This window comes from Thermobia domestica, chromosome 4 (assembly GCF_964235325.1).
Source record: "Thermobia domestica chromosome 4, izTheDome1.hap1.1, whole genome shotgun sequence".
Classification (NCBI taxonomy): domain Eukaryota; kingdom Metazoa; phylum Arthropoda; class Insecta; order Zygentoma; family Lepismatidae; genus Thermobia; species Thermobia domestica.
The window spans coordinates 6,564,471-6,708,649 of NC_137457.1; the positions used below are offsets into that span (position 1 = coordinate 6,564,471).

At 34.7% G+C, this 144,179-nt stretch overlaps 3 protein-coding genes across 4 annotated transcripts in view; 2 read left to right on the plus strand and 1 right to left on the minus strand.

The window, feature by feature from the left end:
- The first annotated feature begins 496 nt into the window (after window positions 1–496).
- Window positions 497–110,982, plus strand: LOC145683694 (uncharacterized). The gene is made up of 22 exons (XM_081755065.1): window positions 497–662; window positions 2,389–2,449; window positions 5,324–5,368; window positions 8,698–9,084; window positions 12,963–13,130; window positions 17,494–17,664; window positions 26,946–27,104; window positions 29,006–29,176; window positions 36,822–36,989; window positions 40,214–40,384; window positions 43,592–43,669; window positions 46,157–46,225; window positions 53,756–53,905; window positions 57,991–58,119; window positions 70,409–70,696; window positions 82,169–82,288; window positions 85,271–85,321; window positions 90,766–90,804; window positions 93,620–93,655; window positions 96,055–96,096; window positions 101,683–101,751; window positions 103,970–110,982. The coding sequence occupies exons 1-22, from the start codon at window positions 621–623 to the stop codon at window positions 104,047–104,049; spliced, it is 2,694 nt and encodes an 897-aa protein (XP_081611191.1). The 5' UTR covers window positions 497–620; the 3' UTR covers window positions 104,050–110,982.
- Window positions 110,983–113,603: 2,621 nt separating this feature from the next.
- LOC145683243 (uncharacterized) lies at window positions 113,604–123,586 on the minus strand. 2 transcript variants are annotated; one of them, XM_081754609.1, is made up of 3 exons: window positions 123,356–123,586; window positions 120,882–120,986; window positions 113,604–114,124 (listed from the first exon to the last, which is right to left on the minus strand). In XM_081754609.1, the coding sequence occupies exons 1-3, from the start codon at window positions 123,509–123,511 to the stop codon at window positions 114,029–114,031; spliced, it is 357 nt and encodes a 118-aa protein (XP_081610735.1). In that variant the 5' UTR covers window positions 123,512–123,586; the 3' UTR covers window positions 113,604–114,028. The 2 variants fall into 2 exon arrangements, 1 of the variants encoding a protein (XP_081610735.1); XR_014130980.1 differs by lacking the exon at window positions 120,882–120,986.
- A 229-nt stretch (window positions 123,587–123,815) lies between these two features.
- LOC145683695 (uncharacterized) overlaps window positions 123,816–144,179 on the plus strand; it is a 125,973-nt gene continuing 105,609 nt past the window's right edge. Inside the window, exons 1-4 of the mRNA XM_081755066.1 lie at window positions 123,816–124,016; window positions 126,946–127,003; window positions 134,487–134,792; window positions 140,422–140,589. Of these exons, the coding sequence (XP_081611192.1) occupies window positions 123,975–124,016; window positions 126,946–127,003; window positions 134,487–134,792; window positions 140,422–140,589 (574 nt within the window). The 5' untranslated portion in view covers window positions 123,816–123,974. The remainder of the gene's footprint in view (window positions 124,017–126,945; window positions 127,004–134,486; window positions 134,793–140,421; window positions 140,590–144,179) is intronic.

Sequence of the window (144,179 nt, forward strand, 5' to 3'; positions counted from 1 at the left end):
TTACTTAGATAATTTTTACTTTTTCGCTTTCAAGTGATATGATAAAAACCATAGAAGATTGCAGTAAATGTTAACATTATATCGCCTGTCATTTATGTTAACCCGCCCCGCTTCGCTGCGGTCATGCGGGTTGCATATAAATACGTTTATTTTTACCTATGATGAATAACTAACAAAGGATTTGTACGTTATGGACACTTGAATGGTCAATTATCTCAAGACACTGGTAATTAAAAATTAAAGTGATATGATAAAAACCATCTAGGGTCCAAATCCTAATAACCCCCCAAAAATAAAAGAAATTGGTTCAGCCGTATTAGCGTGATGAGGGAACAAAGGATTTTGTACGTTCTCTTTTATATATAAGATTATTATTGTGATAAAGAACAAGACAATGGTGTTTGTTTCTGGATATTAACAACAATATTTCTCAAAATACTATATTAAAAAGATCATATTTAAGAAAAACATAATGTGATAAATCGCGTAACAAATCATACAATTTCTTATTACAATGACAGTATTCACTCATGTGATACGTTTACAAACTGAACTCTGAAGAATGAAGGAATTCTCTTTATACCAATGAAGATGATAAGACATTATACTTGGCTAACAAAATGAAATGTCAAATCTTATGTATTTCAATTTTTATCTTAAAGGTAGGTATGTGTTTAATCTTAATTGAAATAGAGAGTATATATTATAACTTACAGTTTTAATTATAGTAAATATTTACAAATATTTACACATTGTTAAATTGCATTTATATATATATCCTAAGGAAGACTGACATATGGAAGAATATGCAAATATGTTTGTACTTCTGAACAGATCCCTTTTAAAATTCTTAAAAGAGGAAAAATTTCATTGGTTAAGTATTGCTTCATTGTTGTATCTACTGAAAATTAAATAGTTAGTACCAAAAGATATGATATTACACAGCGAGTGTAATCCTCGAGAATTCAATTTGCGCATCCTATATGGTATATGAACCTCCAAGTTTTAAAATACCAAAACTAAAGTGATTCGTACTTCGTACAGAAAAAAAACTTGCGAAAACGTCCAAAAAATCTTTTTGAAGTACTGTTCTACTATCTACACTCTTTCAGAAAAAGCACGAAATACTTAATTCAGTAAAGAAGTTGTTAAAAATACACACAGAGACATAAACTTTGTACAAGAAATTCAAAAGTAGATAGTAGGATAAAATACTAAGGAACGTTAAAAAGGTTAAACATGCTTTCAAATATTTCTAATTAGGGAAAATGTAAAAACTTCAAATAAAATATAAACATAAATAAAGTATAACTAATATACTGAAGTACCAATATTTTATCCTGAAACAAAGGTACAAATATTCCCATCCTTAAATAGGATAAAAAGCGCAACTTGCTACTTGAATCTTCTGTACAGATTCAGTGCAAAGATGTCGTTGCATAATACTTGTATACAATTTGCTGTGTAGAAATTACTTTTGATCATAATCTCATTGATATCAGCCTGACATTTAAGTGAAGCTAAATAATAGTTTCTCTAACCCGGAGTTCAAATAAACAGAGGAGATAAAATGGTATCTTAGCTTGTGGAGCCCAAAATTACGTTTCTGATTTAGTTATTTAAGATAAATAAAATAGTATCAGAATGAGAAAATGAAAGTGTATTTAGAAACTCTTTATAGGTAAACACAATTTAAAACACTTTGTAAGTTTGCTGGTGCTATCAAATAAAATAATTATTATAATTAACATTTTAAAATTGAAACCTAAGAAAATAACACACAAAGAGTGAAAAAAGTGCCTAACTGGACCGACCGGGTCCTCCGACATTTCATGCCTATGTGTTAGCCACTACGCCACCCAGCGCAATTCCCAGAACAATCACTCACTCTCTCACTCTTGAGGTCGGTGCTCTCCACTCGGATCAAGTGGGTTGCATCACAGACCACTGCTGTGCTTGGACAATCCCTATGTCCATATATGGAGCATCTATGACGGTTGTGATTTTATATATATATCAATGAAACGAACAGGGTAGCGTAGTGGTTAAAGCATCGGCACGGTATGCCGTAAATCCCGGGTTAATGTTCCCGTCCAGTCAGTCACCTTTTCCCTCTTTGTGTGTTATATGATTCACATCTACAGAGAATCTGGTGTGTGTAAGAAATACATTGTCCTCTCTTACACTGACTTATACCAGAGAAAATACTTAATAGTTATCTTTGACGAAGGTAATAGATAAGTCACCGATACACACAATAAGTAAAATTTGAGGCATATGTTTTATTGTGATCTTGTAAACAGCTATTGATTAGAAGATCGGTGGATTTCCTTTACATTAAACCTCTAATCTACATTAAAATTATAGTATGCTGTTTTCCTTTTAAAGATTTCTACAAGTAGAGGACAAATATATGACGATTATGGAGAAAACATTAATGATAACATAGGTAAGCAATTTAGGCAATTTGAACTGAATTTTAAAATACTAAAATAAAATCTAGCTATAGGAAACGCAAATTATAGATAACATGTATTACAGTTTCGGCAATATCCTATAGTTCTTATTTAACATATTGCTTGTGTGCATGGCATGTGTGATGAAGGCAGTAAATATTGCTAACTCTAACACAGATTATTAATAATAACTCTCTGTTTTGTTCACATTTTGCTTTCATGGGAAATATACGTAGTTTCAAAGCTAGAATAAGCAATATTCAGTTAAAATCTTCTAGTGATTGTTATACTTCTAATAACGCAGAAAATGTATTATGGAAACAAGTTTTACCTACCTAATAAAGACAATACATTCAGTTGATCATTGCAGCTACCTTAGAACTTAAAATGTCAAGCAAAAAGAAGCAAGGATGGTAAGAAATACATAGATAAATGTTAATAGGTTTACCTCATGCGCATGAATTACACGTTAGGTAATGGAAAGAACTATGAAATGTTTTAGCCCTAAACAAGTTTAGTACCTTCCTCATCTTTGTATTTTAATCCGTTGGTTACGTAAATGCTTCCTGGTTTCATACATGCTTTTGTCTCCGACTATACAAGGGTTCTTAAGTAAAAATTCATTTTAATGTATTTTATTTTCTATATACTCGACAAAAAAGAGTTAATATATTTTTTGTGAATAACACTAAAACTCTTTCTTTGTGTTGGTAAATATTGATGAGAAACAAAATTTCTTTAATTAATTATGTCTTTGCACATTAACAGAAACCCTCACTCCCCTCCGTTGTAAATTTATCTTAGGCTTGTGACGCTTATTAAGTTCACGTCTCGATTTATCTATTTACAGAATCCATCAAATATTATTCTTGTAACTTATTGTAATGTTAAATATTGGTCTCCATATAATACATTTAGCCGAGTTAAGAATTAACATTATTCAATAATGTGCTTTCCATCTATATGAACTCATGCATCGTCTTGCAGTGTTGCAAGTGAATTAGACGACGGTATTAGAGTTATAACCAGAGGTATTTAAATATTTTTGTAACGTATAAAGTTAATTATCTTCAGTAACTGAAATTCTTCGTATGTAAGTTACAAATTTTGTAATTATTTGGAACTGAAACACTTCACAAAGATATTTAATACTTTATCGGACTATATTACTAGCCAAATTTTAAAAAAATCATTCACATTATTTCAATTCCATTAACGCCATTTATTGTTCGTTAAGGCATTTATTCCGAAGTTGGTCGTCCGTCTAGTTTTGGACAAGAAACGTAATAACAGCTACGAAAATTTAAAACTCATCAATTTTTAGGAACACTTTAAAAGGGTATAATAGGTATGGTAGGGTAGGACAGAGTAGAGTAGGTAGGGATAAGTAGGGTAGGGTTAGTTTAGGGTTGTGGAAGTTTTGACCTATTTTGTTAAAATTAATGAAATGTAGTTTCTCGTCTCTGAATAAAAATACCCAATGGAGCGTCTCTGTACACTTGCAGTCGTGTTTACAATACAAGTACGCGTTACTTTCCCGGAATCCAACCATGCGGTAACCTTGCACGAAGTATTTCCTTCCGTTTGAAAAATAGTTCCATGTTTATAACAGCTTATAAAAGAAATAAATACAACTTCCGCTCCCCTTACATATTATAAAGCACACAAACAAGCAAATTATCCACGTCATCCGGGTAGATTTTTTAAATTTTGCTAGAAATGGACGATTAACTTTGAAACTTAACCTGTTTGTTTATTGCATACAGTCAATATGATTAAATGGAAGAAAGGAAAAGATGACTTAAGTCTTACAATGTTCTTGCACTTTAATATTATTGTCTTTTTACTTACTTGATAGTCAACAGAAATAAAATGTAACCCCTTTAAGAAATATTTCTATCATATAACGAATATGAATTCATCTTATGATAAATAACATATTTAAGTCGTTGTCAGCAAAATTTTTGTGAGCATATTATTGGGTATACACAACTAGAAAAAACTTTGTATCTAATAGAAGGAGTGTTCTTCTTTCCCTCCAACTATTATTTGATATTGGAGTATTTTCCTTTTTTTATTACTGTGTATTTTTATAGTAAGTAGGCCTAATTTGTTTCAAGAGAAAAGCTATTTGTTTGTTTATTCTATACCATCAATTTTCACACCTTTAGATTTTTTCTTGTTGACAGTTCACACACTTCCTAGTTGGGGTTATGTTTAGTTGAAGGGGTCCAGAAGTATGTACAAAATAGAAGATTTACAGGAAAAATAAGTTAAAATAACGGAATTGTAATTGATTTCAATGTCATTTAAGAATTGAATCGTATTAGATATTGCAGAAATGACAAATGGAAATTCCTGTAGATACTATATGTGTTTACCGGAAGCGCACATAAATGAATATGAATATAAATATGAAAGTATTTAGCCCTAACCAAACCTGAACTAACCTAATCTTAAGAGAAATAAGCGAAATTTTGTCATTTTTTCGAAAATAAGGCTATACCCCTTTAACTAAACATAGGCCCGTAGTTGAACCACTTATTTTCGAAGAATGGTGTACGTCGGCCACAACACTAAAATTAATATAAAGTTGTAGTTATTCTTAAACGATAATTCCTCATTAGGAACTTGGAGTAACTTAAATATATGCTACGTTATTTTACAATATATTTTCTTAATGTAAGCTCAGAAAGTTAATGAGTATACATTGCTAATAAATTTTATAACTTTCGAGAGCGATAACATTTTAGGAAAATTCAAACTTTATAAAAATCATGTTAGATGTTTAATAAATTTTCACATTGCTAAAATAATTTTGAGTAAGAATTTGATTTTCTTCCACTTTGTGTCATTCTTTTATGCAGATAATTTATTTCAAGTCGATATTCTACCTGCACAAACTCAGTACAGTAAGTATTATAGCTGAAAACAAGTAATATTATCTATAATTCACAGAGCACAATACGCATTATCATAATTTCAGAGTACGATATGTACTAATAAAATTCACAGCACTATTAGAGGTAAGAGTGCACTTGTGCAGAACAATCATAGGAACCAATACAAGAAATAGCAATATGAGCAATTACACTCTATTATTTTTAACAAAATGGATCCAAACTTCCCTAACCCTAAGCCAACCCGACCCTACCCTACTTATTAATACCTTGCGTCATGTCAACAATGTGACGAATTCACTTGCTCTGCACCAAGTGCACTCTTGCCCTATTAGATTTTACAGAACACATTAAGCAATACCAGAATTCATGGAATACTAAAGCAACATTAGAATTCAGAGTGCACAATATCTACAATCAGAATTCATGGCAAAGTATGCACTAATAAATTTCTCAGCACTCAGTAAGCAATATTAGGGCCCTGGTGTTGTTTTGGAAGACTAGCAGATAAAATTGAATACTTTGCATGAAAAGACATACGAGCTGCTACCCAGAATTTTTGGGACTGGTGCTGAAATCTGGAAAGTAGCAGTAGTAGAGTTTTCCACCGATAGGTGGCAAGACTAGCATATCTGATGAGTGAGAGTGCACAGTTTCATGCAGCTGGGTCGCTGTGTTGAGTTTTCACAGTGCTTTTCATGATACTCTGTGAGTGGTGTGTGGCGATTTTACGATGGCTCCGAGAATAGAACAGCGTGTGTGTATAAAATTCTGTGCGAATCTCCGGAAAAGTGTTACGGAGACCTTTGCCATGATTCAACAAGTGTTTGGGGAACAATGCTTGGTTCAGTGCCGGCCGTACAGACATCGGGGACGATGCCCACACTGGAAGGTCCGTTAACCGGCACAACACCAGACATTGTTGCCAACCTTCAACAATTGGTTCGTGAGGATCGACGTCGAACCATTCACAACGTTGCTGATGAAGTGGGAATTGGTTACGGGACATGACAACGAATTTTGACTGTTGGCAGAAATTTTGCGGCAACACGATCCATGCCCAATTCAACAATCCAAATTCGTTGTCATGTCCCGTAACCAATTCCCACTTCATCAGCAAGGTCGTGAATGGTTCGATGTCGATCCTTACGAACCAATTGTTGAAGTTCGGCAACAATGTCTGGCGTTATTCGGCTAATGGGCCTTCCAGTGTGGGCATCGTCTCAGATGTTTGTACGGCCGGCACTGAACCAAGCATTGTTTCCCAAACACTTGTTGAATCATGGCAAAGGTCTCCGTAACACTTTTCCGGAGATTCGCACAGAATTTGATACACACGCGCTGTTCTATTTTCGGATCCATCGTAAAATCGCCACACACCACACACAGAGTATCATAAAAAGCACTGGAAACTCAACACAGCAACCCTGCTACATGAAACTGTCCACTCTCACTCATCAGATATGCTAGTCGTGCCATCTATCGGTGTAAAGCTCCACTACTACTACTTTCCATATGGCAGCATCAGTCCCGACAATTCTGGATAGCACCTCGTATTTATAACGAACAAATTTCTGCAGGCGACAGAGTTAAACACAAAGTAATACAGCTATATTTTACGTTTAGAAGTATAGGGTCACTAGTGTAAAATCATTAAAAGTTCTTTACAACGAAGAAAATAACCGAGTGCATAGAAAGATGACTCTATTAGATGATATTTTCCATCTGTATTTTCAGAGTATTTCTGTACGGTGTAGAGAGGCTGTATTTTATGTTTACAAGTCTAGCATTACTACTGAATGAAACCATGAAGGTGCTATTGAAACTCATATCATTATCAAACCCACTTCTTTTCAATGCTCTTATTGAAGCGTCTGCTCCCTTTGGACGCACCCCCTCGTTAATGCGTGGGCCCGCCAGCTTTGCCCTATTCTACTCAGTTAAATAGCATTCATGCATTTTAGTGGTTACCTAGGATAAATTACTTTGTTTTTGGCACTGTTTTTATACCATACATTTGGAAGCCGTATTTATACGCGAATTGTAAAATAATTGTAACTTTTTAACAATTACTTTTGGTGGCTCCATTAAATTTTATCTATGCCAAGTGATATTCTTTCATATGGGAAAACTTTTTAGAGAAAATAAGAAAGAAATGAAAATAAGTGAAAGAATGGTTTCGAGTAGTTCACACAAAGTAAACCTGCACGAATATTAGAATTCGCATGATACAGTAGACCCTATCACTATTTGAATTCAAGAGCATAATATGCACTAATAAAATTCCTCATTGCACAATTAGCAATATTAATGTTGAGAGAAGCCATAAATACTACTAGAATTATGAATAAGCTCTATTAGAATTCACAGACACATTCAGTATTATTAGAATTGAGAAGGTACAGTAATCACCATTAACATTCTTAAACGATATTAATGAAGAAGCACAGTGGTTTAGTTGTTGAATTTTCACTTCTGGAAGCAAAGTTTTCTTGTTTAATTCTCAATCACACAACGAACAACCTCGTGTGTATGATGTTTTAAGAGAAATTACGTCATTTCTTCCTATTACCTTCATTCTACCAGCTCTTTCGTATCATCATTATCACCTGTCCGTTTAAATCAAAGGATATTAACCGGTGGTCAAATTCAAAATTTTAATTTCTTTTCAAAAGATTCATGATAAATTGAATTTCGAATATTATGATCGGAACACATAATGCAACTTTTAAAACATTAGCTGAAAATCCTGTCTTTCTCACGGTTTATGGAAAATATTTGAAAAGCTTGCTTTAAATATTTTTCCTCTCCTTAGAATATAAATTTGAGTGAAAAATAAAATGATAAAAAATAAAATGATACGAAGTTACAAACATAGTTACTATCATCTCTCTCTCTCTCTCTCTCTCTCTCTCTCTATATATATATATATATATATATATATATATATATATATATATATATATATATATATATATATATATATATATATATATATATATATATATATATATATTCTTTGTCGTGCATAATCGTATGAAATTAAAAAAAAAATTTTTGACGTGTCACGGTATATTGTGGAAAATGATTTCTCTACTCATTTTTAATTGCTTTTGCGTAGTGGCCAATTTCGGTTTTGTACAGTACAATGACCCCAACGAAATATCTGACGAATTCTTGTCTTAATTTTATTTAAGATCTTTATATGTGTAAGCTTCTTTTCTCCCTAAAAGTTATTTTTGCCATTCCTCTCTATCATTTCATTTTTAGTTTCAATTTTCTGATCATAATGGTTAATAAATTATATTAAATTCATTCGTACTGTTTCTGTTTTATTCCAGTGGATGATTCGGTTGACATAAACGATGTGCCAGTTGAATACATTCGAGCACATACCGATACACGTATTCAGGAAGATTTACTAAGAACTCCAATTGGGACACGAAGCATGGTCACCTACTTTCCTAAACGAGAGAGTGAAGATGTATTTGATTTTGGAGGCCAAGACTCAACGTCCAACAAATCGCCTGAAAATGCTTCTCAACAATCTCCACAAGTGGAAATTATTCTTCCAAGAACACCGTTTCACAAATATCTTCGACAAGTTAATGATTCTACGGACGGAAGTGCAGTGGACAACAGTACCAGTAACACAAATAATAATATATTTTTTAATGAAGCTTATATCCAAGAAGAAGGCGGGGCTTACCCATTACCATTTGATCAAGGTATTGCCAAATGTTTAGAATTAGTCTTTCAGATACTATTTTCATGAGGCATAGTTGAGTGGTTCAATTTTCAGTTAATGGTTAGCTAAAGAAAGAACACTAGATTTATCTATAACATAATTTAGAAGTAACTTTTTTTTTTATTTTGATGTTATAGCATATGATACATTGAAAATGTTCGTTCTAATTTGGTTAAGTTTAAGTCTTAGAAAGAACCGCAGCGGTCTTCCTAAACGCTTCCAGTGACACGGGTAGAGAAAACTAAATACATGGATATTGGTTGGGATCATCATATTGCAAATTATGGATGGATTAAAATATCAAATAATACTTTTGTAAAGTGGATATTTTCAAATATTTAGGATAAATATTAACAAATCAAAATCATATTCACCAAGAAATTAAATGTCAACTAAAAGCGGGAAATTCGTGTTATTATTAAGTTCAGAATCTTTTGTCGTCGCGAATTCTGTCGAGGAATTTGAAGCTTAAAATATAAAACGATAATCATGCCTGTTCTTCTGTATGTTTGCGAAACATGGTCGCTTACTCTGTGGGAAGAACGTAGACTCAAAGTATTTGAGAACAGGATCTTGAGGCGAATATTCGGACCCAAGAGAAACGGGAATGGGGAATGGCGGAAACTTCATAACGAGGAATTACATAATATAGTATATTGTTTACGAAACATTGTTAGGGTCAAGTTTAGGAGACTCAACTGGACAGATCACGTAGCCTGATTGGACAAAAGCAGCAATGCTTTCAAGGTTTTAACTGGAAATCTAATAGGCAAACGCCACTAAGGGAAACCTAGGCAAATATGAAATGACAATATTAAGATGTATCTGGCAGAAATAGGAATACAAAGCAGAAACGTTAGCCAGTCGGCAAAGCACAAAAATTAGTGCAGAGTTTTTGTGAACGCAACATTGAAACTCCGCGTTCCATAGGCCATAGAATTACTTAGTTACTTAGCGTTCTTTTTCCAGATCAATGCTGTATGAGACGTGGGTTAAGAGTTCAAGTTGGAATCTGTTGCATTTTAATACAACTAATATTCTACCAGAAATCAAGGATGGAATCACATACAATAAATATATACATGATAGCCTCTACACAACCAGGGACAGCTTACTGAAGATACATTGGAACTTTAAATATAATATTTAATTACTTTTTTGGTGGGAGCTTAAGTGGTTCAGGTCCTACGTTAGCTGCATGTCTACGTCTCATAGAACGTCGCTGATGAACGGGATGCTAGGATCAAATAAAATCCAACCCAATAATAATCATTTATAATCAATGCATTTGAGCCTATTGAACAACACAAAAGTTATCTAAGAGAAGTGTATGAATTCGAGCTACGTAAGAAAAGGGTGGAATTACAAAATTGTTAAAACTAACTACGGAAATAGTTTGCAACCGTATTGATGTGCATCAGTTTAAGGTTAGTTTAAAGGGACAAGTTTTGCCGATAGATATCACTACAGTCTTCATATCTCTCTCATGTATGTTTTACCTTTCACGAAAATTCACGATTTCTCTTACAAATTTCAACCTAAAGATTCCAATTTTTTAGAGAAGGAACTTCATAACCTATCGAAGGCAACAATCCATGCCGATTTTTTATTTAGAATTTTCTTCATTGATGAAATGGTTTGTTTGTTGAAAGGGATATCCAAACCTTTAACAATATAACTGTTTGAACAATGAAGGAAATTCTAAATAAGAAATCGGCACGGATTGTTGCTTTCGACAGGTTATGAAGTTCCTTCTCCAAAAATTTGAAGTCTGTACGTTAAAATTTGTAAGAGAAAGTGTAAATTTTCGTGAAAGGTAAAAAATACACGAGAGAGATACGAAGACTGTACTGACATCTATTGGCAAAACTTGTCCCTTTACACCAACCTTAAGGTGAAAAGCATGGGCAAAATTAGGAATTGTCTGCTGGGGGTAGACTTTTTGGTCGGTCTCGGACCTGTGGAATACTTCCTAGACGAGTCTGGAGTTAATATGAATAACTCAACTTTTGTCAAAAAGTTGTGACGGGACAATGTTCCCCCATGTTTATTATGATGTTGTATAGTCCCATCCTGTAAGTGTGAATCAATCCGAGTTATGGGTAAGATTCTATGTTTAAGAGCCTAACATACTAAAAATGAAACCAAGTTTACCATTTTTTTTTGCTTGGTTTTCATAAGTAAAAGCAGATAATGAAATGCAACTTACCACAATCATAGATAATGTTATTCTACAACAGAAAGCATGAACCGGAAGAATTTTCAGTGTTGCCAACCATAGAAATAATACGTGTTGCCAGAATGACATTTCCCCTAAAATTTAAGTTAAGGCAGCATCTAGAGGAACGAACTCAATTGCATTTGAGTACGTATCATGTTGTGTTGGAATGCTGTGAACTACATTTTAAATAACAGTTGTATTTAGTTTGTAATAGATAAAATCGTTTCAACATACAGTTATTAAAATTAAATAATGATGGTCAGGCCAATAACCTAACATCTGTATATTTTATGCTTGTGGCCAAACCGAGCTGGAAATTTACGAAGTGTGCAGAAAGTAGGTACCGTTTTGAAAAAAAGCATACTAAAACATGTTTGTTTAAGCCAAATTTATTTTTACATGAAAGAACACACGTTAAACTATATTTGGGCAGTTTCCACGAATGTTTAAACATTTGTCACAGCTCGTGACCAATTTGTCCAAACTTTCCTCAACGGAACATCCCGTCAGTGTCCGGCAAGTGCGCGCCGTTTCGTTTGTACGTCACCTAAGCTCTAGTGTCGACGCTTTGCGCATACGCGCTACTTTCACTGGTTCATTGCCTCTCCACCGACATCAGTGCGGTTGAGTTGTCGCGAATGTACTGTGCCAGGTGATCGTTTACAATGCTTAAAACAATTGCTGAACCCGCCCACTAGGGGGATTCGCTCTGTTATCCGGTTTTTGAATGCAGAGAACCTTAAGCCGGCCGAAATTCATCGTCAAATTGTAGAGACTTACGGTGAAAGTGCAATGACTGAAGGATTGGTGGGAAAGTGAGTGTAGCCGTCATATCAAATTTTAAAATTTGGATATATCTAGAGAGTTTCATTAATGTATCCCATATAATGGACCACTATATATATACTCCCAACGTAATAAACCATTATTAAAAACGAATTTTGAGCTGAAAAATCATCAAAAATATATTTTTGACACTTTTCTTACCGAGAAAACTGAACATGATGAATCACAAGGCACATACTGTGGTCCTATATTACAATGCGAAATTTTAAAATTTGGTAATTTCCAAAATTTAAGGTTAGGACTGATACATACCTCCCGAAATTTTAAAGGACGGAATTTAATGTACCTTTATCCTAGACCTTTCTAGTGGTCCATAATGTAATAAACTAACATTGAAAAGGTGGATCCTTGAGGTCGAAAACATTCCAAATTTACAGCTTGTTTATAGTAATTTATGCCCATGAAAGAAACAAGATGGATCACGAGGTACATAATATAGTCTTATACTACCATATCATGGCAGTTTCCGAAATTTAACGGCCAATTACATGTAGAGACAATGTTGTTAGTTTTAAGCCTATCGTTTCCTACTCCTAAGCCTAGTTCTGTGTTATTCAGAAAGTTATGTTTCTTCTCATCAGAAGGTCTCATAAATTTCCAGTCAGGTTGACTTTGGAAGATCTTATCTCACTATGGGACATTCTGTTAAATTGGATACACGCTAGACAACTCGGGACTTTTGGGAAATCCAAAGGACGCCATGTGAAAATATTCTACCTTTTGGGTTTGGAACCAATGATGTATGAAATAAAGATATAGTATTTTAAAGATTACTCTCTCTTTTGTTTCAGCTCCAATTGCCACCGAAAGACAACCAATAAATAACATAACGCCCGTTGTCTATGGAGATATTATTATTATGAATAAGGTACGATATATTCCAATTGAGTATCTGGCAGAACTTCCAACCGGAGGAATACAACATGTCTTCGTGCTTGGACCTGCGGATCAGTACTTGGGTAATACCATTTGTATACAAGATTAGACACTTTTTTTCTTAACGCAGTATACTCTCAATAGTCCAGCTACTTTGCCTATCAAAGATGTATATATTTGTCACCTATAACAGGATTACTGTCTCAATTACAATAGGTTTACAAAAATTAAAGTACATAGAACATATCTTAGTACATACATTATATGCATGTACTATAATAAAAATAAAATAAAACTAAAAGATAGAAGGAAAATAAAAAAGAAAGACTAGTAAATAAAAATAAAGTGAAATAAAATAAAGGAGGATATGCATTAGATTGGCATTAGTGTAAAGAAAAAGAAAATCATACATCTATAACATAATAGAAGAAAAGAGCAATATTCCAATAATCATCTGACACACCTCTTATCTAATGTTTGTTTTAACAATTTCAAACATAAAGTGTATGACAGAGAAAGATCAATCAATCCCTGGACTTTTTTTACATACATTATTATAATTCCACCAAATTCGAATTAGCGGAGAATTCATATGCGTAGAAGTTCTAGATTTCACTTAAAATAGCGTTCTAGTCCTTAAGTTGATTTTGATGGTATTAAAATTTAGCATACTTATGCATTCATGATTATCTATAATACCATTCACCAATTTAAATTAAGAAAATCAATTGAGATATTTCCCTTCATGTAGTTAATGGTGAATATTTAAAATGTCTAATAATTTATTGTAAGAAACTCTCACAGGAATTCACCCTGTACATTTTAAAATACAAATATCGTAAAAACTTGTTTTGTATTCTTTCAATATTTCTTTCATGTTGTTTATAGTAAGGAGTTCATACTATTGACTTATACTCTAACTTTCTACGTACTAAGCTATTAAACAAAACCGCACAAGCTCTTATGTTAGTAAATTCTTTTGTATTTCTAATTAAAAATCCTAAAGATTTCTATGCCTCACTAATCAGTTTATGTATATGCTGATTAAAGAATCTATAAGGACACCTAAATCATTTACGTGTCTTACTCTTTGTATTATTATATTATTTATCAAGTAATTGGAATATAGTTGGGTTACCTTTCTCAAGAACGTTATTACCGAACATTTATTTATATTAAAAGGCAATTTATTGTCAATACACCATCTGTAGCAGCTATCTAAATCCATTTGTAACTTGAGCACATCATTGTTGTTCTTTATTTCTTTATACAGTTTCATGTCGTCTACATACAACAAACTTTTGGAGTATTTTATAACTCGAGGATAAATAACAGAAAAAAGTAATGGTCCAAGATTTGAACCTTGTACTACACCAGAGAATAATGTGACGAACTTAATTGATTCTATGATACATACTGTACTCTATGTTTAAGGTACCATACAACTAATGCCAATAATTTGTATGATAATTCAAAGGAAGGTAATTTCTCTAGTAACAAATTATGATTGGGTCTATCAAAGCCTTTGCAAAGTCCGTATATATAGTATCAACCGTGAAATTATTATTTGTTGAATCTGAGATGTTTTGAATAAATATAATTAAGTTGGTCACAGTTTAACATCCTGGATAAAATTCGTGTTGAAATACGATTTAACATTATTAAAAGTTTCTTTAAAAAATTATGTGCTCAAATATTTTAGCCGGAGTTGATGTAAGTGATATTAGCTTACAATTTTCAATTAAGTTTGTATTATCTATTTTCAGAATAGGACAAACTTTACTGACTTTCCATAATTTAGGAAATGTTGACGTTTTCAATAATAAATTAAAAATATAATATAAAGCTACAATTAAAATATCACCACAACCATTGAATACATATCTAGGAATTGAGCCTGGACTACTTGCCTTGGATGGCTTTAGCTTTTTAATGGATTCTTTAATTTCATGTTAAGTTACAAAATCAATTGTTAAATTCTGAGAGACTTTCATAGTACTTATATTAGGAATAACGTAAAAAGAAGATTATGAAGTATATACACTTCGAAAATACCGCGCAAAACCGTCTGCTATATCCCTGTAAGAATTCAACTTTTGGTTATTGTAAAACATACATTTACAAAATTATTATTTTTCTTGGATTTAATAGAGTTCCAGAAACATTTAGAATTCTAATTTAGAGTATCTTCAGTTTGTAGTATATAACTTGTACGTATGTTCAGTATACTTTTAGCTGCTTACGAAGTTTAATAAATTTATTGTATTTATACTCCGATTAAGTTTTATGTTTCCTATAATAACCTTCTTCCTTGAGAATGATAATAATTTCATGGGTAAGTGCATTTTTAATTAATCTTTTCTTAGGTACGTATCTATCAATAACACAATTAATAACTTCATAGAAGAGATTCACAACCTTATCAACGTTATTGGAGTTAGTTACTTCATTCTAATTTTTTTCTGTAATGATTTATGTAAATTGAAAAAGTTTTACTGTATTCATATACAATAATATGACTTGGTTTAATAGTGAACTCAGAGCTCTTAATATAAATTAGACAAATTAATGTGTGATGATGATTATCTTCAGGTAATAAAGGAAAAATACACTTAGAGACATTTAAACCTCCTTCGAAATAAAAAAGAACTAAATCCAAAGTTTTCCATTCCTATTTCTCACTGTATTGAATAATTGCAAAGTAATTAATAAGAAGAAATTGGCTAACGAAACACAAATCAAAGTACCGAGCAACAAATCATAATCAAAATCGGTAATTTCTGGACTATTGAAATCATCGAAAATTAGTAAGATATTGTGCTGAATATCCTTAACCTGCTCGATTTTTGAAGAAGTTCTTGATATTTATAAACTTTTGTTTTAGGTGGAAAATAAACTACAATTCTATAAAATGATTTATGCGCTATTGCCAATTTTATGAACAGTATTTCAATTGTAGCAATAGTCATTGAAATATTTTCAACAACAAAATCCTTGAAGACAGCAATCAATACGACACCCCCAGTTCTGTTTTGTCTGTCCTGTCGATACACATTATACCTATGATCTATAAATTTACTATTATATATTCCGTCACATAGCCAGGATTCAGTTAATAATATAACATCAAAATCATTAGCAGCGATACTCGAATATATGTCACTCAGCTTGGATCTTAAACGTCTTACATTTTGATAAATAAATGAAAGGTCACGCTTATCATTAACAATCATTACAACAAACTTTTACCTCCTCTACCGTACTGAGTGTGTATACGTATCACTTGACTTTTTCTTTAATTTAGTATTACCCGCATAATCAACCCAAATAAAATCGAAATTTTTCTCCTTTGTAACCTTCCTAACTTTCTTAAATACTAGCCTTCGATGCAGTGTTAAACTATGGTTTACATAGATAATTCCATCTGTTGTGTAATCAATATCTTTACAGTTTAGGTTTCTTTTAACTTTCCCTTTATTAACAATGCTATACTTGTCAGATCTTCTAACAAATTTTACTATATGCGGATCGGGTTGTTTTGGGGACTTTTTAGTCTGTGACAAGTATCTATCATCTATTATCTGTGATATTTAAATCCAAAGGAACATGAACTTTCTTTACGATTTCAACGACATCCTCATTGGGAAGGGCGGGAATACCATAAATTTTCAAAGTATTTCTTCTACCATATAGATAAAGATCATCTATCCCTGTTTTCAGTTTCTCTACCTGTCTTTTTACCTGTCTTTTTAATGATACATTTTTGCTTTTGAGTTCATCAATGAAATTCATACACTTCACTAGTTCTTCATTTTGACTTCTTAATAATTTAGAATTTTCATCTAATTTTTCATGGGCTAGATTTAATGACTTGCAAAGATCTTCCTCTAATTTCCTATTCATCATTTCAAAATCGTCAACCTCTTGTTTTATAAAAAGCAATAATTCGTATACTTCGTTTAACGACTGTTATTAATCAATAGTTACTGTAGGGTTATCACCTGTCATTGACTTGCGTCTTGATTTTTCACAATTTTTACACCGCCACGAGGAATCAGATGACCGTAAATATTTCATCTTTTCTTCTTTAAGATCAACATGAACACTATGCAATATATTATTGCATTAACCACATTTCACTTTTAAGTTAATGTTTTGTTGAGGAACGGGTTTCAAGCATTTGCTACAAATTCCCATACTGAAGTTTTTATTGTCCACTAAACTTGTTATGAAATGCTGGCTATGGTGATGGCAAAGAATATTAAATCAATATCTAACTGTTTTAGCTCATGAGTAGAAATAATGAATATGTATGACTAATACAATGTTACTCTAGATTACTCTAGATTTATTATGATATACTAATTGAATATTACATAAAAGTATAATTGCAACACATTCTATTGTATATTTCTGAAGAACTGATGTACATTTCTTCTATTTTAGATGAATTGGCTCATCAGAAAGCAGTGCCACGTATTTTTAAACAAGAGGTGTATGGAACACCCTTCTTACTTAATGGAGTACGAGTCATACCTCATGTACTATCTGAATACAATTTTCTACGTCACCTGAGGAAATTTATGTTACACATGATGCCGGAAGTTGTATACCTTGGTAAGAGAATGTTCGTTTACGGACACCTTATTTACAGTCCAAAATTAGCTATGTATTCTTAAAGGCAAAAAGCTTGAGTTTAAGTGTAAGAACATTTCATTAAACTGACCACGTATGATAACCAAGTTATTTTTTAAGATGAAACAAATATAAAATTAAACATTAATCATTGCTTTCATTGTAACACTAGCAAGGGGCAAAACGCAGTAGGGTTAATGATATATTGCTCAAATCTATAACTTTAAACATTCCTTACATATAGACTTTTTAAAAGTATAATATTGTCAAGAAATTTTTGTATATGATTTAGTTCTAAACTAAAAGGATATGCTTAAGGTTAAATTATGATATGCAGTTTTCGAACAAAATATGAAATATGTAATGGCACTAAAAACTATCCAATTCGTAGCCAATCTGATACAGTTTTATTCTTCGACAACATAATATTTATTGATTTCTGTATTAAATATGCAAAATATACACGCTTAATAAGCAAACTATACATGTTTATATCTTTAAGTGAAGGTATAAACAATCAAAATTGTCAATTGAGAATTATTTTTTTTCAAGTCATATTTAACATTTTTGAAGCTTCTTCAATGTCAATTAGTGTTGTAAAAAAGTTTTTTTTTTCTGTGAAGTTTTTTTCAATAAAAAACCGTTCTTTTTCATGTTTTTTTTCAAATGTCTGTTTTTTTTTCTGGCAAATATTATTTAATGATTTACGTTGCAGATTATTGAAACAACCAACAGAACTTGAGTCGAAGCTCTCGTAACTTACAAATCTTTTGTTATTTTGCACCTAAATACTAGCAAAATTGTGTGATTATTCCTTTCGGCCCCAGGTCATTTTTGGCGTTTTCCTACATTTCCAGTTAGTGACTTATTGCTCAAAAACCATTCATTCGATTGATATGGTTAAGGCCTTGTTTTTTAGAAAATGGATGTGACTAGTTTTTGGTGTAAGTTGCATTTCAGTGTTGCCAATGGGTGGAAAACTATTGAGAGAAATGTAGGGGTGAAAATTTACAAAAAATTCCCTAACCGAATTTCAAAATTGTTTGTATCTAGTACCACTCCTGCTATATGGGTTCAAATCACCTAAAAGAATCTTTGGTGTGTTGGCAAGGTACAGTGAAATCCTGAAGTTGCTTGCTTCCATCCAAAGAGGGAAAGAAAAAAATTCTGTCATACACATGAAATTTTGACACTTTTTACGCCTCACAAGCAAAAGTCAAATATGCCGGAGCTACAGCTTCTATAATTATCCTATTGAAACTTTTCCTATTATCCTATGATGCGTTCTGTAGGGCAAAAAGGAAGCTTTCAGGTAGTGGTACGTTTGTTTCAATGTAGCCAGTAAGAGGGTAATAATAGAGGGGAAAAAGGAAATTTTCCGAATTTTTCACATAAAAGCGGGAATTAATAGTTTTGCCTGGAAACACTGCCATCAGACAGATTAAAACTATCTAAATATAAACCTTAGTACTCCAAGAATATATCCTACAAGTATCATGGCGATATATAACAAAGTAAGAATAAAATTTAAAAAAAAATCTCATTCTACCTCAGAAATTCACCATTTTCTTACCATTTACAGAACATGGTTTATTATAAACCTCAACCGTACTTTCCCTAATTATTCTAGTGAAACTTTTTATAGTGTGCTGTGTAGGCTGAGGATGAGGCTGTTAGACACTGTTACGTTTGTTCGAATGTAGCCAACAAGAAGGAAATATTAGAAATAAAAAAGGGATTTTTTTTTCCGTGCCTAAAATCTGGAATTAAAATTTTCTGTAGCTGGCAACACTACTACCAGACACATAGAAACTATCTTAAAATAAGATTTGGTATCCCTCTAATATATCCTACAAGTATTGTGACGATATCTAATAAAGTAAGCATGTCAATAAAAAATATCTCATTCTACCTTTAAAAAAATCATAGTTATCTTCCCAATTAGCGAACAAGGTCTACTGTAAACCCCAACTGTACTTCCCCTAATTATCCTATTGAAACTTTCTATAGTGCGTTGTGTAGAGCAAAGACGAGACTTCCAGATACTGGTACGTTTGATTCGATATAGCCAACAAGAGGGAAATAATAGAGACAAAACAGATATTTTTTCCATAATTTCCCCCCTAAAATCTGGAATTAAAATTTTCTGTAGCTGGTAACACTGCTACCAGACAGACGTAAACTATCTTAAATTAAACATTGGTACACCACTAATATGTCCTACAAGTATTATGACGATATTTAAGGAACAAAACTTCTAATTCCCAAAAATATATTACGGTAAACAGAAAAGTAGGGAAAAACTATAAAAATCTAGGGTTGGAACCTAAAGACTAATTTTTCGTGCGTTCCCTAATTACGCCATTGTAACGATTTGTACTTGCGTTTGTTAAGTAAGTACAAATGTTCGATTGGCGTAAGTTGACTTGCACTCGGAAGTATAGGTACGGATTTATAAACAAAAATTTCTAAGTTTTGCCCAAATTTAGGAAAATTTTAATTTCCCTGATTTTCAACACTGCGCGCAGGCCCGTCCAATTGATGTCAACAGTTAGGTATTCATCCGATGTATCTACCTGGCAAGTCTTAAGGAGGTCTTTCTACAACGAAGGAAGCTACAGGGAAAAAAGAAGTAAAGGAAATTCGAAATCAGAAAATTCTCGAATTTTTGACTGGGGTGAAATTTGAGAAGGAAATTCGACACCAGAAGAAAAAAGTTAATATGATAAACTATAGTCCAACCATATTTTGCAAGAATAATATCCCGATATCTTAATTAGTGTCCACACAGGAGTGGGAGTGTATCCACACATTAGCTCTTAGGATTAAACAAATGACACACCCGTGTGTGCCACTTTGGCCACCTGGGCCACCGAGTATACATTTGATTATATTTTTTGACTACTAACTCGTGTTGTTGTTGTAGTCATGGGCGGCGATTAGGGGGGGCAAAGGGGGGCAGTTGCCCCCCACTTTTTTGGTGTACCCATTTGTGTATATAGTTTAATTTGGAAATGTAAAGTTTTTGTATGTATGTATGTTTATAGAAAAAAATGGTGCCATATAATATTCACTGTTGAGTGAGTACGTGATGGTTATCCCCCCGTGGAGTTAAGAAAGCTGCAGAAATTGCGTTTTAATTGCCACGGAAAATAACCCAAAAATTAACCTATTGCAACAGAACAATTTCAGCACTTTCACTTCTTATAAGGATTCAATATATTAATCAGCCGCTTTGAATTTTAAGACGTTCAAGAGCAAGGAATCAAATTTCTGTTTAAGAGTACAAATGGCTAGTATATACTTGCGTTGGTCTTGTCAATTTACTTAATAAAATATGAAATACGATATACGGTATTTTAACAAAAAAAGATAGTATCCTATTAGTTATACAACCTCCCGTCAAGTCGTTCCCCCCCACTTTTAACGTCCATTCGCCGCCACTGGTTGTAGTTATAGTTTCGACTAATAATAATATCGTTGTTGTAAACAATAACTTTATAAGGAAAATTTTCTCTCCTTTTTACTTCTTAGTTCCAACACTGTTGGTGAGAAATGCAGGGTGTTTCAAAATGAATTTTGGAGTTTTTAGTCTTCGTAGTACTTACTACATTTTACGTACAATAATAAGCAATGCATCAAGTAAAAGAGCACCTCAAACAGTCTTTGCTACAAGTGTTCAATGTGAGATTCATTCGTCACACAGCACACATCTAGTCGATAGGCGAGAAAGGCCCATAAAGTTTCTGCCATATGGCACAAAACACATTCAATTTAGGGGAGTCTCGTTTCAAGTGTATCATCTCCTGAGGATTTGCTGACGGCCAGATACAAACATTATGAGTGTTCACATTAGCTCTTAGGTGAAATGTCGATTTATCACTGAAGACCACACGATCCAGAAAATCTTGATTGTTATGCAGCAATATTTCACTTGCGAAATTGGCACGTAAACCGTAGTCTGTAGGCTTTAGACCTGTAGCAACTGCAAACGATAAGGACGTAGTTGCAAGCGTCTCCTTAATATTCTTCACACAGACCGTTGCACTGTACAGATTCAGTCTTTATTAAAACACAAAAAACTTTTTGCTCTCTAGTCTACATCTTTGCTGCTTGCTCTTTCTAACGGCAGACAGAAGAAACAATGCATGTACATGCGTGCGTACAAAACTGTTTGAGCTGCTCTTTCATTTGATATAATATTTATAATTGTCACTTAATTGTAATAGATACTACAAAGTTTCAAAACCCTAATATTAATTTTGAAACATCCTGCATTACTTCAAATTGTGTCATCCTATATTCATGTCTTGTATATGCATATCATCAGGGCCGGCCCTAGGCAATTTGTCGCCTCGTGCAATGACATAATTTGCCGGCTCCCACTTTCTCCAGAAAGAACAAATCTTACAAGTCATAATTTTAAGTATGCTACTCCAGCATGAACAACAAAGGTGAGGGTAAGTGCAGTTGCACTCAGAAAGGCTTAAATAGTTACTAAAAGTACAATCTCCTTGTGTCTGTTTTTCTCTTTAAATATTAATCTGTAATGTTAGTGGGAGATAAAGCAAACACAACTGCAGAGGAAAAATGGTAATCATTTTTACAGAATTCAATATCGAGCTTCAATCTCAATGTATCAGTTTGCAATTCCAATGCAACTTGCTCTTTTATCTTTATTTCTTGATTTTTCTTCTACATCTGTTAACATTAAAAAAAAAAAAAAAAAAAAAACTTGTTTCTATCTTCAATGATAAGGAACCTGTTTCTGACAAAAACAAGACTAGTTGTCATATCAAAACTGTGATAACTTACTAAATGGAACAGATATTCACTACTATTCGAGAATTGAATTTTTGCATTTGGCAACAATCAAGCAATTTGTGCTTGTGTTTATTCGACCATTTCCTTTAGCATTGTCCGTGTGGCCTTAAACTAATGCAACCTAAACATAATTTATGAATGTAGTATTCAAATAGAAGGTCAGCTTAGTAAATGTAACTACCATCATCATGAAGTCTGTTTCCAACAAGAAATATTTAATTTAAATAATATACTTATGACAGATTTTGCCGGACCATCCAAACTTGCCGCTCCACGCAAATGCACGTGTTGCATATATGGTAGAGCCGGCTCTGCATATCATACTGTATATCTTGTCGCCAAATTATTTACATATGACATTTAGAAAAATACTATTAGGCAAATTAGTATTAGTTTTTACCTTTAGACAAGTTATTTGAATTTTATACTGTTCGTGACATTATTTTCGTAATTAAAGGCCCGCTTTCACACACACACACAAAAATCATTTCTACTTTTATTTCTCAGTTGATATTGATGAATACTGCTGAAACCCGAATTGTTAATAGGTTATGTATTCATGTAAATTGTAAAATATTTGTAGCGTATCAGTATCTAGCGTTTAATTTATGTTGCATTTTACGGTGATTATACCTACATAAAAATATTTAATACTTAAATAGACGTAAGATGCATTACAAATGACTATTTGAAAAAAACGAAATTTAGAAAAAAAAGAGACAATGTTTTTTTCTAAAAAAACGTACATTTTTGAAAAAATACGAACGTTTTTTTTCTATTTACAACACTAATGTCAATAAATGTCATTTTGAAATTTTGAGGCAAGGAAGTGAACGATCAAAGTGGAAGTGGTATAAAGTATTTTTAGAAACTTAAAGCATATGTAAAATTTCCATGTCATATCTATGAGCACGTGTAGAATAAATGTCTGAAATTTCTAAAACTGAAGAAAGAGAAAAGAAAACTTACCTTAGAAATTTGCCGCCTAAAGCTATGTAACAGAGACATCGAAGTTCTAGGATATTCTCTCCGATGCTTTCACCAATTTTATATTTTAGAAGTTTGTCATATTTCTTTGTGACAAGATTTTGTTTAACCTCCTGCCATGCTTGATGAAAAAAAAAAAAAAAAACACGCGCATTTTATATTGTTCTTGATGAGTTAACACACATTCTCTTTTTCAGCTATACAAAGATGTTAAGGACGCAGAAATATGTTTTCTTTCTGTTATATACTGCCAAGTTCTACCGCCTGACAGAATGTAATATCAAATACATTCTGCTAGTTAACAATGAATTAATTAACATACTATTACAGAGCCATTAAACATATGTAATTGAAATCATATTTCTTTTTTCATATTTGCTGGTTTGTATTGTGTGTGCTCTAAAGTGTGTTGATGTATGAGGGTCATACAAAACTATCCAATCCTTTATATTCTTGCAAAAAAAAAAAAAAAAAAAAATGCCAAATAAAGAGTAAAATATGATCTATCGCACACCTCAAGTTTTAGAAAATAATGCAACAAAAGTGGCGCAGAGAAAAATGTAATCGCAGAAGTGTTTAATGATAACTTTTTTTTTTTTTTTTTTTTTTTTTTTACTGAGTGTTTTCATCGTGGATCACGAATTGTTTGGTGATGATATTTACCAACTGTACGGTATACGTTCAATTATTTTATTTATTATAAAACACCCTCTAGAAGATATGTGTTCCACTGAAACGCGTTTTTTTTTTTTATCAGAAGATAACCAGAAACATCTGCTTACAGTACATAATACTCTTTTGCAGTTTGACTGTGACAAACGCTAATAGAAAATTTAAGTTGTTTATTTTTTTATTCTTTTTCAATAATAGTTTGAGGAGGTGGAGGTGGAGTAGGCTCTTAAATATAGTTGCTCTTCCTGTTATTAACCAAGGGAGACTAGGATGTTGCCATATCAGATTTTAATTCATTTATTTACCTCTTAGTCATAAGTGTTGAAACTGACCAGGAATGCTTTTCAACTACAAATAATCTGAAAACTGATTTAGATAGCATATCAGAGGGTATAACATATTTCAAAATTATAACTGCTGATGGGAATGAATAATGAGTTTATGGCACAATAAAATTTGACAAAAGTGTTACCAAATCGATATGCACTTATTTAATTTCAAATGATACTATGTAAACTTATTACACAAGTGGAATGATTCGATAATTGCAAATAAAAATATATGTCTAACAGGCACCAGTGTTGGAAACTTTAAGAGCAATTTGGGTACATTGTTTGGTATTGCTTTAACCCATTGATAGCAAAGTACAGAGAAAAAATATAGTTTTCCATGAAAGTAAATTCAAATGGGACTATCCTAACTTCAAGCACAAAACTATGTAGAGTGACTCAATGGTGTTGTCAGAGGAAAGTATTTTTCAGTAAATTTGTAAAAAGTATTCCGAACGGAACAGTTTGCGAACCAATACAACACTTTCTTACTTTAAAATATTTCAGGCAAATAAGCCAGACAATAGCATATTAAATTAAACAAAATAATCATCAAATAATTGTTCCAGAAAGTAAGAGTAACATGAAAATTCACTAGTAAGAATTTCACTTCCATGACCTCCTGGTAGTGAAGTGATTAGCATACCGGGTTTCTTCGGGGCCGTGTTTAGGTTTCAAGTCCTCCAAACCAACTAATTTTTGGTTTTTAAGTTTGGTTTTACAATTAAAAAAGAATTAAAAACACATACAACGTAATATGTGTGCAAGTTTCACAAAACATGCAGATGAAGGTGTTTCTCTTTTCTGGGCACATGAACTGGATTATATGATGGGAACAAAACCTAATGTATCAATATACAAATTACTGGAACTCCCTGATGGTTTCCCTATTATCCTACAACAACATTTTTTTAATTAGTAATGTATTTAAGGTGATATCAAATAGTATGTAGAAGGTCATTATCGCCTATGTTCTCATTAAATAAACTCAATATAAAGTTTATCTATTTAAAAACAACAAATAGAAAATTTGATTTAGTTTACACTCAATCTCTTCCTGTTTCCCAGTCACTTACCTGTACGAATCTAGTCTTTACACTGGAAAATTACTTCTCTTTGTGATGTCTGAGAATATAGTATGTAACGTTTCTGTATGTTATGTACTGTGTCATTTGAAAATGTTATGTTTTATAAAACGCACACATGCATTATATTATCTTGCATGTGTATACATGTATTATATCATATACTTTTGAGGGCTCTAGACCACACACACACTAAAGATTCATAAGATAGCTAATTACAATCCTGGCTTTATTTAACTATAAGACATGTAGCTCCGATTTTAAGTATGAGAAATAATACATTGAATATGTGATTGGGTGACACTAGAGAACTACTGCTGCAGTTATGTGTAGTTCAGTATCAATGTCAAAAATATCAATTTGGTAGAATAAAAAACAGAACAGCGGTAAGAGCCAACTTTACCAGTTCTAATGTGTTATAACAAAATCGTAATTTTATAGTCGCCACGGCACTGATAAATGTTACTTTATGTACTGATGATAATTTACCAGTAATCTCAAATCAAGTATCATTGCTCACTCATGAGTGCATCGACAAAGCTATTCTCGTATCGATGGCCTGTTTGTTCTCTTCTGAGTTGAGTTGAGTTGATTTTGAGTTTAACGTCGCTTTCAGCAGCGAGGCTATGTGAGAAGGGACCTACTGATTACCGTGGAATCCGAACCACATGAGATCCTGTCGGAAATCGAACCCGTGTCCCTTACACCAAAGGCGCGTATGCTAACCGCTCATCCACGAAGGTGCTGTTGTTCTCTTCTGAATAAATAGCAATTTTGTTTCTTATTTTCCAGTCATACGAACACAGTTTTGTGTGACTGACTCGGCAATGCCTGCATATTTTCGATTGTTTCCTTGTTAATGGAATATGTTGTATATGAAGAAATTATGTATGTTTTTGTTTCTTTGTTGAGGAGAGATCATGTGATTGACCCACAACACGATTGAACGACAACAATTCAATAGCCAACTGATTTATACTAGCTTTGGTATCTTCAATAACTTACATTAAAAATACAAATCGCTGAGCAAAGCAACCTTTATTTATATATAAAAAAACAAATTTGTGAAAGTTTCGCCAACTAACTGAACATATTGGCTTCATCATTGTCAATACGAGAGTGTGTGATGAAGATAATATGTTCAGTTAGTTGGCGAAACTTTCACAAATTTATTTTTTTATATATAAATAAAGGTTGCTTTGCTCAGCGATTTGTATTATTAGTGTAAGACAATAATTCGTTTTAAATTTCAAAATGATAACATTTTACAATCTATCTTAATTGCAAAAGTGAATAAATACTAAAGTATGTCTGAGTTTAAGCTTGTCACACTATAATTTTATTTGACAAAAATAATTTCATTCAGGCAGATCTTTTTATCATCCAAAGAATTTCATCGAGGTAACGTTTGAGCTGCCAGAAATATACAATGGATCTCTTCTTGTCCAAATGACCAAATACATTGTTGGAGAGAATGGACCTTACTTGATGTATAGTACACTAATCCCGGAGGAAGAATATAACGGTAATTATGTATATTATACATGCTTCATTTCTCGAAACAAGAATTATTAACTTATTTGAATTTATAGTTCTAAATCAGGTGACAGCTTCATACTTGTTTGTTATTATTTGCTACTTTATAATGTATATGCGTGTGTTTTCTTTTCGCTTTATGCACTGAGAAAAAATGTATGTGGTGTACGTAAAAACGTAGGTTATATGTGTAAATTCTTGGACTTAACGTACCGCAAACGTATAACTGAAAAAAGTATGTTTTATAATACTTCCCGTATAAGTGTTCCGAATAAACGTACTTTCCATATTAAAGATATAACTGTATATGAGCGGTCAGGATCTCATATACAGATGGAGGTATATAATATATAGCTGACGTATATAACATACATATACATATGTAAAATAAGGAACAGTTTTAGATGTCAGATATTCTGCATGGGCATGATGTAACAGCTAAGCGGAAAAAAGAGCAGTACGTATCTAGCATATGAATAACGTATGCTCCGTACTAATTTCCGCAGTAAAAATAAGGATTCCGTATATTTGTACAATACACCGCTGATCGGATAATAGATTTTTCTCGTTATATTTGGAGGAGATGAATAATAAGGTAGTTATCATTTACCACTAAGATATAGATAATAGATCTGTATTTAGAAGTTCAACTATTTGCGTAATGATGTATGGAGATGAAAAATAGAACGCTGCGTGTCATCTGCATAAAAATGGACAGAGGAGTATATTTAATAACATTTGTGAAGTCAGCAGTATAGGGAAAATAACAGTGGTGCTAAAATAGATCCTTGAGGCACTGATTTGTCAACACTAAGTGGTTCAGGTAGAGAATACTGTGATCTTCTTAAAGACATTTGTTGCTGTCTACATGATAAGTAAGATTAAAAGCACTTCATAACAGTATTAGACAGATTATAGCAACAGCTTATGATTTAGAACATCAAAAGCCTTTGTTAGGTCTAACAAGCCTTACATTGTTACGAGTAAACTATCAAAACTATGGAACATATTATCAGTAACTTATTATCATGGAACATATCAGTATGGAACATATTATCAGACATTGCAGTGATAATAAAATGACGTTCACGAAACCAATAATGAACATTATGAATTATTATTATTATTATTGTTAAAGATTCTAATAATAAGTGAAACACTATAGTTTGTAAGACCTTTTACATTACCGGTAAAATACTTATTGGACGAAGATCGTTTGCAGGTTTTATTTGAGACTTCTTAGGCAGTGGTAAGACTTTCGAGATTTTCCAAGCACTGGAAAGTAGCCTATTTATTAAGAAAAAAAATTACAATATGAGTCAAGGGAGGTAGTAAAAATTACAGGACTAGTTTGAGCATTTCTGTAGTTATTTCGTAATGTAGAGTTTCGAAATTTGGATTCTGTGTAACAAATAACATCGAATCCAGACCCTGGGATCCACTGCACAGATCTCTTTGTGTGCTTGTATGGCTGTATAATTAAACAAGAACACCAAATAGAAATATCACATTACTTTCACTTCAGTTTAATCCTGTTAGAGGATTCCGGAACATTAGTCAAAATAATAATGATAAATAAATAAATAAAAATCAATTGTTTTGTTTCCTGTCTTCCTTGACGTACTTTTCGGTTTCGGTTTCTTTAGAGGTCACACCATCATTGATCATGAAAAGTTATTATTCTAAATGACTTGTGGTATTAATTTTTATTTTTTGCTCTTGTCAACAAAGGATAACCAATTTTACTCTAATAAACAACTGGAGAATATATTCTTGGGTAATTTTTGTGAGGTGGTAGAAAGAAACAATATTTTTTTGCAATATTTTTATCTAGTAACATGTAAAGTGCTGTTTAATAAAAGCAGAACTTATTTCTTTTTTGTTCTCCAGCAATAGCTCTAAGTGAAAGGCACAGAGACAAACGTATGATGACAATAACGACATATGGAGAACCGGTGACATTAGCTGATGTCCTTTATGTTCCAATGGAAAGGGTCGAATATGGGATATCAGGACCCATAAAAATTAGAGATTCTTTTATGGCTTATAAAGTATACGAAGGTACGATTCTTTTACAAACATAACTATCATGATTTTTGTAAGTACTTTAATTATCTTTGTTTGTTGATTATATACACACATTGATAATTTATTCCCATTCGTTGAAGTAAAAAAAAAAAATGTTAACTCAAATTTTCATAAACTAATGAACTTAAACTTCATCCATTAACACATTTGTTTAATGAAGAAGTTTTAAAAGTCTTTATGTATGTATAGTACATTTTAACAGTGAAAGAAATACTTATTGGTTTTAAACAGTCTAATAGTATATAATACTATTTTTCTAATACAATTAACATATCTTATATTTCCTGTAAGTTCTACACCTTTCAGCAATGTTTTTATTTTCCCCTAAGATTATTTCTTCCTTTCTTAAATAAGTAAAAGCATGATAGTTCTGGAAATTTCGCAATATTTTATACGTTAGTTTAATTAAAGAAACTAATTTGTCATACATCAGAAATAATGCAACGCAACATGTAACTTGGTATTCAGAGGGAAAATGCAAAATACTATCTAATCTATGCTCCATCCTTATGAGTAAGAATTGTGACGAAGAGAATGTGTGAGTAGTAGAACTCAAATAATATGATAGGCCGCGGTGGCTCAGTGGTAGAGCGTTCATCTCTGATGCATGGGGTCGCGGGTTCAAACCCTGCTCCCGCCAAGTGAGCTTTGTGGTGGACAAACACCGTGTATGTGGGTTTCCTCGGGGTTCTCCGGTTTCCTCCCACTTTCTTCATTCCACCATTTCATTCATTTCTCATAATCACCGTTTCCTTTAGCCTAACCGGCATAAACGTGGGACGTAAAACTCGAAAATTTCATTTCAAATAATATGATATTCATATAAAAGTATTCATTTCGATACGAGAAACATAGGAGACACGCAACTGAGGAGGCTTAAATTTCCAATTTAACAGAATAATACAAAAATTTTGCGCGATTTTGAGAATTATGAGAGTACAAGGTAGAAAAGTAGCGCTTTGCCCGGAAAGTCAAAGTTCATACTCGTATATATTCATTATAGAGTGATTGTCAAAAAGTTTACCGCCAAGAAAATGGACTTAAAATTCAAATTCAGCATCATCTTGTAAAATAGCACGATTTGTTTCATCACTCCGTCGTGGCCATTTTGTTTTTGTAAAGCTGCAAGAAATTCATAGCAAGTGGCAATCGAATTCATGTTACAAAATGTAACAAAGAAAACAATCACACCTAGTATCCACTCCTTTGTGGTCAACATTCAGTAACGTGATAAATGTGTTTATGAATCTAGAACTAAAAACTAGTAAGGACGAGAGGTCATGAATATGTTAGGTCTTCGCTTAAGATTTACCGGGGATGTTGACTGAATTAGGAAGTGCTTTTGCACAGAGCGACGTTTACGTGTTTAACCATATTCATTTCTCTATGCAATTTTCAGCAACCATACACAAACAGATACGGAGCTATTGGGCAGCACCTGTAACAAAGAAAATATTCTTATTCTAACATGTTATTCATGTTTCAGTTTTCATAATATTACACAAAGAAATATTAAAACCCAAAAAGGCATTTATAATAACTTATACAGTGCTTAAGCATTCAAATAATTAACAAATAGATACCAGTATATATATGTATTCAAACATTTGTTGTAATAAAGTCATTCATTAGAACTATTGCAATATGCAAAAGTTTAGAACTTGTACTATGCAATGCGTAACTCACTGTAACTACACTCAAGTACTTTTGTTGACATAATGCTTTAACTTTACTATATTTGTTATTTGAAAGAAATTATCAATTGATTATGAACTTTGAGATATCATTTACTGATAATCGTAAAAAGTATTAGAGATTCAGTGAAAGATTTTCAACCAACTGGAAAAGTTCGTTACTAAATTTTCTATGTCTGTATGTCTGTCTGTTATTTGAGATTTTTTTTTTTTTTTTCAAATTTGAGCCCTCCATTCGATGAAGCATTAAAAACCATCTGTGAAAGTGATGGAATTTTTCGCGTCACTCTTACTATTCCTGAGATATTGGCCAAGAAAATAGCCCATTTCCGGAGATTTAAGGAATCATATCTCGGGATCCATAAGTTATAGAGAGATGATATTGGTGTTAATCAATACTTAAGAGAATGAACATTTTGGTAGCAAATATTAACCGGTGGTCACTATCCAACTGGCCACTGGCCAGTTTTTGGCCAGTGGCCGCCAGTTAATATCAGTACTAGAACGTTAACCATACTTTTAGATATTGATTAACAGCAAATATCATCTCTGTATGACTTACTGTTTCCGAGATATTGGCAAAAATAGTTCCAATTGCGAAAGATTTAAGGAATCTTATCTCAGGAGCCATATTTTTTTCTGGAAAGAGAAGAAGATGAGGATAAAAAGATTTACTTTTACATATAGGAACGCTCAGTTATTCTTTCCGCTCTCTCTCTCTCTCTCTCTCTCTCTCTCTCTCTTCATTCTTTTTAAGTTCGTACTGGCAATGCTCTTGGTTCCTACCCTAAAAATATCATTTTGCATCAGCAAATAAAGGCGTACCAATACTATAAATATTGTAAGAAGTCACATCTAAGTTAGAATAGTTAGTCGTCTTTCCTTCTTAGTAGTGGAGATAAACTGTGTTTAGCTTAGAATAAAATTTGCTTCAGATTAAATGTAAAGGACATTTCGCCTATAGTTATCCTACTATTCACATTCCAAGACAAAATTCAAACAGACAAGTAAAGACACGATCAGAAGTGCAAGAATATTCAAGAAAAGCAACAAAAACTTCTTGGTAAAGAACAAAACTTTCAAGTAAAGAGCATGGTTCATAGACTAGTGATAACACGGGACAAATGTTTCGTACAGAGCATTCAAAAATACACAGAATAATAATCATCATCATAGGTATTCTGCCTTAATTGGCAGGTCACTTGCCGCAGCTGAGAAGCTTCCATGGTCCACGGTCCTCCGCTAACCTTTTCGTCTTCGCGTACGATCTTTCTGTTTTAATATCATCAATTAATTGTATTCTCCTTCGCCTCCTCCCTCTCTTTCCCGCCACCATAACCTCTAGGACGTCCCTCATGATAAATCTCTTCTTAGGCAATCTCCCAACCAGTTTCTCTTCCTCTTCCTAATAATATCTAAAAGTGTTCTTTTCTCACCCACCATTTCTAACACTCTCTCATTCGTTTTCCGCTCGACCCAACTATTTCTTTCCATTCTTCTCCACACCAACATTTCGAAGGCTTCCAGTCGATTTTCGTCACCTTTACATAATGTCCACGTTTCCGCCCCATACAGTACAACACTCCACACGAAGCATTTTATGAATCTTTTTCTCAACTCTTTGTTCAAGGTCCCACAGAATAAAGTGCAAAATAAATTACAGTTTGTATCTAAAAGTGATGACAATTTCATTCAAGATACTAAACGGCGTGACAAACATCTTGGCATTTGAAGGAGGCGCTCAGAGTTCCCTTTAAATGCTGCTAGCAAATGAGAGGCCAGCGGCGTTGCCATGTTTATTTTGTACACATCCACGTCTATCCACTGCCACCTGATCGCGCTGTATTTTTTCTACTTAGTCATAGCCACACCCCTTTACCAGTTGGCATTGTCGCGTCAGAGCTTGCGTTTTACTCGTTTAGCTGAGATGCCAAGATGTTTATCACAGGCTTTAGATCTACAAGTGCTATGACAGATCATCAATATCGGTCCGTGTTCTCGAGAGATGCGATCTTCATGCACGATCAGATTAAAAGAGTTGAAGAACAAAGCCCAAAAAGCATAAAAACACCAGAGGAAAAGGTTGAACAGACCATTGAAGGAAAATTTCATAGTTTTGACTTTTGCATTTATATTAGTGTGGTTAGGAGAATTAGAACTCAGTGGCTAAAGCTTTTACGAAGATAATTCTAGCTTTGTGGTATGAAATGTTTTGTTCATCCGCTGCTAAGAATTGAAGTTACACTTGGACATTGATTCAAAGGAAGAATAAAGTGGAATTTAAGCCAATTGGATTAGGATACAAGATTCATCAAGTGATTAATTGCACACAAATTGATAAAATGTATAAAAAAAGGGAAATCAATTACTGCCATATTTATGACCTTAAATTACAACAAATTCAACACATAGATATGAGGAGGAGTCCGAAAAGAAGTTTCCCCTTTCGTTTCTCCCAGAAAAGTGAAAAAATGAAATGAAATCTTTGAGTTTTACGTCCCACGATTATGCCGGTTAGGCTAAAGGAGACGGTGATGATGAGTAATGAATGAAATGGTGGAATTAAGAAAGTGGGAGGAAACGGGAGAACCCAGAGAAAACCCACGCACACGGTGTTTGTCCACCACAAAGTTCACTTGGCGGGGGCTGGGATCGAACCCGGGACCCCAAGCACCAGAGGTGAACGCTCTACCACTGAGCCACCGTGGCCCCCTCCCAGAAAAGTAGATAGCAATGGGAAACAAGACAACGGTTCAGCGTTGCCAGACTCACAACTCGAAATTATTCCGAAACCTGACCGAAATTATGCTAGATTTGGTCAAATTATGCTAGATCCTCATAATTACTTATTCAGGAGTTTTAAAAGCAAAAAAATAATAAAATAAAATAAAATAAAAATAAAAATAAAAATAAACAAAGTTGAGATACGATAACGTAACTTAAAATACGCAGAACGCAAAAATGCGTGGATAGAACTCAATACTTCACGCACCAAAGCTTTAACTCAACTAAACTAATGCAGTCGTTGCCAGACTCAATGGCGTATATATCGTATAAGTGAATGCAAAGTGTTTGTTTACATATTTTGAAAGAAAATTACCTCGCAGCATAAGCGAAGTTGGGAATTGTCTGCTGGGGGCAGATCTTTGGTCGGTCTCGGTCATTTCAGGAATAAAGATGGTCATGAAATCAGAAATAAAGATGGTGAAGTTGTCAAAAATTTGGGGGCAGAATGGCCCCCATAGCTCCACCCATGCCTCGCAGTTAGAGGATTAGAAAACCCTGGGTGGAGCCACAACAACAACAACAACAAAAAAAAAAAAAAAAAAGGCCAAAGCCATTTCTAACTTACTTCGGAAAATAAGAGTGCCTGTATGGTTTACCGACTGTATGAATCAATGGAAGAGGATACATTTCTGCCGGTCTTTTTCTTCCCACGACCAACTTCTTTCTCATCTCAAGGTTTTGCGGCTTTTGATAAACTTGCTGAAATTATGCTAGATTTGGACAGGATGCTAAAAGCAAGATACTAGATGCTAAAGACATGCAAATTATGCGAGATCTAGCATCATTATTCTAGATCTGGCAACGCTGCAACGGTTGCGCACGCAACATATTCAGACACAAGTGGGCAATGTGACCACCCAGCAAACATATTTCGTACTAACCTATGCAGAGAAAAAGTACTAGATCTGGGGAAAAAGTACTAAAATTTTACCTGATCCCGCTTCACCTTATTTATGACAATTTATGATATACATATCTTATTAGAAGGTTTCTGTAACCCGTCCTCTCCTGCGGGTGGAGGAGTGATTCTTCAAATTCTTGAAAGAACCCCCAACTTTTAATTTTTTACAATTAAAATTCGATATAAACCGTGCCAAACACTTACACCCTCCCAATTTTGACTTTTCACCTCTAAACTAAAAATTCTGGTGGAATTCCTGCTTAATTGTCGTACTAAAGCTCACCGTAAAACCACTAAAGTACACAAGTATGACAAATATATTGGATGTCGGTAGAAAACAAGAAATATCATAATATCGAGTTTTAATTCCTTAATAGCCTACTGTTTAAACAGATCACCAAATATGTAATATTGTTTACTGTGGTCATTTATTAATTGGAGAGGGTGACCGACGGCGCCTATGTCCTTCATCCGCTGTTGTAAATACCACTGTTGAAAAAAAGGTCAGAAAAAGTTACGTACCAGGAACAGTGAAACTTTCGTATATTGCCAAATTTTCATGAGATTTCTTTTTCCCCTCCCAAATGTATTTGCGAAAAAAGAAGAAGATGAGAAAAGTACTAGATTTGTTGGTGAACGTACTAGAACACTAAAATATTATAAAAGGTACTAGATCAAGTATGAAAGTACTAGCGGTAGTCACACTGCAAGAGGGTATCTTTCGCCCGCAATCCTGCAGATGGCGTCATCGCAGCGCATGCGCAAAGAGGAGACGAGTCTCTCAAAATCTGACGTGAGCCTGTTGTAGCTATCAGAGAAGGCGACTTTGACCTCGTGGTCAAAAGCAGGAAGTGCGAGTGGTTGCCCGCTATGAACGAGCACTTGGCACATCGGGAGCAGAAATTCAAAACCGGCTCCTCCAAGTCTATGGGCCTGATGTGGTGTCGAAACAAACGATGTGGAAATGGTGTCTCCAGTTCAGTAGAGGCGGCAGCAAGTGCTAGACACACCGAGACCTAGAAGGACGTGCACGAACACTACAGAGTAAAATGTCAAGATAGTGGATGACATTTGGCGGCAGGCGCTTTGGAAGCAATGCTGAAGTCGCAGAAGCTGTTCGACTCTTATTCAATATGCCGAGCCCTGAATTTTTCCTGAAAGAATATTTGAAACTTAAAGACGGGTATGACAAATTGTGTACTTATATGGAAAAATAAAGGTACCTTTGATCTTTAATGTCAAATACTACTTTTGGTCTTGCATCCCTACCTCTGTCCACATTAGCTTGGAGAAACCTATTTTTGGACTCCTACTTGTATTTTAATTTCATCAAAAATTATGAAGAAAACATTTAATGCAAACATACACATAAATTCAATAGAATTGCTACTGTGCCGGTGCCGTGCCATCAGTTGTAGCTCAGAATAATCTCTAAAAATACTCATAGAACAATGTAACAATAGGGGATGGAACTGATGCACAACACGGTACTTAACAACGAAATTATGATTGAATTTAAATGAAATTCAAATGTTTCAATTTTGAAAACTAGTCGGGAAAAGGGGAGTGAGAGAAATAGGTTATAATTAAAAGATAAAGGATGAGCACTAGCCTTATAAATCCAATTAGACTGGTGTTGTCCTGGTCATTTGGATGATGAATGTTTTCCCTTGGAGCAGCCTGGATAGCTGGAGACAGTCAACACCTTGATTTCTATTATGTTGATCTGCAAAGGGCGTCAAGTTCTCTCGTCTTCTTGTGTTTCCAATGATGTTTTCCTACATCTTCATTCCACTACTCTGCTAACAATCTTAAAGGTGTCTGCGACGGTGAACTGACAGAATGGTACTCTTGACTTATGCAGTCGGTCGTCCTCCAATGGAGGGATCTGTTTGTCTCCGATGATCCTGCACCTATTTTAATCGTGTGTCGAATACCCCTTGTGGTTGTATTCCTCGTGGTTTCGTTCAGCTCAAGAATCGAGCTACCTAAAAGTCCAATGAATCGGGAAGTATCTGGCTATGCTTGAAGGTATGCGGAAAGGAAAGAAGGAAGCTAGTCGAGTTTATTGACAAAAAAGTGTTTACAGCAGGTGTTTGAAAATGTACAGTCCTGATCAAAATTTTCTTTCAATGAGTTTCAAAAGTTTATGATTCTTCATATCCAATACACAGTTGCTTCACACTACTGTAATTAATTATTGTATTATATAATAATAATTTATTTCATGTTTCAGGTAAAAGAAATAAATTTAAAAGACTAAATTTTACGTTAGAGACAATAGGGTTGCCCATATCCATCAACGCTACGGAAGACCCTCTATTCCCCATGAAAACTGTGGTTTATGGTGCTCGTGGTCCACTAATGGAAACAAGAACAAACCTAAGTCGAGACAATGTGGAAGGTAACGTACTTAATTTAAATATATTTTTACGTAGTCTTCACTATACTCTAACGCATTTTTCTAATTTTCATGAATAACGTACCTCATGCCGTAAACGTCACCAACACCTAGTGGATGACTTGCCGGTAAATGTCCATCGTTGATATAGCGACGCGTCGAAGGATTGCCTCTAGTGTGTCACTGGCGGCAGGGCTTCGTGGAATCGAAACAGATATCTAGAGTCGAGGTGTTGGAGTTACCACCGCGTAGCAGCGAGAACTTAATTTTGTCCGCGCTCTTTCGTTTCGTCGCGGAGAATAGCTAAGAGACCAACACTAACTATTGGCAGCCATATGCATGTGGTTATTATATATTATTTTTTCCTGACGAATTTTTCCTAAAGTAAGCTCCGGGAGTCAAGTGTAACCCATGCTTCTACATCATGAAGTGAAAAATCTTGAGACGAGTGCGTATAATTGTATGACTTTAGATGGTAACTGTCGCCAATTATTAAAATGTGAATATGGGTGAACTATGAAATAAAGTAAATAGACTCGTGTCATTTTGTTATGAAATTACATGGCGAATGCATTTTATCTGATTCCAAACGTTTATTACGATTTTTAATTTGACAATCTGATTGACCAAATTAGAAAGACCGCAACGATTTTTTTAATTACCTCAACGATTTATCCCTCTACAAGCGATGTATCTTCATCGCCTCCGTGGCGAAGTCGAAGAACACGTGCCTAGTAATCATAAGCTTGGTGGTTCGCAACTACCCGGTAGTACTTTCTTTTAGTGTTTTTTAGACACCTTAATGTAAACAAATTACGCATATAGGCGTTTAACATGTTTTGGGAGAGTAATTTTGAGGTTCAGTGTCGTTTCGTCGCGTCTCTGCCGCAGGTGATTTAATTTTCAAAACGGAAGTGGGGCCACCGCAGATAGTCGCTTGTGGCATGGGTGTAAGCATTACGAATAATCAGTGGCGTATTTAGGGGAGAGCTTCCGGGTTTAAGCCCCCCGAAATCTTACTTACTATAGTAAAGTATATGAAATATCATTCAGAATTTTCACATTTTCAGGCAAAGCCCCCCCCGAAAGTTAGCAAAGCCCTCCCCGAAACAAAATCGTAAATACGCCGCTGCGAATAATATATATCGTTAGCAAAACCTTTCGAGTAAAAAAAAAAAAAAATCAAGTAGTATATAGTGTATTACCCAATCCAGGTTCAATAATTATACGTAAATGTTAATCATGAAACCATTATGTGTCTAATTTAAACGCTTTTTAGAAGCAAAGAATCATGTGTAATTCTGTTGAATGAGTTCTTTGCGAGTAGCTTACTGTACAAAATTGAAGATCAAAATTGAAGACCTGAATTGCATAACATCCCAAGTCCACTCTTTTTCTTCGTATTTTGCGTTTTTTTTTTATGTTAGCATCTATGTTCTAAGGGCTATTCACTGCATAATACATAATTCAAAATCAAAACCTTTTTCTAAAAAGATACAAAATAATTTCATATATTCAGAATAGCATGCCAAGTATAACTTTCTTGTCTTTCATCTAAAATCACAAAAGTACTCCCGTGGACTTGGGATGTTTTGCAATTTAGGTCTTCAATTCTATTTGGATAGAATCTTGTTGGTTGAAGAACTGGTAGAAACCGGAGATGGAAGTTCGATTTCCAGTTTGAGCTAATGTACTACTTATAGGTATACGTTTGATATATCTTTGGTGTTGAAAGTGATATTAATTAACCTTATATGATTTGATCCAAACGTTAGCTTGTAGGTCCAAGTCTATTATACAGGGCGAGGCAAAAATATATTAACATTAGATAGGGATTTACTCACGTGAAATTACAAGGCAAGGGTTTGGTTACAGGGTTTCAGTTTTGCACCCATCCCGATTAATGAACTTATGGAATCTGCCCTTCGTTGATTCTTTGGTCCTCTGGGCCATTAAGGCAGGGATGCAGCGATGATCTGCGTGATGAGGTGCTTCACATGGTCCAAGTTGCTAGGTTTGTCAGTATCGCACGATCCTTGACCATGCCCCACAACCAAAAATCACATGGCTCAGGTTGGGGGAACGTGCTGGCCATGAGAGAGAACCACCTCTATCAATCAAACGTTTACAGAAAGTGTCTCTCAGGTAATCGTAAATCATATGACTTTAATGGCCAGGGTATTGATCTTGCTGAAAATACCCTCGCTGGAGAATTGCAAGTGGCTCGTTCTCCTCTATGAACGTGGTGAGCATGGCAAGGTAATTCCCTTCCCTGACGGCCTCTTCTTAAAGAAAGAATTGTTCAATCATTCCAAATTTGCTCAATGTACACTAAACCTTCACCTTGGCAGGATCCCGCATGCGCTCGCGAACTTATTGCGGGTACTCGGTCGAAGGAACAATTGTCTTTGTTCACACGAACGCTGGTGTGGAATGTTGCTTCGTCAGAAAACACGAACAGAATGTCCAGCTCCATGTGCATTATTTGCAAGATTATTTGTACAGCATTCACACATGCTTGCTGGTCCGCGTTTGTGAGATGGTGCACAATCTTCAAGTAGTACGGCTTCATTTCTAAATCTAATGTAATCATTTTTCAAAGGTCAGTGGTGCCAAATTTTAATTACTGTCCTTTGAGAAATGTTAGTCTCTAGAGAAAGTCTGCGCGATGAATTAGTTGGGCTGGCTACCATCGCTCCCTGGACGAGGATGATATTCTCTTCAGTTTGGACAGATCTTTTTCTACCACTGTTTCCCTTGCAATTGTCTTGAACGGACCCCGTCCTCACAAACTTCTCGTAGAACTCGTCCGGTTCAGTTGGTGAACTTTTCTGTTACGATGCTTGGGGACTGAAAAACCTCTATCCAGGCAGCTATTTTCCTTTGCTTCTCAACGGAATATCGGCACCCCATGGCTTAATCTACAAAACAAAAACAAAAAGAGCACCCATTTAATGATAGCATCTTTTTCCTCACCCTACTTTGTAGACTTCTACTGGACAGGATCGAAAAATAACCACCATAAATTGAAGGAAGTTAATAGTTATTTTGCCTGTGAATGAGCGAATTTATTTTACTCAATTTCAAACGCTATATAAGATTTTAGTTTATTAATATGTTATTAATTATATTTTAAATGGGGTTCAAAGCTATACATAAATATAGAACTAAAGTATAAAACTAATTCTAAAGAAACAGTAGTACTAATAATTTTACTATGATTATAGCACATTTCGGAGGATCTATTCCTCTTTCGAAGAATAAGGCTCAGAAAATATATTTCAAGCAACCGATTATGGAAGGAAACATCAAATACAGAACTTTACAGAAAATTGATTTTCGTATAACTGAGACGTGGAGCATCGCTACTGCTGTCATTCTTGAGGAAGAATTTACAGGTAAATATCTTTTTGATTGCTTATATGTATATTAAACGACTTTTTTAATATCTGAATATATTGTTTTGAACTGATATAAACGTGAACAAGATATATACAGTATTTATATAATGTTTCTATTCTATAGAAGAGACTTTATTTACTTATGAGAATACTAAACCAGTATTCAGTATAACGTTTCGATTCAATAGCAGTATCTTCATCAGTCATTAGAAAACTTCTGAAAGTACATGAGGCACAAAAACGTATATGCGAGGGCTGTCCAGAAGGTAACAGACGTTTTGAAGTAAAAAAGTAACAGAATGAGCAAACTAAATCGTATTATATACATTTGAAAAGTACACTCTGAAGCTATGGTTCCACATAATCGCCATTTAAATTAAGGCACTTATCAAACCGTGGCACAAGTTTTTTAATACTGTCGTGGTAGAAATTTGCCGGTCTGTGATTTCAACTACTGGCTTACACCGGCATGCAGTTCGGTGTCAGTATCAAAGCTTTGTGTAGCGAGCCATGTCATCATCGTTGGGAAGAGGTGGTTGTAGCTCGACGCCAAATTCGGGCTGCATGGTGGTTGATCGAACATTTCCCATCCAAAACCATTCAAGAGCTCTCGAGTACGCTTAGCCATGTATGCACATGAGTTGTCGTGAAGAAAAAAAAAACACTTTTGTGCTAAGGTTTTCGAGGCGCTAGTTTTGAATCGCTTGTCTTAATTTCTCAGTGATTCACAATACAAAGACAATCACAGAACGCACCTCACAAGAGGTAGGACTTTCTATTGCAGCGCACATTGTAGGACATCGTGGTTCTCACGCTACCACAGTTGAATTTGTTCTTTGTGTGGCAACGATCTGAAACCAAGATGACGACTTTAGCCCCACCCATTACCGTGATAGATCAAAAGGTCTGGTACTTTCTTGACAGTCCTCGTATATCCAATTTATGTATGAATATGCGATCCTAAATACAGGAAGTAGGTAGGTAGGTAGGTAGAGAGAGAAAGAAAGAAAGAAAGAAAGAAAGAGAGAGAGAGAGAGAGAGAGAGAGAGAGAGAGTAATAATTTTGCAGCAGAAAAGTAGAAGAAACTGATGTAGTAGACGAAGGCAAGAATGATCAGACAGACATGATCAATGACAATGAATTGGAATGAAGTATTAAATATTTAAAAAGAATGGGGTGTAAGACTTCTTAATAGAGACCAGAGAAAGAAAACGAGAACGGAATTGAAGAAAGAGGCGACGTGAGAAAAGACTAATTAGGTACAGACGGAATTAACCTATCATATCCAAGTTATATTTGCGCGTATTTCTGAGGGTAATTGACATTTGAAAGTGTTATCACAAAATAGAGTTTTTTAAAATATATAATTCTGGACAGAAAATCACCGTCTTAATCGCAAGTATTAGATAATGACTGGAATGAATTATGAATTTCATGTTTAAAATTTATTTATCCTCGTCTCTTACGCTGTACTCTTTATATAATTACTGAATTTTAGTTGTCTGTCATACCTAATTATTCATTGTTCTTTACATGTGATTACTCCATTGATTTTCTAATAGCTGATATAATATTGTGTTTCCTTAGTGAACGTTATATATTTAATTTTATTTTTACATTTGGTTTCTAATAAATTATTTTCATTTAATAATTTACTATATCTAAATACTTGTGTAACATAATTATCATACTCATTATTTACTATTTTGAGAAGTTTTATGTTATATGCTTATAATAGCATTATACATATTTTATACTTACGAGTAGATTAGTGATAAATACAGAAGAGGTAAGACGGAAGATCGGTAAGAGGGTATTCCGTTCCCTATTTAACCGTGACCAGACGATACAATGATAAAATTTTTATATTTATAATAAAAAGTTTCCTTTGATAAGCAACTTTTTGAAATAACTTGATAAATACTTTATACTTTATTGAGAATTTATCAAGAATTGAGTAAAAGGCTCTTGACATATCGAAGAATTTAATATGAGGGAAATCTCAAAATAAGTTTCTCCTCTCGTTTTCCCCATGAAAGCAAATACCAATAGGGGAAATAGGTCAACGGTTGCACGCGCAACACACACAGACCCAAGCAGAAACGAGTCTCTCAGTCCGAGCCTAGTAGCTACGGAGAGAAGGTGCGTTTTGACGTTGTGGTCAAACAAGGAGATCCGAACGGTTGTACGAGATGAATGGTCACGTGCCGCATCAGGAGCAGAAATCCATAACCGCTTTGTGAAAGTCTATGGGCCTGGTGTGATGTCGAAAGAAATGATGTGGAGATGATGTTGCCAAAACCATATAACAACTCTTGGGTGGGAGCGCCTTGCCCATTCGCCATACAGTCCTGATTTCGCACCCAGTGATTTCCAGCTTTGAAGAAGGCTCTCGGCGGCAGGCGCTTTGGGGGCAATGGTGAAGTTACAGAAGATGTTCGACGCTTCTTCTGTATGCTGAGCCCTGAATATTTCCTCTAAAGATTTTTGAAACTTACAGACCTGAATGACAAATGTCTGAATGGACGTGGTACTTACGTGCAAAAATAAGGGTACATCTGATCTTTAATATCACATACTAGTTTTGGTTTTGTATCCTTACCACATTCGCCTGGAGAAAATTAATTTCAGACTCCCTCTCGTATCTGTAACAATACCTAGGTAATTTATTTCGTGAAGTTGGTACTGTTAACATAAATTTACAAAACTAAAGCTCGAATGTTACATATATTTGAATAAATCAATTGCTGATGTACTAATACATAAATTATCCCTATCACAGAAAAGTATAAACAACAAATGTTGTATTGTACCTAGATATTATGAAGGCAGTTAAAGATTAAAATTAGTTAAATCTTTTACATCAAAGTAACAAAATACAGATTTATTACAGAGAAAGAGTACAGGGGCAATAAGTTAGGAAAGATGTGGTAAGTAAGACGACCTCAAATATTTACATCAATCCATTGCGTAAAAAGAACTTATAGACACACACACGACAAAAATAATTATGACTCACAAGTTAGTAGCATATTAACCCTCAACTGGTGTGAATTTTTAGTGCATAGTTAGTGACGTGAGGTCCCCAGGACCCCTTATTAATTATTGAATATAAAAAGGAGCACAGTTAGTTTTGAAAGACAAGCTTGTTTTAAAAGAGAATTAGGTGTTACTTTACTTTTAATATTTTTTTAAATTTCAAGATCCAATCAACAAATTGCTAGAGATTGGCGTCGAACCAAGCTATGATGAGGGTAGTTCTTCGATCAAAGGAATTCAAGGTAAGGAAGAATGTTAATTGATTAGCATCCTATTGAGTATTCTTATAATTCAGTTTTTTTTCAATTGCACATTTTAAATATTTAGTTTTTGACTGAAGTGAGTCGAAGTGAGACGGAATGCGGTGGTACGCCATACCGCCTCTGGTTTTTCAGTGATCAAAACAATATTTAAATAACCGGTATGTTGAGACAAAATCGTAATAAAACATACCACCAGTGCTTTTTTCCACTTCGAACACTGATTTAAAGAAAAATTATAACGCTGAACGTAATAGGATGCAAACTCTAATATCGAACACGGAAGTGTCGCAGCAAGGGTATATGAGATGTGGACCTACTGATTAATGTGGAACCCCAGCCACATGAGCTCTCAGAGGGAATCAAACGCTGGTCTCTAACGCCTAAAACGCGTACGCACGCTAACCGCTTAGTCACTAAAGAGCTTTGGAAAAATCAAGAAAGTATGACAACTAATATTGATTCTGAACGATATATCAATATTCTCCATGATTCCAATCTGTATTCCAACCACCCAGTGGCGGATCCAGGGGGGCGATCGTCCTCCCCTCAGAAGAGGAAACTTTTATTTTATATATATAAATAAAACCCTCCCAGAGTTTGAAACTATTAAAAGTAGTTGTAAGTAGCAGTATGACAACCCACCGCACCCCCATAAGTCGGTCCTGGATCCGCCCCTGCGAACCACCAAACTAAAAAATGGCATGTACATTTTTCACTTCAGTATTCTTAAATAAACTATACAATCTAAATGTATAAGGTATCGTTTTATGTGCAAGAAATTAGAGGCTAATACTAAATACCTTACTCTTGTTATGTTATTGTGGAATAAATTGTAATAACTAAAATATTTAATAAGTATTAAATTATTAAACAATATTCTTGAATTCTTGTCTTTTTGTGATTCTATTATGTCAAGCTTTTCGGTTGTATCTCTCTAGGTACTCAAAAGTTGTGTTCAAGTTTGACTATTACGAAAGAAGGGTAATGACGTGAAATAAGATATATTAGGTGGTGAGGGACTCGGTCGAAAAAGTGTAAAAAGTTTTCTTCAGGCTAGTCATCCTGAATAAGGTTTTCCTCATTCACACCAGGCAAATGTCTGGGTGGTACCTAACATATAGGTCCCAGGTCGCTTCCTTCCTTCCTCAATCCTTTCTTCCTTCCCTTTCGCCGATAGTATGATCGCCGATGGAGGTCATTCCTCGCAGGTAATGAGCTAACATGGCCATCGGTGCCGAAAACCCAGAAGTCTAAATCCTAAATCCTAATTCTAGTACCCATCTAGAATTCCTAATTCTAGTACCCATCTAGAATTCCTAATTCTAGTACTAGAAGAATAATTCTAGTACCCATCAATAACAGTAACTTGTATTCAACAATGAGGCAGATCATGAAATTCAAACTGGTAGAACGTAGTTAAACGTTAACTAAAGAAGTCAAGGAGTTCGTAGGTCTTCGCAGGTACGATTGGACTGATTTAATTATGACGTTAACTTAAGATTTAAAATTATATGAGATTATATGAACTGTTGAAAGAGGAATCGAAACTACTAGTCTAAGCATGTGCGTTAGCCACTCTACCACAATTAGGTAAACCTTATTGAAGGTTCGGAGTGAACGATAGATGGTTGTCTAACAAATGCAAGAAATGGCAGTAAAATGTCACGGGATTACATAGTTGCACGCTCACATCATATTTGCTGCGAATAAACAATTCTGCTGATCGTCTGGCCACATGGTGACAGTTTGCGATGAACAATACCACGGTAAGTTGACCATATAGATGTTCAGCGTTATTTTCTGTTGAATCAATGGTGGATTTGGTTGTTTGAGAGTTGGTTCAAGTAATGTCTACGATTGATAATGACTCATTGGAGTATCGAAATGAACTCGAACGTCAACAGTCTTTCTACAAAAGGATTCTTCGTATGAAGAGACCAAAAATAAAATAAAATAAATAAAAACACAGTCATTTACTCTTGTTTTTAAGTCGCAGTTAACTTTTTCGCTACTCTGTTCTACTTTAAGTCCTTCTAATGAACAGTGACGAAACTATGCTAATTGTCGCCCGGGGCGACAAGACTTGTTTGTGTTTTCCATGATTTTTAAAACGATGTAAAAAGTTACATATCCTCCTATATACAATTTTCAGGTGAATCCACTTAGCTCCATGTTGAAGAATCCTTTAGGCCAATCAAAATACTTCAATCGATTCATCATCTGACATTTTACATTTTCCAGTCTTACTTCTTGTTCAATCACTTTTTTGCAGCCATTTGTGATTTGTGCTTTGTTTAAGCACTACTTGCTGCACGAAATATAGCCACATCGCCATTATAACATCACACACGTATGAAAAATATGAAATCGCTTTGCAATGACTGTAATTTTTATGATTAACAGTATAGTTAAGATATAATATGCTCATTTAATATATCTTAATAAGTTTACTGTTTACACTTACAGTTCGGCAGCTTCTGCAGCCATTATTTACACGGTCCATTCCCTATGTTGGTAAACACTATCGCGACTCAGGTAAGTTGTCTGTTTTAGTGCTAAGTTAACACATTCACCCCCCCATATATATATATATATATATATATATGTGTGTGTAGGAAAGGGAAAAAGTCCCGGAAGAGTCCAATATCTCGCCAAATATTCAGATCAGGAAAACAAACAATAACACATGTCAAATAGTTTAGAGAAAGCCAGCCAATTATACCAAACACAACCCCTATCCCCATTCCCTTCAGGGGTACGTAACTTTAAAATTTTAAATGGGAGCCCTCATTTCTTATTGCATATTTGGATTCTCCAGAAAAAAGTGACAGTGATTTGACCCAGAATTATAAACAGTACCTTCACGGGTAGCGCTTGAATCGACACACAAAAAGAGGGTACCAAAACGCTAAATGTTTGTCCCGTACTCTGTGGCCATACGGATAACGTACTGAACTGAGAAGTCAGATGTCCTGAGTTCGATTCCCTTGTATTTTTTGTAACCAAGAAATGAATTCATACATTTTAACTTGCATAAAATTAATGTAATTTTTCATAATAATTTTTTAACTTGCAAGAAAATACAAATTGTGACAAAAATTGTTTATTTTGACGTAAAAGCCCTAGGAACTCCAAACCTAATAATCCTATTTCTAAGAACCGCTTCACAAAGCTAGTTTGCAAAAGAATTATCGAAATTTGTATTTATGTAACTTCAATAAAGTATTAATTGAAATTAAAATGTGTGGACTTATTACTTGGGGAAATAATAAAAGGAAAAATGTTGCATTAAGCGGGGATCGAACGCAGGACCACTGACTCCCGAAGTCTAACCATATGGTCACCGAGTACCGGACTAACAACTTATATTTTCACAATATTTTTGTAACCCTATTTTTGTTTGTCGATTCAAGCGCTATCCCTGAAAACTGTTTTCAAATCTGGCTCAAATCATTGTCTTCTTCTTCTTTTTGGGATAATCCAAATGTGCAATACGAAATGGGGGTTGACATTTAAAATTTTAAAGTTATCCCCGTACTCCGAAAAGGGGCGAGTATAAGGGGTTGAGCTTGGTATCATTAGGTAGCTTTTTCAAAACTATTTAACCCGTGTTTATGTTTGTTTTGCTGATCTGTATATTTCGCGAGATATTGGACCGTTCCGGGACTATTTTCCGCACCCTGTATATACATATGGGCGCAAGAACATACTTCTATACGTACATAATGGCAACCTCTTAACAAATCTAAATTTACACAATAAATTGACACGTACGGTGAACGAAAGAGAGAGAAAAATAGACTGATTATCTGGACTTTAAGGTCCCTTTTGAACGTCGAAGTTGTACCTGAAACCAAACTTTCTCCTTAAGTTGAATCGAAATCATATGTCTAGTTTTGCAACCAAAGTAAATACATTTATCAGGAATCGAATCTGGAATAACACGTACAACTATTATAAATATTAGTATTTTTTTAACATGAAGCGGTATATCAGAGGAAGAAATGTAATAGTAAATATGGGATATATTATGTAAGATTCTATAAATAATAGACGATGTAAGTTATGTGTATTTATAAAATACAATAGATATGTAACCAATTAACAAGTAGAATATGCATATCTTGTTTGACATTTTCTATTTCCCCGATTTTTTTTTTTTTTTTTTTTGGTAGAGCTTGAGGATGTTGTTTTCATAATAAAACTGTTTCAAATTGAAAGTTTTTGCTGTATGTATACAATCGAAAATCCAAAAAGGAAATTAAATATTTTGCGTAACAATATTACACTTTTTTAATTTAAAGGAGACGAATTCTTAATTATAGGGAATAATTATTTTAAAAGTTTGTGAAATGAAATTACGGGAGGAAAAGGAGAAAATTCATGGACAGACATGGCTGTGCATCATCAACTGTCTTGAAATAGGATCCATCAAACCAGAAAGTACTTGTATTAAAGATGAAATTTCCACTTCTGATCAATCACACTGCAAATAGCCAAACCTTCAACTTTACTGTCCGTTCCTCCGCACTCCGATCAGGGCCGGATTTCCCAATAGGCCCGGTAGACCCAGGCCTATGGGCGCAAGTTCCCAGGGGGCGCACGGCCGAGAGAAAAAAAATTAAAAAAACTAGAAATAAAAATAAATAACCATAACATAATATATTTTTTGAATTGATTTTAAAAAATCAGGCTAATAAAGCATTCTGATTTTGAAGTTCATTGGAACAAATAATTGTTGGTAAAGTTCACCAATCTTTTGTTAATACATTAACGGTATTTTGTTAAGCGCAGAACCAAGTAAACTCCTCAAAAAACTTGCAATGATAAAATTGCATCGTGTAGTGGTGTTTAAGCAATTAACATATAGGCCTGATATAATTTTTTAATAACGATTTTTAGGAAACTAACTTTAACCAGACTAGGGGGGGGGGGGAAATTACTGGGCCTAGGGGCGCCAAAATGCTAAATCCGGCCCTGACTCCGATACTTTCGGGCTCACAACATTCATGTCACAGGACTCACACATAAATAACTTACATGGATTAAAAGATCAGTGTTTTTCCCTTTGATGCTGGGAATCACTTTTAATTTCCCTGAGTGCTTCTGTGGTCTTAACTTTCGAAGCAACTTTCATATTTTCGATGTATGGTTGGTATTGCAGACTTTTGTTAAACATAAAACAACTAATGTAATATTTTCCACTGTGTAAGCTTTGTTTTTAATAGACTTAAATCCTATTTAAACTACTCGCTGAGCAAAACAATACGTTTATTGTAGAAATTACGAACGTGTAAGTTTCGCCAACTATCCACTTGGCTTCGTCAAACACTATGAAAACATCAGATTTAAGTTAAGTTGATTTTAGTTTAGCGTCCCTTTCAGCAGCGATGCTATATGAGACGTGGACCTACTGATTAACGTGGAATCCGAACCACATGAGCTCCCGCCGGGAATCGAACCCGGGTCTCTTACGCCAAAGGCGCGTACGCTAACCGCTTAGCCACGGAGGAGCTCCACATCAGATTTAAGGTGTCTGATGAAGCCAAGTGGATAGTTGGCGAAACTTACACACTAATATAGATTTTGTTTATAATAAACGTATCGTTTTGCTCAGCGAGTAGTTAAAACCAGATTTAAAACAACTAATGTATTTCATAAGTTACATGTTTTTACAATGGAAGAATAAGAACACTTTTATGAATGTAAATTTAGCTATTCCATCTTTTCCAGTATATTGCAACGTAGTGGTAAAATTTTCAAAAAATCTAAACTAATTTATATTTTCAAATATTCTATTAGCAAGACTGACCCCATACACAGATAAAATTATTGAAGATTATCAGTGCGGATTCAGACGAAATCGATCAACTATCGACCAAATATTTACCATTCGCCAAATACTCGAAAAAAAGTGGGAATACAATACCCGGTACATCAACTATTTATTGATTTCAGAAAGGCGTACGACTCGGTTAGGAGAGAAACATTATACAACGTTCTTACAGAACTTGGAATACCGAGAAAGCTAATTAGATTAATTAAGATATGTTTAAATGAATCCCAAAGTAAAGTCCGGGTAGGAACATTTTTGTCCACGAGCTCTCACGTCGAAAATGGCCTGAAACAAGGAGATGCATTGTCGCCATTATTATTTAACTTTGTTCTGGAATACGCTATAAGAAAAATCAATCTAGGCAATATTAACCAGGGCCTAGAGTTGAACGGTATTCACCAGCTTATGGCATATGCTGATGATGTAAATTTAATAGGGGATGATAGGTGAACAATAGTAAGAAATGCAGAGATCTTATTAAACGCTTGCAGGGACACGGGTTTAGAAGTAAATTACAGAGAAAACTAAACATATGGAAGTGCGTCGGGACCGTAATAAGGCAAATTGTGGATGCGTTAAAATATTAAATAATACTTTTGATAAAGTGGATAGTTTCAAATATCTAGGATCAATATTAACATAGGAAAATCATATTCACAGAGAAATTAAATGTCGACTAACAGCAGGGAATTCATGTTACTATTCGGTTCAAAATCTCTTGTCGTCGCGAATTCTGTCGAGGAATTTGAAGCTTAAAATATACAAAACGATAATCATGCCTGTTGTTTTGTATGGCTGCGAAACATGGTCACTTACTCTGAGGGAAGAACATAGACTGAAAGTATTTGAGAACAAGATCCTGAGACGAATATTCGGACCCAAGAGGAACGGGAATGGGGAATGGCGGAAACTTCATAACGAGGAACTACATAATTTATATGGTTTACCCAACATTGTTAGGTTCGTCAAGTGTAGGAGGCTTAGGTGGGCGTGTCATGTAGCTAGAATGGAAGAAAGTAGAAACTCTTTCAAAGTCTTGACTGGAAGACCAATCGGAAAACGACCATTAGGAAGACCTAGACCCAGATGGGAGGACAATATTAAGATGGATCTCGCAGAGATTGGAATACAAAGTAGAAACTGGATGCAGTTAGTTAAGGATAGAAGTCAGTGGAGAACTTTTGTGAATGCGGCATTGAACCTCCGGGTTCCATAGGCCATAGAGTTAGAATTAGTTATGTCATTTTATTGTCGATGCTTACTTTGGAAACAATACCACTGTTATACACGGTCTCCGAGAAGTCCCCTTCTCCTAGGATTTGAGTATCCCAGAGAACAATGTCCGTATAATATTAGTTATGGTATTCGTAACATTGTTTTCTTGGTCACAGACAGTACTACCTGATATCCTTGCGTTCAGGATCACATTATGAAGTCTTGGCAGATGTGAGTAATGTAAAAACGTTTCGTGACACTAACAACTAGAAAGAATGCAACGACACAAGTAGTGACTGTCTTTAGAGACCATATTGGCAAGGCTCCAACTAACAAAGCAAACCTCCTTCACTGGAAAAAAACTACATTTGATTCAAAATCTGTCAGAGACAGCTCGCCTAGTAGAGATAAGTATACACATTAGGAAATATGTAATGTCGTCGCTCTGTCAATTGCCATGCATCAAACTAAATCGCTCCGCAGAAGAGCAGCTGAACTGAACATAACTAGTGCAAAACAGCATGGCATTAAAAAATCTAGTTGTTTACCCCAAGCTTTCGGCTTGTATACATGTTCCCTTCACGTTAGTAACATTTCTTGGTGGTAGGTTCAAGACAGCGTAGCAGGGTTTGCTAATAAAGCAATGAGACTGGTCGCCACGCGGCGCTTGCCGGCGAGGGAATTTGTAGTGAGGGTCTAAACGCACCGGGGGTCAGTCACGTCTCAGCACTGACGCAGTGACGCAAAAGCAGGTTTTGTGTTTCTGCCACTACGGGACGAACCGTCAACGCTGTTTCCTACAAAGAAGTTCTTCAGCGCCTGTGTAGAGATGTCAAACAGAAACGACTGGATATTTCTGATCGCTGGAAGTTCCACCAAAACAACACTCCAGCCCACACCACCTTCGTTATGACTATTTCCTGGCCCAGGTAGGGGTTGGAACCTTGCTGCAGCCACCGTACAACCCGGGTGTGAGCTCACAAGACTTTTTTCTGTTACCAAAGCTCAAGAGAATCCTGAAAGACCACCATTTCAACGATGTTCCCGCCACCCAACGGACTGTCACGGAGTATCTGAAAGATGTTAATGCAACTGTCTGTCTGTTAATGCAGAGAGCCTTTGTAGCGTGGGGATCACGTTGGAAGCGGTGTATCGACGTCTAAGGAGACTATTTTGAAGAATTTTAACAATATGTACCGATCGGATCAATAAATTATTTTTAACAGACCCAGTCTCATTACTTTACGGAGAAACCTTGTATTGAAAATTATTAACCTGACTGTCAAGTATTGGGAATTAGCATAATTGATAGACAGGTGTTTGCGATTGTTAGAAGTATTAAGAATATCTCGCCTAGAACTTATGCAATCCGTAACTATTTAAAATTTTGAAATTGCGTATTATCATTACTCACAGACTGATATCTTTCTACTTTAAAATAGGGATTGCACTATATGATACTCAAAGCTAGTGGTACGGGATCTTCTTGGGCACAACCTATTACTCATATATCTCTTGACGCTAGTTATCCTTTAGTGATTTCAACTTAAACGGAATTTACACGGTTGTGAACATGGAATCTGGGGTCAATCTATATATGCTCATAAATTACACGTCATGTGATGGAGGAATCCTCTTGTAAAAGTTCCGTAGGGTCTAACCCAGCCCCCGAAATAAGGGGGAGGGTCAGACAAAACAATTGAGTTACCCTGTTGACTTATAGAGCAAATTATTTGTAGCGTCCTTTAGAATATTGTTCAGATGGATTTGACACGATTCTCACGGAATGACACTAGTGTAAAAACATATTTCAGCTATTTGGTCCTATGTACCTAGACCTATAGGGAAATTAGCCGTGAATCCGTGACCTACTTTACAAGGCGAGTAGTGTGATATGTAACGTGCTATACCCTGACAGACACCTCTACAATATTCTTGACTTTTCGCGAAAGTTCAAGAATCTTCTCCAATGTTCGATAAAGTTCTAGCATGTTCGAATAAGTTCTAGAATGTTTTAGACTTTTCGAGAAAGTTCTAGAACGTTTTAGACATTTCGAGTAAGTTCTAGCATGTTCTCGCAAGTTCTAGAATACTCTAAAATTTGCGAGAACGTTCTAGACTGTTGTAGCATTTCCGAGTAAGTTAGAGAATGTTCTAGACTTGTCGAGGCAGTTCTAGAATGTTCGAGAAAGTTCTAGCACGTTCCAGTAGAATTTCATGAAAGTCTGCAGAACTTCCTAGCACTTTCCATTAGAATTCAATAACAGTTTTGAGAAGTTTCTAGACGTTTAGGATAAATGGTGATATACTTGTAGCAGGGACGTACGGAGGGGGGGACACGGGGGTCCGGACCCCCCCCGAAATTTCGACTTTTTAAAAATTTAGTCTAATTTTAGGGGCAATTTTAGCAATTTTAATATAAAATAGCTTCATATTTAGTTTGGACCCCCCCGAAATAAATTCCTGGGTACGCTACTGACTTGTAGTGAGCTAATGATAAGTCATAGAGGTGTCTGTCAGGGTAAAGCATGCGACATATCACACTACTCGTCTTGGAGAGTAGGTCATGGATTCATGGTTGGTTCCTCTATTGGTCTCAGTATATAGAACCAAATGACTGAAATATGTTTTTACACTAATTATCTGTGTCGTTCCGTAAGGAGCGTGTCAAACTCACCTGAACAATATTCTAGAGGACGCAATAAGAAATTTGCTCTATAAGTCAACAGGGTAGCTCAATTGTTTTGTCGGACCTCTATTTTGGGCGCTGAGTTAGGCCCGATGGAACTTTTCAAGCGGATTCTTCCATCACATGACGCGTACTTTCTGAACACATATAGGCTGACCCCATATTCCATGTTCAGAACCGTGTACATCCCGTGTTAGTCTCTTAGATTATTCATTTACACTAAGTAACAATTTAGGTAACAAATAAATAATTAAATCTTATGTTCCATTGTTGTACTGTTTCTAAACATTTGTTATCTGTGATAATTCTTTATTATTAATAATAGATCAAGAGTTAAAGAAAGACGCTTGGGAAGTGTGTTTTTCAACTCCGTTTGTCGAGTATGGACAAATATTAGTCTTACTGAAGTTAGAGCAGTTCAGTCATGAAGTGGAGACTAGAATAACATATGAATATCCCGAAGAAGAATTTAAAGGTAAACTTTTATATCTTCTTTCACCAAGTTGGAAAATAGTATTTGTCAATTTTGATACAATTTTTTCTCTTTACTTCTATTGTCCTTGATATTTTTCCTTTAAAAAAAAAGAAGAAAAATTAATAAATCATAAGGACCGCAGAGGACTTGATCCGGTTTGAACTATCATTTTGTTTTTCTCAAATAATTTCGTAAGGTTTCATGTGAAATATTCGTTTTTTATACAGGGTATTTCAAAACAACACGGGAAACGACCCGCTCGGGAGAGTAATACTCCCGGAAGTATGTATTTTTCGCGCGCTACTCTAGCCAGCTGTTTTACGCGCTATTCTAGCCAGTTGTTTTAAGGTGGTTATAAAATTTATATCATGGAGTACAAGGGGAACAAAACGAGCCCTACGGGGCTACTAACCCCTTTTCTACTACTACTACTACTACTTATCTGGACAAAAGTAAGTAAATCACTTTTTTGAGTATTATTTTCATATTATTTTAATGTAAAACGTGTTATAAAAATGTACAAAAGTGAAAAAACTTTCCTCGGGCCGGGTTTGAACTCTCGCCAAAAGAGATTTTCATTACTAGCATATACTGCTAGCCCACTCTTTTTTTTTTTTAAAAAAAAAAAACTTCCTGACTTATTTTCTACTGCAACCACTTTTCAGGACTACTAGACACGACAGGGACACGAACACAGAAACATCGAGGACAGTTAAAATTTCACCCTTGCTACTACAGAGGGACTCGAACCCCCAATGGGCTTCACCTCGCAATCATCAGCCTAACGCCTCAGACCGCTCGGCTACACCCACCGGCTAGCCCACTCGGCCACGAAGGCCGACAACAACAATCGTTTGATTTCTGTCATTTGAATGCAACGTGGCAAGAAATTGATAACGCCAACCAATCAGAACTGTGTTTTTCGTTCCTACTTCCGGGAGCATTACTCTGCTGAGCTAGTAATCACGGGAAGTGATTTCTGACACTAAGATAAAACAAAAGATATAGACCAACCTGGGTGCACAAATGCTTCCTTTCGGAGTTACAGGCTGCTGAAAACACGAAAACATGAACTTTTAAAGGTTCATAGCTCTAATACTATGGGAGCTTCCGCAGTCGGATCAAGACTACCCTATCCAAATATCCAAGTTTCAGAATCCTGTCGTACTTTCGCAAGAAGTTTTATAGTAGTAGTTGGTAAGTACTTCATATTATATGCAGTGGCGAAGGGTGATTGTCTCAAAAGGGTAGACCCAATGTTCTACTACTACTACTACTACTACTACTACTACTACTACTACTACTACTACTACTACTAATAATAATAATAATAATAATAATAATAATAATAATAGTAATAACAATAATAAAATGAAAGAGATTAGACATAAGTATTTTACTACAGGAAATCAAGAACAGAAATTCACATAAATTTAACGTAATTGTAGTCCATCGACAGCACTTATTCGATCCGGATCTCAATTTTCATAATGAAATTCACGTATGTGACTCATAGCTGATCTTAATTTGCCGTAATGCAGTTTAATTGTTTTAATTGGGCGTGATCAGGTGGGGAAGATTTATTATCCCATTATCTGCGCTTTACAAGAAACATATGCCGCCTTATGCAGTCTTTTTAACATATGATTAGCGTCATACTAAAGGCATGACTACTCAAGGAAACATGTTAGTCTATCTCTTTAGTATGGCACTAATCACGCGTTAGAACGACTCTGCATAAGGCCCATTTTGTTTAGTCTACTTGTACTGAAACAAACTCTGTAAAATCTCGTCTTTAATTATATTATTCAAAACACATGACAAGCATTCAATCAAGTCATTTTGTATGTCACTTGATTCCCCCTTAAAACAGAATGAGACTTAAATATTTTTTTTTTCATATTGCACTCTTTACATGTCAACAACTAGAAATAATTTTTTGTACCAATGAATGCAGAACTCTCTTGTCCTCTGCTTGTTCTATTTCCAACACAGGCATTGGTTGGTCTTCGTTCCTTAATAACACATCCTTAATTTTCAAAAGACTACTGACATAGAGGATTCTTTAACATGAATTATATTATGTTCATATTCTCCACTTACTGACATTTTCTCTCATTCTCTTTTGCAAATGTAAGAAAAAAATGTCACTCATAATATCTCAAAAACACACTCTTTCTAATGAACTCACCGAGTCTGATTTCGTACAGGTTTTGCGCCAACGCAACGGAATAAAGGGGCATTAGTTCGTGATAATAGGCGTAGAATTACTTGTTCCAGCTTTTGCGTTGCTTTAGAGTCCGCAAAATTAAGCAAAGTTGGAACGGAATGGGGCCACGTTATCTTGCTCTTTATTCGTTTGATATATCGAATCGAAATCGAAGGTCTCGAGAGAAACGCTTTATATAGAAAGAAAGTCGAGAAGCGCTGAGGCCGGTCTCTTTCGCAGGTTATCATCAACACGTTCTCTCGCGGGATTTTCTGAGTAGCTTGGCGGTAGTCCTACTGCATCCTGAGACACTGCTCGGTGAGCCTCCAAGCGGTGGTGCTAACCACGATTTCTTTATCGAACAACATTTTTTTTCCAACTTAGAAAATATCATACACTCTATACAAGGAAAATGAATTAATTATAAATTATAATTCCTGAAAGTAAATGGGTAGGCCGGGCCTCAGGGCCTCTTAGACCCTTCGCCACTGATTATTTGCCCGTAGCCAAACTCCCTCTATAAACAATGTTGCGTGAGTTCCCCAGGATTCTGAAACACGATTTTTTGGGTAGCATACGTATTACCTTCTAAGTAAAGTCTTGACCCGATTATGGTAGGTGTCGTAGTTTTGGAGCTATAGATCTTTAAACTTGATATTTTCATGTTTTCGGCAGCCTATAACTCCAAAAGGTAACGTTTCTGCACCCAGGTTGGTCTATTCTTTTTGTCTTATCTTGGTGTCAGGAATCACGTCCCAAACGTTGTCAATGTTGTTTTGAAATACTCCGTATAAATATATGAAATGGTCACTAACAAACTGAAACTACAAATTGAACAACGAAAGGAAAAAAAATATCGTTCATTTTCTATTACTTTTACATATCCCGCTAAACGCCCCCTGAAACCCCCTGGTTAGAATTTAAAACAACACACACCTCTGGTCCCCAGCCGATGGGGGCTGTATTTGGAGGTCAACACCCTTGGGAGTATCAGCATTGATCTCAGCGACCGCGAAAACTATGGATTTCACACTAGTATCGGTCATTTTAAATTATTTTTACATTTCTCGGTATCCACCCCCCGGTGATCGCCAGCCCGCAGCTGAATGGGTTGAATTTGGAAGTTAATGCGATCGAAGTTTCATCATTGATCTCAGCGACCGCGAAAACTATGAATTTGACACTAATAGCGCTAGCTTTGGATTATTTTTACATGCCTCGGTAAACTCTCCCCTGAGACCCCCTGTTTCGAATTTTTTAAAAAAGTTTCATGTTGGTCTAGGTCCTGGACCAAGGTACCCTTGACCAAAATTTGGTAATTCTCGGTCCACTCGTTTAGTCCCCAGACCGCACACAGGTAGACACACAAACAAACTCTTTATTTTATTTATATTAGATTAAGGAAATGCTAGCGAGTGCTTACTGTTTAGTAAGGGAATAGGGAATATTTTTCCACAAGAAACAGAAAACATTATTATTATTATTATTATTATTATTATTATTATTATTATTATTATTATTATTATTATTATTATTATTATTATTATTATTATTATTATTATTATTATGTATTTTCGTTTTCAAATTGTATTTGCCACATTTTAATGTGATTTTATTTTTACATTCTTTATAAACTTTGCTTCTGTTTTCTATAAACAAAAGTTATCCATTTCTAAATGTATTTGACGGTATATTATTTCTTAAACATGTTTTATCTTCTATGTCTTATTTTCGTCACTCTTTAATAACCGCATCAAAACTTCCCGTTCCATTTAACCATTTATAAAATTATTTATTCGAACTTTAATGCACTGATAATTTCCGGACGTTCATGAGAAAAACGAATCATATATATCTTTTCTATGTGTTTTTACAGCTCGGTTTCCGTTTTATAACAGAACCAATGGATGCTTTAAACAAAGTAACAACTCACCAACCGGAACACCAGAACCGTCGAATGAACAAAATATTCAAGGAGGTGAAGGGGACGGAATAGCTATTGCAGGTAATAGATATTCATTCATGTCTCTATCAAATAAAATATTCAGTGGGATAAGAAATGAAACTATTTGTATTTTGAATAGAATTAATTCCTTAAATGAACATATTTGATTGTAGTTTGACGTTGTGAAGTTTCTGTAAAATTCCTAACTATTGTGATTTAATATTCTAATCGAAAGTGATAAGTTTGTTTGTTCCGATTCATATAGGAGAAGGCGATATATAAAACCTACTATTGGGGCTCGATATACAAGCAATTACTTGCTATATTTTACTGTTTTTTTTTTCATGAAATTCTAACATTAAAATAGGACTGCTTTCGGTTTCAAACAAGGGTAAGATTGATATAGAATCTATTGTAAAGATGGTGAATTTCTATTTAAAAGCACTTCGTGGCTATTTCTTACTTTTTGTTGTGTTTTGGAAATCTATTAAACGACAAAGGAGAAGTGAAGAAGTGACAATAGTTTGGAAAATGGTAGTATGGGTGATTCTAAGCAAAAAAAAAAAAAAAAAAAGTTCATATGAACATTGGTCCCAACTCAACGGTTTGAGAGCTACAGGTTGTGAAACATTTTGATTTCATATTGTTTATTACTCACTCTGTATTTATTCTCCAGAAATGAGACGTAGCGGATTTGGAAGGTGATGGAATTGCCTTTCCAACGATATGCAACATGTTACAGTGATGTCTTTGGAAGGGACAACATTTGGAAATCAGTGTTGCCATCCAGTTCCCTTACATAATCTTAACTTTCCCTCAATAACCCCCTTTTTAAATGTAGCACTGCCACATGTTGCATATCTTTTGAAAAGTCATTCTGCCACCTTTCAAATCCGCTATGTCCCATCTCTGTAGATTAATTACAGCATGAACAATATCTAACATAAAGTAAAAAATGATTCATAACCTGTAGTTCTCAAACCGTTGAGATTAGGACCAATGTTCATGTGAACCTTTTTACTTAGAATCAGCCATACTATCATTTCCCAAAATATTGCCCGTTCCTCCTGGGACACCCTATATATACGAGAAATGATTGGAAAGTTTAAGACGTGTGGCGCTACTACTCAAGAGCAGTAGATATAATTGTCCGTTAGCGTGGAAGCGATGACTTGGTGTGAACTTGATATGTGCTGCAAGAATCACTACGATGTCTTTGTTCAATACAGCGTAGCAACCTGTTGAGTGCGGGCGTGCGAGCGTGTTTGTGCCGGATTATTAATTGCGCAAAATGAAAATTGTGCTTCCGCGAAATTTATTCCGAAATTGTTGTCAGGTGAGCTGAAACAATACTGACTGAAAGTGTCCCAAGATCTGCTTAATCGGGCCGAAACAAATCTAGTATTATTAAATAAGGTAATAAAAGGTTACAGGTTATGTAACGTGGGTTTATGGATATGACCCAGAAACAAAAGCTCAGTCTTCTCAGTGGAAGAGCCCAGTTTCACCACGAGCAAAGAAAGAGCGACAAAGTCTCTCTAATGTGAAAACATTATTATTATGTTTTTTTTTTTTATTCACTGGTATTGTGCATCACGAATTTGCCCCTAGAGGACAGACAGTCAATCACAAATTCTACAAAAGAAAATTTGTGTAGGAAAGGGCTTGCCCATTGGAAAACAACTTCCCGGCGCATTGTGCGTTATCGATCCAGGAATTTGTGGCAATTTCTGTGCTTTCGCAATCCCCTTTTCCTCCTGATTTGTTCCCTACTGATTTCTACCTGTTTCCTAAATTAACTGTCGGTGAAAGGGAAGAGATTTGACTCAATTGAAGACATCCTGGCAAATGTGAAGAGCGTTCTTCACACCCTTACGGAAGATAATTTGCAGGAATACTTCCAGAAGTGAAAATAGCGTAGACATGGGTGTGTTCAGGCAGCAGGGGACTATTTTGAAGAAGATCAATCGAGATAGTCTGTAATAAGTACTGCCTTAAAATTACAAGCCCAGGCTTAAAACTTTCCAATTACACCTCGTATATATTTATATATATATATATATATATATATATATATATATATATATATATATATATATATATATATATATATTTGTGTGTGTGTAAATACGCTTGTCTTATCGTTTTTTCATTAGAGTTAATACTGAAACCAGAAATTACAGTGAATTTTTACCCACTTGTATTTTAGAATAATACTTCTTCAGTTCTTCAGATTAGCCATGTGTTATATGTGTTCGCAGAAGCAGTTCAATATGATGCATATTATAGCTAAGGAAAAAAAACATTCATTGTTCTTCCGTTTTTGATCATTTTTATGTATTTACAAGTGCAATGAAACAATGTAACGAATCTGAACATTTGGCCTAAGCACAATGAAAAAGCATAAAACTTCTTACCAAGAAAGGTCAGAAAGGCTTTTTACGTTTTCTTATTTCAATTTAAAGTTTCTAGGTTTGAATACAACAATCGGTCTAGCTTCGTTTGAGGAAAAATAAAGAAAAAAATCTAAGACAAAGGAATTCTTTTTTAATTATTTCGTATGTTCAATTATTCAAGTCCTCTCTTAAGAAATTCTTTTCCATTACCTTTACATTCGACTGAAGAAGATACTCGTGAGTCTTGAAAGCTTTCGGGGAATTGCAATAAAACATTGGTGAGGTTAGAAGACATCTTTGAGAATAGTAGGGGGAGCTTAACGCAAAAAATGGTCAAACCCTGCACTTTGTGTTAAAAAGGTGCCACTCGGATATGTTGTTCCCCTGATCCAACTAAGCAGGGACCGAAGTGGCCCCGCTTCGACAGGTGGCCAGAATCCAATATGGCGGCTATCAAAGATGGCCTCCTCTGAGAATTCATAGTATTGGTTTAGAGGCTTTTATCTCCTTAACTAATAGTCCAATCTTCATGATCCAAAAAATAAACGACGTAGAAGATAACAGGGTCTAATAAATTAGCAAACGTTTTAACCTAACACTGAAATTAACGGCTACAGATATTATTTAATTTGAAACTTTGCATTTCTTATGATGGAGTTTTCTCATATATATATTTTTTAAAATAACAAATAAACGGCTGGGATTATAAAAAAGGTGTTTTATAACGTTTTAAAGAGTGTTAAATTATCTTTCGTTTGGTGTATAGTTCATTCAGATTGGTTAATAAACAACGAAGTTATGACAATTAAAATAATCATGCTGAGTCGATTGATTTTCCCAAATTTCGAACGAGAGTTCATTTACCGTTATAAAACATCACTGATGGATGCTGCATTGTAAGAAACAAATCATTCTCTTGTGATGTGTTCTTCATAAGTCCCATTTTCACCAGAGCACAAGACAGCCTGACCCAGCCCGGTTCAGTGAATATGCATTTTTATCACAGATTTATATTAGTTCTCCGTCAAAATATGCATTTCTGAGAAAATTAAGCATTAAGCATTTGTGAGAAAATTACATTGTAGGAATTATGAAGAACATTAAATTAGTGGTTACATGAATTTTCAACTGGATATACTAATTAATGCCCCTTCTTCAAATCTAATCTCAAAACTAACAATATTAATTTAGCATCAACTACAGGGTAGTAGCGTTATTTCAACTATATTTGAATTTATTTTAAGGTTTTGAAACATCCGAGACTCAGAGGATAGAAATGAGGGAAACAAGTAAGTAGGTTCATAAAAATTTCCTGAGTGACACCAAGTAAGAATCATGGTAATCTCATCAGTTGAAATATTTATCCAAGAGGGATCAATCACACCACCTTCCGAATCTTAAGCTGATGTTCTACCTCTGAGCTTTAACCATTCGGTGTGGATGTGAAGTGTTTGTGTACATGAATTCACATCAAATTCTAGAAACTAGTGAAGGTGAATAAACGAGGGAAAGATAGAAGCCACGTATACTTCTTTTGCTGTAAGGAGTCCCGATTGAAATGTCTGTTCTGACACTGATATTAGGAAAAGAAAAACACATTTCCTCCTTTTGCTTCAGTGCTCACTTCATCATCTTAATAAAGTAAAGGCACATTCATTACTCAGTTTTAGAGCCCAAGGGTAAAAGTAATCAAAAGTAATTGAACTACGGCCAGATCAAAACAAGATCCTGGAACCGGGGCAGTTGCCCGGGCGCCAGCAAACTAATATGAGTGTTTATTGGTGTAGATGTAGATGACAGGGATACTAATCGCAAAATTTGCCCTGGGTATCAAATGTCTAGTTTCATCACTGATTAGGGTACCATATTTTTAGAGCGTGAAATCGGGACATTTTCCTGAAATATTAAGAATACATGATAATTATTGGCAGTTTACTTTAAAGTGAAACTTAAGCTTTAAGAGCAAGGCTTATAATTTAAAATGGCTGGAACGGTAAATCAGTGTCCTGTTAGAGTTCAGTTCCTGCTTCTGTGCGACGTTTGTCTCGTAAGCACTTTTGTCCTTGTACAATTCGCGGCAAAAAACCTGCAACATGAGGATGTAAGTTTATTGTGAAACTACGCCTAACAGCACAGGGAATGAACATAACGTCTAAGTGGAACGAATCACGCCAGAATAAACCTCGGCCTCCTCCCGTGCAAAATTATTTTGGAGCAAAAGACTTCGTCATTTCACAATAAACTTATATGCTCATGTTGCAGGTTTTTTGCCGCGGATTATACATCACTTTTACTTTATTATTATTATTATTATTATTATTATTATTATTATTATTATTATTATTATTATTATTATTATTATTATTATTATTATTATTATTATTATTATTATTTATTAATATTAATATTAATATTAATACAGTTTGTCTACCAAACAACTATTTCTATTATTGTGCAGTATCAAACCAAATCTGGAACTTGTGATATTTATTTATTTCCATCATTCCATCCGGCAAATTAGTGTGATCTGCACGAGAGGGAATGTTTTCGGACTGGGAAAATTTGAGATGACTGCTACCATGCTGTAACTTTGAGATTCGCCTTATCTTAAGCAGATGCAGACATGTCGGAAGATTTGATTTTTATGGATTCTCTAGTGCAAACGTTGTCAAAGTGAGGTCTGGAGAATATGACTCTCAACAAACCATTCGATCAGATTTATCAAGAATAATTGTGGATATGAAAAAAAAAAAAGTGGTCTTGAAATTCCAGAGTGAGAAAGAGATAGAATAGAGGGGTTCCTCGTGGAAACGAACTAGACGTTTGCCATCGAAATATCACAAATTCATTTTGGTGAATCTCTTCCTTCATTGGAGGGAGAAAACGAATCTTCTAAAGATAATATACTAAGAGACATTTTCCTGCCTACTATTGATAAGACAATCACTGAGACGGAAAAACGTTTTGAATCATGTAGCAAAATCATTAGATGAATTACCATTCCGCATCCAAAAGGTGAAAACTTTATTAATTACAACATTGTGGAGCCTATGGTCCAGTATTATGGAAGTGATCTGGAAATATTCAAATGTGAACTCAAAATCATCCCAAACACAATTAAATTGTATGAAGACGAGAGAAAACCAAAGTTAATTTCTTTATTAATTACGTTGACCTTTGCGTCTACAAAAGCGCATTCCTAGAAACCCACAAGCTAGATATCATCTCTGTCACTATATCAGTTTCTAATGCTACATGTGAAGGTCATTCTAATCTTTGAAAACATCAAATACATATAGGCAATTCAATGACTGATGATAGGTTGAAAAACTTAGGGTTACTTTATATTGAAAAAAAAAATTGCTAAATCGTTAGATTTTGAAGAAGTTGCTGATAAGTTTGCTGCTGCCCACAAGAATAGAAAGATCCTCTTTTAAGTAGAGGCATGAACCTATAAGTTATTTTCTTGACCTGTAAAAGTGTACTTCTCTGCTTCCACTTTTGCAGGAAAAAAAAAAAAAAAAAAAAAACGAGGAGTGTTGGCTTGAAGCATGCTTAAAAATGACACTACTTGCACTTGGTCTGTACATCATGCCTCGAAAACTGAAAACTCTGCAAATGCCAAGTATATGCTGCCTGCTTCCGTTGTTTAAGGAAAACTCTAAATCTGTTGATATGATACGGCACGGAATGAACGTTGTACGAGAACTTACAGACAAACTCAACAAAGGACAGGTTCCGGCTCTTGTAATGGATCAACCACTATTTGCCTTGGGAAAACCAATTCAATGGAATTGGCCAGAGTTATATGGCGAAGATCATCAAATTCTAATGCTGGGAGGATTACACATCGAACAAGTCTTCCTGCGTCTTATAGGAAAATGGTTAGATGGAAGTGGTTGGGTATAAATTTTATGCAAGTCAGATGTAGGAACACCAGGAACCGCTGACTGTATTGAAAGTAACTAGCATCAGTAGAAACATTCTGCAATTATTTTCGGTATAATATCTTCATATATGTTCAAAGAGAAGCAGACACATTCCATGCAAAGCGAGGGGATCTGATATGGGATAGAGCAGGGGTTCAAAGAGCATAAAATCTTCCACAAGAGAAAGCAGGGGTGTTGAAACAAGGACAAAAGTAGCACCAACTACACCAATTCCTAGGAAGTGGAACGATTTCCTTCGTAATGACGAAAATAAAGAATAACTGTTCCTTTTTCTTGGAAAGTCTATGTGTGAAAAGGGAGGAAGTAACGTTAAGCTAGCAACGAGCAATCAGATAGAAACTTCAAGAAATCTTTTAACATTTTCAAACAAATCATCAGGAAATCATTTAGAAGAAGCTGATAGTAGGATCATGTTACATTGCTTTGATGCAACATTAAATGGACACAAGAAGATAGTTATCCGTACAGTAGACACGGAGTTGTAATACTTGTTGTGTCGTTTTTCTACGACTTTGAGTGAAACGATCTAGAAGAATTATTGATATCTTTCGGCAGCAAGAAATATCATTCATTTCTCCCACTTCATCATATTTCAAAAGCATTCATCATCATAGGTATTCTGCCTTCATTGGCAGGTCACTTGCCGCAGCTGAGAAGCTTTCATGCTCCACGGTCCTCCGCTAACCTCTTCGTCTTAGCGTATGATCTTTCTGTTTTAATATCATCCATTAACTGTAGTCTTCTTCGCCCCCTTCCTCTCTTTCCCGCCTCCATACCTTCTAGGACGTCCCTCATCATACAATCTCTTCTTAGGCAATGTCCCAACCAGTTTCTCTTCCTCTTCCTAATACTATCTACAGTGCTCTTTTCTCACCCACCATTTCTAATACTCTCTCATTCGTTTTTCGCTCGACTCAACTGATTCTTTCCATTCTTCTCCACACCCACATTTCGAAGGCTTCCAGTCGATTTTCGTTAGCTTTACGTAATGTCCACGTTTCCGCTCCATGCAGTACAACACTCCACACGAAGCATTTTATGAGTCTTTTTCTCAACTCTTTATTCAAGGTCCCACAAAACAGACTTTTCTTCCTCCTAAAGGCTTATTTCGCCATTCCTATCCTTGCTTTTATTTCACGTTCGCACTTCATGTTATTACTAAGAATACTACCCAGGTATCGAAAACTATTCACTTATTCTATTTTCTCCCCTCCTACTTTTATATTTGACACAGATCCCTTCGTTCGTATCACCATGTCTTTTGTCTTTCTGACATTTATTTTCATGTCATATTCTTCAAAGTCCTTTCTCAATTTTTCTAACATTTTATTGATTTTCTTTTCAGATTCTGCAAGAAGCGCCATATCGTCTGCAAATCTTATGCATCTAATCATTGTACCTCCTACCTAAATACCATCATCATCATGTAGGCTCTTTTTTACTATATCTTCTAGATAGATATTAAATAGTGTTGGCGAGAGGCAGCATCCTTGTCGAACTCCCCTGCCAATTGCACTCTCTTCCGTCATTTCTTCCCCTATCCTCACATTTACTTGTTGGTTCATGTATAAGTCTTATGAGTCTTCTATCTTTCCATTCCAACCCTATCTTCATTAGAACTCCCAACAACAATTCCCAATTCACGCGGTCAAAAGCCTTGTCTAGATCAATAAATACAGCATACACCTCTTTCCCTTTTTCTATAAATCTTTCACCGATTGCCCTTAATAATCCAATTGCATCTTTTGTGCCCTTGCCTCTTCTGAACCCGAACTGCTCCTCCTCAACATCTTTTATTTGTTCTTTCATATAACCTTCTGTTCAGTATTCGGAGCAGAATTTTAGCTGCATGAGATATGAGACTAATAGTTCTATAGTCCTCACATCACTTTGGGTTCGATTTCTTAGCCATCGGTATCATGATCGTTTTCAGAAAGTCTTTTGGCCATTCTCCTGTTTCATATATTTCATTGCATAGTCGCAACAATTCTTTCTTTTTCTTCTCTCCTATATTTTTAAGGAATTCGATTGGTATGCTATCTATTCCTAATCTCGGATATAGCCTTTTCAAACTCATCCCGAAGAATACTAAATCCTTTATCATCCTCTTCTACTTCATTTTCTACTTCAATATTTAGGGTACATGGTCTATCCCTATTCTCATATAAGTCTTCAACGTATTCTTTCCACCTTCCTATGACCTCATTTCTCTCGCTGACTACCTTCCCATTCTTATTTTCTACTGCCATCATAATACCCCCTTGTTTCCTCCGAAATTCCATAGATTTCACCGCCTTGTACATTTCCTCATATTTCCCAACTCTTTCTAATTCTTCTATGTCCTCGCATTTTCTTTTGCAAAACTCTTCCCTCGCTCTGTGCGTTTCTCTTCGCAATTCATTATTTAACTTTCTGTACATCTTTCTGCCCTCTTCTGTATCAACCTGTTTCCACATCTTCCTATCCCTCATTTTCTGCAACATCTGCTCTGTAACCCATGGTTTCTTAGCAGTTTTGTGTTCGCGGTAACCTACTGCTTCTTCTGCTGCCTGCTGTAAGCAACGTTTAATATGTTCCCACCGTGCGTCACTACCTTCGCCTATCCTTTCCTCGTTTGAACATTGTTCTTCGAATTTTTCAACGAGAAGATTTCTTATTTCCTCGTTTTTCAACTTCTCAGTATTCAACACTTTGTTACCTACTTTTCTTCTGCCTACATTTTTCAGTTGAATATCTACTTCGGCCAGCACAAGATAATGATCAGAGAAACTATCAGCCTCGGGAAGGGTCTTCACGTTCTTTAAGCTATTCCGATATCTGTCCTGAATCATAAGATAGTCTATTTGATATCTTCCGCCGTCTATTGGTGATTTCCATGTATATTTTCTTCTCTTGTGCTGATTGAACCAAGTGTTCCCAATTACTAGTGAATTCTGTCTACAGAAATTCATCAGTACCTCTCCCCTTTCATTTCTTTCACCTAAACCATATTTGCCTACGATACTACCTTCCTGTTTTTTTCCCACAACTGCATTGAAATCTCCCATTAGAATTATACATGCACCCTTCTTCTCCTATCTATAATTTCTTCTATTTTCTCATAATTTTCCTCTACTTCTTCAGTTGCACGCGACGTCGTCGGTGCATATGTCTGTATCACCACTAGATCCTTCGTTTTCATTTTAAGTCTTAACATCATAACTCTATCATCAATAAATTCTATTTTCACTACCTTCTCCTTTAAGCGCTTTCCAAGAATTATTCCTACGCCATTATGACCGCCCTTTTCATTACCTGAGTAAAACATTCTATATCTTTTGCTGGTCAAAACCCCATTATCTTCCCATCTAACTTCATAAACGCCTACCAAATCTAAATTATTTTGTTTCATTTCTTCTTTAAGATTTTCTAATTTTCCTTCTTGTATCATAGTACGTACGTTCCATGTCCCTATCCTAAACCTTTTGCTCTTCCCTGTCTTTCTTTCTCTGTCTGTCTTCCCTCCATTATTACTTTCTCGTCCAATGGTTCTTCCCAAGCCATCCCTCTCCCGGAGATCCGAATGGGGGGATATTTTACCTCCGGAACTACATTTTGACCTGCGAAAGACCATTGTTCATATGTTCTCTTTTTGCTGCCAGCAAACTAGGGAAAATAGAGTGGTGGTTTCCCGTTGCCTTCCACCCCGCAGTATCCCAGACGTTAAAGTCACTCTGACCACGCCTGGGACTAATGTCCAAGTTGCCGTACCAATCACTATAATTTCCACCAATTTGGCTACTGGAGAACTGCTGCCTTCTCCCAGAACACTCTTCGCTTGGTTACCCCGTTTAGACCAATTCGGTAGGGGTGGCCCTTGTGGCAGTGACTACCACCAACACAGCTCTAAATTTCACTGTAGCACGCAATTCTCCCCACCCGACACATAAGTGTCTTCGTAAAGGTGGCGTTTATCGGGGAGGTCAAAAGCATTAGGAAAAGAAAAATCAACTGCGTTACGAGGCTTCCACTCGTTTACAGTATCATACTTTCTCGGACATGGAAAATTATAAGCATGGAAAACATGACTTTTGTATCCAGAGGTTACCACAGATTTCCTAAAAATTTCACACCCTGTAATCAACATAAGCGAAGATTGTTTTAATTCACTGCAACCATATGTTGTCCTATTATATTCAAAAACAAGTGAAAAATTTAAAGTTAATGAACCCCGGCGAGAAATCTTTCTCGAAAAGGGCAGACCTCTTACAGCGCTTCCTCCAGCTTGTGACGCCTTGCTTCTTCACACCAAGTGTGCAGCATATCAAGCTGGACAAATCTGGGGCCAGACAATAAAGAAGACAACACATATTCCTTCAACAGCAAACTGGGAATGGACTGACAATGGAAGTGAACTTTCTTCAATATGGACTTCCATTCCAGTTGTATACGAAGCATGTAGGAAAGTCTTTTTAAAATGTGCCTGCAAGACATGTACCACACGATGTCGTTGTAGAAGTGCAAGCGTCCCGTGCTGCTTTCTTTTGTTCTGTGTGTACGATGACATGTGGAAAGGTGATGGAAACTGAAAACGAAAATCTAGACCAATAAAACTTTCATGTAAGTAGCACTCATTATTTTTGAAAATTCAGTTGATACACGGTAAATTTACACCACGTTGGAAACGTACCAATAAATAGATAAACGTAAATGTATGATTACAGAATAGCTTGTACACAAAGTAATATTAACTATTCGTCGAAATTATAAAACTGTTTATACACGTAGAAAATCCAAATATGTTGTGTTTCTGTTCTTACAATAAAGAAATTATTTACTTTCTATTTTATAACAATATATTGCTTTATGTAATTTCCTTATAATATTGTAAAGGATATAAAGCCAATGTCTATGGTTTAAAAACATGAATTTATTTCTTAGTCTTCCTGTGCAGTTCTCTTTCAATTCAGAAGAAACCATAAAACTTTTCTATCGTGACGCTACGCACGTAATTTCTTAAACTTGATTAATGTGTAAAAGTGAATAGTAACAGAATAGGGGATATTACTTTGTCCGCATTCGTTTACAAATCTAGATACTCAGGTCAATATTTCGAAAGAAACTAATCTTTATGGATCATAATTAATGGCCGCCATATTGGACTCATAACTGGGCTTGGTCAGGCTACTTTGTGCTTCTGGTGAAAGTGGGACTTATGAAGAACACATAACAAGAGAATGATTTGTTTCGTACAATGCAGCATCCATCAGTGATGTTTTATTACGGTAAATGAACTCTCGTTCGAAATTTGGGAAAATCAATCGACTCAACGTGAATCTTTAAATTGTCATAACTTCGTTGTTTATTAACCAATCTGAATGAAATATACACCAAACGAAAGATAATTTAACACTCTTTAAAACGTTATGCAACATCATTTTTATAATTCCAGCCGTTTATTTGTTGTTTTACAAAAAAAATATGAGTAAACTCTATCATAAGAAATGCAAAGTTTCAAATTAAATAATGTCTGTAGGTGTTAATTTCAGTGTTAGGTAAAAACGTTTGCTAATTTATTAGACCCTGTTATCTTCTACGTCGTTTAGTTTTTGAATCGTGAAGATTGGACTATTAGTTACGGAGATATAAGCCATAAGCCTCTAAAACCAACACTATGAATTCGTAGAGGCGGCCATTTTTGATAGCCGCCATATTGGATTCTGGCCACCTGTCGGAATGGGGTCATTTTGATTCTTGCTTAGTTGGATCAGGGGAACAACATACCCGAGTGGCACCTTTTTAACACAAAGTGCAGGATACTTTCCGTAAGCTCACCCTATTAGTGAAATATCTGACACAATTTTAACACATGGAAGGATTTTTAGAGTGTGTGAAATTCAAAACTAATTGATTTGGGTGGTAGAGAAGGATGGACGATGCAAGATAAAATTTTGACTACCTACTAACTATCAAATCATGTGCGACGTTATATTAGACATTAATTATTCCTTCTTTTTATTTAAGCTCCTTCAGCATCAGCTTCTGCTTCTGCAAGTGTTACTGTGGAACAAGGAGGTTCTGTTCCAGAAAATGGGAGTATTTCCACTCCGGAAGCTGAAAACAACAATGCAAGGTTAGAGTCTCCAAGTGACAATTTACCTCAAAGACCTCCTGTTCCAATTACGCCTAATGGTGAAATTCAGACAGCTGAAAGTCAAGTAGCGCCTAATCCACCAACGAATGAACCACCAAATCCTATTGGAGTCAGGATGTTAAGTCACACTGGTGCTGCAATGCCAGTAGAAGACAGTGGTAAGCAGTCAGAATCATTCTATTTATTCATCTATTTAACTACAACGCAATTTTTAACACTTGCAAAGTTTAATAATAGATTGCTAACGTACGTAAAATATACATGTGGTCATGTTTTTGCTTACCACTCTCTCCTCACAACTGAATACGCTTCTGCCATCAGCACTGCTTCCGGTGGTTAGTTCACTCTGTGATGGCATAGTGGAAGAATGTGTACGCTAGCGCTTTATTTGTTTCCTTGTTTTTACGCTTGTCCGCGCGTCCACCATTTTCTTTGTCTTCGAGTCCATTTTGCATTTCGATAGTAACTATAGAAAATCTGTGTACGTAAATTTTATGTATCTGTAGTAATCCCGTCCTATACCAAAACATTGACATATTGTAGTAAAGTTGTTCAATAAGAGCTCAAAAATACAATGTAAGAATATTGTATTCATATAGTCTCTTGTTTCCTGTTATAGTTATATAATCAATTGCACTAAAATTAATGTTAGGATTCATAACCACATAAACATTATACTTATTATGAAGAGTATTGAGATGATGGTCTTACGTGTATCCGGCTCGCGACTATGCGGCCTCCGTAGTATCCGTTCTAGTTTTCTTTTATCGTAATTAAATGAAGAAGGCAAGGCGTTGCATTGGCAACATTGCCAAGACATTCGAAGCCTGAGGCATTTTTGCCGATCCCAAACGTTTCAGCATTCTTGCCAATTTGATGTCGAGAACAGAACCCAAACAACCCCTGCAGGGCTTCTAACCCGTTCCTACTAATACTACTACTACTACTACAACTTCTACTACATTAGCTGTGGATCTATATAGTACAAGGGCAAACTTATTTTAATGAAAGAAGTTTAATGATTTTTTTTAAAAAAAATGATCGTTAAATCACTTTTTGAATATTATTTTTAATCTTATTTTAACGAAAGAAGTGTTATCAAAATTTTTAAAAGCAGTAAAAAAAACTGTCCCTAGGCAGGATTTGAACCCACGCCAAAAACATTTTCTTTACTAGCATGTTCCACTAGCCCACTTTTTTTTTAGCGTTAGCCCACTTTTTTTTTATTTTTATGATGTTCTGAAATCAGTGTTGGGCAAAATCAATTGAAATCAATTGCAATTGATCAATCAATTGAAAGTAATTGCTTTGAAAATCAATTGCAATTGATTTCAATTGCAATTGATTTCAATTTGTAATTGACAATTAATTCAATTGCAATTGAATTCAATCATAAAATTTGCAATTAAATTTTCGTCAATTGTTAATTGTTAATTGGTCACCAGGCAATTGAAACTTTTAATTGTTAATTGTCAATTGCAAAAGGTGCAATTGAAACATTTAATTGTTAATTGCAATTGACAATTGAAACTTGTAATTGTTAATTGTAATTGTTAATTGCAATTGAAATCAGCAATTAAAACTGATTGCAGCTAAGAAGATGTGTGTGTATTGTGTTGTCCACTTGTTACTGTTTTACATATTTCAAATAAGGTACTTATAAGAAATGCTGGATACCTACCATCCTTCCCCCCCCCCATGGGAAGAAAGCCGGGTATTTTTTAAAATATATTATGTTTATGGTTCTATCCCCCTCGAAAGAACTCTATATGCCCGTCATGCATACAATAGGAATGGGCACCAACGAGTTCGAGCGAGTTTTCTTTAAAACTCGACTCGACTCGAAGCAGACATCTTTGAGCTCGACTTGAGATATCGGCTCGAAAAATTTCCCCCAACTCGACTCGAATTCGGATCTAGTTTCCAGTCGAGTCGAGCCAATTCGAGTTAAATTCTTTGTGTTACTATCTTCAAGTATCATACATAGACAATATAATTATCAATGATACTACTACTACTACTATAATTAATTATCATTATAACACCGTGTACCTGTATAAACATGGAATATAGGCGGTTTGTATCGGAATACTAAAAATTAGTTGACTGTCGATCTCGGTCGTCAAGAAATCTTCAGGAGGCAAGGACATTGGTCACGAGGTTCTTGGTTTGAGTTCAGGAGGAGCAAGTATTTGGGCTCGAGCCAAAAATTATTAAAAGTTATGGGACTCCAGCCAAATATGTTCAAAACTGCTCGACCCGGGTTTAGGGTTGTCAACAGCTCAAGCGGCTCGCTCACAGCTTATTCACTTATCGAGCCGAACCGAGAAGTGAGCCGAGCCAACAGCTCATCCAACCGAGCCAGCTCGAGCCGATGCTCACACGAGCCGAGCCGAACCGAGCTGATTGCTTACCCCAACCGAGCCGGTTCGAGCCATCGACTCAGTTAAGCTGACTCGAACCCAGCCTATGGACTCGTTTCAACGGAGCCGGTTCAAGCCATTGGCTCAATTGAGCCCAGTCGATGGGTAATCCCAACCAAGCCAGTTCAAGCTGTACGCTCAGTTGAACCGATCCGAGTCGGTTGACATCACTATTCAGGTTGGGCTTTTACTTTGGCTAAAAAATTGGACCGTGCAGTTCTCTGCCTTGATGGTAAGAATTACAAAAAATGATATAAAATCTTTAGTTTTACGTCCCACGATTATGCCGGTTAGACTAAAGGAGACGGTGATGATAGGAAATGAATGAAATGAAGAAAGTGGGAGGAAACGGGAGAACCCCGAGAAAATCCACGAGCACGGTGTTTGTCCACCACAAAGTACAAACTGCGCGAGCTGGGATCGAACCAGGGACCTCAAGCACCGGAGGTGAACGCTCTACCACTGACCCACCGCGCCAACTGGTAAGAACTACAGTATATACCTATATTGGTGCTCACGGCGTCATTAACTTGTTCCGCCACCAACGAATTTCAAGGTACTTTGTTTTGCATCTTTTGTGCGTGTTTTGTGTCGCTTTATGCGCCTATTCCCACATTTTGTGCATCACCGGAAGTGGGTCAAAATGGGCCTACAAATATGGCGGAACAAGTTGTTGCTCTTCCGCCACCAATGAATTTCGAGATCGTTTCCTTCACATCGTTTTGTGCCGTTTTGTTCGTCTACTTCCGTTTTGTACGTCGTGGGATGTGGGTTAAAATGAGTCCCCAACGTGGGACAAAAACGATCAAGAGTTCCGCCACTATTAAATCTCGAGGTCGTTAATTTCACATCGCGTACCCTTTTGTACGTCTATTTCGACGTTTTGTGCGTCACTGGAAGATGGTCAAAATGGGCCTCGAAGGTGGGACGAAAATGACCCACTGCTCCGCCACTACCGAATTTCGAGGTCCTTCCTTTCGTATCGACTACTGAATTTTCGTGTTGTTTCGTGCCCCCATTTCCACGCTTCGTGCGTCACCAGAAGTGGGTCAAAATGGTCTTCCAAGATAGGACGAAAATGACCCACTGTTCCGCCACTATCGAATTTCGAGTTCGTTAATTTCACATCGCGTACCCTTTTGTGCGCCTATTTCGACGTTTTGTGCGTCACTGGAAGACGGTCAAAATGGGTCTCGAAGGTGGGATGAAAATGACCAAGAGTTCCGCCACTACTGAATTTCGATATCCTTCCTTTTGCATCGACTAGTGGATTTTCGTGCCGTTTCGTGCCCTTATTTCCACGTTTTATGCGTCACCTGAAGTGGGTCAAAATGGGCTTCCAAGATGGGACGAAAATGACCAAGAGTTCCGCTACTATCGAATTTCGAGGTCGTTAATTTCACATCGCATACTCTTTTGTGCGCGTATTTCGACGTTTTGTGCGTCACTGGAAGACGGTCAAAATGGGCCTCGAAGGTGGGACGAAAATGACCCACTGCTCCGCCACTATACCTACCGAATTTCGTGGTCCTTCCTTTCGCGTCGACTAGTGAATGTTTCGTGCCCTTATTTTCACGTTTTGCGCGTTACCAGAAGTGTGTGAAAATGGACCTCCAAAGTGTGACCAAAATGACCCATTGTTCCGACACTGTCGAATTTCTAGGTCGTTTCCTTCGCATCGTTTAGTGATTATTTTTTAAAAAGTTTTCTGTGCCTACTTCCTCGTCTTGTGCGTCACCGGAAGTGAGTTAAACGGGCCTTTAAAGTGGGAGTTAAATGGCTCACTATTCCGCCACTATCGAATTTCGGGGTTGGTTCTTTCGCATCATTTAGTGTGTATTTTGTACCGTTCTGTTCGCCTACTTCCACGTTTTGAGCATCACCAGAAATGCGTCAAAATGGTCCATCAATGTGTGAGAAAATAGAGCCATTGTTCCGCCACTATCGAATTTGGGGGTCGTTTCTTTCGCATCGTACAGTGCCTGCTTTGTACCGTTTTGTGCTCCTATTTCCACTTTAGTGCTTCTATTTCCACTTTAGTGCGACAACAAAAATGGGTCAAAATGGCCTACAAGTATAGCGGAATAACTTAATGCTGTTCCGTCACCATCAAATGAGGTCGTTTCCTTCACATTTTTTATACATGATTTGTGTCGCTTTGTGCATCAGTGGGAGAGGGTCAAAATGGACCTTGAAAGTGGAATAAATATGTCTTTCTCTGCCATATTTGTAGGTCGCCTTTGACCCACTTTCGTTTGCCTACAAAACGTGAAAGTATGCGCAGAAACGGTATAAATATGCACTAAACAATGCGAAAAAAGCGACCTTGAAATTCGATACTGGTGGGAGAGTGGATCAGTTTTCTTCCCACATTGAATTCCCATTTTGACCCACTACCATTGAATCACAAAACGTGGAAATAGGCTTACAAAACGGTAGAAAACACGCACAAGACGATGTGAAGGAAACGACCTCGAAATCGTTCCTGACGGAACAGCATTAACTTGTTCCGCCATATTTGTGTTTTCATTGGGAAGGCCGATGGGGGCTGAATTTGAACGTAAACACTATCGGAGGTGTCACTATAAGTCTGAGCAACCCCGATAAATATGGATTCGACACAAATTCTAGTACTTTTACATGTCCCGGTGAACGCCCCCTCAGACCCCCTTGGTTCGTATTGTGAAAAAATCTCCTCTGGCCCCCACCAACCCCCAACTAATACCGCGAAAACTATGAATGTGACACTAATATCTGCCATTTTCTACTACTTTTTACATATGCCGGTAAAAGTCCCTATAATCCTCTGGTTCCAATTTTGAAAAAAAAAAAAAAACAATGCCTCTGGCCCGCAGCCGATGGGGGCTGTATTTGGAAGTCAACGCCTGTGGAAGTATCACCATTCATCTCAGCGACAGCGAAAACTATGGATTTGACACTAATATCGGTCACTTTCCATTATTTTTACATGTCTCGCAATTCCCCACCCCCGGTGACTCCCGGCCCGCATACAATGGTGGCTAAATTTGAAAATCATCGCTAATGAAAGTATCACCATTGATCTCAGCCACCGCGAAAACTACGGATTTGACATCGGTCATTATGGATTATTTTTACATGTCTCGTGATTCCCGTTATAATGCCCCCGTTTCTTATCTGATAGGGGCTAAATGTGAAAGTAAACGCGGTCTTGAGTTTCACCAATGAGCTCAGCTACACCGAAAACTATGAATTTGACATTAATATCGGTCATTTTCGATTATTTTTTTTACATGTCTCGGAATTTCCCCCTCTGGTGACCCAAGGCCCGCATACAACGGTGGATGAATTTGAAAGTCATCGCTAGTTGTAGTGTCACCATTGATATCAGCAACCGCGAAAACTATGGATTTGACACTAATATCGGCATTTTGGATTACTTGTACGTTTCGGCATTCCCCTCCCCCCCATTGACCCACGGCCCGTAGCCGGATACGGTGAATTTGGAAGTTAATGCGATCGGAGTTTCACCATTGATCTCAGCGACCGCGAAAACTATGAAATCGACACTGATATCGGTCATTTTCTACTACTTTTACATGTCCCAGTAAACGCACCCCTGAGACCCCCTTGTTCGAATTTTTTCGAAAAAGCTTTGCCTTAGTGTGGGACCTGGACCAAGGTATCTTTGACCAAAATTTGGTAACTCTCGGTCGACTTGTCTGGTCCCCAGGCCGGTACCGGTAAACGTCCCCTGGAGACCCCCTAGTAAGGAATTTAAAAAAAAGCTCTTCGTCTTGGTCTGGGGCCTAGACCAAGCTACCCGTGACCAAATTTTGAAAAGTTTCGGTCCACTCGTCTCGTCCACAGGTCGCATAAAGATAGACAGATAGACACACGAACAAACTCTATTTTATTTATATTAGAAAAGTGAGATCCGCCGTTATTGTATTAGTGCGGTGCTTGAGCTATTGATCGTAAAAATTCAAACTCCGATGAGTGATAATTTTATAGGCTTGTTTTATTACAAGTTTAAACTCTTTAGTCAGTAGAGAAAAGGGCGTGAATCATAGGTCAGAGTTGATGACAATGGGTTTTGGTGGGTCTGTGGGTCGCAGTGGGTAAGAGTGGTTTATGGTGGGTGGTGGGTCAGAGTGGGTCACGGTGGGTCGTGGGTCACGACGGGTGGTGAGTCAATTGGTCGTGGCTAAAGTTTTCATTGCCCCACGCCCTCTCTGAACTACAGTGTTGAAAATTAATCAGTGAAAATCAATTGCAATTGATCAATCAATTGAAAGTAATTGCTGTGGAAATCAATTGCAATTGAATCAATTGCCAATTAATTTCAATTGCAATTGAATTACAGAATTCAATTGCAATTACTTTCCACTGCAATTACTTTCAATCAATTGATCAATTGCAATTGATTCTCCTTTTTTAATGGCCAACTGCAATTAACAATTAACCATTACTTATTTCAATTGTTAATTGCAATTAACAATTAAATTTACAGATTAATTGTTAATTGTTAATTCAATTGAAATTTGCCCAACACTGTCTGAAATACAAAGTCCAGGTTACAATACTACATAAGAACCATGGGTGTTAAAACAGTACATAATTATGAAACTAGAATCTATACATGAGAAATATATGTAAATACAAAGAGTCAAGACGTTGTACTTGTATGTTCACACTGCTAGGAAAAAAAAAATTACTAATCAAATATGACATGTAAAAAATTCGCGAAATATTTGTTTTCCTCCACCCGACGCCGTAGTTTCCACCGGGAACGTTGCAAATAATCAAAATATTCAATTGCTGTACAGTGAGGTCTAGTGTGAAGCAAGTAATAGAGAGTAGTCCCGAGGAGCCAGATAACTGTTGTGTTCCGAGTTGGCGGAAACCATTGATAGTCAGGGAAAACAAAAATGTTCGCCGTAAAATACTGTTTAGGTTTACGGCAGATGAGTGCCAGCCAAGTAATAAGGTGGTTCCAAATTGGTCTAGCATCCCACTCGGCTACCAGAGCCGACACCATTTGTCGTTTACCTTGTGCTACATGTAGATCATGTCTTGTGATATCGTATCTGTATCGACCAATCAGATCAGAGGATATCTGAAACGTTTGGGATAGTCACACTGGTTGTCAATTTAGCGACTTTGTTGCTAGAACTAACGACTTTTGGAAGTGTCTAGCGACAAAAATTTTTATTTAGCACCTAGCAACAAATCTAGCGACATTTAGGAATTCAAATATTTTGTTCTATATTTATATTAAAGTTTCCAAATTTTGCAGTTTGTGATACTAATAATTACTTTTACACACTCGGTTGCACTACTGCTATGAGCGACTTACTTCGTTGGATTCACCGCTGCTATGAGGATTATGCCCTTCTTCACTGCGGTTCGGAAATCCGGAAATTTCCCGTATCTAACTAGTAATAGCAGTAGTAGTTAGCCGTAGCCGTAACTAGTCGTAGTAGTTGCGTAATAGCTGGTAACCTCTTGCATTGCACAGTGCGTACAGTGACAGTGACGTTGGAGAACATTGTGCTTTTCTGGTTCAGTGTAGTGCGTGTGATTTATATATTAATTTAACTGCGGTTGTTCTTAATATGAATTATACAGAAATTTCATTGGGTGAGTTCGGTGAATTGTTCCAATACGAAAGCAACATGAATTTCCCAACCCCTCCAAAAAATATAATCGTACTCTATAAGAAGGAATGGGAAAAAGTGATCCAAAATTTCAAGTACTGTATTTGCAAACTTTTAATGCTATATTTATTAATTTTGTATTGTTGAAAGCGCATAGTGCAGTGGTTTTGTCAAGATGCTCATTTTTTAAAAGTAAAAATACTCGAGTCTTCCATTGTACATGAAAAATATTTAAATTATTTTAATTTCTTTGTAAAATTATATAGCAACCTTTTTAGCGACTTGGCAGGAGGCGTTTAGCGACTTCTAGCGACTTTAGAGTACTAAACTAGCGACATTTCACACTGGTAAGTTGGCAACAGTGCGTCAGGTCAGTGTGTAACGGACCTCAATACAGTACGCTTGCTGCTGTTCCTGATTATAACCGTACAGTATGTACAGTACTGTATTCGTAAATTGTTTTTGGAGTATACTTAATGTTCATAAAGAAATTAGTTCATACAACTCCAGCCTACCCAGATTTTTTGTTATCCGATCTGCACTTCTCAGTGGCGGATGCAGGGGGTGATCGGAGCGATCGCCCCTTCCCAGAAGAGGAAAGTTTTTTTTTATCTTATAAATAAATAAAACCCATCCGAGAGTTTGAAGCTCTTTAAAAGTAGCTCTAAGCAGGAGTATCACAACCCCCCCCCAGAAGTCCTTCCTGGATCCGCCCCTGGCCCTTCTGTCACATTAGGCTGGATACTCGGGAGTCTACTGTATAAGAAAACGCAGTAGTAATCTAGGATTTTTAGGGGTAGAAAACAGAAAAAGAGAAAATCGAAATACTCATGGCACTAATAATGAGTACGAAAGATTAAAGAAATTAAAATTTAATAACAGAGATAAGAAAGCATCAAATTCATTTAAAAGTAAGGAGAAATTATGAAAGCAAAGAATTTGTAATGAGATGAAAAATTAAGAAAATTGGATTTATGAGTAGGAAAAGAGGTTAATAAAAAGAAAGTATTTATTGACAGGTATGCACAAGTAAGAAAATCAAATATTTGAAAGCGCGAAGGAAAGAAAACGCCAAGTTTAGATAATAGAAATGAAAAGTGAGAAAATGATGATTCGATAAGAATAAGTAAAATGAAAAACGAAAGTGTAATAACTATCATGAAAAAAAAAATAGAAAATATTTGATGCAAAGAAAACGAGAGTGAGGAAAATCATGTTTATTTACGAAGAGAAAACGGTAGGAAGAAACAAAGGTTTAATGAAAGAAGAAAAACACTAGAAGAAATGAAAGTTCAATGGTGAAGATAGTGCACCTATGATTTATTTTTTTTAGCCCTTTAGATTTGTATGAGAAGTTATTTTTTCTCTGAAATGACGTGATTTTTTAAAAGTTTTATACCTTCGTTGTTTTCTCCTTTAAGTCTAGTTAAACATTAATGAGTTTTTAATGTCTAAAATTTCAATATTACTTAATTTAAATTTGAGTATTAAATACTAAAATTTATATTTATATATATATATATATATATATATATAGATAGATAGATAGATAGATAGATATAGATAGATAGATAGATAGATAGATAGATAGATATACAAAGAAAAGTCAAAAAGTAAAGGAACTTTTGAGAAAAGGTACATCTATTCTAATGACAGGAAACTGAAACAAAAATTTTTGTACATAATCTCCATGTACTTAACGCACTTTTCCCAACGTTTCACAAGTCTTTTGATTCTGCCGGGAAAAAAAGTTTTTCGGTTGTACCTGTAACCAATTTTCCATCGCATCAATGATTTCTGCATATGTTGCAAATCTTCTTTCCCTAGGCGCTTCGTTCAATGGTTCGAACATTTGAAAATCGCTTGGAGCCAAGAGAATCACTTGGCAATTTCGTCCATTGTGATTCGTCTGCTTTCCATCACCATACCGTCAACAACATTCAAATTGTTCTCAGTTGTTGACTTCGATGGTCTGCCCGATCTTTCCTCGTCCCATAAAGAAGTTCTTCCCTGTTTGAAACGCTATATCCACTCGTAGACCTTGCTTCGCGATCAACAGCTGTCACTATACTGCGCGTGCTTTCTACGAATTATTTTCGCAGGTTTAACACCTTCCGCAAACATTCACTGCCCTTATTTCTTCCTTGGTGCAGATTGGCAATGGAGTTGCCACGTTTATCTGTCTGCCACACTCCAAACTACTAACGCGGGAATAAGAGCAATACGTTGCAGACATAGAAGTATTGCAAACGATACTAATTCATCGCTGGTTACTAGCAGTGTTACCAAACCCTAGTGCGAGAAATTGCAAAAATTCATTTACTTTTTGACCTTTCCTCGGATATATATCACAAAACTTAGTTTTTATGAAATGAAAACTTAAAATATGCTTTGAAAAGAAGTCGGTTATGTTGATTCCAGACATAAAAAGAAATATTTAACATCGTTAATAAAAAGAGAAAAATTAAATAAATTCTGGTAGGGAAAGTAAGGATAATTATATGAAACTTAAGTAGTTACCAAGTTTACCTCAGCATATATTTAAATGTGTGAAATATGGGGTAGAGTTAACTAGTGTTATTCGTGAAGCTATTAACGGATGTTAAATAGAGTCAGCCCGTTAATATCTTCACGAATAACGGTGGTTAACTTAACTATACCCCATATTTCACACGAATAACGGTGCTTAACTATAAATGTGTGAAATATGGGGTATAGTTAACCAGCGTTATTCGTGAAGATATTAAGGAACTGACTATTAACAATCTCAGTCAAGATAGTGTCTCTAAGTATCTATTGCAAAAGAAAAGAATTCAAAACTTTTCTTTTGTTCAAGTGTTATTATGAACAGTACAGGAGAAACGGGTGGACGAATATAGTATCATTACAATCTTATAGAGCCCACTAGCGCCATATGCGCATATCATTACAATCTTATAGAGCCCACTAGCGTCATATGCGCATATCATTACAATCTTATAGAGCCCACTAGCGTCATATGCGCATATCATTACAATCTTATAGAGCCCACTAGGGTCATATGCGCGTACCATTACAATCTTATAGAGCTCACTAGCGTTATATGCGCATATCATTACAATCTTATAGAGCCCACTAGCGTTATATGCGCATATCATTACAATCTTATAGAGCCCACTAGCGTCATATGCGCATATCATTACAATCTTATAGAGCCCACTGGCGTCATATGCGCATATCATTACAATCTTATAGAGCCCACTAGCGTCACATGCGCGTACCATTAGAATTTTATAGAGCCCACTAGCGTCATATGCGCATATCATTACAATCTTATACATCACACTTAAGTTTGTATAAAACTTAAGTTTATTTTTGACTATTTGTATTAAACTCAATAAGAAAAGAAAACAATAATGTACTGTTGTAACAAATTTCTTGTATTGTGTCCACAATTGTGCTGACAGACATACTAAACGGTTTGTTCTTTTGCACAAGTAATATATTACTCATTTTGAATTGTAGTGTTATAAAAATATTTGTAGAATCAGAACTATGACTTCTCACAGGCATAATTGCTCATTTTCAGCGTATAAGAACCGTGACTGTGTCCCTGGAAACAAGTGGGTCGTAGGGAGTTGTACAACTTGCTTGTGTTTACGAAGGGGGATAGTACAGTGCAGAGACGACAATTGCTTCCCCATTCAACGTAAGTATTATAATATGATTAATACAATTAGAAGAAATGATTTTTTTTTTAAATTTTAGTTGGTGAGATTTTATTTTGTATAGTATTAATAAGAATGTTAAGTATATACTTGGAATGCTGAAGATAAATGAATGTAGTATAATGTTCTTGAAATAGATACACAAAATTTGACGTGAAAGGAAATTTAGCTGTACTTTTAATTGTATTTAATATATTTTGATGGCGGATACAAGAAATTTAACACGAAAATAAAGTGAACAGGAATTTTGGTCCTATATACTGTATTAACTGGATGATACATAAAGTTAGACGTAGAAAGAAAGCTACAGCCACAGACCTATATTTACCATATTCGACGAGTGAAATAAGTTTCACATGAAATGAAATCTAGCGAGAAGTTTTCAATATGAGGGAGTCGGTAAAGAATTCGTAGCTTTCACTCTTTCCATCCACTTAAATGTAGGTTTGTATTGGCATTTTGTATCTTTGTGTGTGATGGTGGAATATACGTAGATTTCTTGTGACTAATGTAAATTTTAGTTTTTTTTTGTTTTTTTTTATACTGTTGAAGTAATAGTGGTCGAGAACGAAAGAAGTTTCACACGGGAGTGTCGAATCGTCCTGATGTTTTGGTTTTTTGTTGGAAGCTCTACAAATTATATTCACAGTGAGATGTCATAAACGGGGAAGAAGTATTCTTCTTACATCACCATCGAAACCTGTATAGCTTTGGTTCAAGACTAGTCATTTCATTACTTAAAGCAACTTTTATATTGAGCACCCTTCAACTTCAACCAATCCAGCAACATTTGATGCTGCTCATTAACTGACTTCGCTAATTCTGAGATTATCTTTTGTTAGCAAATTTCAAGAAACGTCTCAAGGAACACATTTGGAAACACTTCTGACCTCAGCATGCTGTGACGATCTCGATTTAGGCGAAAATAATGGAATTTCATTTGTACAAGTTAGAAAATGTGCCACATCACTGTACTAATGTATAAGTTTAAGGAGAGAGAGAACAATATCTCCTTTAGCCTAACCGGCATAGCCGTGGGACGTAAAACTCAAAGATTTCTCAAAGTTTAAGGAGGAAATGTGTTCGAATATGATGAATATCCATATCACTTTAAGCTGTACTCCTTATGACAAAGATAGGAATTTTCAGCAACGTATTTAGCATCTTTGCTAAGTTGTATCTACTTATAATCACTTCGCATGTTTTGTCAGATACTTTTTTTGCAGTTTTAATTAACAAATAGAAATACTATAGGAAAGGACAAAAAGTGAACTAAGTTGAGAGATAGAAATAATATTGACAAAATCCAAGCAGACATACGTATGTAGTTGTTGTCATTCCATTGAATAAATACAGAGCACATTAGGTTGAGTGCCACGGTCAAAGTTTGTGTGCAATACAGTGGAGTCAAATAAGGTTAAACATAGTCATTCAATTCCATCACGTTATGAATTACTATTAGTTTGCGAGGCCCGGTCACAAGAACAATGCAGAATTCAAGAGTCTGAACAATTGATTTGCACGCGTCAACAAATAAAATGTGAAACTTATCTAGCTCTCTTACCAGTTCCTGAAGCAGTTGTTGTTTTGGTTAGATTCAAAACTGGGTATCGCGACTTTACAAAGAATGTTGCTTGAAATCCATTTTTGGAGTCTTATGATGGCCAACCTACTAAGTAGGTTTGCAGGAGATGCTATTTATGTCATTATTAATATAATTCGCTCCTCTTCATTTCACTTGTCGCCTTTCTGTTATGTTTATTTCTCAAGTACAACTGATTCTCAAGTACAACGGATTCACATAGTCTTTCCGGTTTAATTTTTTAAAAATATTCATACCTTTCCATATTAAGAAAATAATATTTTCGTTCTTCAGTTGTTTTTTATTTTCAAAATACTACTGCTTCTCCTCCTACTACTACAATAAATTAACATAAAAAATATTAAAATAATAAAGACCAGGGGTAAAAGTGGATCTGAAAACGTAGGGGAACGCATGATATCACCCTGTCCACCGCTGTGCCTATCTTCGCCCATTGCAATTTTTTAGAAATTGGGGGTACGCCACAGATATTTCAGGAAGTGGGGAGAAGGCGTCCTCTCGCGTTCGCCCTCACTTTTACTCCTGACAAAGTTATTACATATAATACGAGATTAAAGTAATTTATCTGGTCTTGACCAAACATGACATTGGAATACATATTGGCGAATTTCGTATATATTTGATGTACTATACAGATCTTAGAGTTCCGAGTTATTGGCGATTAAAATTGGGTTATGACAAATGTTTGGCAAATAAACTGAACGGGATTAATGTAACTTAATTGATCTTGATCGAACTTATTACGGCGGTTGACCACGATGAGTTTAGTACACCTATGATACATTGTGGTGTACGGGCTTTCGGTTACTAACCTATGGGTCTTCAAACATAGGATTTCAAGTTTGTGAAATTTTCGGCAATAAATTTCCTTATTTGCTATTTACGCACAAATCTGTTAACGTTATTTGAGTATAAGAACGCAAATGATTATCTACCTGTAGTACTAATAGCAGTATAGACCAACTTTAATAAATATTGCTTCAAGAAACAACAAATGATGAATGTTCGTCTCATTAAGGAAACTCAGCAATTATACAAGGTAGTTTACAATTAGACAGGTTAAAATTACAGTAAGCCACATTTTCTTTATTTTTTTATTACAAATTAACGCAAGAAAGCAGTCTAATAAATTCGAGAACAAAATAGTTGTTACATTTATCACTAGGACTATCTTTTGTCATTTGCTGGCATTTGAATGAAACTCGAGATTATGTTTTGTCTTAACATATTATTGTATTGAAGTCTACTTTTTGTGGCTTTTGTTTTGAAAATGTGGTTTATATTCTTATAACCTTAGTTTCACACCCGTCCAATTAATATGCAATTTCGTTTGGTGCTAACATTTCTATAATTGTTCTAGATATGATTGGAATGCCGCCATTGGGAGCTGATAAACTAGCATCAAATTTAGGTATGATTCTTTTTTAGAATTCTTTTTCTGTAATTTTCTAATTTGTATTGAAATGTTTTGTAGGTAGAAACGAATAACGGTCCGAGTGTGTTTTTTCTCCCTTCAACAATATTATTATGAAATTCTAAATACAAAATGTCTTTGAATTAGAAAGATTACTAATTTCTTCTTCTAAGTGACCTGGATGAAGGAATATGATGAATTTCAGGGAGCCCCTTCACTCAAAGCAGTCTCCGAAGCACCTGCAGGGTTTCGGTGAATCTTGCAGGAAAACCCCCTCAGCCCAAAGCAGTTTCGCGGGGTTTAGGTTATGGTGAGGATCCCTAGTCATAAGCGACCTCGGGTTAAGGTAAAGGTGTACTCCTAGTCCAAAGCGACCTCGGAGAAGGTGTTGGTTATGTGATCAGCGGTCATACTGATGCCTGGTGCCTCCGTGATCCCTCTTGTATGTGTCCTCTTCGGGGGGCTCGTCTTCTTTCGGTTTCCTTCGTGTAGTACGTCCCCTTTCGGTTCCCTTCGTGTCTTCCTCTAGTGCATCGTCTGCTTATTTGTAGATATTAGCACGTGCCGTCTATGAGCATGTGCTTGTGTTGTGATGTAGGGATCCTTACACCCCTCACACTGGAAAAAAAATAATCTGCAAGATTATTTTTGATAAAGAAATACATTTGTCATTAATGGAAGTTAACAGCACTAAAACACTGATACACTTGAAAACACTATTAAAGACACCCAAAACAGTATAAAATCACTAAAAAACACTTGTTGTGACAAATATATATATGTAATGGTAATAACATAATGGTAATAGCATGTACTTGTGTTGTGATGTGGGGATCCTTACAGTATACAAACAATAAAAACTTACAAAATTTATATTTCTAAGGGATTGAAAAGAGTTTTGTTGAAACGTTTGTTGCCTAATTTTAAATCTATTCTTAACAGTTAATTATTCTAATGGTGAATTAAGAGTTCAAGCATTTATCAACATGCATGAAGACGACAGTTTAATATGGGACTGGAAATACAAGGACTGCTCATTTAATTTCCGGACTAATGATATAAACAAACCACAGTAATTACTTGTTCATGCTTGTTACTTTCAAAGTACTTTTCCTCCTTCATATATACACGGATCCCAAAGTCCTTGCCATTGCAGAAAGGAGTCCTAAAACTGCTGTTCTGAAATGGGTAGATGCTCACTTGTTGTGTTCTATAGCTGCTTATGCTGTCAAATCGTCACTCATTCAGTGTAGGGTACATACAAGTATTTTGTGTCAAAATCTTGGGCACGAAAATCCCCTATTCGCCCAGTATCCTTAGGTTTAAGTGTAGGATTTCGTGACGTGAACCGTTGGAAATGTTTCTCTACCTCCAATTTCCCCGACATTAATTTTACTATCTAATCATCAATGCATTGAGCCGATCCAACTCATTGCGACTCATAGACTTACGACCAGGACGGCGATAATTTTACACGGTCATTCTCCCAGCATGGAAACATAAAATCTCTGAAACATTTTGAACAGGTCCTCTCGGGCTAGCAGCCAGGTAAATACTGTTATACCTGGCTGCTAGCCTGAGAAGACCTGTTCACAATACGTCGCCAGGAAAGCTTGAATAGATACTCTGAAAGATTGTTGGGCGCCTAGTTGGTGTTGGTAGCATCCGTAGTATCCGTAGAAAAGTTGATAGAGAGGATGTTGGCAGCCGCCCAGCACTTGAAGATACGTTCTCGAGGCGAGTGTCACTAGCTGATGTATATCTAGGCTGCGTGTTGGCATACACAACTAAAGAAATCAACTCGAACAAGATTTTAACTTGTAATTTTATTTTTGACTTGTTTAATTAAACTTGATTACTTAGTATTTCTCCTCGTTTACTTCTATGCGCTAACAATTTTGTCACGCTCAAGTAAATTTATGAATCAAATTGAAATTAGCACTATAGCACATAATATGTTATTGTCTATTCTCTAGTTCTTTCGAAACTGGACGAAATCTTATGAAACAAGGTAGTTATTTTTGCAATTTGTCTTAACGATTCTTTTTACTCTCTTCGTAATGCTAATACCGAAAGATGTTTCGGTGTTGGTCATTACATCTTTGGTACAAGGGGGTTCAATTTAGTACAAATTGAGACAATGTGATTCCACACCTCAAATTTGATCACCAATAACTCAAGAGCGAAATACCCACATACCACGATATTTGATATGCATATTAGCCTTGTTAAGATCTACTGCATTTGAAATTTGACCAAATGAAGACCTTTGTTTCTGGGTTATTTCCCCGGCAAGTTTTTGACTTGTATTTGAAAAACCTGTTAAGGAAAGTAAGTGTAATGTAAACTTAATACGTAAAACAGAGAGTGATACGGCGAAAAGGCTAAACAATTTCAAATAAATTTTTGGACACAGTTATCAACTACCTGAAAGACGGTTGTAATAATAATAATTTGATTCAAATGCACATCCTAATAATACTTTGATTAAAATGCACATCCTAATAATACTTTGATTAAAATGCATATCCTAATAATACTTTGATTAAAATGCACAACCTAATAATACTTTGATTAAAATGCACATCCTAATAATACTTTGATTAAAATGCACATCCTAATAATAATTTGATTAAAATGCACATCCTAATAATACTTTGATTAAAGTGCACATCCTAATAATACTTTGATTAAAATGCACATCCTAATAATACTTTGATTAAAATGCACATCCTAATAATACTTTGATTAAAATGCACATCCTAATAATACTTTGATTAAAATGCACATCCTAATAATAATTTGATTCAAATGCACATCCTAATAATACTTTGATTCAAATGCACATCCTAATAATACTTTGATTAAAATGCACATCCTAATAATACTTTGATTAAAATGCACATTCTAATAATAATTTGATTAAAATGCACATCCTAATAATACTTTGATTAAAATGTATATCCTAATAACACTTTAATTAAAATGCACATCCTAAAAGCAGCAGGATGACACAATTTATGTAAAAGGTTAGTATCTCACCAGACCACCAAGTTAGGAAGATAAATTCATTAAAAATAACGGGACACATAGTTTTGGAAAATTTCCTTTTTGAGGGATATATTGGAATCATTTTCTATATAAACCAAAATGAAGCAAAATAATGTTTGACGGACAACTGCTCCTAGACAGATGCATCGAATTTGATAATTTTCGATACATAAGCGAACCATAGCTTAGTTTCCTTTTTATCATATTATCGGCACGAAGAGTGAGAGGGGGTGAAAGTTAGGGGAAGGGATAGCATGTAAAATAATCGAAAACGACCGATAGCAGCGTGTAATCCCTAAGTTTTGGAATCACTGTAGTGAATAGTGATACCCCGATGCCATTTAAGTCCTGATTCTTCCGCAATCAGTTTTGGGGGTTGAGCGGTAGGGTGGTAAGTGGGTGACATGTAAAAATAATAAAAACAATCAATATTATGTGAAATCCATAGGCGTCTGAGTTACTGAGATGAATAATAACACTTCTGATTACGCTGAAGTATAAGTTCAGCCCCCATTTGTTATAGGGAGTTTGAAGGGGTGACATTACTGATTTTTATCACTAAACATTCATTGAAATATTTATTCTAAAGGATGGGGGAGACAAGGTTCAAATACTTTGCAAAAACCTTCCTCCTAGCAAAGATCAAGATTTCAGCTAATCTATAGTACACTTTTGCTATAAATAAATGAAGGACGATAGTTTCCAGGCATAGAAAAACTTTCTCTTTATCCTTTAGCGTCTGTTGATTTCCCTAAGGATATGTTGATGTATTTTGGATAAGAACTTCATACGCTTGTGAACTTCGATTTTTTTAAAATAAGAATTATCTTTTTGGTGGAAAATGATAAATACAACAGTTACTACGGTTTATTATTTGAGAAATATTGTTACACAAAATATTTTCTTTATTGAGTTCTAAAATGTTGAATATTTTTCTCTCAGCGTCTCTTGTTTTATTTATTTATTTACTGCATAAGAACTAGAGATGAAGGAGTAAGAGGAAAGATAGTTCAGAATGGTGTACCATGTTAGTAAAAGAAAATGATTATTATTAATACTGGGAGCTTTCTATTTGTGCAAACTTATGTGGAACAACTGGACACATGCACATTTGCTCAATTCATTTTACAAGGGTACAGCAGAAGCTGAAGTTCATTTTAAAGTATTCTCCTACATAATTTGATCCTTGGTTGTTCCGTGGTGTGGTTAATGCCTCAATTCAACATTAACATATGTTCTAAATGGATACCTTAATACTCAATAATAGATTTCATTCTAATTTTCCAGTCTAATAAATGTAGCTTATACATCAATTTGACTTGATATGTCCTCTTTCTTGGTTGAAGTTCTTACCTTGAAGTATGCTGCTCATTCCTTTGTAGTGCATTCGGAAGGCCTTGTTTTTGTCATTTTCTGCAACTTCTTATTAGCTCTCCTTCACTTAGGTCTCATTTGAGAACACATATTTTGCCAAAATGTTCTTCTTTGTTTTGATAAAATTTGTGATTTAAATTTCTGTTTCTAGCCCACAATAAGGAAAAGACGAAAATCTAAAGTTCATTCAACGAACCTTCTGATCCTGATGTAAACATTGCAGAATGGTATTAGTCCGCCAGTCATCAGATGATTGGCTATCGCAGCGCTTCTTTCGAGAAGCACATGCTTGTATCCTTCCCGCACGCGACCATATTGTAAACTGTGATTCGCGCGTAAGATGGGTCAAAGCCACCTTCTACTCATGCGTATTCTCTTTTATTGCATTAATTCAATTTAGTTCTTAGATACAATGTTGTTTCTGTTATTTAACTGTAAGAAAACTGCATTTCTAATAATGAGCCTTAAAAGCAACAAAGACATTGAAAAACAGCTTACTTAACAATGGACTATTTTCTTCTGCCGCATGGATGTTCCAAGGCTCTTTAACCAATATAAATGAAACAATCACCACGTGTATTTGTTTACATGAGGTATTGAACGTTCCTTGAATAAACTTTATATATGTTTAAAATGTCAGAACGTTCAATTGTTCTATAAAGTATGTCTTAATTGATTACTAGAAAAATTTATTGTTCTGTTCTATAAAGTATGTCTTAATTGGTTACTAGAAAAAATTATTGTTCTGTTCTATAAAGTATGTCTTAATTGGTTACTAGAAAAATTTATTGTTCTTTCCCTTTCAAGTTATTCCGGAAATTTTTCATACTCCTTCGTACATCCCTAAGACGAGTTTTGATCTGTATCTCATTATTGAAACACAAAAGAGCTATTCTTTAACCATGAAAGTTCCATTTGCAATAAGAATAGACTGAACAAAATTTTATAATAAATAATATAAGATATTTCGTAAAAGAATAAAATAATTTCACATTATTATCACTAATCACTTTCAGGAACAATTCCGTTCATAGGAAATACTGCAGTACCTGCTGGTATGTACATTTTTTAAAATTATTAAGTTTAACTGTATATTAGTACTTGTTAAACTGGATAATTTCATTACAGATTACTAAAATGTAATAACTTTATGTAAAAGTTGTCAAACCTGGCTGATAATTTCATTTGTATTACAAGAAATAATTCCTGGACACGTGAGAATTACTGGTGGTAGGTATAAGAGGACAAGATAAGAAAATTAATATTATAACAATATTAATTCTTAATTAAGATAATCAAATCTAACTCCAATTGTTGTGAATAAAATGTATTTTCCATTCTTAAATGATATATCATTTTTATGATATTTCATAGGCTAATTTGAAAAATGAAATGAAATTTTTGAGTTTTACGTCCCACGATTATGCCGGTTAGGCCAAAGGAGACGGTGATGATGAGAGACGAATGAAATGGTGGAATGAAGAAAGTGGGAGGAAACGGGAGAACCCCGAGAAAACCCACGCACACGGTGTTTGTCCACCACAAATTTCACTTGGCGGGAACAGGGTTTGAACCCGAGAAGGCTAATTTGAATATATGGAAGTTGGACTGAATAAACTGTAGATACTAAAATGGTAAATCAGCATCAGATTTTCACAATCGAGTCAAAAATGTAATAAAAAACTGGTGATTTGATTGTTATCAAATAAATTGTGATCAATCATTCACAGATGAACTTATCATATTTTGGATATCATGTTGTGTTGTGGGGTCACGTTTCATTTAATTTTGCAACTGAAGGAAACTTCTAATTTCAAACTACAATGAACAAGCGCACGAAACGATCGCTCACGATGAGAATTCGACTGTGAGATGGATGGCGGAGGAATTAAATACGACAAAAGATATGATTCACGAAATTTTGACAAATGATTTAAAGAAACGGAATATCTGTGCTCGTTTTGTTCCGCACAAGTTAACTGACGACCAAAAACTTGCTCGCGTTGAACATTGCAATGACCTTATTAAAACAGCCAGGCGGATGGTGATGAAACTTAGTGCTTCAAGTACGACCCGCAAACAAAATGCCAAAGTGCTAGTGGAAGTCCCCAGGTTCTCCGAAAGCGAACAGATTGAAGTTTCAAAATTCAAGTGAGAACACAACGTTGACTTAGTTTTACGATTCCAAAGAAATTATACTTGACCATAGGGTCAAACGGTTAATTGTGCATATTATCTGCGTTGTGGACCGTTTATTTAAGAAAATAGTTTGCGTAAGGCTCGAGTATTAAGCGCCAGGAGGTTGGTCTTTATTGCAGGACAATACACAATATCACAGTACCGTCGCAGTTCGTGACCTTTTAGAAAATAGGTAAAATGCAAATCAATGTGCTTTCACATCTTCCGTATTCACCTGATTTACGGCCATGTGACTATTTCCTACTATCAAAATTAAAATTGGCCATGAAAGGAAAATTTTATGAATATTACACAAGTCCAGTCTGTCGTGACGGGGTTCATAGGGGCGATTCCAAAAAATAAATAAATAAATAAATAAATAAATAAATTCAAAACTCTGTGCTAGAATTGACTGAACGTGCCCAGCTGCGTATTGGTGCGGAAGGAACATATTTTGAATTAAAAGAACTACAGTTGGTGAAATATCTAATTCCTTTTGTTTAATTTAAAATGCTCCGTTACTTTTTCGGCGTACTGTATACACTACTAACACATATTATTCAATTTTCCTACATATGGATCTTATCTTCTTTTGATGGACCTATTTCTGTAAAGCGTACGAAAGTCGTCGAAGCTAAGATGGAAAGTAACAATTCTGGAAACACTAGTGTAAAACGAGGGCACCGTAGCTCAGTGACAGCGTACTCACTTCTTGTGTTAGGGATCCCTGGTTCGATCTCAGGTTATTTGAATTTGTATCAGACAACATCATATCGATGTGGTTTCTCCAAGTTCTCCATGTTTTCATTCCACCAATTACTTTCACATTGTCCACTTTTTTTTTTTTTTTTTTTTTTTTTTTTTTTTGACATGCTCCTCCTTTAGCCGAAAGAGCATAACCGTGAACTTTGAACCGAAAATTTTGTTCAATTTTATTTGTTAGTATGAAAGATATGAAACGTAGAATTCATGAAATGTTCATTTTCTAATATGAACATTATTTTCAAAAATTGCTTCCGAATGAAACGTTCTCGTGCATCGCAAATATTTCCCGATGTTGAAATGAAATTCTTGAGTTTCACGATTATGCGTCCCAAGGTTATGCCGGTTAGGCTAAAGGAGACGGTGATGATGAGAGATGAATGAAATGGTGGAATGAAGAAAGTGGGAGGAAACGGGAGAACCCCGAGAAAACTCACGCACACGGTGTTTGTCCACCACAAATTTCACTTGGCGGGAGCAGGGTTTGAACCCGAGACCCCAAGCACCAGAGGTGAACGCTCTACCACTGAGCCACCGCGGCCCCCATTTTCCGATGTTGTTGAAAATATAGTAATGTATTTACTACGTTACTTGAAAACATGCTTTTTGTTTTGTTTTTGATTATTTCTAAATGTCTTCCGTAGTAATGTTTTTGATTTATTTCCTGACAAAAAACTTTTCTAAACAATGGTCTCTAATGTTTCCACAGAAATCAATTTCTTTAAGACATTATGTGCAACAAATTGCATCTTATCGAAAACTGCAAATTGAGCTAACAACAAAAAAAATCTATTTAAAATTTTCATTCTAAATAATTAAAAAGATATAGGATTGTAATGTATATATTCGAGTTAACCATGTTATACAGAAAAAATATTATTGAACATTAGTGAACTCTGATTGGACATATTTGTTTTCTTCTTTTTAAAGGTATAATTCCTCCTATTGTGGATCCTTCTCATCCAGGTATGTGTCGATTAAAACTTATGTATTTTACATAAATTAATTTACTTAAGATATATTTTCCCACAAATGTTGAAAGTTTCTTTAGTTGTATATATTTGTTAGGTTTAAGACTAAAAACAGTAGCAATCTATAATAATTTAAGTTTATCAATTAAAATAAGGTAAACATACATAGATAAATATTTTGCAGTCGGGTTATTTTGAGCTCAGCCTCGAACTCCCTTGTGACTATGTAATTAGCGTATGAACCTTTCTCATGGGATATCTGAGTTGGAGCCCCGATGGGGGCTTATGTGGTTCAGATCCTACGTTAAACAGTAGCTCTAAGTTTCATATATATTCAGTGCTGTGCGAGACGTTGAACTCAAATCCAATGTAATGTAATCGAGCTCATTCTAAAAGAGGGAGACCCTCACTAATTTCAACAATTTTTATGATATCTCAAGCTTGCGATGGCTCTTGATAGGACTCTTGATCCTCAATGGGGCTCGAGTTAGCTGATATGAAATCTGTTTAAGTCATTGTTCTCGGGGTAGCTACCGTGAACTAGGTTACCAGATCTCCAGGGGGTGCCCAGCTTCGAAATGCTCTTACATATTCGAGTCTATGGATCAATACACTAAACCTACTGAATTAAGTATTAAATTAGTTATAATTTAATCCTTATATATTTCATTATATACTTACAACAATTAAATTTATATTATTATTATAACAAACGGTTAGGTGTACATTCTTTCCTTGATTTCCTGTATTATTGCCCAGCAACAACCTGTTTTCATTGACTTGACAGCAACAAAATTATCCGTGTAAACTTAATTGTAATGGTGATGAAAGCTGTGATGTGTTTTATGTTTTAAATTATATATCAACACTTATAGAAATGATAAGAGTAATTGCTAATTATAGAGTAAGTGTTTCAAGAAATCCAATGTACCAGACATGTTCAAAATACTGCTAAAAATTCTCGGTATACCAGTCGGTAATGCATAGTGTTTAGTGTAATGAAAACTTTATCAACCGATTCTATTTTCAGACGAAATTTGAGTTTAGATGAACTTGAAAATGACCTGATAAAATTTTTAAAAATCTAGTAGTTGTAACGTTAAACTTCGTAAAGAATTCGTGTTCGTCAACTATTTAGATAGAAAACGAAACATGTAGTTGCTGGTATAAGTACTGCTAAGGATTACAAAATAACGTCTGCCACCTTATATTCTTCGTAGCCTATGGGACCAATATTAAAACATCAACCTCAACTTTGGCAACATTTCGAGACATTTCTCTTATAGAGGAATGCCTATTTAGTATGTTTCTGGAGTGAAGAAGGAAATTATGGAAAATTTAATTAATGATAATATCTTCATATAGGCGATAACCTCCTAATATCTGGATTAGTCTAGTATGAAAGGGTTTCAACTCGCTGACAGTTTTTGTGCAATACCAAGTAAGTAGTCAGTGCTGGATTCCTATCCACATGGCCCTGTTTGCAATTCCCACAGATCCGAAGTTTTTACCATGCCTTAATTTTAATTTCAGTTCATATTCAGTGTAATATGTAAGACAGTAATTTCTTTTCTCCCCTAGAAAAGAAACTAGATAGTAGAGTGACGAAATCGACGGACAATTGTAGTAGGTCCTTGAATGGTAACGAAGATTTGAAGACTTGTGTCCTTCACTTGTTTCAGATTTAATATTTTCAGATCAATTCAACTATTTCTAACACATGCACGATTAGCGTTATTATTTTTCGTTCTTCTTATGTGCAGTAATAAAACATTATACAAAAAATATATTGGCATTCATATATAACAACTCCAAACAATAGTGATTAATCTTAAATTGGGAGCCGCGATGGCTCAGTGGTAGAGCGTTCAACTCTGGTGTATGGTGTCCCTGGTTCGATGCCAGCGTCAGCCAAGAGAACTTTGTGGTGGACAAAGTCCGTGTACGTGGGTTTTCTCGCGGTTCTCCCGTTTCCTTCCACTTTCTTCTTTCCACCATTTTATTCATTTGTCATCATCATTGTCTCGTTTGGCTTAGCCGGCATAACCGTAGGACGTACAACTTAAAGATTTCATCTCCTTTTAATCTTAAATTGGAGATATTTCTTGTGTATCAACTGTACAGTGAAAGCCTGTTTCAGTGTTCCGGAGGCTTACCAAATGTTGTCTCCTGGTTGAACTGTAAGGTGAATTGAATTCCATGTGTCCAGTTTGTAATATGATCAAAAATATTGGACTCAACCTAATAGAGTTACAGCAGTCACAGAGATATACTTTTCCTGATAACTGTACACATACTCACTTATCAGTACAACCCCTCATAGTTTCAGACTTAATAAGCACTTTCTCCACTCATATTCCCATAGTAAATTTTAATTTGTTCTAACATTTTCAGTGATATTTAATAAACCCATGGGAGTCCCGCAACTTATACAGAGTAAGTTCAAATTTTAGCAATATGCATTATTTTTAAAATTATTCTAAAAAAATTCGATATTAATATTTAGAAAGCATATTTTTTTATTAAAATACCAGTGATGATTCACTATGAGCTTTTATAATTCATGATTAACTATAAAATATGATAACCAGAACAAATCGAATGCTCCATTCTTTCTTTATTAGGTGTTCAGACGAGAACAGATAAGCTCATTAGAATCTTAAGTAATATGTGATGAAAGAGAGCATGGTATTATAATAAGATCGCTTTGAATTTTTACAAAATATGTTCAAATGAAAAATATATATACGGGGTGTAACAAAATGATACTGCAAAATTTCAGGGGGTGGATGTCTTATGGGTAGACAAGCAAAAAAGTTCATATGACCATGTCAGGAAATACATCGTTACAAAGTTACGGCCATTGAGCCATCTGATGCTGTGAAATAGGCACATTCTGGTCACCGATTAATGTGACTCAATTTAAACCTCAATAACTCACCTCCTAATTAAGATAAGAAGATAATTTTTGTATGAATGTGTTTCTGAACAATGAAGTTTTCCGGTGATATATATTTCATGTATGTGGCGAGTACCACGGCGGACGGTAGAGGGAAAACTACCTGGTTTTCTTGTTTTTGTTTCATGTAGTTACCCTCCTGCGTCCACCGTGATACCCTACACATACATGAAATACGTATCAATCGAAAGCTTCATCCTTCAGAAACACATTGATACCAAAATTACCTTCCTAGCTTAATTAGAGGGTGAGATATTGTTTAAATTGAGTCATATTAAGATGCAACTGGAATATGACTATTTTACAGCATCATACGGCTCAATGGCCGTAACTCTGTAATTATGTATTTCCTGACATATGGTTATATAAACTTTTTTGCTTGTCTACCCATAAGGAATTTACCCCTGAAATTTCCCCCCACCTTTTTGTTACACCCTATACATATATATATATATAGTGAACGTAAGTGTTAATTTCATCTTTTTATGTTCTAGAAATGTTTTCTTTTATAATTTATAAATTGATTAATATTACATTTCAATAAAACATCTCAAAACGCCGTATTATATTAAAATAACCCTCTATTTTCCTAACCAAACCTTATGGAACTTGAAATTTTGAGTCTACTTTGTAAATTGCATACACGGAATTTGATAAGAAACTCAGCTTGTGTATAGCCCGCTCCCTCGAGTTCTTTTGTCACCGGAACTGGAGCAGTCATAGGTCGGAACAGGCACTATATACCATTTCACTGTGATTTTTGTCGAATTCACAATGAATTGGTATATAGTGCCTGTTCCGATCTGTGATTATTCCAGTTCCGGTGACAAGTGAACTGCAAATTGAATATTAGTTTTAATATACTTACATATATAGTAATACCTATGAGCTAAACTTACTCAAAAGTGCAATGAGTTCATTTTTAAGATCACTTTAGCAAATTTTTGCAAATAGTACGAAAACTGGTTAACTACTTCTAATGTGATCAAAGAAAGCATTACCTAACCTTAAACTTACTTTAAGCTAATAGCTATTACTGTATCTAAAATCAACAAATCAAGATTTACCTAACCTAACAACATTTAAGTCAAATGCTATTACTTTTATTAATTTATTCTATGAAGAAATGAAACAAAAATTATGCATGCAAACCTTTTTCATAATGTAAACGCAAACATCACATATGCATTAAATAAGCTACCGTACATGAAACGTTATCTGACAAAAAATCTTCCAGTAGTTAATCATCCCCAGAACAAATCTCTCCTGCATGTTACAGGAAAAGCAAAAAAAAAAAAAAAAAAAAAAAAAAAAAAAAAAAAAAAAAACTGATCACTAATTCCCATATGTTTGCAAAATTTTCTTCTCTACAAATAACAGCTGAAATGCAACATTAGATTGTCGCTTTTATAAATAGAGGGAAGACTTCTTTTCAGCTGAAACCATAAATTCTCTATATTTTGTGTGTACGCTCCTGTGCTAGGATCTACAAAGTTCATTGAATGATTAACTATGAGATGTTGCCAACCTTTTTTCCTGAGGGAGCTGTATTCCTTCCAGCAATCTGTAATAATTGTTGATTTTTTGTTTACGTGTCTTGATATAGTATCGACAAGGTTAATCGCATTTCGGCTATTATTGGTACATATAGATAGAAAAATTCCATCCATTTCTTACATAGACAACCTACAATCCATTTTCGCGATTTCATTCTGCCGACGCTGTATTTTCTACGACCAAATAAACCTTCATCGATCTCAACAGTGTACCCTTCTCCACCAATTATTTCAGATGAGTTTCGCACAATAATTTCCAAGCAAACTTCTCTACAAAATGTGAGCCAGTCACTAACAGTATTATACGATAATTTATCTACAAACGAACATTCTTGAACAATATTATCATATCTATGAATTTGTTATATAGCAATATGCAAGTAAATAACACCTGCCTTATTTCAAGATTTAGATGTACTCCAAAAAAAGAATTTCTTCTAATAGCTACATACCATTTTCTTATAATATGAAGACGAACGATGATAACAAGTGAAATGTAATGTAAATCTTGCACTTTTCTCTTTGTAAGCTTTTAAACTTAATTCATTTTGACAGCTTTTACATACCTTTTGAAATTTAAGTAAAATCTATATGTTGTGCATTCATCTTAAAGAATTTGCGGATATAGTATACATGAAGCTGTATCGATAATGTAAAAGAATATATAATTTTTGATTTGTTTTAAATCAAAAGGCTTCTTTAACTCTACAATATCCATTTTCTTTATTTAAAGTATGACAATTGATAAATAAAATAACACGAAAAAATAAATGACTGTCCCATTTCCTAACTAGAAATTTATTATCGTAATCATAAATCATTACAGCAATTGGCTTGTTTCGAATTAAAAACAAAACAAAACAAATGAATAATGATTTTTTTCTTTATAACATGCGATTCCGATTCATTATGAAGTAATATGATTCGTTAAAAATTACTGAGGGGAGCGGCTATACTCAATCCCCTATTATAATAAAATAACCCTCTTAAGAAACTTGAAATTTTATTTGAGTTTACTTTGTAAATTGCATATGTGAAATTTGATAAGAAACTGTGATACTTTTATTAAAAATAGTATATGTACTTAATTTATACAATATTATTTTATAAATAAAATACGATGCAGCAGTTATAAATCAGAAGTAAACTGCAAAAGTATGGAAAATATTGGGTTATATATTAGATCGGTGCTAATAAAATGTAAACGCCAGATGCTCATTTCCCAAGTTAAAAAAAAAAAAAATTGAAATTGCAATACGTGGTTAATCAAATAACTGCCATCTACACAAGTTCACGTTTCGTTTTGGCCATTCAATGTTTACAGTAGTAGCACACGTCCGAAGCTGCGACACGAAGTTCTGAACCATGTTAGGCATTTAAATAATTATTCACACATTCAATCTACGATAATCACAGACCATATATACTATCGAGCTACATTTGGATAAATTCTACAACTATACTACTCAAAAGAGGTAATACCAAGGATCTTCCTATATGTATCTTCATCCTATTAAATTAATGAAGCCAAAAAACAACCGAGCATCGGGAAGTCTGATTGGCTACTCTCGTTTTCGCCATCGTCTGATTAGCTACTTTCGTCTCCGCCATGATTGTTGGCTCAAAACATTGCGATCTTATTGGACGGAGTGGACAGAGTAGGGGTGGTGAAACTGTGACGTATGGCTTTTTGTTGTAAGGGCAAATCCTCTATTTTATAAGATCCTTGGGTAATACATTTCGTAACTCATAAACAAAAATATAATACAATCGCACCACATACTCCAACTACATAGCAACGTCCAACTTTATTATCATCTGGTACAGACTCATTGCCCAGTTACCCATATTAATTAAGATAGCTTTCCATTAAAGCTCATGTTGGACTGACCGATCACCAGGGAAGGAAGAAGTGACCGGAGTCTAAAATAATAGTAGACAGTGAGAAAGATTTCAGGAATATGGAAGGATTTTATATTGCAACTCATAAAGAGTATAAACCATCGCTTCTGTAATAGGTGCGCTTGTGATATGACGACACCATGTATGTTTGCCATTTCTGGATACTTCCGGATTCATTTGCAGTGCAGTGTATTGAATTTAGCAGTATAACGATCAGCGTTGATAGTTTCCCCTTGCCTGAGGAAGACACGCTGGGTCACTACCCCGATATACCACCATACGAGCAATAACACTTTCTGTAGGAGAAGAACTTATAAAATTATTCTAAATGTTGAAAATGATAAAACCTTTGTCCTGACTCTTTACAATGTTATACCAGATCCAATTTCCATCTGAAGTGACAGTTCAATGCAGGAAGCTTTTACGGTCATAGTGAAGATCTTCCATCATAGTAGCAGCAACAATTTTGTGCGTACAGGGCAGGTTTGGAACAAAACTCTGCACGTTGATCATTGCCCAACAACTATTGTAACCATTCAAGATTTCGTAGAAGATTCATATTTGTGGGATTGCCGGAAGCGACAATATGATGTAGGAAACATTATAAGTTGTTCCTTGCAATGAGAGAACTGAACACCTGCAGATAGCAAATCTTGTTGACAGGTGTCGATAATTATGTGGCAATTATGATCAACTCATTTGCAATGGAACGAACATTTTACAAAAGATCTACTTCCACGGTGCTCCTGAGAAGTTCGACCAAAAATGACATTCCACGGTGTATGTTTATTCTACAATAATGTTTCACTGGAACGAAATTTCACAGTGCGACATCAGCGGCGCGAAACCAGCGGCGACAATTGATGTCATTCCTTGCCCAAATACACTTTTAATGTTTACCACTGCTTGATGGGCAGACTGTTCCAGTTTGAACTAGTAACATATACAATTGTGCGTTGTCTTTCGTACAATTTCATACGACGTTAATAACGAACATACTGCGTCGTGATTGCCTGGATACAAGAGTCTGTTTATTGTTGTGTAATTGTTGGGACGTGAAAGTTGTAAGCTAAGAGTGGTATACCTATACGTACACTAGTCTCGAAATTGTATATAAAAGGAAGACTTCTTATCGAGAACCGGAAAATATTTTGTTATTTCGTTTTATATGAAGAAATGAAGGAAAATTTATGGATACCAAAATTTCGAAAAGAGTTGAACATTAGTATTTTAATCTGCGAACAATAATTTAAAGAATACATTTGTCACGATTCATTAGAAGTGATGTTATGTCTTGAAGAAAACTGTGTTGAGTTTAGTCATACATCTGAAGATATTTTCTGGTGAACTACTGTTTGTTTGTTCAGTTACACCTCTAACGTGTAAGAAAATACTACACCTATAAATTACCAATCTATACTATTGAGTTTATGACGTTAGACACGTGACTTTAGTCTATACTTATGTTGTGTTGTTGATGTGAATTTTCTACTATACTTCAAAGGCGACGTAAACATAATACACATTTCAGAGGCTAAAAATTTTCATATATCTTAAAACTTCCTTAATTTTTACATTATTTTTAATGTAATTTTTATCTTTTAGGTAAACCATATGCATATGATAGCTTATATGATTATGACGATTTGTATGGTGTTCGGACTAATCTTGTAGGTAAGTAACCGTAAGTTGTTTCATATCTTTAATTCTATCCTGAATATAGAAAATGAAAAAAGGGTAATACAAGTATTTCTCTCGTCCATATACGAGTAAATGAAAACTGAGTACATTAGTATACTATAAACCTTTAACTGGCTTCTATTGGATACATTTGAAGTAAAGCCAAAATAAATCGGAGAATAAGTGTAAAATTTTATTGTTTGCATTTCAACTTTCAAATATAACTTGCATTGGAATTATTTAAGTGGGTAGAAGTAGTTTGTGATGTAGATTTCATATATATAGCTACAAGGACGTAGGCAGGAGATGTGTCCTGGGGTATGGGCATCCCGAAGTCGAGAGGTTTCTGTAAACTTAGTCTATACTTAGAGATAATTTTACAAAATTTAATATATTCTTTTCATCATATTGAACTTAAACTCCGCTAAAAGCTTTGGACCTCTCCCAAAATTTATGCGTACTTATTTAAGTGTACAGAAAACAAGAAATGATTGTTCAATTGAATTATTCATACAGAAAAGGCTTCAGTCACAAAAATGACGAAATTGAGTTAAGAACGGATTTTTGTTCCTATAGGGTACATCTATGTTTCTATCCATAAAGAGTTTCAGTTTCATTGTTCTAACATTTTATAATCAGAATGTAAACTTTGACTAATCTATGCAAAATGGGCTTGAGTCAATGACTGACCACTTTTTTCATGGATAATTATATTTGTTTTATATGTTAGTGACAATAGCATTCAATTAATGTAACTTTTATCTACATGGAAAAATCCGCCCGGACGCAAAGAGTAGTGTCCGGAAAGAGTACATATAAGGTAAAACCAGGACGTGTGCTATCCCTAACATATTATAATGTTCTTAGATGCCTAACCTAACTGCATATCAACTAACTTACCTATAAAAAGAACTTCGCAGTTGTCTTGTTATAAAAAGAACTTGGGTAAAATCTGTGCAAATTAAAGCTTGGATAATATAGTGACTTGGACAATATTCACTCAATGGAAACACGAAAAGACAACAGTATCCTGCATGAGTTGACAGCTAAAACAAAACAAAACAAAACAAAAAAAACATGATTGAATATCATTGATATAGCATGCAGCAAGAGCAATGAGTACTCACGGACTTTTTTTTTTTTTTTTTTTTTGTCAAGTGAACATTTTGACTTTTCTCGCCTTCTGCTGATAGCAGCATTCTTCACTAGTGCTGCTGTGGGTGTGATAAGACGGTGAGTCACAACTAGAGGAAAGAAACGAGCTTGAGAACCTTGATTGGATTAACCATTCATTCTACTCTATTTTACTTCACAACAATGCATTTTCCGCTGAATTTGTGAACAAAACACCTCCCAGAGTATGACATCATTCCTTAATGCTTTGACCCCTTCTGCTCAGAAACACATAACGCACTTTGTTACATGTTATGGTATACTTAAAAATAGTAACTATTCCCAAAAATTCAGATTTTTTTATCCAGGCCCATTGGAGATATTGGACAGTGAAATGTGCCAAATTGGCATTATTCCTCAACTTTACGATTTTTCAGGCCTTTGAGAGCAGCTACCAGCCTGAAAATTGTTGAGTATAAACTTATGACCCCCTACCACATGCACACACAAATTCAGACCTCTCAGTTGTTTCCTCTTCCCAAACATGTCTTCAATGTCCAAAAATGTTACTACTGTAGACTCCGATTTCACCCCTTTCAAGTGGTTGTAGGCAAAAAATGTTAAAAGATCAAAGTTTTGAACACAAGTTCAAGACGTCTAGCAATTTGCAATTTGGTAGGACAAATATACTGAGATATTGAAAACAACGTAAACGCCTGAAATCGAGGAAACGCAAAATGGCGGCAGCCGCTGCGTCCCCATGCGATGTTCTAAAAAATAAAATTGTGGTTTTGAAGTACTCTTATAGGCTAAATATTCATGAAAAAGTTAGATTTTTTAGAGATGGTTGAGCAGTACATGCTTGATCACTTAGAATGGATTGACTCTACGGTATATACACTAGATACAAAAGTTTGAAGTATATGTAATGGATGTTCTGAAAGTAAAAAATATATATATATATATATATATATATATATATATTGAAATAGAATGTAAACTTTCATAAAGAGATCTCTTAATTATAGCTTAATTTAATAGTATAGTCTTAGATTATACTTAACAAATTAATTAGTTTTTCTTTCCTTCCTGCTAAAAGGTAATGGACAACAAGTGAACATCAATGGAGGACCAAATTCTGTTATTCCATCATATATAACCAACAATTTTGTAAAATAACTCACGGATAATATACATGCACAGGTTGTTCATTTATTATGTAGCTAAAATCCACTGGTGAAATCCTCACACCTAAACAATTAAATAGTCCATATGAATATAATGCGGAAAACGCGTTGTTTCAAAGTTACATGATGCTGAAATGGAGAAAATTGTAACTTTGAGGGTGCTTAGCTCAAAAACTATGAGAGATATCAACGGCGGTTAAAAAAATTATTACAGGAACTAGTACGCTGTTTATCTAAATAACCATATTTCAGAGTTGGGACGTATAGGCGCAACGGATTTTATAGAGGGAGCTGCGGCATAGGTTCCGCTCTTCCTCCCCTCACTCTAAAATCATATGCGTCGGTACAACTCAACTCTGAAACATGGTTATTTTGATAGACAGCGTACTAGTTCCTTTAATATTTTTTAAACCGCCCTTGATATCTCTCATAGTTTTCGAGCTAGGCACCCTCAAAGTGACAATTTTCTCGATTTCGGCATCTTGTAACTTTGAAACAACGCGGTTTTCGCCTTATGTTCATATGGATTTTTTTAATTGTTTATGTGTGAAGATTTCACCAGTGGATTTTGACTACATAATAAATGAATACCTTGTATATAGTATTATAGTGATTGGGTACACTGTTCACTTACGAACGTAAAGAAGAACGTAAATGCAAATGCTTTATATTACTTATGGCGTCAGACAACATAAATACTCTTCTCTTTCTGGTAAAGCAAATGTAATCTTTGCTCAAAATATGGCATATTAAATTGTCATATTCATTTTTCACAATAGAAAACAAACCACAGATAATATCGAAAATAGGCTATTATGAAATTATACAGACCATCAGTAAGTTGTAGGATGTAAACTGTACAAGAACATTATTATGATCTTTGATATTTTCAGAAACTTGCTAATATACTCATTCCTATGCATCAGAAATCGGCGAATGTACAAACTTTTTACTTCTAAAAGAAATAAATTGAATATAGCAAATTTTGCTTTAGTTCTGAATCATTAAACAATTACTTTAAGTATGCTATATTTTGATGATGACAGTTAATCCTGTCTGAAGAAACTAGTTGAAATAAGAGACGATCATGAAATAATTTTAGTAAACAATAAGAAATAATTAAATCTATTTTCAAATTTCTGAAAACAGAAATATCCATGAAAATAGTAAATGTGACCCATAGAGTAACAATTATGAGCATAACTTTTATTAAAACTGCGAACTGTACACTGGAAAAGTACAACGTTCAACTTATTTATTAGATATCGATGTACAGACTTAAATATTAAATTGGAAGAGTATGCTGTTTCTTTTTAGTCCTTTATATACTAATAATTCCTCAGAACAATTTAATACGAACTCTAGAAACAGTATTTCAATTATTTAAAATTCAAACTATAGACACAGCTTGAAATAAATTTCAAAAACAATATTCTAAAAGCAATAAAATGTGAGAAATTAAATATTGCTATACTGACAAACACTATATTGTTATCAAATGTAGAATACATGTATATTTTTTAATGATGCAATCTAGTTCTGTATAATCAGGATTAGATATTACAGATCTTCGTCCTTGATATAATGAGAACTGCTCTTTCCTTATAAGCAATTTTGCTTTTGAAGTAAAAGGGCTTGGTGGTAAAGTATCCTCTTTTAACACTGAGCGGTTGAGACACTAATAAACTGGAGTATTTGTTCAGGTTATGCAATGTCTTTGCAAATATCTTATGATATTTGTGAGATTGTATTTGTATGACTTTCGTCCAGTGTATGAGTTGACCCTCAGGTTGTTCGAGTTCTTAGGATACGTAACTGTTGAATACTAAAGACGCCTTAGACTTGTTTCCAGCCTTAGGTGCCTTTAAAATGCAAGTCAATAATAGCATATGATTGTTTCGTTTTTTTTTTTTTTAATCTTGATTACTGATATTATTCGGCCAGAAACCAAAAACATCTTTACCCGGTTCAAGTGCGTTTTCAATTGTATTGTAAATAGAAACCCTTCAATTCATACGTGATTAATTTCGAAAAACAAAATATGAATAGTGATGATGTTTTTTCTTATATTTAACAATTAGGGTAACTTAGAAGGTGATATAAGTTCTTATTCTGTGATGCATATCCATAGGTGAAAGTATGTTTTCTGTTTTACACCTTGTTTACCTTTCATGAGCAGAAAGTTACTAAACTTCGTAGCATCCACATGCGGATCTCGTTACGTTAATCGTGCATTTTAAACGTTAAAATGACAGCTTTTACTAGCCAATTCTTAAATTGCAATATTGTAGGCTAAAAATTTTCTTTTACAATACATCTGAATTTATTTACTAAGTTCTAGATTTATGACTTGCTCCATGTCAAGACATACAGCCACAACATCCTGTGGATTGTTTACAACTGAATGTTTCATTACATCTCAATTCGTTTATCAATCCTACATCTTTGTGTTAGTAGCTTGGATGATAAGTATTGTTAGAGCATTGTGTCTATGTTGTATAAAAGACGTACCTACGAATAAGTTAGATAGACGTGACCATTGTTCCTAAATGCTTTTGTCAAGAGAATCAAATTAGTTTGCATAACAAAAATGATAATCTATGTTTTTCTGAATAAATAAGTACTATTACCAAACATATTGTATAAAATGTTCAAATATATGGTTAAACTAAGCCAATAAGAAGGCGTATAATTTGATCGAATAAACATGGTATTCATGATCAAGTCTTTTTAGTGTAAAAGACATACAACTAGTTTTAAATATATACTGATAAGTTACAAATATATAATATTTCTTAGAAAAAATATAGAAAAATGATGTGTTGGGGAGGGGATTACTCGAACTGACATATGCTGAATGTATTGTAAAATCTTATTTTGTGTTTTTCCATGAATCTGTGAATTCTATATCCATGAGCGGTTCATAGGAAGTTGGTGAAATTATCACATTATTAGTTTTTATATTCATCTACATGCTGTTCCTTTTTGTCTGCTGAAAGTATTTAATGGAAGATTCACACTTCATCAGAGCGAAGTTTAGGTTGCTTCAGTATCAATCCTAACTTAAACTAAAAATGTAAAAATTTTGTACATTCGCCGGTTCGTGATGCATGTTAATAGGTATATTCCCTAGTTCGTAAAACATCGACAATATGTAATAGTGTTATTAATAAAAATGACTCGTTTAATGCTTGTACGTAATAAACTTGAAGCCAGGTGAGATAAGTATAACAAATTGTTTATTTCATTTACTATTTGTTAACCTATAAGTACTTAACATATGATTCTAAATATCGGAGTTCAATTTCTGGTTGGAACTCTTGTTGTTTATATACTATGTTACTTTGTAGGTGCACATGCCATATATAATCGGTATCGAAAATAAATGGTAAAATTACAATTCAGCTCATCATGAAGCCCAGAAATAATAACTTATTCCAAAACCCTATATTAAACATAATAAACACAGAATACAATTCAGAACAGGATAATATTTTCATTACATGAGGCATATTAGTAAATATTGTAAAGCTTCCTGTAAACATTATAAAAATAATTAGCCATTTGCAAATTATACGTGTATGAACATCTTTGTGACCACCTAACAAGTAACTTTTCACACCTAAATTGAAGGAGTGCTAAAATCGCAAATGGTTTCTAATTACTAAATTTGCCTGTTAAAATAATTAATCTCATAAATTATTGTGACTATTAAATAACCTTTGTAATTCAGCTTAATATGCAGAGTCCGCCAGAAAAATATATACACTGTTTAAGAAAAATACATATTTCATATCATTATTTTTAATTACATTTAATTATTATTCAAACATGTGTTACAACCTTCAAGTAATCATATGTTTATATTGAATGATCAAAATGTTGCCGTTGGCGGCCAAACACCTAACAGAACGACTAGCGGTCGCTTCAGTTACAGCGGTCAACGTATCAATGGACACCGTTGCACACGCCTCTGTAATTGTTCCATGCTCCTGAAACTTGTCAACAATGCGTTTGATTCTTAGGCTGGTTGGTGGTTCAGTACCAAACTCCCCTTTCCACTTCGATGGCATTCCAAAATCTGATAAAACGCTTCATAACGTACTTACGCTTCTCGAACGTCAAACGTGCTCCTGCCATTTTCTTATCTCAGTAACCGTGCTGACAGTACCGACATCTGTTGAGGGGAAAACCGTACTACAACATACTTAAATTTCATAAAAATTGTTAATGCCACTATCCTGATACAGGATGGCAAAGAGTGTATACATTTTTGTGGCGAACTCTTGTAATGTTCAGATTACTTTACTTTCCTTTATTGATGTATAAAAGAAATATTTAGTAATACATAGTGTGGAGGGAAAACATTAACATTGTTGGTTGTCTCCGAAAGTTTTGTTTTCTAGCTTATTGCCCCATAAAGGGAAATTATTTTCGTGTTTTTATTAAAATAGACCGAGATCTGAATAGTTGACTAATTGATTTCTTCTTCAAGTTCTAATTAAGTGTTTCTTTCTTTTTCAAAATTAATTTGCTTTATATATACACATTTAGTATTGGTTAAATTAAATTTGTTTATAAATATTAAAGCTAATAGTACTTTTACCTGATAAAATCTTATGTACAGTAATGTCCAAAATGATTGTCGCATATCTATAACTGTCTTCTTGTAAGATTTAATTTCATAATGATTTTGCAGGGTACTTTTAATACTGATACTATGTGTATAATTGTGAACTGCATATTTGTGGTAAATATCATAGGAAAAGAATTATAAATACAAAAATTAGAATGAGTGAAACAAAATGTTGCTAAATGGAGAGGAAAGTTTTTATTTCGTTTTATTGTTCTTATTTACTGCTTTTTGACATGAAAGTTTCCACATACATGTCTTTGCCAATTATACACATACTAACATTATAAGAAACAACGTGCGAATTTGTTATCAAATTATGTTCCTACTATAACATATTTATAGACATGCGACAATAACTTAACTCTAGAATATCTGAAGCAATTACAATTAAACTTGAATCCGTAGTATCTAAACAAAGGCTTAATTTCAGAGAGAGTGAAGACAAATCAGCACCTCTAGAGATGAGTAAGAAAGGGATCACATCTTTACAAAAGCCCCTAATAAATTAGACCACATTTCATAACATACAACAATGTTGATTGCCTACAGATTATGAGAAATACTTTCATTAAAATGCGTTTCATTGAAGGAACTAAATAAATTCTGTATACATTTATTCTCCCTGTGTGAAGAACGCATATTTGAGACATTGGCAACACATATTTTGTTCGTCGTTATTTCCTTGCTTTGAAATATTTTGTATAAACTTTATTTTTCATGTACGAAGAACGGGTAATTCAGCTATTGTATTAAAAATTTCAATTTTCTAGTAGATTTCCCGTTGATTTCAATTTTGTATTGAAATAGACTTTGATAGGTACAACATTTTTAATAGATTTCAATAATAAATTAGTAAAATCATATTATGATGATTCCAGCTCATTTTAAAGAAAATAAAACATTTCATCACATAAATCTATGGGTTTACAAAAAAGACAACTGAGGTAATAGACACCACTAATGTATTACAAAATGTCAAATTCTTAAAATTCATTTATTTTAAAGTAAAATACAAGACAAAGGAATGTTATATTGCAGATACCTAAGATCAGTGTTTGAAAATATATTCTTAAGATAATATTAGTTTAAATATAAGATTGTACTAAAAACATGTAGGATCCATGAATGAACAGATATTACTCAAATTATAAAGCAAATAAATTCATAAATGGAAAGGAAGAAAGACAATAAAATAAACATTTGGAAGAAAACTTTGATGTACGAGAAAGACGGGATCGAAAGTAGATAATTAGTAAAATATTTTCCATTTTGAAGAAATCAGCAAGTGTGCAGGAAATATAAGATACAGTACTAATTAAAATTAATATTTATAATAAAAAATTTCCTGTTACCAATTGAGTAATTGAACAATTTTCGTACATTCTACTTTCGTCGATATAATGTTTTGTACTATTTGCTAGTTGATTGATTTGGTGTTTCATGTTTCTTTCAGCAATGAGACTTTATGAAGTATAAATATACGATTCAGTGTGTAATTTGTACCACATAACCTTCCACTGGGAATCGAATCCTGATTTCCCGTTTCAAAGTAAAGAGAATTGAAATTCTTAGGTATGCGACCCTCAATTACGCTGTTTAGCCGTAATGATGCAGATAATCATTCAAGGTCAATGATTAAGTAACAACTGGTACGAGGAGAATGTAAAAGGGAACTGGAGAAACAAACTATCATGATATTGTCCATCGCAAACTCACATGTTCTGGGGTTGAAGCAAACAATTCTAGCATCATAATTTTTTGCCTTACGCTGAGATATCTTGTGAAGACGGACTTTAAAGATTTATGACGTTCTCTTTCAAAATTAATTAAAATACTTGCTTATCGTATTAATTCTATTAGATCACAAGCTGCTTTATGTAAAAGCGATGAATGTTTCTTTTCATCTTTGAAGTTCAGTGTCATTTATTTCATGTAACTGTTTTACAATCTTACTGTTATAATAATTACCTTTAGAAACATATATAACATTGGTATATAAATATACAGCCCAATAATTTCTTCGAGAAAGGTTGTGATGTATTCATACGATATATGAGCGGAGAGGAATGGTGTGGTTTATAAGCCTCTTTTGCGTTTACTTTGACAAATAAATCATTCAATACTCCATCATGGGTTTACATGGATTTTAAGGGTAAATTGTATGGTGTCTCTCAAGTGTTAAATATAACACAATCGTATTGTACAGTGTTCATATGTAAAAGAATATTTTTACAAAATGTTCATTCACAATTTGTAAATTTTAATAAATAAATCATTTTATGCACGTTACTGTAATATTATTTTCTTTTTGGTAAGTAAAAATATGATTAGATATTTGCAATCACATCGTGTAATTGAAGTAATATGACTACTAATACCATTCGAAAATCAGTTCTTCAAATCAAAGGAAAGAATAGTAACTTGGCGTTTCTATACAACTGTAAATGGTAACGCTTTAGAAGGTTGCAGGTACACTACTAGTCTGTGTAATGAAAGAAAGTGTTATAGAATAGCTCCTGCCTTTAGAAGAGAAGAATCACAATTTTTACATAAGATTTGTTCGGTTAGTTATTGTCATATTTTTTCTTGTTACTTTTCCGGATTAAGTAGGGTTCATCCGCCATCTTTTACAAGGAGACTAATGGTGTTAGAAAAAAAATGTGCAATGGAAAACTTTATTTAAGAACAACGCAACGAAATTCCATTCTTTTTTCGTACCTCTTTGGAGAACTCACCTTTCACGAAATTCATCAACTCTGTCAACAGCAATTTGGTTATAGAATGCATCGGCGGTGTCTTTCCAACCACCTTCAAGTGAAATACTTGAATTTGTGCCAAACATCTAGTCATAATGTCAATAATTCCAGATGGAAACAATGCAGAAAATAGTCCTTGTTCATTTGTTACGATTGGCATCTTAGACCCATACGTATCTTCTTCATTAGGTTATAAATATGCTTTATCAATAATGGATGTTTTTACTAGGTATTACACCTTGTACCCCATGCTAGAGGTTTGCACGCGCTTGGGTCGAGCCCGTGGGCTTAATATGCTTAAGCCCAAAACGTATATACCACATTGGGCCTGGGCCGGACTCGGGCCGTAAATTTTTATGTATACAACCATATTTCTCGGTCCTTTTCGGGCCTAACTTTGTAAATATACTGTATAATGATATCTATTGAAAGTTCTTTCTGCAGAACTTTTAAAACTTAACTGCAAACTTAAACCTCTAATTGCTGTCAATACCAATATAACTTTGCGTTAATTATTAAGTTCCTGTAATTCGGGCTTATTTCAGGCTTGTTTCATTATCAGACGAGCTCGGCCCGAGCTCGGGCCTAAATACTAAAACATATTTCGGACTCAGGTCGGGCCTTACATTATAAATTCTCGGCCCGAGCCGGGCTCGGGATAAAAATTCCGGCCCGTCCGGAGTTTTACCCCATGCGTAATGCTACCACGAAGTGTGTTTTACATTGTTTAGAATCATTACATTTTTTACATTTAAGTATCCTCCAATGCCAGTTTGGTTGATAATGGCACGAAAATTTAAAGAAAATATATCAGAATATGGAATTAAAATACAAATCGTCACGTCATATCATGCTTCTTCCAAGTCAGTAGAAATTATGCATAGAGAAAGAAATCGATTGTTCAAGTTGCTTTTAGTGAAGATCATACTGCTTGGGAAAAAAATATTCCACAAATTCTAATCTTACGTAATTATTCAATTTTGTAGTAGTCTAAGAGTAATTTCTGCAAGTTTAAATTTGAATGTAGAATCATCTGATTCGATATTCAAGCATTTTAGAATTGTTGCAAAAGATAATACAGAAGATGAATATATATTGTGGGGAAATAAATTAGTTATGGCAGATTTAAAACAAAATTAAGTGACTCACAAAAGAAACGAAAAAGATAACCAAAAACAACAAGGTAGATATAGGGTAAAGGAAAACAAATTCAGTGTTTTTTAAGCAAACAATCCTAAGTTCTGCAATTAATAAGAGAATTACAAAATTCCTTCATTTGTACAAATGTCCACTAATTTGTTCAAACAAAAGGTATTTGAACTAATAGATCCACTCACAGGTAAATCTCTGGAGTTATATTCGGATGACAGGTTAAAAGTTTGGAAACTTACTAAAGAAACGAAAAATGATGACTTAGCTGTAAAGCACTGTAACAATAAATGCGATAAAATTGTAAAAGAATAATGTAAAAATACAGACTTAGATAGCTGTAATGAAGAAGTTATGTTTGATACTATCAATGTTGTAACTGTAAATCTTTCCAACATGTGTGATTCCCAAATTAACCCTAACAGAATATCTAAAGTGATCGATGAAGTTTTAGAGTCAGACCTTTATTTGAAATATCATTTAGAAACAGATCTGTGTAGTAAGCATAATTTGCGATTTGTACTTATAAATTTAATTAATCCTCTCGTGTTATTTAATTAATATCCTCGCACGATTACAGTGATTGGCTAGGAGTTGGTAACCCGTTCTTATGTGGCGGATTACAGCAGCCTTGTCTGACCATCTAGACACATCTATGTGATGAGCCACCGGGAAATAACACGAGAAAGAATGAACATGGGGATTATTTGAATATGTACTCGTTGTTACTAGTATGATAATTGTGTGTGTGTCCATAATTTTGTAGACACCAGTGTTTTGTTGTATACGGAAAACAATCTAAGTATGTTTCAAGCTATGAAGTGAGGAATTAAAACAAAACGTAGCTCGGAATCAACATACAACAATCTGGTCACGATTGCTGATAAAGTCTCTGCAAGTACTATTGGCAAATATTTAACTCTTTGTTCAGTTAATTCACCTGAGTTGGAATTTTATTTTTATATGTTGCATCGGTAAATATAAATAAATACACAACAATATATTTTGGTGTTTTTTACTTGTGCGATATCAAGATACATAATTACTCATATGTCATGAAAATGATACACTAGTGAAAAGGGAATATGATGACAATCTCAACACAAATCATGCGGAATGGAAGTTTTTTAAAACAATTATTTAATGTTAAGTAGAAATATAAAACGGATTTGTGACCTATTTACATGTAACAAATATGTATATTCTGTTCTTTCTCATGTCCGTACTGATGCTCTCAGTAAGACTTCTGCAACAACTTGGAGACAATGTAGTATAAATAATTCTATATTGATGTTGTTATGCTTGAATGCCTCAGTTAAAATATTATTTACAGTAAGTTTTATCAATTTGTCAATACAAGTCCTTCTCTTGAAATCTGGTAATTACTTTAATCCTTTTGATCCTCTATGCCACCATTCTAATCCGTAAATTTAGAATGAGGTAACTATATTGCTCTTAAATGTAACGAAGCCAACTTGACATATTTTAAACATGGTTTTCATAGTTTGTTTTTTACCCCAAAAAACCTGAAATAATAAAATTTGAAATTATTACAGTAAGAGTATATGAAATGGAAAATTACAAACTTGTACATCCAATATAAACACTATTAACTGTAGGAATAAAGCATAAAGTAAAAATTAAGAGTAAATTCTTACGTTTTCTCACATACAAAAGGACAGGATTTTATCCAAAATATGGACTATATGATAATTTACTTGGTAACTTTACACTTTAGGCACTTGAACAAAGACGGGTGTAGAAAGACCTCATTTTCTTATACGGACTTTTGCACAACAAATTGGACTGTACAGACATAAATCACAGATAATGATCCAGCTTCCAACCCTCAAAACACACAATTGAAATAGTGGCTTGTTCTACTGCAGGAAGGCACGTGCAAATGCACTGCATATGTCACCTACATGGAGAATTTGTGCTACATACAATAAAAGCAGCAAGGATTATAAAGATGTAGACACATTTAATAGTTGTGAAAAGTCATTGAACAGAGTAATACTCAGTATTTTGTAAAAAAAATCAAGGAAAATGTATTATTTAAGTTTTACGTTAGTATCACTATAATTTAAAATTATGTGTTAAATGTAGACATTTTAATTGGGCAGTGTCGATAAGTAAATAAATAAAGCTTGTAAAGCTTTTGTACAATTTGTTGCGTGGTTAGGTGTTGGCAGCACCGTATATAGATTCTACGGCCCCAAGACGATTTTGGAATTTTTAACTTTAGAAAATTACGATTAAGTATTGAGAACATTAAAATATAATTATTTTCAAGCACCCCATAGAGCTTTTGTCCCATTTTTTACCTGGACAATCTGGTTTTAAATCCCTTTTGTTGTTCGATGGTTTACATTTTTCCTAGTTTCTTTCTGTGACAACATGTTCATCCTTTTCTTATGTGACTTATCGTCATTGCACTTTTACACACTTTCACAAGTTCAGATGTAATCTCAATTTATAATACTTTTCAATAGTGTTTCAATTATCACTCATAATGCTCACATAGAATTTTGAATTCCAAATGTATGTTATTTTTAAGAGCAATCATTACTGATTCATGCGACAGGAATGTGATAAAAATGAGCACTGTTTGCGGTGTTTTCCTGCTTCGCCTATTCATGTTCTGCCTACTAGCCTCCCAGGAATATTTATCAAGATTTCTACGTTATCAAGATTGTAGGCAAAACAGTAATTCCTGTTTTGCCTATTCCCCTTTCGCCTACTGTTACGATAAAGGGGTATTTTTGAGTTTGGGATTTTCTTTGGAGTTTTATTTTTAATGTCAATTTAGTTATTTCGTAAAATAATTTAATATCAACGTAAATGCATCAATAGTCCGGGCTTAAACAACTACAATACGAACAACAAAGGGGTGAAGCAGTTGTACGTAATTTCAATTTTACCAAAAATCATCCTAGCTAGTCGAAATAAATTTTCCGCTCTGATTGAGGTTTCATTGGGAATAGAACATATCAGAATATGTCTACGTTTAGATAGAAACTTTTAATGAGCCACAGGGAATATAACATGTGTGTTAGTCTTGTGTTGAACTCCGTATTTATCAAATATTTAGAATAGAATAGAATATTTTTTATTGGCATTAAAGAAGGAATGTTGCAATAGACAGCGTCAATAATATACAAAAACAGATTGTTATAATTTACATTTTTCAACAAATACATTAATACTATAAATAACATTATTTACAAGAAATGCTTCACATTGGTTTTCGAAATCGACATTACAAATCCTTCAAATATACAGTACATTAGTAATACATTATACAGTTTCATGTCGGTATATTTATAGCTTCTTTGGGTTGTATTTAGCCTAACATGTCAGGTATTTAAATCATCTTTACGTCTTGTATTATGTGAGCGTACATTATTGCGATAGCCAATACCATTCTTATTTTCTCTGACGTGCATAAGGCATCTAGAACTGTACAAAGATGTAACTGTCCTGATCTGCAGAATGGTCTACATTGTACAGTATCTGGCAAACCTTTTATTGCTGTTATAGTTATCTTCTGCAATTGGAAGACATTTTAAGCACCTTAAGTGTTACCCCACAATAACATACTGTAGTGTACATGACAATGAAAGAAAGCATAATATGCGTTCTGCAATTTCCTTGTTAATTATAGACCGAGCTGATGCATTATAGCTTTATTCTTTGAATTATTTGTCAAATTTTCATTTTCTGTTTGCTTATCTCTCCTTCCTGTATATATATATATATATATATATATATATATATATATATATATATATATATATATATATATATATATATATATATATATATTAGTAGTTTTATATTCTTCTTTATTAGTTGGTAATCCTGAAGTGTTGGCAATATTATGAAACATGATTAGTCTATCCCGTTGTGATTTAAGACGTAGGGTATACCAATTAAAAACTGTTTCAAAACATTTACTTCCTTATGGTAGTTCTCTTAATCTTTTTCGGACAGCATTCATTTAGATATGTAACCAGGGTACGCATAAAAGCTTAGAATTGTAGAAGCTCAAGAATTTCCTAGGCTTTTTCCTGGGCCCGTGCTGCATATCTTTTAAAATTATAGATAGAATTGTCTTCTGAGTGTTTTGTGAGAATATTTTTGTAGCAAGTGTCTTTATCCTTACTGATACTGGTATGTCGAACTTTGTTAACACTAATTGTGGAGGCAAACTGTTTGAATATAAAGATCATTTATATCGGATTAACAGGCATGAGAAGACTTACCTGAAACGTACACTTGGATGCAAAGCCATTGTTGTCCTTCTTGGAGATAAGAACATAAAATCTTCAGGTATACATTTGCACGAGCCACAAAGAACGGCAATTGAAGCAGACATTTAGTGGATAAAATGACGAACAGCGTAATCGAGGATCCAGTTTAACTACTTGCAAAGATTTACAGATACGTCCATTTATTTGTTACAAGGCACAACACAGTGGAATTTTGTTTTTGTTTTTTTTTTTAATTTCGGGGTGGGGTGGGGGTATTGCTCTCGTAGTGCAAGCCACAGACTTTCGTAGTATTATAAGCACAGAGTTGGTTTGTCAGATTTCACCAATGAAAAGTAGAATAGCCAAGTGGAAGAGTGAAGAAAATGTCACAGTCACCTTACTCCTAAACTATTTTTATTGTATTGTATGGAATACAAATGTGACAAATGGGCAAGAACGACAAACATTGTTGAGGGATGACATTCAAAACTGAATAGAGAATTGTCTCATGATCATCGCAATATACTTACATTGTTGGAGTAATTAAGGCAAGAACAGCAGAAGAATGAAAATCTAATGTTGTTGCTGGAGGTAGGGAACCGGCCAAAAATGCAGAAATTGAAGTACAAACACTTAGATCAGTGAATTAGTACTTTGAAAGAGAGATTCAAATCTAGAGCTATACATTTAATGGATTACGTTGATACTGTATCCTATTGCATACATTTGGAAACTGAGTATGAGTGTACCACAGAAAACTACAAATAAATGAACATGTACAGAAACAGAGCTCTTCTCTAATTTTATTTCTTTTAATCCTGATCACTTAGTTTTATTTCATGCTAAAACGTTTTTATTTCCTTTCGGTGACTTGCATTAAATCAATATTCTTAATTCATGTAAAGTTCAAACCCCCCAAGAAAAATCCCGAACTCAAAAAAAATCCCTTTGTCTTAACAGTAGGTGAAACAGGAATAGACTAAATCGGAATTCCTGTTTTGCCTACAAATCTTGATAACATAAAATATTGATAAATATAGTTGGGAGGCTAGTAGGCGAGACATGAGTAGGCAAAACAGGAAGGAATCTTCTTGCCAGGACACTTTTTCCTGCTGGCACGAGTAGAAGTAAACCTCTATCCAAATTGCCTTAGTTTATCCTGAAAAAGAGTTCTCATTTACAGTATCAAAAATGTGATAGTTTTATACATAGAGTCATTGTCATTCTATTATTGTCACTTAGTTTGAAGATTGTGAGTGAAAAGTGAAAGACATATGATATGTGGGAATTACTTATAAGAAATTAGATTATGGCGATACAATGGCATTTGTACATGTGTTTTAATTAAGATTCATTATGCAACAAACTCTTATGATGTTACCTAAATTTGAATAAGGTAATGGTGTGAGTAAAACAAAAATCACTGGAAGACTAAGCATATCTTCTGGAAAAATGATAGAAATTTGTAGGACTTGACTGAAAGTTTTCACATGACAAATGGTTACATACAACTCCCAATTTTTCTTTCTAAAATCTTTGTTATGACGTAAGAAATGTGTATAATTTGTATTCCCAATACCAGAAATGAGTACTGTGTTAAGTCGTATAGCTACCGCCATTTAATTCGAGTATCCTGGTATGTTCGCCCATATATCGCACTTTATTTCCATTGATTACCAGAGACACAAACGGTGATTTCTTGTTTTGAGGAGAGATTTTTTTTTTCACTTAAGCTACCACTAATCCACCAGATACGTTAAGATTATGTAAATAATTATTTGTTAGTTCATTGGAATTAACGTTTGAATTTACACATTGCAATATCTACTACGTGGTTTACAGGAGCGATGATAGCATAATAATAATACGGAATTAAGCTTTGTCCAAAAACTGAATGGATTCCTGATCTGCTACAATGTCTTGAGATTGTGGGAAATACAGATTATAAAAGATAATGATAAGACATCGTGCTTTTACCTTGATGACGCGAGCATGTTTAAGTGAGGTTAGATAGACGTGGTTATCTTTGATTCTCAACTATAGACCAAATTTGACTTCTGGAACTATAATTTACGCCTACAAAGTCACTACCTTTCTCTTACACGAATCTTTCTTATAAAATATCTATTTGACCTTTTGTTTAGTTGTTCTCCCCACAATTGCCGTGTAATACCAAATATTATATTTTACACTGTACATCAAAGAAGCTGGGTTACAGATTGACACATTACACATTACCAAGGGGAACCTAAAAATATTTATTGATTAACTATGAATATTTTAAGACGCTAACCGACAGTGCGACATGTTTAGATGATAAACCTACAAAAATTAGTGAACGCAATTAATACTTGCTATCACATTCATAATATTTGTTATAAATTCTTCTTAAAGATCATAATATATTCGAATCCCAGCAGAATTGTCTAAAATTCTGTAAAAGAAATCAATATATTAAACGTTGGACAAAATGAAAGAATCTACGAGTATTCAATTATTCAAATACTGACAGAATCGGCTGATGAAAGATAGAAAACAAGTTCGTAGATTAGAAACTAAATGATCTATCAAAAGTTATAAACATTGTCCTTTAACATTATCTAACATACAATGCGAACTTGAATAGAACTGCAAGGTAATCAAAAAAGTTCTTGCAGTTTACGTTTTCCCAGTGATCATGCGCTCACAGAAAGGAATCGAAATGACGCACGTGGCTGCTTAGCCAACGGGATTTAGTCGGACCATCAACTTTAAGTATTATAGGCAATATGCACATACATTACCCATAGCTCAGCCAATGTCGAAGAAAAGTGAGGGTACCGGAGAAATATTTCGCGTGTGTTTGTTGTATGACTTAAAAGTGGGCCTATCAGCTACCGCATATGCAGGTATTTGGGGTATTCGTTCAAGAAATTCCGTTCGGTAAGTATGAGACTTTCGGATGAACATGGCAGTCGACGATCATATTTGTTTGCTGACAAGATCCTGAAAGCAGCAATTCTAATAGATATATCTTATCAATCTGAACATAATTGCATGAGTAAGCATAAATTGATCTTGCGTCAATATTAACAGACGAAAACCATATTCACGAAGAAATTAAATGTCGATCAAAAGCAGGGAATTAGTGTTATTATTCAGTTCAAAATCTTTTGTCGTCACAAATTTTGTCGAAGCTTAAAACAAATAAATCGATAATCATGCCTGGTTTACTGTAAGGTAGCAAAACATTGTCGCTTACTCTGGTGGGAAAAAGGTAGACTGAAAGTATTTGATAAGATCCTGAGACCCCAGACTATTTGGACCCCAGAGGAATGGTAATGGGAACGGTAACAATGTAGAAACTGGATCCAGTTGGCTAAGGATAGAAGTCAATGGAGAGCTTTTATGGAGGTGGCATTGAGCATCCAAGTAGCATTAGTTTGTAAATTTTTGTGAAGTTTTCAAAAAAGTCGACCTGAAAACATTTTTCGCTTTTCTCCCTGCTCGTCTACTGACTAGAACTCGAGATGCATTGTGTCCAGTCTACGGTCGTGGCCGTGATAATTTTGCAAAATTTGAAATGATTGATTGATTGACTTTTACGTCCCGTTCAGCAACGAGGCTATATGAGACGTGGACCTACTGATTAACGTGGAATCCGAACCACATGAGCTTCCGCCGGGAATCGAACCCGTGTCTCCCTCGCCAAAGGCGCGTACGCTAACCGCTTAGCCACGGAGGAGCTCCAAAATTTGAAATGACTATTACAGTTCTGATTCCATCGTAAAATTCAATCCTACCAATCAATTTGATTGTAAACATAAAATTGATTCTGTGCTATTGCTAGATCATTTATAAAGATGAAACTGACACTGAAGTATATCATGATCGATATTTTTACAGACATATGAGAGTACACATTGTCATAAAAACATTATGATTAACTATTAAACCTTAACTTTTGGTTAAGTAAAACACTTTAATTACAATAACTGACATTTTTTATTATGCTAAAAATAGATCAGTTATTTAAATATATACATACTGCACATGTAGAAGATTCGATTTTTGATATTACTGACGCGTGTCGTAGTTGATATATTAATGCCAGTAAAACAGATATAACGTATTTGTATTCATAATTGCATTCCTAGAAGGACAAAGTTTATAAATACAGATAACCAATAAAATATGTAAGAATACAATAATGTTTTCATTTTAATTTAACGCTTCGATTATAATAAAGCATATGTATCTTTGATGTAAACAAAACAAGTTCGATCGACAATTGTTATAAATACGGATAAAGAATAGAAGGACATGAAGAAACAATATTGTTCTCTTTTAATTTTAAGTGCTTTAATGATAAAGTAAATTTCTTTGATTCTAGCTAAACTAGTTCGATCAACATTTCTTACTTTAGCAAAATGAATTGGTTTCACACTGTGGAATTATACTAGGCTCCAAAACTTGAGGGGTACAATTTTCCAACCAAAAGTGATAAGTTTATCATATTGAATTTTGATAGGCAGACAAATGAAAGATAAATCTTACTCCTATTATACTGAATCTATATCAAAACATAAGTAGCTGAGTCACGCCTACACCACGTGAAAGATTTTGATTTCTAAGGCGTGATATTTTCTCAGTTAATAGTGAAACTGAAAGTAGTAATAGATGTTGGAAATGGGAATTAAATGGATAAATGAGGAAAAGTGTGAACTGAAGTATTAACATGAAGGAAGGAGAAGAAATGGATCTTGATTATGGTTTATATAATTGGAGATAATGTAGTTACAAGTTCTGGAAATAGTTAATAATCACAAAAGAACAAGAAGTATGAACAGCATTTAAGTTATACAACACTAACATCCTATAACAATTTTAACGCTTAAGTACTATGGACGAAAATAATCACGTAACTACTATGGAACGGTCTGTCAGATCGCATTGTTGTTTCACATTTTTTGAACAGTAGTTTTACTGCACAATTTTTAAAATGCTATCCTACATATCTTGGTTGCTTATAGAAAAATAAAACATAGTAATTTCACGATATAAAAAAAGTTTTATATTTTTAAAGCAATGAGAAAAAGAACATAGTCAAAATTTGCAACAAATTTTTCATTGTTACTCTAAAATAGTAATTGTTGAAATATTCAATTTTTTCTCCGTTTCTATGTAGTCAAAATAACACTAATTTGAAATACACTCTTCTTATAGATTAGATGCACTGAGAATTTAAAAAAAATACAGTAAAAACAAAAAAAAACATGTAATTTTAGCTTTTCTAAACTTACAAGAAGGTACTGTTATAGTTGTACTGTTACATTTTTTGTAGTGAAAAGGTAATGAATAAAACTTATTTTTAGTTCTTATATGATCGCGAGAGTAAAGAAAATACGTTTTGCCGGTGAAGAAATTACCGCACTAACTTTTCTGACAGCATGTACTTTCTTCAGGTAGGCACTTATATTTCTCTTATTCTGCACTGCAAGGAAATCGGTACCCCACACCGCTGACACGAATATCTTTGCTTTCCGCTTACAACTCAGTGGAGAGTGGACTATTTTCTTCTTCAACTCCTTGTACGCGATGGTGGGAAACTCACTTTCAAGCTGTAGTATGCTCTTGATTGAAAAACTCAGCTCTCGTGGCAGATATCCGATAAACAATCTACGTTCTATGTGAGGACTAACAAGTCCTTTTGCCAACGTTTTCATGAAATCAAGTCTTGACATCACTGCGGACTTAACATAGACTTGATGCAAGACATACGCATTGACACCACAAGCAACGTCCACCAGGATAAAGAAAACTGTCAATGGCTATCGTCTTGTTCGACGACTTGATGTGTAATCTGTATATTTTTTGTCCACAGTATCCACTTCGCCTTTACTCATGTTATAAAATATGATTATTTCAGGTTTTCCAGTCTCTGGGTCATTATTTGATATGTGGTGCAAGACGTGCCACACGGTAAGACACCAGACTGTTAATTATCGGTAGATAACGAAAGACAACTGAACAGCAAAATACTCACATAACTACTATAGTACATCTGTGAGACCGCTCGACCCCTCCAGCGCCGCGCACAGGTTATCAATTATAATATGAACTTCACAATACGTAATCATTTGCTAGACAGGAAGGTAGACGAAAACATACACTTGTAGTAGTGAGACTGTGGAAAATATAATGATATGAAAAGTAGCAGCGGTCTGAGAGACGGTCCATAGTACTTACAGGTTAAGTTCAAAACAAATAATCAACTACTAACGTGAATATCGATACGTAAATTTTATAAACACTGAAAATGTAAAAATCACTGTTTGCAAATAGCGAATAGAGTGAATAATCCCTTTATTCTTTTATAACATTGTATAGATATTAATTGAGCATGTGTAAGTTATGTGATAATAATTAATGATCCAGTTCAAATAATTAATGATCTGATACGTATATATACTAAGGAAAAAAATATCTCGCAGTTGCGATAAAGTTAATGTAATTACTCACATGTATAGATGGCATGAAATTATTTACGTTGTTTTTTGAATTATTTACGAATGATTGAACGAATGAAGACTTGCATTCAAACATTTCAGTTTGCTCAATTGGATGAGAATTTCCGCTGTTTCCCTGGTATTGAAACGCAACAGCTTTACGTGTCATAATAACTGCCAAGAATATGCAATGATGTTACCATGAAGTGATCTGTCATAATTACTAAAGCTGGCAAATCACAATAAATACCTTTACACTAATGATTTAATGTTTAACAGAAACAAAACTATAAATATCATTCAGTTGAAAGAAATTTATAATTAACAATAATAATCAACATGCTTCTTTACGTGGTAACAAAAGATTTGTTTTCAATTCCAAAGTAAACTATGGAAAGTCTATTCATTTGTTTCTAAGAAAATATTGTGAAACAGTTTGACATCAGTTTTTTTATTTTCATTTTAGAAAATGGAATAATTTTCTTTTACTGGAACCGTTCTAGTTACTCTATGATTCTCCACAATGTAAAAGTTTCCCTAATGTTAGCTTTGTTAAAATGTTAGGGTAAAAAGAAAGATGGTGAAGTAGAAATGCTAAGGAATTTACCTTAAGTGTGGCGCCACTTACCGAAATGAAATGTAAACAATTCTACTATATAGTAGTGATACTTCAGGTAAAATTTAATTTGAAATTAGTTGCTGTAGGGAGTGCATCCAGATGAAGAAAGTTTGCTTTTTGATATTTCAAAAGATTATATGTGGAGAATGTACGTGCCGACATAAATGTAACTCTGTCTACTAAATGGGAAATGAAAACCTTATGCAAGATTAAAAAAAAATCTTTTTCACTGCTCCGTTACTATAATGTTTCTGATATGCTGTTATTAAAGAATCTTACTGTGGCATGCTTTATTTCGTCTCTTTCAATGCAAAAAGGGGTAACTAACATTTTCAAAATCTTACAGGTGGAGCAAGAGATTTTGTGGTGTGTTAAAGTCAACATAACCCTTTTACTACTTTAAGGAGAGCTTTATTTCTTGAACGCTTGATGGCAAATGACAGTTGTTCCTTCTCATGTAAATGTTACTTTCAAGCTGTTCGTTTATCTTGACAAAAAATGCAATGTTTTGCATTTACGCCTTTATGCTGTGAACAGATGTATGTTAACTTTAAGTGTTTAATAATAATACGGCGTAAGTTTCAGTGCTTTATTTCAGCCTTTTTATATCTGTGAACGCATTGAACATTAAGAATACAGTTTAATGGTTTAATTTCCTTCTTCCTTACTTTTTTAAAGGTTTTTATTATTATAATGTTTTTAAGTTTCGCTTCACGCCATAGAAGATGGAAATGAAAGTCATTACTGTTGTGTTGACACAACCGAAAGTTCTTTTACCAATCGACCTAAAAAAAAATCTTCAACATGTCCATCATTTTGTATATTTTGGAAGTAGTTTCTCTGTATCATTCCCAAGTCTTTCAGCACAAATTTTCCAAGTCTTTCTTCTTTTGCTGAGAAATAGGTTTAATAGAAGAATACTGTGGTAAAAAGTGTATGCTGGTTTAGTGTATAACTCCGTAGGGAGCCTCCGCGCACGGAAAATCTGGATAATTCGTGCCCCATGCGTGTTTTGAACAAAACAGACCACCCCAACACACCTCAGTTACTATTATTTTCATAATTTAAACTATTACTCTTGAGAAAAATATCAATGTAAGGAAAAATGTACTATATCTTTCTCAGGTAAATAGTCAGGATCCTGATCACTATCATCTTCCAGCTCTGCACACTCAGTAGAGCTAACATCGTCTTTATACACAAGAAACCTGCAGATATTTTCTTTTGCAATAAGTTTGTTTTGTCTGATCATTTTCATGACTATTATTTGTTCAGCTCCTTCAGGTACAATAACTAAGTTGCTTCCTTTCTTGTAAAGGTGAAAAAGCACTTTTATACGTCATTGACCAAGCTTGTAATAACAAAGTCGTACATGAATCCAACAATCGTAAAAAATCCGTGGTGGCATTTACATACGAAGAGATCAAAAATTAAATACACATTGTGTCGTTTGAAGGCCAGTGCGTACCAGCGTTTACTCAAATCGTCCATTGCAAAAGGGCATATGTGTCATTTAAGCCCTTCTGCTTTGTACAACTTAGTTATATATTTCTTAATGCCCTTATGAAAATTATCCTCCACAGCTGAACGGTTCACTCTATAGTTACAAAAATTTGCCAGTAGCTGTAGACGATTGACGTCTATCAGAAGAGCTGAAAATTTCAAAATAAAAAAATGTAAGTTACGCCCTTTTGTATTGAAAGCGACGATTTATTTTGTGCACGAATATGGAAATTAGTTTATGGCAAACACGATTCAACGTTCTAAATCCTAATCTGATTACAAATCACTTGAGGACATGATGATCATATAAACAAATCACAATAATCGAAGCAGTGAATCGAAACAACCTAATTTAATAGACAAAGAAGTATTAACCATTAAAGGTATAAAATATTAATATTATTCAAAAATAAATCCATAATTGATACAGTTTAGATGAAAAATAGAAGTGAACCTAACCTAAACCAATGTGTAAAATTGGAAGGAAATATATCATACATTAGCCAACATTTTTGAATAGAATATACCCTTATAAACGTCTTCACTGGTAGCCATTACTATAAGATAAATCTAGTTCAATCAGAGAAAGAATTACATAGAGGGTATAATTATGTCGTAATCTATCCTAGTAGCCATTATTTTTAAAAAAAACTTAGCTCATTAAGAAAGAACTAAAATTTTATTTGTTGAGTAAATATACAAATGAAATAACGAAAAACTTTTAATTTAGACTTCCATGTTTCTGATATACATTTTATCACATACTTTCCCTTACTTTTGCATTCTATTTGACAAAAATGTAGTTATGCAAAGTATCGGAGAAAATTAAATGTTTTGCAGAACCTCAAAAATGTAAGCTTTGACATTTGTTACAATTAAAATTCGTCGTAAAATTGCCAAAATTGAAGCAGAAATCTAACTTCAAATCTGTATTTGTTGACAACATTATAAAAACTGTACCATTAGAATCTCTAATTTCATCAATAAATTTAATATTATCTATGTTATGTACCGTAATTTTATCGAAAATAAGTATTTGATATTTAGATAATACAATACCCTTCATACTAAAAGTATCCTAAAGCAAAACTAATACAAAACTTACCTATACTCTAAGCAAACATTATTAGTAAATGATTATCTAGTTCACACGTTGTCACAGAAACCAAATTAAAACTTTCTCTTAAATATCGCTCTAATGTTAGCTGTGCCAGTCATTTTATAACATTTACATAGATTACGATCAAATGCGCTGGTTAACGAATTTTAAAGGAAAATACCAGGTATCTGTTGGAACACCACTATTCTACGCATGAAATTATAGAATAAACTAGTTTCAAAATTTGGTAAACGTTAGTTTGGGGATGACAACATTTAAAGAGTTGGCTATTTGATTTAATTTATCAATACTTATTCTACTAACTACTCATTTGAAAATTCTTAGGAAATATAAATTTACTTTTTAAAATAATTTTATTTAGTTCATTATAGTGAGAGCATTAACAAACCAGAAAATTCCAAATGGAAATAAAATAGCAGGTAAGCATACCTTGAACACTACACTACGACATAAAGTCGGTTCTTGTAAGTAATTTAGACACAAATATACGTATCAATATCTTTAGCCATCTATTAGAAAAATAAAAAGTATTGTTTCAATGCACCATCGCGTGCAGAAAAATACAAATATTTTGAAGTATTGAAATATTTACTTTCAGACCTTTAGAAAGCATGGGTAAAATAATCAGGAAAAAAGTAGTGATAACAAATAAGGATTTGACAAGATATACAACTGTATTGTAGGTAACAATTAATGTTACAATAGCCATTATTGTTTTGTCACATATCTATTTTTGCCAATATGTTTATTTTCATTTAAAAAAACTATATGAATAATTGTTGAAGGTCTAAGAGAGACTCTATTTCATTGTCTGTCTATAGGTTATAAATTAAAAACGGATATTAATAATAATAATTAGATTTGTTTAATATCAAATTTAATAATTTCATATTTCAGTATTGTATTCTTAAGACAAAGAGCTATAATAGATATTTAGGCATGGTTTTACTAGAATGCAGAGTTTAGATTTTGTCTCTTCTTTTATCCCGTATTTATCACATATCTATCACTTTTGGTTTTAATATTGTATACCATGTGACTACCGGAACACAAGTTGAAACTAAACTCAATTATTTAAACATTTAGACTTCTTCTGAGACTCAAATCTCAAAATAATGTATTAAAGTTACCACGAACCCTATTATAAGCTCAAATAGTTTATCAATGGAAGTTCACAAATGACAAAGTCGTATCAAATTTTGTCCATAATAATGTCGAAGAAAGTATTCTAGAGGTGAAATAAATATATCGTCTTCGTTAATGACAATAGATTCTTTTTAACACCCGGAGGATAAAATGAGGTTTAAGCAACGGTTGCATGCTCTGTTTGGTATAAACATTATAAATTCTATAAGGAAAATATGAATATGAATATAAAGTTAAAAGTAATTTGAGCGCACGTTTTGCGATAGGCGAATATACCGTACAATCCTTAGATGACTTCTTCACTTTTCTTAATTCCATTGAAATCAACTTGAGCGACAGTAGCTCACAATATAACTGTCCCAAGGAACGAAGGAGACAACTCACATTTTATTCATTTTCAACTGTACAAGCTTTCAAATAGTATTTATTTTTGACATCATGTACTCGTACTTATCAAAAAATTCTGACTGAAGTATAAATATTTCAGTAAAACCTATTTATACGTAAGGATATCTCAGAAAGATATCAAAAGATATCCTGATAGATCTAAATCATATATCTAAGTTTCAGCTCAAATTATCTTCTATTCCGAAAAAAATACTTGTAGTGAATGACCTATTGTTTATTCTTTTCAATCAGTAAAGTCGCAAAACATTTAATAAGTAGATAGGTTTTACATTATACAAACAAAACAAATGTACTTGCAGCAGAAAAACCTTTCAAAAGCTATTGATATAGAACAGGTTCAGTGAAGATATTTTTGGATTTAGAAAGCACAATGAAACCTGCCGGAGGTAAAACATGGCATATTTTCAATAAATAGTAAGAAAATAACAAGGAATTTGTAATTTGGCTTTTATCAAATATTTTATTTCTAAAACATGTAGATACATATAAATACTGCACTTAATCAGATGCATAGTTTATAATAGATCATAATGCAGTACACAACAATTTCACACATGCAACCTTTCCAGAAATATGGGAACACTGATAAAGTTTGCAACTAATAAAATTACGTGTTTTCTAGAATTTGTTGTAATTACATCTACATAAAAGTATTGTTGTAGTGCTATTGAAGCAAAGAAACCCAACAAGAGTTTTAAAAATTTCCATGAATACGCAGTTTCCAGCAGTATAATAATATTTGATAATGTTTTCCATAATCTATATGTTTACCGAAGACCATCTATTGATTTGATATCATACTTGTCCAAGCAATTTATCTGGCTAAAGTCCTTAAAAGAGTCAAATTTCAATATTCGAAATTGTGATATCATAATTCCATTTTCACCTTTTGCAGCAAGGCTATATGGGATGTGGACTTACAACTTAAGGTGAGATCCTAACCACATGAGCTCCTGCCGAAGATCGAATCCGGTTCTCCCAACCGCGTACGCTAACCGGCTATCCACAAGGGAGCTCTATCATAAGTGCAGTATTTGAAACTGAGACATTATGAATTTGCAAGCCCCACCATTTCTGTTCCATTATCACTATTGTAGAGGATTGTTGTAAATATTCTAGCGTAACTAATTTGAAACGCCAAATGATAAAAGTCATATTGTAAGTTTTGAATTAATTTGTAAATTTGAAGTGTATATCAAACTGAAGAAGTAAAATTTATATATATATATACTAGCAGCATTCACCCCGCTTCGCTGCGGTCACCCTGGAACGCAATAAACTTTGTTACTTAGATAATTTTTACTTTTTCGCTTTCAAGTGATATAATAAAAACCATAGAAGATTGGATTAAATGTTAACATTATATCGCCTGTCATTTATGTTAACCCGCCGAGTGACACGGTCATGTGGGTTGCATATAAATACGTTTATTTTTACCTATGATGAACTAACAAAGGATTTGTACGTTATGGACACTCGAATGGTCAATTATCTCAAGACACTGGTAATTAAAAATTAAAGTGATATGATAAAAACCATCTAGGGTCCAAATCCTAATAACCCCCAAAAATAAAAGAAATTGGTTCAGCCGTATTAGCGTGATGAGGTAACAAAGGATTTGTGCGTTCTCTTTTATATATATATATATATATATATATATATATATATATATATATATATATATATATATATAACGCTCAAACTGCGTATCATGCGAATATTCAAAGAAGTAATTGTCTAACTTGCTCTACAATGCAAGTTGATTAACACTAGTGATAACCCAACACTGAATTATACACCAAATTTCCCAAGACTCATGGTTATTGAAAATTCCAACTCCCCTCTCTAAAACGCCGGTCATTGAGAGGCACCTAATAACCAAATTTCCCAAGACTCACGATTATTGAGAATTCTAACTCCTCTCTCTAAAACGCCCGGTCATTGAGAGGCACCTAATAACCAAATTTCCCAAGACTCACGACTATTGAGAATTCCAACTACCCTCTCTAAAACGCCCGGTCATTGAGAGGCACCTAATAACCAAATTCCCCAAGACTCACGATTATTGAGAATTCCAACTCCCCTCTCTAAAACGCGAGGTCATTGAGAAGCACCTAATAACCAAAATTCCCAAGACTCGTGGTTATTGAGAATTTCAACTCCACTCTCTAAAACGCCCGGTCATTGAGAGTCACCTAATAGCCAAATTTCCCAAGACTCACGGTTATTGAGAATTCCAACTCCCCTCTCTAAAACGCCCGGTCATTGAGAGGCACTTAATAACCAAATTTCCGAAGACTCACGGTTATTGAGAATTCCAACTCCCCTCTCTAAAATGCCCGGTCATTCAGAGGCACCTAATAACCAAATTTACCACGACTCACGGCTATTGAGAATTCCAACTACTCTCTCTAAAACGCTCGGTCATTGAGAGGCACCTAATAACCAAATTTCCCAAGACTCACGATTATTGAGAATTCTAACTTCCCTCTCTAAAACGCCCGGTCATTGAGAGGCACTTAATAACCATATTTCCGAAGACTCACGGTTATTGAGAATTCCAACTCCCCTCTCTAAAATGCCCGGTCATTCAGAGGCACCTAATAACCAAATTTCCCAAGACTCACGATTATTGAGAATTCCAACTTCCCTCTCTAAAACGCCCGGTCATTGAGAGGCACCTAATAACCAAATTTCCAAAGACTCACGATTATTGAGAATTCCAACTCCCCTCTCTCAAACGCCCGGTCATTGAGAGGCACCTAATAACCAAATTTCCGAAGACTCACGGTTATTGAGAATTCCAACTACCCTCTCTAAAACGCCCGGTCATTGAGAGGCACTTAATAACCAAATTTCCGAAGACTCACGGTTATTGAGAATTCCAACTCCCCTCTCTAAAACGACCGGTCATTGAGAAGACCTAATACCCAAATTTCCCAAGACTCACGGTTATTGAGAAATCCAACTCCCCTCTCTAAAATGCCGGTCATTGAGAGGCACCTAATAACCAAATTTCCCACGACTCACGGCTATTGAGAATTCCAACTTCCCTCTCTAAAACGCTCGGTCATTGAGAGGCACCTAATAACCAAATTTTCCAAGACTCACGGTTATTGAGAATTCCAACTCCCCTCTCTAAAACGCACGGTCATTGAGAGACACTTAATAACCAAATTTCCCAAGACTCACGGTTATTGAGAATTCCAACTTCCCTCTCTAAAACGCTCGGTCATTGAGAGGCACCTAATAGCCAAATTTCCCAAGACTCACGGTTATTGAGAATTCCAACTCCCCTCTCTAAAACGCCCGGTCATTGAGAGGCACTTAATAACCAAATTTCCGAAGACTCACGGTTATTGAGAATTCCAACTCCCCTCTCTAAAATGCCCGGTCATTCAGAGGCACCTAATAACCAAATTTACCACGACTCACGGCTATTGAGAATTCCAACTACTCTCTCTAAAACGCTCGGTCATTGAGAGGCACCTAATAACCAAATTTCCCAAGACTCACGATTATTGAGAATTCTAACTTCCCTCTCTAAAACGCCCGGTCATTGAGAGGCACTTAATAACCATATTTCCGAAGACTCACGGTTATTGAGAATTCCAACTCCCCTCTCTAAAATGCCCGGTCATTCAGAGGCACCTAATAACCAAATTTCCCAAGACTCACGATTATTGAGAATTCCAACTTCCCTCTCTAAAACGCCCGGTCATTGAGAGGCACCTAATAACCAAATTTCCAAAGACTCACGATTATTGAGAATTCCAACTCCCCTCTCTCAAACGCCCGGTCATTGAGAGGCACCTAATAACCAAATTTCCGAAGACTCACGGTTATTGAGAATTCCAACTACCCTCTCTAAAACGCCCGGTCATTGAGAGGCACTTAATAACCAAATTTCCGAAGACTCACGGTTATTGAGAATTCCAACTCCCCTCTCTAAAACGACCGGTCATTGAGAAGACCTAATACCCAAATTTCCCAAGACTCACGGTTATTGAGAAATCCAACTCCCCTCTCTAAAATGCCGGTCATTGAGAGGCACCTAATAACCAAATTTCCCACGACTCACGGCTATTGAGAATTCCAACTTCCCTCTCTAAAACGCTCGGTCATTGAGAGACACTTAATAACCAAATTTCCCAAGACTCACGGTTATTGAGAATTCCAACTTCCCTCTCTAAAACGCTCGGTCATTGAGAGGCACCTAATAACCAAATTACCCAAGACTCACGGCTATTGAGAATTCCCACTCCCCTCTCTAAAACGCCCGGTCATTGAGACTCACCTAATAACCAAATTTCCCAAGACTCACGGTTATTGAGAATTCCAACTCCCCTCTCTCAAACGCCCGTCATTGAGAGGCACCTAATAACCAAATTTCCCAAGACTCACGATTATTGAGAATTCCAACTCCCCTCTCTAAAACGCCGGTCATTGAGAGGCACCTAATAACTAAATTTCCCTAGACTCACGATTATTGAGAATTCTAACTCCCCTCTTTAAAACGCCCGGTCATTGAGAGGCACCTAATAACCAAATTTCCGAAGACTCACGGTTATTGAGAATTCCAACTCCCCTCTCTCAAACGCCCGTCATTGAGAGGCACCTAATAACCAAATTTCCCAAGACTCACGATTATTGAGAATTCCAACTGCCCTCTCTAAAACGCCCGGTCATTGAGAAGCACCTAATAACCAAATTTTCCAAGATTCACGGTTATTGAGAATTCCAACTCCCTTCTCTAAGACGCCTACTCATTGAGGGGCACTTACTCAATACACTATACACCGCAAGACGTCTCGTCATTGGACTCCTTTAAACTTCACCAACAAACCTCCAAAGTAATCAGAGTCAATTGTACTTATTTGTAGTATTTTGTATTCAAGAGGAAAACTGTTATAATAAAACATGATGGGAAAGTCCAAACTCCCGTGTATCATCTTTTGATCAACCATATAGACAGAGTACTTTATAATATATATAATTCATTGTTGCGGTATCAACACTTTTAATCAACTTGTATTGTAAAGCTAGTTTAACAATATACCTCTGTGGATATTCGCATGATACGAAGTTTCAACGTTTATATATATATATATATATATATATATATATATATATATATATATATATATATATATATATATATTAGTTTAGATCTTACAAGGGCTATCAAGATAAAGGATCCGTCGTGTATATGTATAACAAAAGTTATTGTAGAGAACAGGACAAAGATCATATCAGGGACGTTAAAGATACCAATCAATTTAGATACCAACCAAGATACCAAGATTATCAAGACACTTAAGAGTTTCCAAAGATTTGATTAAATCAGTAACAAATTACAGAAAGCATCATCATTCGTTTAAACTTCTGTACATGAATCGTATTTTATCAGGAAGAAGGAATCAAAATTGAGTTTAAAAAAAGGGTAATCTGGATATAAAATAGGATTACATAATTACGTCCAATTTTGCATAAGTTAATTAAAATTTTTCAATCAATTAAAATTGTTAATCAATTAAATCAATTAATTAATGAATTAATTAATGTTAATCAATTAAAATTTTGCATAAGTTAATTTGGCAGCTGATATATGCAAAAATGGGTTCAGTAACTAATGATTATCATATTTGTTTCTGAGATCTCGGTGACTCAGTTGTAGAGCTTTCACTTCTGGTGTATGGGGTCCCTGGTTCGATCCCAGCTCGTCCCAAGTAAATTTTGTGATAGATAAACACTGTGTGTAGGGGGAGGCTTCTCAGGGTTCTCCCGTTTTCTCTCACTTTCTTCATTCCACAATTTCATTTATTCCTCATCATCACCGTCTCCTTTTGTCTAGCCGACATAACCGCGAGACGTCAAACTTAAAGATTTCATTTCATTTCATATTTATTTCTGCAACTTGACGTATGACAATTTCGTAGGCCAGTGTGGAGGGAACATGGAAGCAGCTCAGGATAAACTATTGTAGTGAAGATGTTTCATACTGTAGCTACCTTAACTTACTGGAGTGATGAAAAAAACAGCATATTGTGTAGATCAAATTCAAGACTTAAAACAAGCCGTAAAAAAACTTACGTTTTCCAATTATGTTACATACATTGAGGGTAAATATCAAAACATTAGCGTTATTTATTTATTGAAAATATTATTTATTATATACTTACTTTCAGTATTTACCTAATTGATCGTAGATTTACAGTAATTGTAAGGGAATACTACGCTTACGATAGTAATTACTTCTGGAGAAGTTTGAAGATTTCGAAGGAAAAATTGAATTTATTTTGCATATTAAAAATTTGTTAATCCTTCTGAAATACCATGTTCATTCAGGTAAGAGAAATCTGAATTTTGGAAAGCATGTTCCAAATGGTGCTAGAAACATGGTTGGACACCTGAAGATGAATGACGAAGTATCAACTGCTGTTAATGAACAAGGGCAGACGACACCTCAGAATAACGAACCACAGACAATAGCTGTTGATATCATTCTACCCAGAGCACCAATTAAAAAATATCTAAAACAAGTTAATGATACTTTAGAGGATGTGAACGACCAACCAAGTAATTCAAATATATTTGTAAATGATGCATATGTGATAGAAGAGGGAGTTGGATATCCAATACCATTGAATCAAGGTAAGAATTTCATACATAAATGTTTCGACCATTCAATAATTCATATCACTAATGGAGAAAATTTATCACTTTAATTTTAAAAAAAAAATAATGTTGATCTGCCACTAAATTTGAAAGAATGTCGGTTAGCTTTAGGAATATTAGTGCTTACATACACTTTTACAAATAACTTTTACGTCTGTGCTTTTATTCAGGATTGGTTGACAAGGAGGAAAAAGACTGGGCATTGAAAATTATTTCTTGTATCAATATTTCTAGGATGTAAACATTGTTAGATCACTTCTACAAACTAAAATATACATTTACATATTCATAAAGTTATTGTATAATTAGTTTATTGGAGTTCCATACGTACAAGAATGTATATATGTGAAATTAGACAAGTATAGTTAAACAGATGCCAATTTAATATTATTGTAAACCAGGATCGCATCCAGAAATTTGTGTTGGTGTGATAAGGTTTGGGGCCTCCAATAGTACAAGACATTATGTTTATGCAGTATCGAATGGGTGTTATTCTACAGCCGAAAAAATAAAAGTAATTTTTAAATACTGATACCTCTATCCTCACTAAAAATGACAAAATTAAACCGTTTTTATCAGAAGAGAAATAGTACAGATGAGGAGTAAGGTGAAATGTTTAGTCTGTATCAAAATATTTCTCTGCGAAGCATGAATACTTTTATTAAGAAAGTATACAAATGTTTGATGTGATACCAAGTTTTAGGGAATCCTCAACATGGCGGACTTTCCCTCGCGGGTGCACCCATATTTCAATCTCACGGGTACCATTAGTGCAACACAATTTAAAATGATTAACAAGATACAGAAACAAAACAGAAAGAAATAGGAATTGCCCACAAGAAAAGAAATGTAAAGTAAAAATATGTCAATATATACACTTGAATTATGAAGAAAGGAAATCAAAATATCCCCTAATATTAACCCTCGCACTACCTAGGTATCTTTTGTACGCGGACTACCAAGGAGTGGAGTGAGGTCATTTTGTACCCACATGTTAAGATTAAATATATCTCTCAAAAGAAACCAATTAGAAACTTACAAAATTCTCCAAAGACTGAAGTGAACAGGACAAGATTAACAGCTATTTATTATGATACCATCTATGAGTAACACTTCCAAATGTCAACCACATCTCCTACCAATTGGGGGTACTTTGTGCCCACCAACTTAAAAGAGCAAATTTCATAGACACACTGACGTTCGATTTGAACCACCGTAAGGTATTCGCTTTTGCTAAACATGTTGAGCATATTTTCATACAATTTTAAACAAACGAATATAAAAGTAATTACAAATAATAATAATAATAATAATAATAATAATAATAATAATAATAATAATAATAATAATAATAATAATAATAATGTGGTGGGCACAAAGTACCCCCCGTTGGTAGTCCGAAAGTTAATCTACCTTCTAATATAAACGTATTCCTACTATGTACTACTTTATGGACCAGAGAGTCATAACTCCATGCATAATAAAGTAATATTATTTTATTTCTTTATATTCATTATATGGTCAATGGTTTCACTGATGTTTTCCTTATAGACTATATTTTCATCTTGTAAACCAGAGTATTTTTGCAAGAAATTCTAAACTTAATATTGTGCGTTCAGTATATATGGGAATTAAGCCCAATTCTTTGTCATTTTGAACACGTTACATCTTTAAGATCTCCATTTAAATCTCCTTTAAGAGCCTAAAAGATTTATGATCAGAAATTTGAAATAACATTTACAAAATAAAAAAAATAATAAGAAAACCAATGAATCAAAAGATTGCGATCTTGGCCAATAAGTTAGTTTTTGGATCAGGGGCCACAAAATTTTTGAACGACCCCTAAATCGAGTTATCATATTTTCTGCGGAATAAGCACATCATATTGAGTTAAGTGATAGTTTGGGTTTGGCTACACTATATGTAGTTCTCCAGATATAAGGTCTACAAGAAAATTTTAATCGAAAAAGTGAAAGAAGCTATCTTTTCAATGTACCTAAGCGTCCCGAACAAACTTTGTCTCCTTTTCTCACAACTTTTTTTTTTAATTGGACTTGATTTCCTTGTGCTCTGAACGCCCTAGATTTTTCTCTCGTCAAGTTAAAAGTAATCGTTTATCTTGGTATCACGTGATTATACTTTCTATCGTATGTTATATGTAATTCTTTAGATATTTGCAGTTTTGGGGGAAAGAGTTATGTAAATCTGCAGACTCACTCACCTAATCCTAGACATCTACAAGTCCTATATATGGTGCAAGTTGATTTTGTAGATCTTTAACTCTGTCAAATATTAAAAATGACTATCATTATGTGCTTCTTAATATTTCCAAGTTGATTTATTCGTTCATATAGACAATTTTAAATAGTTTATATGTAGAAGGAGGTCCATCAGTTTGCAATACTCTCAGATTGAAAAACTAAAATTTGATACATCGAGATCAGCATTTATTCCGCAATATAGCTCTCTAAATTAACTCAGCTTTGTGTTTAAATACTATATAACCTCTCACGAAATTAGCATAGTAATGTGACTTCTCATGATCTCCACTTTTGATACGACATAAAAGTTGCTAATCGGATAGCTCAGTGCCAATCGGAATGCACGTGATTGGCTATATTCAACCGATATATTGATCCAATATTAATAATAATGATATTAATGATATGCTAGCCCAAAGTGTGTTTAATTTGTTTTCATTGAAGTAATATTGGATAAGAATACAACATTGAATCAAATGTTCTATGCCAGTTCCAATTTGTACATACAAAGAAAATTTACTAGCAATTTCTAATGTTGCTGTCTGGTTTGTGAGTACTTCTTCTGCTCTCGTATGTTATAAAATTACACTTTTGTGGAGATGGTATGAGAACTTATCCCCAATTATCCTCAATTATCCTTCTTCCTCAAGTATGTTTCTTTTAACATGGCCGCTCAGTTGGCATTATACACCTTGGTCTGTAGATAGAAGAGTTTCAAAGAGGTGGAACAAGCATCATACACAAAGAAGTAGCAGGACAAAGCATGAAATACCATTACTTAAAAGACCACTACAATAATCACGGTAGGGGCTGCGGTGGATCCGTGGTAGAGCGTTTACCTCTGGTGCATGGGGTTCTTGGTTTGATTCCAGCTCGTGCAATGGACAAACACCGTGTGCATGAATTTTCTTGGGGTTCTCCTGTTTCCTCTCACTTTTTTCATTCCATCATTCACTTCATTTCTCATCATCACCGTCTCCTTTAGCCTAAACGAAACTACACGAGTGATTAAACGGAACGGGTCTTGTAACCTTAGTAAATTCTGCGTAGATATATCATTATCATTAGAGTTCGTAATTGGTATCGAGTTGTGTTTTGTGTACTCGCTATGTGTACTTGGTAGAACAAGTAAAAGTTAGCATTTAGTATTCTGGTTTCAAAATCTCCAAAATCTTTTGTTCAAATCCTAGATTCATCTATTAGTAGTAAGAACTATTGTCCCGCGAACTACTGATTGTAAATCAATGTTACTGACGAAAAGTCCAATTGTCCATGAATTACCAGTTATCCGACTAAATTTATCAAATTGCCTCTAATCACAGAATTAAATAATATTGTAGTTTAACACTCTGCCACTCGTATAACAATAGTGTGAACCAATTGATCGAACTGGAATTTCGAATGTTTCCACGAAAAGTATGACAAGGAGCTGCCAGGTGTTTCTAGTTCACCGAAAACTGCAGGGTGTATGCGTTAACCTCACCACCTGAACATTCCTTTTAACCTCTGCTTCATATCTTATCTCCCCAGATATCTCCTTTGGTTCCGGTAAAGAACCAGAAAGAAAAACAAAATCAGTCGGTAGTCAAATCATAGTAACGTCTGAAAGGTTTACAGAAATGATACACTGCAGTATAACATTACACTTGTGTTGAACAGAAGCATTTTTCGAACGTTGTTTATTACAAAGAAATTAATTCCAATTTATTACGGCAATATACAGCTAGCGGCATAGTAAATTCTTACGATGACCTTCGCGAGAAATGTTCGTGGATCCCTGGACAAGAAAAGTTTGTAACGCCTCCTTTCTTTTCAAATAGCTAATAATAATAATAATAATAATAATAATAATAATAATAATAATAATAATAATAATAATAATAATAATAATAATAAATTTTCGAAATCAATTAATCTGAACGATATTATTAGTGTTAAACAAATGAAAGATTTGTTTGCTTTCAATATTACAATGTTACAGTATGTTCACTACCTATCGCCTATGTTAATGGCCTAATATTACAAAAATAAATTATAAGTTTGTTTCAAGCCACCAATATGTAATGGTTTATGTAAACAAATCCGAATTCATAGTTTTTGTATTTATATTGAATCGATGGGTCTATATAAAATCAATGTCAAATTTTATTTAGTTACTTTGGCTTTGTGAGGACTCTAAAAGCGTGATGTCCTGGGTCATCACCATTACTTGCGACACCACTGACATAACAGATGCATCATAACTATTAAATAATAATAATAATAATAATAATAATAATAATAATAATAATAATAATAATAATAATAATAATAATAATAATAATAATAATAATAATAATAATAATAAATTATGCTATTATTTTCCAATGGGCACGCCGTGTTGTTTAATATTAGAAGAAAGCACAAGTTTTTATTATTTCTGAAATAATCATTCTTTCTGTTGTTCGTATGCTTATCGTTTAAGAAATATAAAATACCGAGCATTAACAACATATGCAATATTATCTGCTGTCGATATTGCCTCTCCCTCTTGATTACTTTCTGGTTTTGTCTCCAGCACGTTTAGTTTCGTACTGTTTTCAGCCGTTGGCAACTCTGCAAAATCACCGTCTGCTACCATATAAATAAGCGATACTAGCGACCTTAGGAAAAAGGGAGCCAGCGCTTGGTAGCACTGTAATGACGATAAAATGGAGGAACAGTGTTAATCAACAGAAATACAGGGTTAGCATAAATGAATCATTCGTTTTGAAAACGTTATATTTTCAAATTACAAGTACACACACCACAAATGTTGAATATGTGCTTCTTTGATGACATGACACACGTCTAGACGATACTCGAGCTCATTTCATACAATTTGTAGCATAATCCTGCCAATTGTCTGCACTGCATCAGTGATGCGTTCTTTGAGCTCGACTAAGGATTGCGGTAGTGGGTGGCACGTAAACAAGATCCTGAAGATACCCCCATAGGAAGAAGAAGAAGCAGGGCGTTAAATCAGGAGATCTGGGAGGCTAGGAGAACAAAGCTAGGTCATTCTCACCAATACGCTCAATTCAACGATGTGGGATGCGCCAATGAGGAATGCCCCGTCTTGTGTCCCTCTCGTACTGCCACCTGTAATACACAATACAAACTTAGTGAGTTTGTGGTTCTTTTTATATATCTTTGATGTGTATAGGTGTAATACTTTTGAAAATATAGACTTCTCAAAATGAATGAGTCATTTATGCTAGCCCTGTATATATATATCAACTTCTATTCATAAGCAATATACAATTTTCTGAAAGAAAGAAAACTAAAAATTTCCACTGAAATGTTTCATAATGTCATCTTTATAGCACCAATTGCAACAGTGAGACAACCAGTGAATAATGTGACTCCTGTCATTTACGGAGATATGATTTTAATTCAAAATGTACTGTATATTCCTATTGAGTATTTCGCTGAGATTCCCGAAGGAGGAGTGCAGCATGTTGTCGTGTTGGGGCAGGCATCGGAATACTTAGGTAAGTAACATGAAAAAAAAAAAAAAATATCAAATAAAGTTAATTTTGTTTTGTAGAAGTAATATAATTCAATGCACAATGTATGTCACAAAAGGTGGAATATCTCTTTAGTGGGTGTTACTGTAGTTGAATGGGCATCGATGACATGTAAAAACAATCAAAAGCGACAGATATTAAGGTCCAATAGACAATGAGATGAATAATAACACTTTAGATACAATGTAATTAGAAGTTTGGCCTCCATTTGTGTGAGGAGAGAAGAGGTGAGGAGGGATTGACATCTAAATTAATGCAAAAAGAGCTATATTAGTCTACAATCAATAGTTTTCAGAGTTGCTGTAATAAATAGTTATAGTCATTGGCATTTAAGTCCATGTTTGGTACTCATCTGTATCGTGTATAAGAGAGAGTGAAAAATAGCATGCAATATGTATATAATCTTTTGTTTTCCATAAGCATATACTCCCTATGCGAAGAACGGCCATTTCAGGCATAATATACAGAGTCTACTAGAAAAATGCATTTACGCTTTGTCATCTTGTATCAGGACAGGAGCACTGACCAGTGTTCTGAAATTTAAGTATGCTGTAGTATGGTTTTTCGCTCAACAGATGTCGGCGTTGTCAATTGTTTTCAGTTAAAATTATGTTGCAGTACGGGTTTTCGGTCAATAGATGTCTATAGTGTCAGCACGGTTACTGGGATAAGAAAATAGCAGGAGCATGCTTGACGTTGCGCCTCAAACTTGTCAACACTGCGTTTGATTATTAGGCAGGTAGATGGATCATTACCAAACTTCCCTCTCCACTGACGCTGCACTTTGATGGCATTCGCGAAACCTGATAAAACACTTCAAAACGTACTTACGCTGTTCGAACGTCGAGTGTGCTTCTGCCATTTGCTTTTCTCAGTAACCGTACTGACAATACCGACATCTGTTGATCGAAAAACCGTACTACAACATAATTTCAACTGAAAACAATTGACAATGCTATCTGTTGGTCGAAAAACCAGATTACAACATACTTAAATTTGAGAACAATTGTCAATGCCAGTATCCTGACAGGATATCAAAGAGTGTATACATTTTTCTAGCGGACTCTGTGTATTATGTATATGTAGGGGTAAAAGTGCGGGGGAACGCGGAGGGACACCGACCCCATTGTAAAGAATATGTATGATGTCCCCCGAGTTCCTAAAACAAATACTATAAACGCTACCAGGTTATAGAAGGATTTTTTGTGGACACCCTGTATATTTCGTGAAGACAGTGATCATTATTTTCGATTTATACTTTATTCTGCAACGCATATAAGTTCTTTCTTTGGTGGGAATTGCTTCTTTCCCACACAATTGGACAAAGAAATCTTTCATCGTTTTCTCATATATATATTTAAAACATTGCTTTTGCTGAGAACATTTCAGTTAGTGACTAACCATTTCAGTGTTTCTCCCTGACTCATTATATACACAGTATATATTCTGCAGTTATTGGGAACTGAATTAAGTGCTTTCTTTAATCACTTATGGAAACATTACAATATATTAGAGAAATACGGGCTGACCAGATGTCCCAGTAGCCAAAGTGGCACTAGCCTCACAGTTTTTGCAGTCCCTTATCTGTACTTTCTCACGCCAGTGTTATCGCCGTGTCTAGTGCATTATAGGCAGTTGACTAAAATTATCATAAATTGTTTTCCATATTCTGTTTGTATGTGCATACAGGTGAGTTAACTGAGCGATTTTTGAAATGAACTGCCAACACTTTTCAGTTGATCATTGCAACCCGTAGCTTAAGCTTGGATGCTCAGGGAGTTTGACTCCAGGTCTGGAAGCGGTAACCACGCATTTCGTGTCGAGCTTTAGATACGACTTATTGTGAAGGGGCACAAGCTATTTAGCCGGTGAAGGACGATTTCTTACGGCTAGCCCCAACTAGTGAAATCCCAGGTCCGCAGACCTTGTGCGTTTAAAAAGTTATATACGCGCCCTCCAATATCAGTATTCAACTGTGGAGACCTTCTTTTCGTTTATTTACCGAAGATTTACCTTTACGCTGCAGGACTGTTCAGCGTAACAACTGGATTCATCGTGGGACGATCCAGACAACTTTTCCCCAGTGCTAATCCCCCAAGTGTGTCAATGGTGTGAGAGAAGCATTTACAGTGAAATCCGAATCACAATTTTATATATTTAAAGGGCTATCGCGCACTGAAAAGTTAAAGCGTGATTTCAGCGACGAAAATTATTATATTTATCTAGTGTTCAGTGTTGTGTCCATTCCTCTTCGCTTTTTTTTAAACAGTGTTCTAATAAATAAGTATAGTGTTATTTAATCCAGTGTGTTTTCGTTGTTTATATGAGTGATGTTTGTGCGCGTTATGGTCTGGATGACCATCTGATCGTCCGTGAGGTTTTCGAGACGAGACACCCGAACCTCTCGGCGCCTAATGCTCATCTCATGATTGAGACTGACGAGCGATTTGGAAACAGTTTGTAACCTTTCTTGGAGAGGTTCTTCATCGTCCTGTCCAGGTAAGTTAAAGTATCAGGAGTATACTTATTGGTAGTACCACGAGCCACGGACAGCGACCAGATTATACGGAGTGGTTACAAATAAATGGCCGCCCGAACAGCGACTTCACACCCGGGCGATTACAAATAAAAAGCCGCCCGAACAGCGACACGAACTCAGGACGGTTACAAATAAATGTTCGCCCGAACAGCGACCCCAACTCCAAGCGGTTACAAATAAATGTCTGCCCGAACAGTGACTCGAACTCAGAGACGGTTACAAATAAATGTCTGCCCGAACAGTGACTCGAACTCAGAGCCGGTTACAAATAAATGACGCCCGAACTAAAGACCCGAATCAAGACCGTTGGTGCTCGAATACTTTTAAGATTTATATTTTAATATACCATTTCTCTTTCAGTTTAGTACAAGGAATTTGAAAAAAAAAAATTCTCTTTCAGGTAATTCTAACCAAATGTTTTAGTAACAGTTTGTTCTATTTTGTTCAAGATGGCATACAACGAAGCAGATTTGTTTACTAAGATAGCTTCAGTTTTTCAAAAGAATTTTGCTAGATTAGAGAAAGAAATGAAAGAGAGCCGTGCTGAAAATAGAGAGAATTTTGCTAGGTTAGAGCAAAATTTGGATAAAAATATAGAGACTTTTGCTGAAGTAAAGAGCGAATTAGGGCAAAAGGTAGACGCTTTACGGGATGTGTTTCGTGAAAATAGTCAGCAAACGGAAAATGCTCAAAATAAAACACCGGAATTTGAGCCTCAGTTAGTGACTGATATTCCTAGTGTAAACAAAACATTGGAATTGGAACCTGAGCTAGAAACTAACACTCCTAATGAAAAGGAAACGCAGGAATCTGAACTCCAACCAGAGGCAGGTAGTCTAAACCAACCTCGTCAGAAATCTGACAATGATTTTATTCATTCAGAATCTAGTGAAAATTACGTACATATGATTGTAGACGACAGAGGTCGCAAACGCACAACAACAGCTGTCACAAACCACAGAGTAAAAAAGCACAAACGAGGTTACAGTTATAGTAATAGGCAAAGATATGCAGA

Excerpts from the sequence above, each read along its gene's own strand:
- LOC145683694 (XM_081755065.1), top strand. The coding sequence starts at position 621 with ATGAAATGTCAAATCTTATGTATTTCAATTTTTATCTTAAAG. Across the intron at positions 2,450-5,323 it reads AAACATTAATGATAACATAG|ATAATTTATTTCAAGTCGAT; the intron begins GTAAGCAATTTA and ends TCTTTTATGCAG. Across the intron at positions 53,906-57,990 it reads TCCCGAAGAAGAATTTAAAG|CTCGGTTTCCGTTTTATAAC; the intron begins GTAAACTTTTAT and ends GTGTTTTTACAG.
- LOC145683243 (XM_081754609.1), bottom strand. The coding sequence starts at position 123,511 with ATGACACGTAAAGCTGTTGCGTTTCAATACCAGGGAAACAGCGGAAAT. Across the intron at positions 120,987-123,355 it reads ATTTCATGCCATCTATACAT|GAATGCAATTATGAATACAA; the intron begins GTGAGTAATTAC and ends TTGTCCTTCTAG. Across the intron at positions 114,125-120,881 it reads TCGAATCTTCTACATGTGCA|GTTTTTTGGGGTAAAAAACA; the intron begins GTATGTATATAT and ends TTATTATTTCAG.